We start from the raw sequence: 103013 nt of genomic DNA, 5'->3' as shown, positions 1-103013 counted from the left end.
TTATAGTTTAGGAGTCATGCAGCTGGAGGCTACAAGATTCTTACCCTCCCTAAACTGTTCCTAAGATCAGTGCTTGAGATATTTTGCATACCCTGCACTTGATGATTAGCTGGGACCATCTGGGTGGATAAACTGGCTCATGTGATCTTGTGGCCCCTACCCAGGAACTGACTCAGTGCAACAGGACAGTTTCAACTTCCTGTTGATTTTATCTCCTACCTAACCAATCAGCACTCCTGGCTCACTGGCCACCAAGTTGTCCTTAAAAACTCTGATCCTCCTTTGGGAGGCCGAGGTGGGTGGATCATGAGGTCAGGAGTTTGAGACTAGCCTGGTCAACATGGTGAAACCCCGTGTCTACTAAAAATACAAAAATTAGCCAGGTGTGGTGGTGGGTGCCTGTAATCCCAGCTACTCAGGAGGCTGAGGCAGGAGAATCACTTGAAAACAGGAAAGCAGAAATTGCAGTGAGCCAGGATCACACACCACTGCACTCCAGCCTGGGCTAAAGAGCAAAACTCTTGTCTCAAAAAAAAAAAAAAAAAAAAAATCTCTGATTCTCAAATCCTTCAGTAGATTGATTTGAGTAACAATAAAACTCCAGTGTTCTGCACAGCCAGCTCTGTGTGAATTACTCTTTCTCTTTTGCAATTCCTCTCTCTTGATAAATCAGCTCTGTCCAAGCGGTGGAGAAGGGGAACCCAATGGGCAGTTACAGTCTCAAACTCCTGGTCTCAAGCAATCTGTCTGCCTTAGCCTCCCAAAGTGCTAGGATTATAGGCATGAACCACTGTGCCCAGCCAGGAAAATTTAAAGTAATAAATGTTTATGTTAGAAAAGAGGAAAAGTCTCAGGTCAATAATCTAGGCTCTCATCTCAGGAACCTAGAAAAAATAAAGCAAAATAAACCCAAAGCAAGCAGAAGGAAAAAAACAAAGATATGAACAGAAATCAGTGATATTGAAAACAGAAAAACAGTAGATAAAATCAAGAGGAAAATCTCGTTCTTTGAAAAGATGAATGAAATTGACAACCCCCTACTTAGGCTAACCATAAAAAAGAGTACGTAAATTCCCAGTATCAGAAATGAAATGGAGAATATCACTACAGACCCTGAAGACATCAAAAAGATAATATAACAATACTACAAACCATTCTAAACACAAAAATTTGACAATTTAGATGATATGGACTAATTCCCAGAAAGTACAAACTATCATAACTCACCCAATATTAAATAGTCCTATAATTATTAAGCAAATTAAATTAATAATTTTTAAACTCTCAATTAAGAAACCTCACGGTTTCACTGGAGGATTCTACCAAATGTTTAAAGAAGAATTAACATCAATTCTAAATGATCTCCTCCAGATTATGGGAGTAAACACTCCCCAATTCATCTTATGAAGCCTATATAACTCTGATATTCTAAACTTTATGTGGATAAACAAAGGAACAAGGATAGTTAAAACAATTTTTAAAAAGAGAATAAAATGGGAAGAATAACCTACATGATTTGAAAGCTTATTATAGAGCTACAGTAATGAAAACTGTGTGGTACTGAGGAGGAATAGACAAATAGGTCAATGGAACAAACTAGATAACTGAGAAACAGAGCCACATACATATACACAGCTGATTTTTTACACAGATGCAGAAATAATTCAATGGAGAAAGAGTAACCTTTTCAACAAATAGGGCTGGAGCAATTGGACATCCATAGCAAAAAGTAAACCCCACCTAAACCTCACACTTTATGAAAAATTAACTCAAGAATCACAAATGTAAATGTAAAACTCAAAATTATAAAACTTTTAGGGAAAAAAAAACAGAGAAAAACTTCAGTATTTAATGAATAGGCAAAAAGTTTTTAGACATGATACCAAAAGCACAATTTAAAAAAGGAAAAATTGATAAACGGGACTTTATTGAAATAAGAAACTTTTGTTCTGTGAAAGATACTGTTAAGAGGAAAACAAAAAACGATATGCTACAGAATGAATGAAAAGATTTGCAAATCCTATATCCAACAAAAGGCTGGTATCTAGAATACAAAAAGAACTCTCAAAACTCAACAGTGAAAAAACAAACAGACCAACTAGAAAGTCGACAAAAGACAGGAAGATACATGTCACCAAAGAAAATAAACAAATAGCAAATAAGCACAAGAAAATATGGTCAACATTACTAGCCATTAAGAAATGCAAATTAAAACCACAACGAGATACTACTACAATGCCTATTAAAATGGCTAAAATTTTAAAATACTGGCAAGGATACAGAGAAACTGGGTCATTTATATGCTGCTGATAAAAATGTAAAATGATACAGCCACTCTGAAAAATAGTTTGGTAGTTTCTTTTAAAAAGTTAAATGTGCAACTACTATATAACCCAGGAATTGTTCCTCTGGGCATTTATTCCAGTGAAATAAAAACTTACATTCACACAAAAATCTGAATGGGAATGTTCACAGTGGCTGTATTTGTAATAGTCAAAAACTGTAAACAACATAATTATTCTTCAATGGGTGAATGGTTAAACAAACTATGGTACATCCATACCATCCAACATTATCCAGTAATCAAGAGATAAAAAGGAACAAACTTTTGAGACAGATCACAACTGGGATGAATTTCTTTTTCTTTTTCTTTCTTTCTCTTTTTTCTTTTTTTCTTTCTTTCTTTCTTTTTTTTTTTTTTTTTGCAGAGGAGCTCCTCATCATTCAACTTGAGCAAGTGAGATAAATTTCTAGGGAATTAGACTGAGTGAAAAAAATTCAGTCTCAAAAGTTCATATTTCAAAATCTCATATTTCATTTATATAATATTCTTGGATGTGGCTATAAAAAGACAACATGCGAGATCATTGTGGTGATTGAACTGTTCTGTATCTTGACTATATCAGTGTCAACATCCTGGTTGTCATATTGTACTACAGCTTTATAGAAGATTTCTATTGGTGGAAATTAGGTAAAGAATACATGGGATTTCTTTGAATTATTACTTGTAACTCCATGTGAATGTATGATTATCTCAAAATAAAATAAAAATAAGCAAATTCACCAACATCAATTTGGTTCCTATATACCAGAAACAACCAGTTATATCATTGTTTTATTTTCTATTTATTTGAATATTACATATTGGAAAACTGTGTATATAGCTATAATTCTGGTCTATTTCTTCTGACATATCTTTTGCCCACTTTTCCATTTAGTTGCCTTTTTCTTATTGATATGTAAGAACTCTTTATATATATGGATATTACTATATTGAATATGTTATTTGTATGGCTCTAAGATGATGGCTGATTTTCAAATTCTATTCATCAAAACTTTAAAAACTTAGCAATTGAGTTTTGGTTTAGTTATCCTAGACACAGCTGTGTGAGCTCACTGACATGCCATGACTCCTAATGTGACGCACTGACTACCTCACCTTTGTTTGATCATTCACTTGCATCATATAAAAGGCATGTAACTGAGCCCAGATCTGAACTTCAATCTGTCTGATACCAACTCCATGATTTTTTTTTTTTACTGTACTACATTATTTTCAATACCACTTATGCTAACTGTATGTATAAGTGATTTGTATAAGGTCAACATTGTTCTTAAAATAATACTGATCATAGCTAATTTATTGACCACTCCAGATAAATATGCTACACATATTATCACATATATTGTTCCATTTAGTCCTCATCAAAACTTAAAGAAAGAGAGGTTATTATTTCTAAATGAGAATATAGAAGCTTAGATCAGTTAAGTTACGTCAAGGAAGTTAATAAATGGCAGGATCAGCTCAAATCCAGCTGCCGAGGCACCAAAGTTTATAAAAATGTTTGGTTTTGAAATCACCTTTGCGAAATTTTGACAGTAAGAGAAATCTGACATATTTGACCCCACCTTGCTTTTAACCTCCAAGCTGTCCTTGGTCATTCCTGGGCATAGACCAAGTGAACTTTGGCAGAAATTTAGTTTATAGTTTAACCTTAAAGCAAAAATGATAATGGCCCTTCCTAAAAATAAATTGCCTTTGTAAAACTAATGGAAGTCAATAAGGTTAGGATTATGAAAGGAGTCTGAATTCTGCTAAGATGTAGGCATAGTTAAACAGTAACCAGCCATTGTTCCAGAGGTCAAAAGATTTGTAACTTCCCCAATTGCTCCTGTAGATAACATCACTATTGTATAACCTAAGACTGGTCTTTTGAAATAATGACTCATGACTCAACCAGTCCTGTGTCCTTCCACCTAGAGGTGGACTCAGTGCACAAGGACCATTTTCCACACGCCAATAATGGCATCCACAACCAAGCAGCATTCCCCATTCCCTAGTCCCCTATGTTGACAAAGAGTCAAACTCTGTAAAATATTTGAAGAGATTTATTCCGAGTCAAATATGAGTGGCCATGGCCTGTGACATAGCTCCAGGAGATCCTGAGAACATGTGCCCAAGGTGGTTGGGCTACAGCTTAGTTTTATATGTTATAGGGAGACATAAGACATCAATCAATACATGTAAGATGTACATTGGTTCAGTCCAGAAAGGAGGCAACTTGAAGTGGGGGCTTCCAGGTCAAAGGTGGAGTCAAAGATGTTCTGATTGGCAATTGGTTGAAAGAGTTTACCTAAAGACCTGGAATCACTAGAACGGAGTGTCTGGGTTAAGATGAGGGGTTGTGGAGACCAAAGTTTTTATTATGCACATGAAATCTTCAGGTACCAGGCTTTCTAGAAAATTGATTGTAAATGTTTCTTATTCTAAAAAAGTGTCAAACTTTTAGTTAATTCTCTCCTGGATCAGGAAGAAGACCCAGGAAAGGGAAGGGGATTCTCTACAGAATGTAGATTTTCCCCACAAGAGAGCTTTGCAGGGACATTTCAAAATATGTCAAAGCCTGCTGTTATGTTGGTATCTTCTTGTTACAAAGAATCTGCTTTACCAGTCTTTTTTTAATTCGATTTTTAATTTTTTGTTACAAAAAATAAGAAAAATGTGAAACATAACTGATTGGTTGCTATTGGTTTTTTGTTGTTGTTTGTTTTTTTAAATTCATACAGGTTCTCACTCGGTTTTTCAGGCTGGAGCATTGTGCCACAATCAGGGCTCTCACTGCAGCCTTGACCTCCTGGGCTCAAGCGATCCTTCTGCCTCAGCCTCCCAGGTAGCTGGGACCACGGGCGTGAGCCACTGCAGCTGGCTAATTTTTTATTTTTTGTAGACTAGGTCTCACTATGTTGCTCAGGCTGGTCTCGGACTCCTAGGCTAAAGTGATCCTCCTGCCTTGGCCTCCCAAAGTGCTGGGATTACAGGTGTAAGTCACTGTGCCTGGACCTTTGTCAGTCTTAAGGGCTCTGTTTTAATGTTAATGCTGGTCAGCTGTGCTTGAATTCCGAATGAAGGAAGGTATAATGAGGGATGTCTGACCACCCATTCCCATCATGGCCTGCACTAGTGTTTCAGGTTTACTTTTGAATGTCCTTGGTTGAGAGGAAGGGTCCATTCAGTTGCTTGGGGGGTTAGAATTCTATTTTTGGTTTACATCTACCCACCAAACTATCTTTGAAAAACCCTAACCTCTGAGCCATCAAGGAGATTGATTTGAGTAATAACTCCATCTCCTGTGTGGCCAGGCTCAAGTCAATTAAACTCTTTGTTTTTTAATTTTTCTTTCCTTTTTTTTTCTGAGATGGAGTCTTGCTCTGTTACCCAGGCTGGAGTGCAGTGGTGTGATCTCAGCTCACTGCAACCTCTGCCTCCCGGGTTCAAGGCATTCTCCTACCTCAGCCTCCTAAGTAGCTGGTACTACAGGCATGTGCCACCACGCCTGGCTAATTTTTTTTTTCACCATGTTGGCCAGGCCAGTCTTGAACTCCTGACCTCAAGTGATCCACCTGCCTCGGCCTCCCAAAATGCTGGGATTACAGGCGTGAGCCACTGTGCTCAGCCTAAACTCTTTCTTTACTGTAAGGCCATGGTCTCAGTGAACTGGTTTCATTTGTCCAGTGGGCAGGAAGAACCCACTGGGCAATTACAGTTTTAGGGGAGTTTAGGGGACTTGCTGTAGATGAGAACCCTCAACCTAGCCAACCCTTTTATAGCTGTTATATCCTAATACTTTTACCAAAACACTATGCCCCATCTCTGGTGTGTAATGGGCATTCTCTCCAGCCGCTGATAAATGCCAGAAAGAAAATTCAAAGAAGGGAGAGGAAAATTATAAAATCCTTTACATGATTACTTGTAATAATGGGACAGACCTAGAAATCTCTGAGGTCACATGTGCTGATACATCTCCAGGTATGAGTCAGAGAGTTCTTTGAGAACACCAAAATGGTTTTATTTCCAGATAAACATCAGAGCAGAAATAAAAATGACTGTCTGACCTATGAAATACATAAGGTTAGTTCATATGCCTTTTCTGGGGTGGGGGAAAAGGGGTAAGCAGGGGATTTTTAAACTACTAAATTTTAATTTTTTCCTAAGTAATATATGCAAAAAATTAAACAGTACTAAAACTTTATAACAAAACATAGCTGTTTCTTATCTCCAATTCCCACACTAGTTCCACACTCCAGAAAAGATCACCAATAGCACTTTTTGCTCTTTTTTTCCTTTTGGGATTTACCATCAAAATTTCTAAATACTATGCTTATCATGTACTTTTCAGTTCAGAACTTTTATTTTCTATTGATTTCCTATTGAGATGATTGAGGATTTAATTCTCTTACCCTTCCCCACTTCTTCAACCTCTCAAAATGATTATAACACAAAAAGTATTGTTTCCTTTCTTAAGATATTTTTTGTTCTCCCTTTATTATCTCTCTTTAAATTATTTGTTTAGTCTCCTTTGTGTCTACAATTATTTTTTCCAAATGTTCCTGCAGGTCTGCCCAATCAGTGACTAGTAATTTTTCTAAATGCCTAATGTTCTTTTGGTTTCTTCTCCCCTCCTCCCCTGCCCTGAATCAGCCCCTCCTTGCCCTCATTTTTTCCACCCTAATCTGCTCTTTAAGTAACAGTTATTATCCTTATTTTTCCTTTCTCTACCCTCCTGGGCTGGAGCTCCTTTTCCTTAAACCCCGTATCTTCTCCTTGTTTGGTTTCCTCTCTGTTTCTCTGAAGCACACCCTGCAGTAACTTCCTACAAAAGGACACCTGGGAGGTAGTGTCATTTAGTTCTTACATGTCTGAAAAATCTTTATTCTACCCTTGCACTTGACTGATAATTCTCTGGGCAACTTCTAGGTTCTCTAGAATTGTAAAGACACTGCTCCACTGCTTTCAAGCATTAACTGGCATTTTGCTGTTGAGAAGTCTGATGCATTAGGATTCCTCAACTTTTTCAAGTGACTCTCTCCCGGCTGGGCTTGGTGGCTCATGCCTGTAATCCCAGCACTTTGGGAGGCCAAGGTGGGTGGATCATGAGGTCAGGAGACTGAGACCATCCTGGCCAACACGCTGAAACCCTGTCTCTACTAAAAATAAAAAAACAAAAAAATTAGCCGAGCGTGGTGGCAGGCGCCTGTAGTCCCAGCTACTCAGGAGGCTGAGGCAGGAGAATGGTATGAACCCAGGAGGCGGAGCTTGCAGTGAGCCAAGATTGCACCACTGCACTCCAGCCTGGGCAACAGAGCGAGATTCCATCTCAAAAAAATTTTAAAATAAAAAAATAAAAAAAATAAAGTGACCCTTTCCCTATCTCTCTTTCCTTGCCTTACCCCCCTGATTGCAATACATCCTCCAGGATCATTCCTTTATCCCCAAATGTCATAATATTGTAACTTGGTGTGATTCTTCTTTTATTCATCGTCTTTTGTTCTTTTGGCATTTTCAAGCTGGTGGTTCATGACCTTCGGTTCTGACAAATCTTTCCTGTAATAGATTGACGTACCTGAAAGTGCTGATATTTAACCTTTTTTGAACCTGTAAAAATGGCAGCTTGATATTTTTCAGGCCAGTGTCCTTGATAATTTTCTTTCTTTTCTTTCTTTTTTTTTTTTTTTCTGAGACAGTTTCACTCTTTTTGCCTAGGCTAGAGTGCAGTGGCATGATCTTGGCTCACTGCAACCTCTGCCTCCTGGGTTCAAGCAATTCTCCTGCCTCAGCCTCCTGAGTAGCTGGAACTACAGGTGCCTGCCACCATGCCTGGCTAATTTTTTGTATTTTTAGTAGAGACTGGGTTTCACCATTTTGGCCAGGCTGGTCTTGAACTCCTGACCTCAGGTGATCCACCTGCCTCGGCCTCCCAGAGTGCTGGGATTACAGGCATGAGCCACTGCACCTGTACCCTGATAATTTTCTTCTTTTGTTTTCTATTTTTCCTTTCTGGAACTCCTGTTTGTGAGATATTGAACCTCCTGGGTTGATGATACTCAGTGCTGGCAAAGTCTTAGATCTTCCAGTGGGAGCAAAAACTATTGCAGCATTTCTGAAATCAATTTGTGTGTGTTTGTTTTTTTGTTTTTTGAGACAAAGTCTCACTTTGTCACCCAGGCTGGCACAATCTGGGCTCACTGCAACCTCTGCCTCCCAGGTTAAGGAGATTCTCCTGCCTCAGCCTCTTGAGTAGCTGGGATTATGGACACCCACCACCATGCCTGGCTAATTTTTGTATTTTGTTGTTGTTGTTGTTGTTGTTATACTTCAAGTTCTAGGGTACATGTGCACAACGTGCAGGTTTGTTACATATGTATACATGTGCCCTGTTGGTGTGCTGCACCCATTAACTCATCATTTACATTAGGTATATCTCCTAATGCTATCCCTCCCCTCTCCCCCCACCCCACGATAGGTCCCAGTGTGTGATGTTCCCCACCCTGTGTCCAAGTGTTCTCTTTGTTCAATTGCCACCTATGAGTGAGAACATGCAGCGTTTGGTTTTCTGTCCTTGTGATAGTTTGCTCAGAATGATGGTTTCCAGCTTGATCCATGTCCCTACAAAGGATATGAACTCATCCTTTTTTATGGCTGCATAGCATTCCATGGTGTATTTGTGCCACATTTTCTTAATCTAGTCTATCATTGATGGACATTTGGGTTGGTTCCAAGTCTTTACTATTGTGAATAGTGCTGCAATAAACATACATGTGCATGTGTCTTTATAGCAGCATGATTTATAATCCTTTGGGTATATACCCAGTAATGGGATGGCTGGGTCAAATGGTATTTCTAGTTCTAGATCCTTGAGGAATCGCCACACTGTCTTCCACAATGGTTGAACTAGTTTACAGTCCCACCAACAGTGTAAAAGTGTTCCTATTTCTCCACATCCTCTCCAGCACCTGTTGTTTCCTGACTTTTTAATGATTGCCATTCTAACTGGTGTGAGATGGTATCTCATTGTGGTTTTGATTTGCATTTTTCTGATTGCCAGTGGTGATGAGCATTTTTTCATGTGTCTTTTGGCTGCATAAATGTCTTCTTTTGAGAAGTGTCTATTCATATCCTTCGCCCACTTTTTGATGGGATTGTTTGATTTTTTTCTTGTAAATTTGTTTAAGTTCTTTGTAGATTCTGGATATTAGCCCTTTGTCAGATGGGTAAATTGTAAAAATTTTCTCTCATTCTGTAGGTTGCCTGTTCACTCTGACAGTAGTTTCTTTTGCTGTGCAGAAGCTCTTTAGTTTAATTAGATCCCATTTGTCAATTTTGGCTTTTGTTGCCATTGCTTTTGGTGTTTTAGTCATGAAGTCCTTGCCCATGGCTATGTCCTGAATGGTATTGCCTAGGTTTTCTTCTAGGGTTTTTATGGTTTTAGGTCTTCCATCTAAGTCTTTAATCCATCTTGAATTAATTTTTGTATAAGGTGTGAGGAAGGGATCCAGTTTCAGTTTTCTTCATATGGCTGGCCAGTTTTCCCAGCACCATTTATTAAATAGAGAATCCTTTCCCCATTTCTTGTTTTTGTCAAGTTTGTCAAAGATCAGATGGTTGTAGATGTGTGGTATTATTTCTGAGGGCTCTGTTGTGTTCCATTGGTCTATATCTCTGTTTTGGTACCAGTACCATGCTGTTTTGGTTACTGTAGCCTTGTAGTATAGTTTGAAGTCAGGTAGCATGATGCCTCCAGCTTTGTTCTTTTGGCTTAGGATTATCTTGGCAATGTGGGCTCCTTTTTGTTTCCATATGAACTTTAAAGTAGTTTTTTCCAATTCTGTGAAGAAAGTCATTGGTAGCTCGATGGGGATGGCATTGAATCTATAAATTACCTTGGGCAGTGTGGCCATTTTTGTGATATTGATTCTTCCTATCCATGAGCATGGAATGTTCTTCCATTTGTTTCTCTAGGAGCTGGTTTTTTGAAAAGATCAACAAAATTGATAGACTGCTAGCAAGACTAATAAAGAAGAAAAGAGAGAAGAATCAAATAGATGCAATAAAAAATGATAAATGGGATATCACCACCAATCCCACAGAAATACAAACTACCATCAGAGAGTACTATAAACACCTCTATGCAAATAAACTAGAAAATCTAGAAGAAATGGATAAATTCCTGGACACATACACCCTCCCAAGACTAAACCAGGAAGAAGTTGAATCCCTGAATAGACCAATAACAGGCTCTGAAATTGAGGCAATAATTAATAGCCTACCAACCAAAAAAAGTCCAGGACAAGATGGATTCACAGCCGAATTCTACCAGAGATACAAAGAGGAGCTGGTACCATTCCTTCTGAAACTATTCCAATCAATAGAAAAAGAGGGAATCCTCCCTAACTTATTTTATGAGACCAGCATCATCCTGATACCAACGCCTGGCAGAGACACAACAAAAAAAGAGAATTTTAGATGAATATCCCTGATGAACATTGATGCAAAAATCCTCCATAAAATACTGGCAAACTGAATCCAGAAGCACATCAAAAAGCTTATCCACCACGATCAAGTTGGCTTCACCCCTGGGATGCAAGGGTGGTTCAACATATGCAAATCAATAAACATAATCCATCATATAAACAGAACCAAAGACAAAAACCACATGATTATCTCAATAGATGCAGAAAAGGCCTTGACAAAATTCAACAGCCCTTAATGCTAAAAACTCTCAATAAACTAGGTATTGATGGGACATATCTCAAAATAATAAGAGCTATTTATGACAAACCCACAGCCAATATTGTACTGAATGGGCAAAAGCTGGAAGCATTCCCTTTGAAAACTGGCAAAAGACAGGAATGCCCTCTCTCACCACTCCTATTCAACATAGTGTTGGAAGTTCTGGCCAGGGCAATCAGGCAGGAGAAGGAAATAAAGGGTATTCAATTAGGAAAAGAGGAAGTCAAATTGTCCCTGTTTGCAGATGACATGATTGTATGTTTAGAAAACCCCATCGTCTCAGCCCCAAATCTCCTTAAGCTGATAAGCAACTTCAGCAAAGTCTCAGGATACAAAATCAATGTGCAAAAATCACAAGCATTCCTATACACCAATAACAGACAAACAGAGAGCCAAATCATGAGTGAACTCCCATTCACAATTGCATCAAAGAGAATAAAATACCTAGGAATCCAACTTACAAAGGATGTGAAGGACCTCTTCAAGGAAAACTACAAACCACTGCTCAACGAAATTTTTATATTTTTAATAGGGACGGGTTTCACTATGTTGGCCATGCTGGTCTCAAACTCCTGACCTCAGGTGATCCTCCCGCCTTGGCCTCCCAAAGTGCTGGGATTACAGGCGTGAACCACTGTGCCTGGCCTCTGAAAGCAATTTGATAGGGAGTATCAAATATCTTAGGAACACATACTTACTTTGATCCATTAAATTATTTTACAGCCAGGAATTTCAAGAAATTGTTGAAACATGTTCAAAAATATATATTCAACTGTATTTTTACAATATTATTTACAATGCAAAAAAATTAAAATCAACCCAAATTCCAAAATAAGGAAGAAGTTCAATAAATTTAGAGACTTCTGTATGATAAGCTATTATGCATTAAAATGGCATGTATGAGAGAATTTTCAATGATATAAAAAAATTCATAATGCAAAGTTAAGTTTTAAAATATCCTTAGCTATTTTTTAGAAGTCTAGATACAATATGTTGTGAACTTTGATTTAAAAATATGCACAGAAATTTCTTTAAGTTCTTTGTAGATTCTGGTTATTAACCCTTTGTCAGATGGATAGATTGCAAAAATTTTCTCCCATTCTGTAGGTTGGCTGTTCACTCTGATGATACTTTCTTTTGTTGTACAAAGCTCTTTAGTTTAATTAGATCCCATTTGTCAATTTTGGCTTTTGTTGCCATTGCTTTTGGTGAAGCATGAAGTCTTTGCCCATGCCTACGTCCTGAATGGTATTGCCTAGGTTTTCTTCTAGAGTTTTTATGGTTTTAGATCTTACGTTTAAGTCTTTAATCCATCTTGAGTTAATTTTTGTATAAGGTGTAAGGAATAGGTCATTTCAGTTTTCCACATATGGCTAGCCAGTTTTCCCAACACCATTTATTAAATAGAGAATCCTTTCCCCGTTGCTTGTTTTTGTCAAGTTTGTCAAAGATCAGATGGTTGTAGATGTGTGGTGTTATTTCTGAGGCCTCTGTTCTGTTCCATTGGTCTATGTATCTGTTTTGGTAACAGTACCATACTGTTTTGGTTACTGTACACTTGTAGTATAATTTGAAGTCAGGTAGCATGATGCCTCCAGCTTTGTTCTTTTTGCTTAGGATTGTCTTGGCTATATGGGCTCTTTTTTGGTTCCATATGAAATTTAAAGTAGTTTTTTCTAATTCTGTGATGAAAGTCAATGGTAGCTTGATGGGAATAGCATTGAATCTATAAATTACTTCGGGCAGTCTGGCCATTTTCATGATATTGAGTCTTCCTATCCATGATCATGGAATGTTTTCCATTTGTTTGTGTCCTCTCTTATTTCCTTGAGCAATGATTTGTAGTTCTCCTTGAAGAGGTCCTTCACATCCCTTGTAAGTTGTGTTCTTAGATATTTTATTCTCTTTGCAGCAATTGTGAATGGGAGGTCACTCATGATTTGGCTCTCTGTTTGTTTAATATCGGTGTATAGGAATGCTTGTGATTTTTGCACATTGATTTTGTATTCTGAGACTTTGCTGAAGTTGCTTATCAGCTTAAGGAGATTTGGGGCTGAGACGATGGGGTTTTCTAAATATACAGTCATGTCATCTGCAAACAGAGACAATTTGACTTCCTTTCTTCCTATTTGAATATGCTTTATGTCTTTCTCTTGCCTGATTGCCCTGGCCAGAACTTTCAATACTATTTGAATAGGAGTGATGAGAGAGAGCATCCTTGTCTTGTGCCGGTTTTCAAAGGGAATGCTTCCAGCTTTTGCCCATTCAGTATAATATTGTCTGTGCATTTGTCATAAATTGCTTTTATTATTTTGAGATACGTTCCATCAAAACCTAGTTTATTGAAGGTTTTTAGCATGAGCGAGTGTTGAATTTTATCAAAAGCCTTTTCTGCATCTATTGAGATAATCAGGTGGTTTTTTTCATTGGTTCTGTTTATGTGATGGATTACGTTTATTGATTTGTGTGTGTTGAAACAGCTTGCATCCCAGGGATGAAGCCAACTTGATTGTGGTGGATAAACTTTTTGATGTGCTGCTGGATTCAGTTTGCCAGTATTTTATTGAGGATTTTTGCATCAATGTTTATCAGGGATATTGGCCCGGAATTTTCTTTTTTTGTTTTGTCTGTGCCAGGTTTTGGTATCAGGATGATGCTGGCCTCATAAAACGAGTTAGGGAGGATTTCCTCTTTTTCTATTGTTTGGAATAGTTTCAGAAGGAATGGTACCAGTTCCTCTTTGTACCTCTGGTAGAATTTGGCTGTGAATCCATCTTGTCCTGGACTTTTTTTGCTTGGTAGGCTATTAATTACTGCCTCAATTTTAGAACTTGTTATTGATCTATTCAGGGATTCAACTTCTTCCAGAGTTAGTATTGAGAGGGTGTATATGTCTACGAATTTATCCATTTCTTCTAGATTTTCTAGTTTATTTGCGTAGAGGTGTTTATAGTATTCTCTGATTGTAGTACGTATTTCTGTGGGATCAGTGGAGATCTCCCCTTAATCATTTTTTATTGTGTCTATTTGATTCTTCTCTCTTTTCTTCTTTGTTAGGCTGGCTAGTGGTCTATCTATTTCATTAATTTTTTCAAAAAAAAACAGCTCCTGGATTCATTGATTTTTTTCGAAGGGTTTTGCATGTCTCTATCTCCTTCAGTTCTGCTCTGATCTTAGTTATTTCTTGTCTTCTGCTAGCTTTTGAATTTGTTTGCTTTGCTCCTCTAGTTCTTTTAATTGTGATGTTAGGGTGTCTATTTTAGATCTTTCCTGCTTTCTCCTGTGGGCACTTAGTGTTCTAAATTTCCCTCTAAACACTACTTTAGCTATGTCCCAGAGATTCTGGTAAATTGCATCTTTGTTCTCACTGGTTTCAAAGAACTTATTTATTTCTGCCTTAGTTTCATTATTTACCCAGTAATCACTCAGGAGCAGGTTGTTCAGTTTCCATGTAGTTGTGTGGTTTTGAGTGAATATCTTAATCCTGAGTTCTAGTTTGCTTGCACTGTGGTCTGAGAGACTGTCATGATTTCCTTTCTTTTGCATTTGCTGAGGAGTGTTTTACTTCCAATTATGTGGTCAATTTTAGAATAAGTGCAATGTGGTACTGAGAAGAATGTATATTCCGTTGATTTGGGTTGGAGAGTTCTGTAGATATTTATTACATCTACTTGGTCCAGAGCTGAGTTCAAGTCCTGAATATCCTTGTAAATTTTCTGTCTCATTGATCTAATATTGACAGTGGGGTGTTAAAGTCTCCCACTATTATTGTGTGGGAGTCGAAGTCTCTTTGTAGGTCTCTAACAACTTGCTTTATTGATCTGGGTGCTCCTGTATTGGGTGCATATATATTTAGAATAGTTAGCTCTTCTTGTTGCATTGATCCCTTCACCATCATGAAATGCCCTTCTTTGTCTTTTTTTGAGCTTTGTTCATTTAAAGTCTGTTTTATCAGAGACTAGAATTGCAACCCCTGCTTCTTTTTTTTTTTTTTTTTTTTTTTGCTTTCCATTTGCTTGGTAAATCTTCCTCCTTCCCTTTGTTTTGAGCCTATGTGTGTCTTTGCACATGAGATGGGTCTACTGAATACAGCACACCAATGGGTCTTTACTATCTATCCAATTTGCCAGTCTGTGTCTTTTAATTGGGGTATTAAATCATTTACATTTATGATTAATATTGTTATGTGTGAATTCGATCCTGTCATTATGAGGCTAGCTGGTTATTTTGCCCTTTAGTTGATGCAGTTTCTTCATAGTGTCGATGGTCTTTACAATTTGGTATGTTTTCGCAGTGGCTGGTACTGATTTTTCCTTTCCATATTTAGTACTTCTTTCAGGAGCTCTTGTAAGGCAGGCCTGGTGGTGACAAAATCTCTCGAAATTTGCTTGTCTGTAAAAGTTTTTATTTCTCCTTCACTTATGAAGTTTAGTTTGGCTGGATATAAAATTCTGGGTTGAAAATTCTTTTCTTTAAGAATGTTGAATATTGGCTCCCACTCTCTTCTGGCTTATAGGGTTTCTGCAGAGAGATTTGCTGTTAGTCTGATGGGCTTCCCTTTGTGGGTATCCCGACCTTTCTCTCTGGCTTCCCTTAACATTTTTTCCCTCATTTCAACCCTGGTGAATCTGATGATTGTGTGTCTTGGAGTTGCTTTTCTCGAGGAATATCTTTGGGTATTCTCTGTATTTCCTGAATTTGGATGTTGGCCTTTCTTGCTAGGTTGAGGAAGTTGTCCTGGATAATATCCCAAAGTGTGTTTTCCAACTTCGTTCCATTCTCCCTGTCACTTTCAGGTATACCAATCAAATGTATGCTTGGTCTTTTCACATAGTCCCATATTTCTTGGAGGCTTTGTTTGTTCCTTTTCATTCTTTTTTCTCTAATCTTGTCTTTACACTTTATTTCATTAAGTTGATCTTCAATCTCTGATATCCTTTCTTCCGCTTGATTGATTTGGCTATTGATACTTGTGTATGCTTCATGAAGTTCTTGTGCTGTATTTTTCAGCTCCATCAGGTCATTTATGTTCTTCCCTAAACTGATTATTCTAGTTAGCAATTCCTCTAACCTTTTATCAAGGTTCTTAGCTTCCTTTCATTGAGTTAGAACATGCTTCTTTAGCTCGGAGGAGTTTGTTATTACCCACTTTCTGAAGCCTGCTTCTGTCACTTCATCAAACTCATTCTCTGTTCAGTTTTTTCCCTTGCTGGTGAGGAGTTGTGATCCTTTGGAGGAGAAGAGGCACTCTGGTTTTTGGAACTTTCAGCCTTTTTTTGCTGGTTTTTCCTCATCTTTGTGGATTTATCTACCTTTGGTCTTTGATGTTGGTGACCTTTAGATGGGGTTTCTGTGTGGACATCCTTTTTGTTGACGTTGATGCTATTCTATTTTGTTTGTTAGTTTTCTTTCTAACAGTCAGATCCTCTGCTGCAGGTCTGCTGGAGTTTGCTGGAGGTTTGCTCCAGACTCTGTTTGCCTAGGTATCACCAGTGGAGATTGCAGAACAGTAAAGATTGCTGCCTGTTCCCTCCTCTGGAAAATTTGTCCCTGAGGGGCACCTGCCAGATGCCAGCCAGAGCTCTCCTGTATGAGGTGTCTGTTGACCCCAGCTGGGAGATGTCTCCCAGTCAGGAGGCATGGGGGTCAGGGACCCACATGAGGAGCCAGTTTGTCCCTTGGCGGAGCTCATGCACTGTGCTGGGAGATCTGCTGCTCTCTTCAGAGCTGGCAGGCAGGAATGTTTAAGTCTGCTGAAGCTGCACCCATAGCCACCCCTTCCCCTAGATGCTCTGTCCCACAGAAATGGGAGTTTTGTCTATAAGCCCCTGACTGGGACTGCTGCCTTTCTTTCAGAGTTGCCCTGTCCAGAGAGGAGGAATCTAGAGAGGCAGTCTGGCTTGCTTTGCAGAGCTGCAGTGCGTTCCACCCAGTCCAAACTTCCTGGAGGCTTCGTTTACACTGTGAGGGGAAAACCTCCTATGCAAGCCTCAGTAATGGCAGACACCCCCACCCCCCAAAGAAGCTGGAGCATCCCAGATTGACTTCAGACTGCTGTGCTGGCAGTGAGAATTTCAAGCCAGTGGATCTTAGCTTGCTGGGCTCCATGGGGGTGGGATCCACTGAGCTAGACCACTTGGCTCCCTGGCTTCAGCCCTCTTTCCAGGGGAGAGAACAGTTCTGTCTTGCTGGCATTCCAGGCACCCCTGGAGTATGAAAAATATCTCCTGCAGCTAGCTCAGTGTCTGCCCAAATGGCCGCCCAGTTTTGTGCTTGAAACCCAGGGCCCTGGTGGCATAGGCTTCTGAGGGAATCTCCTGGTCTGCAGGTTGAGAAGACTGTGGGAAAAGTGTAGTATCTGGGCCAGAGTGCACTGTTCCTGAGGGCACAGTCCCTCATAGCTTCCCTTGGCTAGGGGAGAGAGTTACCTGACCCCTTGCGCTTACTGGGTGAGCCAGTGCCCCACCCTGCTTCGGCTTGCCCTCCATGTGCTACACCCACTGTCTAACTAGTCCCAATGAGATGAGCCAGGTACCTCAGTTGGAAATGCAGAAATCATCCACCTTCTGCATTGATCTCGCTAGGAACTGCAGACCAGAGCTGTTCCTATTCGGCCATCTTGCCAGCCACCTCCTTCCTACTTTTTGATGTAAGGGTTTATTGCTGTAAACTTTCCTCCTAGCACTGCATTTGCTGTATCTCATAGGTTTTGGTGTGTTGTGTTTTGATTTTCATTTGTTTCTTGACTTTTTAAAATTTCCTCCTTAATTTCTTTCTTGACCTAATGGTAATTCAAGATCGTGTTCTTTAATTTCCATATATTTGTGCAGTTTCCAAAGTTCCTCCTGTTATTGATTTCCAGTTTTATTCTGTTGTGGTCTGAGAAGATACTTGATGTGATTACAAGTTTTTAAAACTTTTTGAGTTGTGTGTGTGTGTGTGTGTGTGTGTGTGTGTGTGTGTGTACTAACATATGGCCGATCCTGGAGAATGTTCCATGTGCTGTTAAGGAGATATATATTCTGTAGCTGTTGGGTGAAATGTTCTGTAAACATCTGTTAGGTCCCTTTAGTCTAAAGTTTAGTTTAAATACAACATTTATTTGTTAATTTTCTATGTAGATACTCTATCTAACACTGAGAGTGGGATGTTGAATTTCCCCAACTATTTTTGTATTGGGGTCTGTACCCTTTAGATACCCCTTCAGATCTAATAATATTTGCATTATATATCTGGGTTCTCCAGAGTTGGGTGCATATATGTTTAGAATTATTATATCCTCTTTCTGAATTAATCCCTTTATCATTATATAGTAATCTTTTGTTCCTTTCTCGTGTTTTTTACTTAAAGGGTTGGTTTTTTTTTTTTTTTTTTTTCAGACGGAGTCTTGATCTGTCACCTAGGCTGGAGTGCAGTGGCACCATCTCAGCTCACTGCAAGCTCCACCTCCCGGGTTAATACCATTCTCCTGCCTCAGCCTCCTCCGTAGCTGGGACTACAGGCGCCTGCCACCGCGCCCAGCTAATTTTTTGTATTTTTACTAGAGATGGGGTTTCACCATGTTAGCCAGGATGGTCTCAATCTCCTGACCTCGTGATCTGCCCGCCTCAGCCTCCCAAAGTGCTGGGATTACAGATGTGAGCCACTGCGCCTGGCCGACTTAAAGTCTGTTTTATCTGTTACAAGTATAGCTACTCTTGCTTGCTCTTGGTTTCTGTTCACAAGGAATATCTTTTTTCCTCCCTTTACTTTCAGCCCATACATGTCTTTACAGATGAGATTAGTTTGTTTCAGGCAGCACATAGTTTGATCATGTTTTTTATCCATTCAGCCAGTCTATATCTTTTTTATAAATGTATATATTTATTTGTAGAGGCAGGGTCTTGCTATGTTCTCAGGCTGGTCTTGAACTCTTGATCTGAAATGATGCTCCCACCTTAACATCCCAAATTGCTGAGATAACAGTTGTGATCCACCACACCTGGCCAAGTCTATATCTTTTAAGTGGAAAGCTTAATCCATTTACATCCAAGGTTTATTATTATTGATATGTGAAGGCTTATTTCTGTCATTTTATTAATCAATTTCTGGTTGTTTTGTACATCCTTTGTTCCTGTCTTTCTCTCTGTTTATCACTGTAGTTTGCTGGTTTTCTGTAGTGGTAACATCTGCATTTTCTCTTCCTTATTTGCTTGTTTTCTTTAGCAGTATTTTATATTTTCATGGGTTTTCATCATGGTAGTTATCATCTTTTCTTTCCTGGTATAGGATTCTGTTAAGCATTTCTCTTATTGGACCCATCTAGTGGTGATAAATTTCCTCAGCTTTTTCTTGTCTGGGAGTTTATTTCTCCTTCACTTATGAAAGATAGCTTTGCTGAGTATAATTCCTTTGGTTTCATTTTTTTTTCTTTTAGCTCTTTAAATATATCATCCCTTTCTCTCCCCGCCTGTAAGGTTTCTGCTGAGAAATCCACAGTTAGTCTGATGGGGGTTCCCTAATAAGTGACTAGACACTTGTCTCTTGAATCTGTTTTCAGAATTCTCTCTTTGTCTTTGACTTTTGACAGTTTGACTATAATGTGCACTGGAAAAGACCTTTTTGAATTGTTTCTATTTAGGAAACTGTATCTGGATGTTTGAATGTTTCTATATGGGAAATGCTATCTGGGTGTCTAAATCTCTTGCTAGGTTTGAGTAGTTTTCAGCTATTAATCGATTAAATAAGTTTTCTACCCCTTTTATTTTCTCTTTGCCTTCTGAGACACCAAATATTTAAATATTTGGTTGCTTTATGGTGTCCCGTATGTCATGTAGGTTTTGTTCATTCTTTTTTATTTTGATCTGACTGGTTTATTTCAAAAAAACCTGTCATTAAATTCTGAAAGTCTTTTTTTAATTTAATTTTTTTTTGACAGGGTCTTGCTCTTTCACCCAGGCTGGAGTGCAATGGCGCAATCTCAGCTCATTGCAACCTCTGCCTCTGGGCTCAAGCAAGCCTCCTGCCTCAGCCTCCAAAGTAGCTGGGACTACAGGCATGCACCACCATGCTTGGCTAGTTTTTGTATTTTTTTGTAGAGACAAGGTTTCTCCATGCTTCCCAGGCTGATCTTGAACTCCTGGGCTTAGTCAATCTGCCCACCTTGGCCTCCCAAAATGCTGGGATTACAGGCATAAGCCATTGTGCCCAGCCCAAAATTTTGTTTTTTAATTTTTGTGGGAACATAGTAGGCATATCTATTTATGGGGGTACATGAGATATTCTGATGGAGGTTTGCAGTGCATAATAATAACATCATGGAAAATAGGGTATCCATCTCCTCAAGCATTTATCCTTTGTGTCACAAACAATCCAATTATGCTCTTTTAGTTATTTTAAAATGTACAATTAATTTTGACTATAGTCACTCTATCAAATACCATATATTATTCATTCTTTCTATTTTTTTGTGTGTACTCATTAACCATCCCCACCTTCCTCCAGCCCCCAACACACTTCCCACCCACTGGTAACCATCCTCCTATTCTTTATCTCCATAAATTCAATTGTTTTGATTTTTAGATGACACAAATAAGTGAGAACAGGTGATGTTCGTCTTTCTGTGCCTGGCTTATTTCACTTAACATAATGACCTTCAGTTCCATCCATGTTTCTGCAAATGATAGGATCTCATTCTGTTTTATGGCTGAATAGTACTCCATTGTGTATATGTATCACATTTTCCTTATCCATTCATCTGTTGATGGACACTTAGGTTGCTTCCAAACCTTGGCTATTGTGAACAGTGCCACAAGATGGGAGTGCAGCTATCTCTTCTATATGCTGATTTCCTTTCTTTTGGGTATATACCCAGAAGTGGGATTATTGGATCATTTGGTAGCTCTATTTTCAGCTTTTTGAGGACTCTCCCAGCTGTTCTCCATAGTGGTTATATTAATTTACATTCCCACCAAGAGTGTACAAGAGTACCCTTTTCCCCACATCCTCTTCAGCAGTTACTGTTACCTGTCTTTTGGATAAAAGCCATTTCAACTGGGGTGAGATGATATCTCATTGTAGTTTTGATTTGCATTTCTCTGATAATCAATAATGTTGAGTGCTTTTTCATATATCTGTTTACCATTTATATGTCTTATTTTGAGAAATGTGTATTCAAATCTTTTGCCCATTTTTAATTGGATTATTAGATTTTTTCCCATAGAGTTGTTTGAGTTTCTTACACATTTTTTAATTAACCCCTTGTCAGATGGGTAGTTTGCAAATATTTTCTCCCATTTTGTAGGTTGTGTCTTCACTTTGTTGATTTTTTCCTTTGCTGTGCAGAAGCTTTTTAACTTGATGTGTTTTTTTGTTCATTTGCCCATTTTTGCTTTGGTTGCCTATGCTTGTGGGGTGGTATTACTCCAGAAATGTTTTGTCCAGGCCAATGTCCTGTAGAGTTTCTCCAATGTTTTCTTATAGTAGTTTCATAGTTTGAGGTATTAGACTTAGTCTTTAATCCATTTTGATTTGATTTTTGTATATGGTGACAGGGGTCTAGTTTTATTCCTCTGCATATGTTTATCCATTTTTCCTAGTACCATTTACTGAAGAGACTGTCTTTTCCCCAGTGTGTGTTCCTGGCACCTTTGTCAAAAACAAGTTCACTGTAGGTGTGTGGACTTCTTTCTGGGTTCTCTATTCTGTTCCATTGGTCTGTGTATCTGTTTTTATTCCAATATCATGCTGTTTTGGTTTTCATTGTTCTGTAGTATAATTTGAAGTCAGATAATACATTCTGACTTCAATTATGTTCTTTTTGCTCAGGATACCTTTGGATTTCTAGGTCTTTTGTGGTTCCATATAAATGTTAGGATTCTCTTTTCTATTTCTGTGAGGAATGTCATTGGTATTTTGATAGAGTCTGCATTGAATCTGTAGATTGTTTGGGGTAGCATGGACATTTTAACAATATTGATTTTTCTAGTTCATGAACATGGAATATCTTTCCATTTTTTGGTGCTCTCTTCAATTTCTTTCATCAGTGTTTTATAGTTTTTATCGCAGAGACTTTTCACTTCTGTGGCTGAGTTAATTCCCAGGTGTTTAATTTTATCTGTGACGTTGTAAAGGGATTTTAAAAATTTCTTTCTCAAGTTGTTCACTGTTGACATACAGAAATGCTCTGATTTTTTATGTGGATTTTGTATCCTGCAACTTTACTGAATTTGTTTATCAGTTCCAATAGTTTTTTGGTGGAGTCTTTAGGTTTCTCCAAATATAACATCATATCATCTGCAAATAAGGATAATTTGACTTCTTCTTTTCTAATCTAAATGCCCTTTATTTTTTTCTCCTGCCTAATTGCTCTAGCTAGGTGAAATTCTTTCTTCTGCTTGATCTAGTGTACTGTTGAAGCTTTTGAATGTATTTTTTATTTCATTCAATGAATTCTTTAGTTTCAGAATTTACATTTGGTTCTTTTTTATGATATCTATCTTTTTGTCAGATTTCTCATTCATATTCTGAGTTGTTTTCCTGATTTCTTTGTATTGTTTATCTGTGTTCTCTTGCATCTCACTGAGCTTCTTTGATATTATCATTTTGAATTGTTTTATGTGATTTCATAAATTTCTTTTTTCATTGGACTGTGTTGCCAAAGTATTGTGTTCCTTTGGAGGTGTCTTTTTTCCTTGCTTTTTCATGTTCCTTGTGTCCTTACATTGTTATCTGTGCATGTGATGTTTAAGTCACTTTTCCTAATTTTTTGAATTTCCTTTCATAGGGGAGGAATTTTTCCTGAAAATGTACCTATTGTGTTGGTTGGGTAAGGCACTTTAGCTTTGATTCTGAGTGTGTGCAGTAGTGTAGTCACCTATGATTTCTTCAGCTGTAAACATCATCCGTGATGTCTGTGATTTCCTCAGTGGCTTAGGGTGCAGTTATTAGTGGAGGCTGTGGTGAAGTTTTGTTGGGGTTGGGGACACCAGGTGGGCCAGTCCTGAGGCCCTGGTGGGGGCATTAGCAGGCTGAGTGTGCCTATCCTTGGGCTCCAGGGTGACATATACCAACACTGTTTTTAGTGGGTCCAGGTGGGCTGATTCTTGGACTCCAGGTGGCTTGCTTAGGAGCCAGTAGCTGCAGTGGCAGGCTGGGCAGGTTGGCAGGTCTTCAGGCTCCTTGGCAGCAGGCATACTATAGGCCATTGCAGTAGCAGTGGTAGGACAACCCTCAGGCTCCCAAACAATTTGCACTGGTGTTGGTGGTGGCTGAGATGGGTTGTTCAGGAAAGTGCCCAGGCCAACAGGTGGCACGTGGGGTGGTATCAGCTGTGGTGATGATAGCAAGTTGGGTTGGCCTGCCTTCTGCCTCCCAGGAGGCATGCTCAGGTGCCAATGATGGTGGATGGTGCTGGGTGATCCCCAGACCCCCAGAGAGCATGCTTGGGCACTGCAGGCATATGGAGCTGGGCCAGGCCGATGGGTTCTCAGGCCCCTGATGGTGTTTGCAGGCACTGGCTGTGGTAGGCAGGGATGGGGTGATTCTGGATCCCTGGTGAAATGCTCAGATTGGGGCAGCAGTGGCTGAGCTGTGGCCCTGCTACTAGGATGGACAGGGTTGCTTTCAGTGGCAGCAGCCATAGTCAGGTGGCTGGGGAGTGCACATTTCACCTCCAAGTGGCAGCTGCAGTCAGGGTAGCTTGTCCTCCAGGTACTTGTAAATGCATAGCAGCTCCACTGCTGGGGGCAGCAGGGTCACTGCCAGTGGCTTACACTTGAGTCCTGGCAGCAGCCCCCAGCAGTGTCCTTTTGTCCTTTTAAGCCTAAAGGTGGCAACAGATTGTTCTGCTACCACCAGTGGCACAGTAGGAGTGCAGTTACTACTGTGAGGTTTAGGTTACTGCACTAGTCCTTGTGGTTCCTCGACTTGCCCATATCTGTATAAGTAGCCCTTTATAAATAAACCATCCCTGAATTTTCCTAAGTGTGTTATCTATTTTCACTGACATCCGTACTAGACATAGCTATTGTGCCTCCCCAGGACTCCTCAACCCTGCTCGCCTTCTGAACCTTATCTGCTTGTTTCCAGACACAGCATTCCCAGGTGGCTCATGCAATCTCCAGGATTGTCAAGTCTAGGCCTCCACCTTCCTTGTCTCATTTCCCCAGGAATGATGGCTGGGCTTTGGCACTGCCTCCATCATGCCCACAGCACTGGGAGACACAACAGCTCTGGTTTCTAGGCCTGATCTGCCTGGACCCATGGAGGCTCTGATTTCCCCAGTGGCTAACTAGAGAGCCTAGGTAACACAACCTGAAAGTTCAGGGAAGTTAATGCTCCATAAAGAAAATGTTGACCTGGCCGGGAGCGGTGGCTCACACCTGTAATCCCAGCACTTTGGGAGGCTGAGGCGGGTGGATCACCTGAGGTCAGGAGTTCAAGACCAGTCTGGCCAACATGGTGAAACCTCATGTCTACTAAAAACACAAAAATTAGCGGGGCATGGTGGCAGGTGCCTGTAATCCCAGCTACTTGGGAGGCTGAGGCAAGAGAATCACTTGAACCTGGGAGGCGGAGGTTGCAGTGAGCCAAGATCGCACCATTGCACTCCAGCCTGGGGGACAAGGGTGAGACTGTCTCAAAAAAAAAAAAGAAAAAAAAAGAAAAAAAAAAACAAAGAAGAAAACGTTGACCAAAGAGACATAAGAGAAGAGAAAGGGGTGAGGAATGAATTGTTGTCCTTTGTTTCCACAGCCAACAGTTCCAAGAAGCAGTGGTTCCAGGGGCTTTTTAAGCTTCTTAGAGACAGGGTCTCACTCTGTCACCCAGGCTGGAGTACAGTGGCATGATCATGGCTAACTGCAGCCTCGAACTCTTGGGCTCAAGTGATCCTCCCACCTCAGCCTCCTGAGTAACTGGGGCTACAGCTGTGTGCCACCACACTCGGCTAATTTTTTAAATTTTTTGTAGAGATGGGGTCTCACTATGTTGTCCAGGCTGGGTCTCAAACTCTTGACGTCAATTGATCCTCCCACCTCAGCCTCCCAAAGCATTGGGATTACAAATGTGAATTACTGCAGTGGGCCATTCCATGGGCCTTTTGCAGAGAGCCTGCATAACCAGCTACATTTCCTGCTGTAGCTATGGCCAGCTCAGGAATGCACCACTCTGTGTTTGCTTTCCCTCTTTCCCTGCCTCACTTCACTTCTTCCTGCACTTTGTTCCTGTTGAATTTCACATTCTGATATGGCATCACCATGCAGGCTTTGCCTCAGCCTCTGTTGCCTAGGGAAGGAACTAAGCAAGCCCTGATGGAAATGGTGCTATTCCTTGAGGCCCAGTTGTAACGCACATTCCTCCAGAGGGGACTTGCCTTTACTTCACCCAGTATTCTGGGGTACTTCCAACGTGGGACCTCTGTGTTTGATTGGCTTTTTGGCCACACAGGAAGTGTGAAATTCAGCCCCAATACGCATGAACACAGGTTTGTGGCTGAGAGTTCTGGAGAGGACTTTTCTTTTTTTCTACTCACTGGAGCCAAAGCCAATGTAGGCATCGTTATATAATTTCCCCTCTGTGTGGAAATGAGACTGGGGTGGGACTCTTACTTCACTTACAAAGGGAGCTCCCCTTTGGGGATACTGGTTTTGTTTGGGCTTCAGATAGAATCTTACCCTTCCTAGCCCAGAACTTGTCTTTGTCTTCCATGTTGCAGGCACATGACCCATGAAGGCCAGGCTCCCGGCCTTAAGGGGCCACAGAGGGCCCAGGGCGAATGTGAGCTCCAGCCTTTCCTTCACCCACCAGATTTGCATTCTGCCTCTGAGGATTTTCTTTACCTTTTTTCCAGATCAACCATTTATTTAAAAAGGTATTTTTGAGTAATTATCCAGCATCCTAGGTGTTCTATATCAGGAGGGGGTCCTCTAGACATTCTTGCACCTCTATTATCTGGAAATTGCTTCTTTTCTCCTTTTTTTCCCCTCTCTCCCTCTTTCTTTTCCACAGGCCATAGTCTTCCATCCCTCCCAGGATATGACATTGGTATGTCTCAGAGGCTTCCAGACAGACTCACTGGAATTCAAAGTTCTGCATCCACCCTTAGCCTAGCTCAATACTTCATGCAGTACATCTACAAGAGAATGCCCTGTCTCCTAGAACTGGGTGATCTGGCAAACAGAGGGCATGCACACCAGCGGTGTAGAGCTGGAGAGGTTCTAGGGGAGAACATGGTCACTTCCTCTTATTGTACACAGCAGCAAACTGAGGCACAGCATGTTAGGGCTCAGCACTCCAGCCAGCCAGAACCTGCTTCTGACATACAGCTGTGAGAAGGGTTAAAAGAATGACTAAAAAGCAGTTTTGAAAATAGCTGTCAATTTCTACTCCCAGTCAATCTGTGCACAGCTCTTATTCACCGTGAAGCGAAAACATATACAACGTACTATTCACTCAAAGTGAAACTCCAAATGAAGTCATACATTGAACCCCAGTATCGCCCATTGTTAGGAATCAATGACCCTGAGTAATGGAGTTTCATGAAGCCTCTGTGTGCCAGCTGTCCATGGGAGGGGGTTTCTGAAGGCCTTTCTGGCTGGTCCCGCAGCCTAGGTGTCACCTGAGTGGGTATGCCTTTGTGGCCTGGTCATTCACAGTGTGGGATCTTCAAAGCCTACCAGTGGGACATGAGTTTCACGTGCAACGCTGAATTCAAGGAACCCTTGAGATGGTTCATGCAGTTTTTCCCTCTGGGCCTCCAGTGATAACTCCAGACAGCACAGGGTCAGGTGTTGCCCCCTGTGTCTGGCTGCCTTACCCCTTGCCCAGAACAAGAGTAGGGCCCACAGACATTTCCCAGGACACTGGGGAGCCTGTCATGTGGCCCTCCTGGCTTCATCCTTCCCCCAGCCAGGGCCTCTGACCTCTCCACTCCTGTGTCCCTTCCCCCAGGAGAATCTCTGCCTCACTCAGTATCCGGCAGATCCCTTGTTATTCTTGTGCTTTTAGAACTTTTGCTGTTTTTGGCCAACTTGAATCAACATTACTGTCTCCTCGAGCATTTCTCTGCCAGGCAGGGGACTAGGAAAGCAGGACTGCAGGGCCTGCTCATTGGGTTCTAAGATGTGGGTGAATTCGGAGTGGGACTGTGTAGGGCTCCCACTGAGAGGAGGGCAGGGGCCCCTTGTCAAGCGGTTAGCTCGTCTTGTCAATAGGTCCTCAGAACATCCCTTTCAGTCTCTTCTCAAAGAAGCCCTTTCAAGCCAGGCCCTTGCTCTTCTGCAATCGAAGTGCTTGACTTTTTCTGCTGTTGCTCACATCCGGCCTGTCAAGGTTGTTTTCTGCCAGCCTAGTTGTCCATGCACCCCATACTGTTCTCATGGACTCATACCCGTGAGGAATTGGAAGGTAAGGGCGAGCACCTCAGCACGCTGTGTGGGGCCCCTAGGGTTGCACCTGGGAGGAGCAAGGCCACACGTACCTGCTGTCAGCTCCTATGCTCCCATCTGGCTGGAACCAACCCCAAGCTTGGGGTTCATGCACTCCCCCATGCACTCAGCATCTACACCCATCACCTGGCCTCCTGGTCTTCTGACCCTGGGATCTCCCAAAGAACAGAGCAGAGCCAAGCCTGGCCAGGATGAGCGCAGTCTCTCTGAGATGGGACCTGAAAACAGGACCACCCTTGGCAAGGAAGGAGGCACACAGAGTGGGAATCAGCCAGGCCTGGCTTCGAGTCCTGCCTGGGCACTCCCCCACAAGGAGACTGTGGGCAAGTGACTTCCCTTCCCAAGCCGCTGGGCTGCTCCACAGCAGAAATGTGGCAGTGGCGCACCCCTGAAGGTTGCCGTGGGGAGTGAGGATAAGGCATACAGAGTGCCCGGCTCAGACTGGACGACGACGACGGCCAGTGGCAACTTCTCTCCTAATTGTGCAAGCAAGCAGTCATGGACAAATCCTTGTGAGATTGACTGTGTGTACACCAGGACACAGCTGCACAAACACCATCCCTACCCTCATAATGCTCCAGTTTAGTGGGTGAGACAAACATTAAACACATCCACACATAAGAGGATGGTGATGAAGTGTCATCAATTTCACAAAGAAGAAATAATGGACTGAGATAATTGACAGAGTGGGGGACCTAATATAGCTTAGGGGGTCACAGGAGGTCTCTATAGAACAGACTTGCTGCCTAAGGAGCTACCTAAGTAGTGAGGATGGAGGGGAAGGGGTCAAGGCTGGAGGAAGCTTAGGGCGTTTGAGAACTGAAATGAGTTCATAGTGGCTACACGTACCCGGCCCATGTAGGTAATTTAAAATTTTCTGGTGTGATTGAAAAAGCAAAGGGAAATAGGTAAAGTTAATTTTAATAAGATATTTTATTAAATGTAAGGCATCTAATGTAAGGCATATTATATAGTTTCATCATGTCATTAACATAAAAATTATTAATGAGATAGTTTACATTTCTTTTTAAATACTGAGTCTTTAAGAATGTGGCAAATATTTTACATTTATATCACATTTCAACTGAGACTAGCCATATCTCAAGGGCTCAATAGCCACATGTGGCCAGTGACCATCGTATTGGACAGCACAGCTGCGGACATCATAATATTGCAACCACTACTCCCAGGAAAGACTGGTTCACTGGCACAGGCTTCAGACACCCGCCAGAAGTGCTTTAGAACAATATTCCAGGAAGCAGCTAGCACATACAGCAGCTTTACGTGAATTACAGCCAGGTTAGGTCATAGGCTTGGCCTAGAGCTTGACCTAGACCTTAGTTCACTCTCATAGTACAGCAAGTGCATACCCCCTCTTGGGGGCCCTGAGTATGCCCTCATTAGTCTTTCCAACATTTTTACCCCAAAGAACTGACTGTAACTGGTCTTTTGTTTTGTTTTGTTTCTAGCTATATCATTATCTCCAGATATTGAAAGAGGACATCTGAACCTGTGTGATGTGGTAGAAAGAAGATTGTCTAGGGTGTCAAAGCAGACAGATGCCAGTTTGTGCCCATCCTTTACCAGACTGGTGCCTACAGTGAGTCACACTTGTTAAGTACAGTGTGGTAAGTAAGAATTCAGGTTCCAGAGTCAGACTGCAGCTCCAGTTCCTGAACTGTGTAATTTGGGAGAGACACTCAGCTTTTCTGAGCCTCCTTATCCTCATCCGTAAAATGAGGACAATTACTAGCATTGCTGGAGGATTAAACAAAATAATAAATAGAAGGCACTTACTTAGCACAGGTCCTGGCACATGGTAAACATTTAATAAACAGTGTCTATTACTATGTTTTACCTGTTATTATCTCTGTGCCTCTGTTTTCTTGGTTTTCAAGTGGAGACAATCATCCCTAAAAAACCCTGCTTTGCAGGATTCTGTGTGGCTTATGAGAGATGAGGAGTATGAAAACACCTTGTAAAACCAGGAGGCCTTTTAAAAAGTCAGAAGCAGCTCCTCGGTGCTACAGTCTAGTTGAGGGTCTGACTTTAGGAAGTCACAAGGAACTTAGAAATGGGAAGGGGCTTCCACCTGACAACAGCAGCTCTGCCACTGGACCGGGTCTTCCAGCCTAGCTCCACCACTCTTCTCATGGGTAAACTCTGCCTTCATCTCTGTTTTCTCATCTCTCACACAGGCTGAGAACACCCAGCTCTCAGGCTGCCGGGCTGAGGGTCAAATGAGTCCCTGACCATCACGTGCACAGGGCCTGACCCAAGGCGGGTGCTCAATCCCTGGCACTTGCTCTTGTTGCCTTAGAGGGGACCTTGCTGCCCACACCCGTCTCAGCCCAGACCTGGAGCAGCAGTTCGTGTGATTACCACAAGGCGGCGCCCCTAAGCTTTCCATTCACTGGAACCATTTCATTGAACCTGTCATTCAGCCCTTCCTTCCACATCCCTACTGCTATCCTAGAGCCAGGAGAAAGCCCTTTGGAAAGGAGCTCTGCAGACCCCGAAGGCATCTGCTGTAGGTTCAGTGACTCTTAGAGAAACAGCCCTGCTTTCCAAGGCCAAACACTGCATGTAGGTAAATTTGTGACCTGTGGTGGCCCTCCCACCAACCTATCAGCTGAGTGTCTTCAAGTTACTTCTCTAACTTTCTTGGGCCTCAGTTTCCTCACCTGAAAGGAAGAGTTGGAAATAATCACTCTTGGTGCCTGTGGGAGTGCTTTGTAAACCATGGAGTGAGCTGCACATGTGTTTCATAACTGTCCTTTTCATTGTTCCTATAAACCAAAAAGTATCTGAGACAGGTCTCAATAAATTTAGAGATTTAGTTTGCCAAGGTTAAGGATGTGCCTCCCAAAAAAGGAACACAAAATCCCAAGAACAACCTGTGATCTGTGCTTTTTTCCAAAGAGGATTTTGAGTGCTTCAATATTTGAAGAGGACAAGTAGGCGGGAGGGGAAAGAGGGAGCATATGGTCACATGTATGGTCACATGACTGAATCTACATGTTGCACGTGAAAAAAGGCAGAATACCAAAATAGTCAATTATGGGCTGGGCGCAGTGGCTTACACCTGTAATCCCAGCACTTTGGGAGACGGAGGCTTGTGGATCACTTGAGGTCAGGAGTTCCAGACCAGCCTGGCCAACACGGTGAAACCCCATCTCTACTAAAAATACAAAAACTAGCTGGACATAGTGGCAGGCCCTTGTAATCCCAGCTACTTGGGAGGCTGAGGCAGGAGAATTGCTTGAACCCGGGAGGTGGAGGTTCCAGTGAGCTGAGATTGCGCCATTGCACTCCAGCCTGGGCAACAAGAGTGAAATTCTGTCTCAAAAAAAAAAGAAAAGAAAAGTCAATTATTTATTCATCTGGTGCTCAGCAAATGTTTACGTAAGATAAAGTAAGCATAGCGCAGCTACCTGTGGAGACACCTGGCCTTCTATCTGACCGTTATTTTGTTGTTGTTGTTGTTTATTTATTTGTTTGAGTCAGAGTCTCGCAGTGTCCCCCCAGGCTGGAGTGCAATGGTGCGATCTCAGCTCACTGCAACCTCCGCCTCCCAGGTTCAAGCAATTCTCCTGCCTCAGCCTTCTGAGTAGCTGGGATTACAGGCGCCCACCACCATGCCTGGCAAATTTTTTGTATTTTTACTAGAGATCAGGTTTCACTATGTTGGCCAGGCTGGTCTCAAACTCCTGACCTCGTCATCTGCCCACCTCGGCCTCCCAAAGTGCTGGGATTACAGGTGTGAACCACTGCGCCTGGCCCTATCTGACCTTTTATCTGTAGCTATATGCTTAGGAACAAAAGGAAGGCAGTTTATTCTGTGACTCAGCTTCCAGCTTAATCTCTCCCTTTGGCAGAGTGAATGAAGGTCCCGAGATTTTATTTTCCTTTTACATTCACATTTAGCAGATTGTACCACGTGGGATTCCCTAATATGAAAAAAGAAAGTGAAAACTTGCCTGTCAGCTGCGACTGTGATGTTCCCACACACTGTGACCATGTTTGGAAAAGGCTCAAACAAGACCACTCCACAACCACAAAACTAAACATCCCCACCTCTGATCGGCATGAGGGATTGCTGCTTCTTTAGCAATGATGACTCTAGCCCACTTCAATCCCCCCAGATAAAATCCACTAAGACACTCAGTCACTGAACTGCCCCTGTTTTTTGACAGTGCCTGATCCAGAACTGCCCCTGCTTCCTGAATCCTCCCTTAGACGTGTCCAGCACAAGCCCCAGCTCCCCATTAAGGACATGCTCCCTGGTTCCTTTGACATGTGTCTTCCCTTGCTGCAGTAAGCTAAACAAACCTAACTTTTAAACTCTAGTTGTTCCTCATGGTCTTCAGCCCACAAACTATGAGAAATAATTTCACCCTGATTAATTGACATTAACTTTGGAGGTCAGTCTCCTTGGGCTTTCATAACAAAATACCACAGACTGGGTGGCTTAAACAATAGAAATTTATTTCTCACAGTTCTGGAAGCTGGAAGTCTAAGATCAAGGTGTCAGCAGGCTTGATTTCTCCTGAGGCCTCACTCCTTGGCTTGCAGATGCCGCCTACTTTCTCTGTGCACATACATCCCTGGTGTCTCTCTCTTCTGATAAGGACACCAGTCCTGTTGGATTAGGGTCCCACTCTTATAACCTCACTTAACCTTAATGACCTCCTTAGAGGCCTCATCCCCAAATATAGTCATATTGTGGGTTAGGGCTTCAAAATATGAATGGGAGTTGGGGGAAACATAATTCAGTCCATATACTTGGATTTTAATTTTTTTCTAAGAATAGTAAAAAGGCCATTCAGGAGAGGAGAGGGACAAGATTGCCCACCAGTTTCAAGTAGAAAAGGGAGTTGTCACTCAGAAATTCTTGCCAAGCAAGTGGAGTAAGAGGGAACCAGGACCAGAGACAGTGCAATGAGTTCTGAGGGGACAGCTGCGCTTCAGCAAAGCCCCAGAGAGCCCAGAAGGAGGCTACTCTGAGAGGCTCCACTAATGAGTGAGGCTCTTCTACCCTCTTGACCCTTTGTACAACTTGGTCCCTCTCCTGGCACATCCTGCCCAGGTGAATGCATCCACCAAGACTCTTAGGAAGAGATTGCTCCTTTGTATCCCCGGAACACAGATTTCTATTACCCTCATTACCCTACTCAGAGCACCATATGAAGTGCTTTACACATGTCACCATTAATCCTCATGCCGACTTTCCCATATAAGTTTACCCTGATTTTTTTTTTTTAGACGGAGTCTCACTCTTATTGCCCAGGCTGGAGTGCAGTGGTGCAATCTCAGCTCAGTGCAACCTCCACCTCCCGGGTTCAAGCGATTCTCCTGCCTCAGCCTCCTGAGTAGCTGGGATTACAGATGCACGCCACCGTGCCCGGCTAATTTTTGTACTTTTAGTAGAGACGTGTTGGTCAGGCTGGTCTCGAACTCCTGACCTCAGGTGATCCGCCCGCCTCGACCTCCCAAAGTGCTGGGATTACAGGCATGAGCCACTGTGCCCGGCCTGCCCTGATTTTAACAATAAGGAAATTCAGGCTTAGAGAAATATCTCACCCTAAGCCACACAGCTTGACAGTAGCAGGGTCAGGATTTGAACAAGGAGAGTGGGATTCCAGGTAATTGTGGGCCGGCTGGCTCATCACAAAACTGTAACCCAAAGGCTTGCCAGATTTGCCTGCACACACCACTTCCTCTGGGGAAATGCAGCTACCACAGATGTCCGTCAGCAAAGCCAAGTGTTTTGAGTAAAACCAATGAACCAGAGGGGAGCTCTGAAGCCAAAGGGCTACCCACCAGGTGGGGCCATCTCTGCTGATTGGCTGCTCCGCCTGCTGCTCCTGGACCTGGGGGTTGCTGGTGAGAGCCAGAGACACCAGGAGGGGGAGACAGAGCTCAGGGGATAGAGGCAAGGCAGCTCACTCCTGTATCTGATGACTGTAGATTACCTTAAGTTTCCTGAGCTACCTGGAAGAGTGGAAGCCAAAGAGAGACCATTAAGGGAAAGGGTAGAGACCCTGCCCTATTCATCTTTGTATCCTTAACAAACAGCCCTGAGCAGAAGGTAGGCAGGCAACATGTGCTTTCTAAATACCTGGCAAGTGAGTGAGCAAGGGTCAGGTTGGAGATGCATTGCTTGTGTACAAAAGTGTGACACATAATAGTGGCAATTACCAATAACTATTAAACAGTTAATGGGGCAAGTGATGGTTCATTTGGGAATAAAGAGGCACTTTTGTTTTAGTCTGCAATGAGCCTTTTTAGGACTTCTGCCTCAACATACTGAGGTTTAAAAATAATTCAACCCAAGCTAGGTTCCCAGAGAATGACAGACACATTTTCACATATGAATCACAGATGGATTTCACTTATTTAAAAAAAAAAAAAACACACACACACACATTAAATCATCTCTCTCACACACACACATACGTGAGCTTTTGAATATGACAACTGTTGCTTAATTCATATCCTAAGTTGCTTCCTTTGGTGAAATGTCACCACCCAGGAATTACAGCCATGTTGCCGAATGTGTGATTTCAACAAACATCAGCTTCTTCCTGGGACCCAGACATACACTTAAGCTATAGAATATGTACTGGCTTCAAGGAAATATACCTCTCAGCCTCTTTTGCATGTGGGTAAAATTAATTCGACATTGTAGATTTACAAAATCTTGATCATTGATCTAAAACACTTTTGAAAGGAGAATACGTGAACCTTCCATTTGACCCATTCAAATTATTGAAATATATACCTCCTTGTGCCCAATTCAGTTTCAAGGATATTCCAAATTTGTCGAAAATAAATGTGCTGAAGGCACTAAAACAGTCTGAAGTCCGTTTACCAAGCAGAGTGTCAGAAACTTTGGAGTGAGCATGGCATCTCCATTTGGCTCTTTCTAAATTGAAATGTTACTGCAGGTTCCATCACCAAGTGTATTGACCGAGTGAAATGACTCAGCACTGCTTGCTGGACACCAAACACTCCCTCCTGGCCAAACAGTCACTTGAGGACCTACCACCTGCTCTACCAACTACATCTGCATGACAGTAAACAGCAAAATAAATACCTTCTACAGCCACGTATAGATTAGGTCTTCATTACCTTAAACATAGATAAAACTGTGAGTGTGATTTATATAGACAAGAGTCTTTTGGCAGCTAGATCAAGCAGAAATAAATATTGATATTTTGTTTTAGAGTCAAGGAGATTAGAAGCTGGCTCTGAATAAAATACAGATTGTTTTACTTAGCACAGCCATTTTGTTGTTGTTATAAAAGAATAGAGATCGACAAAAGTACCTAAGAAAGGGCTTCTTGCTATAACCACAGGTTGACGGCTGTGCAACACTCTCCAGCCCGGCTTCCCTGTATTCACTTGTAGCCACAACTACAATTTCATACTGTTTAAGTTTTCATTGACAACGGCAGCCAAATATCTGCTTATTTCAGATATTCTGAATGCTAAGAAAGTAGGTGGTCAGATGTTTCTTTCACAGCCTTTGCTATGTTTGCATCTTGTACTTTTGAAACAAGTTTCAGTTCAGGTAAAGGATTACTTAATCCTCTAAAGGATGAAAAAGTGTAGCTGAGGTGTCTAAAATTCTTGATTCAAGTTTGTCCAACTGAGAGAGTTTATCAGGACCTAATTTGGCTCACACTGGACCCAGAATCCCACCCTACAACTTCATTTGTGGTCCAATTATAGTCTTATATTAAACAGTATCCACTGCAGCTCCCAAATATCCATAAGATCACCTGTTATTAGTCTCTTCATGTCAGTGAACCTGCTGCATTTGTGTCAGCAAGTGCAAGGCTGCCTCTGGACTTGTTCCTCACCTCTGCACTGTACTATAAGCCCCTTGGCTTTTGTTTTTGGAATGACCCTTTGAAATAAGTAAAATCCTGAAAGCAATAGTTTAGGAAATCTACCTGTCACTTCTGTAGTCACACAATGCCACACGTAAGGTTATCTTGTAGGTGCACTTATACCCTGGCCAGCTGGCTAATCTGGCAGCTTATTTTTCAATATCTGGCCAATGATACAGACTCATGAGTTCTGATACTTTATTGCCCTAGTTATTTAACGTTATATTATCTGTACAGCGAGGACAGAAAAGGCTGTTTTAAAGCTGTTTGTGAGAGACAACTATTATTCTCCTTATTTTTTAAAGCAGACTCTCCAGAATATCAGCAAACAATATAAAGACATTTTGGCAATTAATTTGAATTACCTGTGTATTTCAAAGGGCTAAAATGGGCATGTTTTAAAATTCAAGATTGTCGTTCATTTATTCATTTTCCATTATTCTTCCATTGGTAAGTTCCACTTTAATGGAAACACATGCCATATTTGGTGAGAGAGCAGATTTTTTAATTTTTAAATTAAAAAAATGACATATACTGTCTGCAGACAGATATTTTTAAGTATTGCAAAGCAAAAGTTGAATGATGCCTAAAAAATAGTTTATCCTAAGTACTCCTGGAGTTCCTTGCCAGGTCCTGTTTGCTATGGTTCCAAAGGGGAAGTGCTTTTAATCACTGTTGAGCAGAATTTATGAAACAAACCTGAAAATTGCCACAGATGATGTTAAATGTAAACATTGGGACAGAAGGAGGTAGTAAATAGCACTTACTTTGTCTACATTTACTCCTCTCCAACTTTCCATTTTTCTTTTCTTTTCTTTTAAGATTTGGAGTCATTCTTTCACCCAGGCTGGAGTACAGTGGCAGGATCACTGCTCACTACGCTCTTGAATCCTGGGCTCAAGTGATCCTCCCATCTCAGCCTCCCATAGCTGGGACTACAGGTCGGCACCACCACGCCCAGCTATTTTTTTTTTTTTTTTTTTTCTGTACCAGTGAGGTCTCCCTATGTTGCCCAGGCTGGTCTCGAACTCCTGGACTCAAATGATCTTCCCACTTTGGCCTCCCAAGGTGCTGGAATTACAGGCATGAGCCACCTCCAATTTTCTATTGGCCTCCAATTTTCTAAGTCTGATCTTTTCTCCTCTTAGAGGGAGAAGATCTTTTGTCCTCTTAGGGGAGAAGAGGAAAGAGAGACTTTTTTTCTGCTTCTGAAATCTCCCAGCATATTGCTTTCGACTTGTCAATGGCAACACAGCCTTTGGATGCTCACTTGACCCTCAACGTGTCTGGTCCTTTACAATTCTATGCATTTTCCTGTAGCGAGATCCCTTCTCCGTCTTCCACCACCCACTGCTTTGGCTCCCCTCTTGCTGTTCCCTGCCTGCATCTGGGCAGGAAGTTCCAATCTTGACTTGACCCTTTTTCAGCTGTGTGGCCTAGGACTCATTGCTCTTTTCTCCCCATTTCATCATCTGAAAATGGAAAAAATAATACCTGACTAGAAAGTGAAAGTCAAAAAGAGATATAATGGACAATGTGCCTCGCACAGGGCCTGGCACGGAGAAGTCCTTGATGTACGTCTTTTCCTTCCCTTTTATGCAGCCGTTTCCCTCACACCCACCCATTGATTGATTTTTCTGAAGAGACTACTTTTGTCATGTCACCCTCTAATCTCCAGACTTTAAACTGGGATGTAGCAGAGTGGTCTGATTAAGACCTTAGACAAGGGTTTCTTGTCTGGGTGCAGTGGCTCACGCCTGTAATCCCAGCACTTTGGGAGGCCAAGGTGGGCAGATCACTTGAGGTCAGGAGTTCGTGACCAGCCTGGCCAACGTGGTGAAACCCCATCTCCACTAAAAATACAAAAATTAGCCAGGTGTGGTAGCAGGCTCCTGTAATCCCAGCTACTCGGGAAGCTGAGGTGGAAGAATCGCTTGAACCCAGGAGGCGGACCTCAGCACTTCTGCCTGGGTGATGGGAGTAAATCTTGTCTAAAAACAAAAACAAAAACAAAAACAAACTTAGACAATGGTTTCTCAGCTTTTTTTTATCACTCCCCAACAAGTCCTTTTAGATATTATATTCTTTTGTGTGTGGCGGGGTACATAGCGTGTGTATATGTTTGTAGGTTACATGAAATGCTTTGATACAGGCATGTAACGTGTAATAATCACATCAGAGGAAATGGGGTATGCATCACCTCAAGCATTTATCCTTTGTGTTACACACAATCCAATCATACTCTTTTAGTTATTTGTAAAGGTAAATTAAATTTTTTTTACTATAGTGCCCCTGTTGTGCTTGTTAATACTAGGCCTTATTTATTCTAAGTATTTTTTGTGCCCATTAACCACATTATATATACATATATATATATATATATATAAATTTTTTTTTTTTTTTTTGAGATGGAGTCTCGCTCTTTCGCCCAGGCTGGAGTGCAGTGGCGCTATCTCGGCTCACTGCAACCTCCACCTTCCGGTTTCAAGCGATTCTCCTGCCTCAGCCTCCCAAGTAGTTGGGATTACAGGCACCCGCCACCACGCCTGGCTAATTTTTATATTTTTAGTAGAGACAGGGTTTCACCATTTTGGCCAGGCTGGTCTTGAACCCCTGATCTCGTGATCCACCCACGTTGGCCTCCCAAAGTGCTGGAATTACAGGCGTGAGCCACCATGCCTGGCCCACATTACATTCTTACTCACCTCCCCCTACCATGGAATTTTATTCCACAGATATGCTATTGGTTTAGCTACTATATGTATATCTGTGTTTTATACATAAAGCACAAGAACCTTCCAGAACCAATTTTCTCCACCTTGGAAGTAATACCACCTCTACTAAGAATGCACAGCATAGACCATAAAACCTCAATGCTAAGTTCAAATATTGGCCCTACCACACATGAGCTGTGTGGTCTTGTACAAGTTACATAACTTCTCCTCCTTGTCTCAAACTCCTCACATATAAGATGAGGATAATAATAGTACCTGCGGCCACACACAGTGGCTTAAACGTGTAATCCCAGCACTTTGGGAGGCTGCGGCAGAAGGATCACTCAAACTCAGGAGTTCAAGAGCAGCCTGGGTACATGGCGAAACTCTGTCTCTACAAAAAATACAAAAATTAGCTGGGTGTGGTGATGTGTGCCTGTAGTTCCAGCTACTTGGGAGGCTGAGGTGAGAGGATCGTTCGAGCCCAGGAGATCAAGGATGCAGTGAGCTATGATCATGTGGCTGCACTCCAGCCTGGATAACAGAGCCAGACCCTGTCTGAAAGAAACAAAAACAAAAACATTAGCACCTGCATCATAGGGTCACTGGGGGCACTACATGAGTTCATGTACATCGAGGACTTAGGACATTGCCTCAGGCAGACCTAGTGCTGCACAATTGCTTATGTAATTATTCCCAAATTTCTCCAGGGCCCACAGAAGAACATGGAAGTATCTTGGTTTGGCAATTAAGGTGAATCACATTCTCACTCTCCTTTTCTGCATCTCTACCCCACATTCCCACAAAGCTTTATTCACACCAAGTCTCCAGTCCTTGCCTGCATTGTGTGATGGGTGCCTGCAGTGATGGGTGGGGACACCCATCACTGTCCAGGGTGTCCCCACCATCCTCACAGCCTCTCTGTCTGGCCTCCTGCCTTTGAGCCAGCCCACCACACTCTCATTTCTCTGCCCAGCAGAAACCAAACTGTCCTCTGCATTTACTGTCTCAACTGGAAGAAAAATGGAGAATGACAAAGAACTTGTGAACAAGGGTCAGCTCCAACAGAGAGTGAAGCCAAAGGGGCTGGGCAGAAAGAGAGATGAAGACGGGGGTCTAAGGAATAAGGCTGCACCAGAGTGAGAGTACGGGGGAGGGGTTGAACAAGAGTTCAGGGAGGAGAGAATTCCCAGCGCAGAGCCAGAGACTCCTTTACAGAGGCCCAAGGAGGCGTGGAGGGAGGGGGAAGGCTGCCAAGGCTCTTTCTGTCTCCATGAGTGTGTCAAGAATGCAAAGCACTAATGCTCTTCACTTGGTCCATCTTGCAGGGTTGAGTTTGCAGTGAGCAACCTTGAAGGATGAGCTGACATCTCGCTCAGGGCCAAATAACCGACTTGCTTACTGCTTGCTATAAAATGGCACGTTACCCAAGGTCAGAGTTCCCTTCCTATAACCTCCCCATCCCTCACACATTCACAGGTATCTATCTAAGCCATGGCATCACTCTGTGGGGCTTGGGGGCAAGGCAACTGACACTGGACACTGGTTCTCATGCTTGCCAAGCATGAAGCCCTGTGCTGCTAGCAGCTGTGGAACATAGCTGTTAGCTTTAAAAGAGGGTAAAATCACGTCCTGGACAGGACAGCCAGGTGAGTTGGGAAGGGAAGAGAGCCTGCCACGGGCACAGGCATGTTGGGGGAAGTGGAAGTGGTGAGAGCACAGTAGGAAGTGAGAAGGGGCAGGCCGTGCTTACCAGGCCGTGGACTTAAACCAGGATGAGAGAACCCCTGGAGGCGTTTAAGTCGGCAGACTTGGATTTCAGGAAGAGCTCTCTGGCTTCTGGGTGGAGAATGGCCAGTGGGGTAAGTGGTGAGAGGAAAGACAGAGAACGGAGAAGGTTAGATGGGCTTGGGAAATTATCCAGGCCCTGGATGGAGGTAGAGATGTGTGCTCATGAACACGGAGGGGATTACTGATGTGGGGTGGATGAGACTGTCCTCAAGAGTGTGGGACAGGAAAAGAGGGAGAGTCTTGGCCAGATCCAAGAAAGGAGCCCTCAGAAGAGGAGGGGAGTCAGAGGCAAGGAAGGGGCTGAGGCAGCCAGCCCAGCTGAGTGGACCCCAGGAGAGGTATCACGGGGTGGGGTGGGGTGGGGAGGGGCCAGTGTCAGAAAGTGGATGGGGAGCGGCCTAACTCTGCTTTTGTCCTATGGCCTTCTGGTCAAAGGCAGGGAAAGGTGGCCAAACACTGAGACCAGGAACAAAGAAAGAAAACTGCTGGTGGACTTCTTCCACCATGAGCAGGCCACCAAGCCCGCAGCACTGCACTGCAGCCCCCAGCTCTGTCCTGGGGTTGGGGGAGGTGAGGAGGGGCAAGGTGGGGAGCACACAGAGCACCCGCTGTCCTCGGAACACCACAGCGACTAGAGGTAAGGGAGCACCGGGTGTGGCTGGGATGTGGGCAGCAAGGGGCCAGAGGGGCCTTGAAGGGGTCACGGACCATTTAATGAAGGTGTATTGAAGGCTACCATGGGCCAGGCCCTAGTTAGGGATGGATCAGAATTATATAGCATATGCCAGGGGTCAGGCAGGTAATGAAGTGATCGGAAGGTGGTGAGGCAGTGGCAGTTGAGATTCACGTTGCAGTCGCCCCAAGCTGGCCAGGCCAGGGAGCAGAAGCATGGCTGGATGCCAGAGCCCACCAGACTCCCCACTGCAGGGCAAGAGTGGCAGGGGGAGAGACTGTGAAAGGAGCATAGGCCAGGTCCTGGGTGAAAGCTGTGTCCTCAGCCTTGACTGATGGGTATAGGGAGCCACTAAATGCCTTGGGGCAGAGAGGTGAGGAAAAAAATATTTACCGAGCATCTACAAGGTGCAAGGTACTCACTAGATGCCTTCAGTACCAAAGCTTCTCAAACTTAGTATGCATATCACTCTTCTAAGAATTTCATTAAAATGCAGATTCTAATTCAGCAGATATAGGGCAGGGCTTGAGGTGCTGTTTTTAATAAGCTCCCAGCGCCTGGGACTGCACTTTGAGGAGAAGAGCTGTGTGTGCCCCAGTGTGGTCCAGTGAGTACTCTGGGCTCCCTCTCGTGGGCAGGGAAGCTGAGGGCCCCATGAGCTCTCCCAGCTTCCTGAAGGCTCCCCATTAATGAGAGCTGACTGTGCTGTGCTTTGCTGACTGCAGGGCCTGCTCCCTGCCCCCCACCTCCAGGTTGGGGTAAGTGGCACCTCTCTCCCTCCAGCTCCTCAGTCTTCCCCGAGGTTTAGATCTTCCAGGTTTATAAAGTCAGGCCCTCCTGTTGGCAGCTGGCCTCCACCCTGGAGTATCTGAGCTTGCCTGTGGCAGCATCTAAAGATAGTCTCCCTTACAGGAAACAAGATACTATTGGCTAACTCTGCAAATAAAATGCTCTTAGAGGGAAGGAAAGGGAAATACTCGTCTCTGGTAAAGTCTGAGCAGGACAGGGTGGCTGACTGGCAGATCCAGAGGTTCCCTTGGCAGTCCACGCCAGGTAGGTGCACAGGACTAGTTGGGTACCTGTGGGTGGGGTGGAGCAGTGGACAGCTAATAGGTTAATAATGCTTGTTTGCTTACGTGCAGACAATGGAAACCATTTTCCTGGGGATGTTGTAGCCTAAATATGTCCAAGGGGATGGAAGAGTGGAAGGCAAGGGGTGATCAGATCATTTATAATACACTCAACCTGGTGGAATAGTATTAGAAGCATTAGTAATTACGTTTTAGAGACATGGAGAAAAGCTCATGATTTTAAACTAACTGAAAAAAGCATGAAAAATTGCATCTGGATGCTGTTGAGGAATTATTGCTAATTTTTTGAGATGAGAAATTGTATTAAAGTCCTTTTCAAAAAAGAGTCCTTAACTTTTAGAGACGCACACAAGTGTTTATGGGTGAAATTAAATAATTCAGTAGAGACATTAAGCGGGAAATAGAGGAAATATTGACCATGGGTTGCTAATAGTTGAAGCCAGGTGTTGGGTATAAGGAGGTTCTCGCTGCTTTTATTTGAAAAGTTGCTTTTTATTTGAAAATTTAATAATGAAGAGTTTTTAAATTTGTATCTGTATTTTAATATAAATATAAATGCACTTAATATAAATATAAAATACGTATAACATTTAGATAGAGAAAAGCTAAAAGATTACTGCGGTTGATTCTAGGAAACTGCATTGCAGATAGTTTCATGGGTTTTTTTTTCCTTTTTCTTCCACTTTCTGTACCATCTACGGGTTTTTGTTTGTTTTTTGTTTTTTTGGGTTTTCTTTCTTGTTTGTGTTTTGTTTTTTGAGACGGAGTTTTGCTCTTGTTGCCTAAGCTGGAGTGCAATGGCACAGTCTCGGCTCACTGCAACCTCTGCCTCCTGGGTTCAAGTGATTCTCCTGCCTCAGCCTCCCAAGTAGCTGGGATTACAGGCATGTACCACCGCCTGGCTAATTTTGTATTTTTAGTAGAGGCGGGGTTTCTCCATTAATAAATTCCTGGCACAAATTTAGTGTTCAATTTTGATATATGCTGTTATAACTATTGTGAGGACACTCAGGCTCAGGTTTGTGTGGGTGGAAAACATGGTCTTCAGAAAGAAATTATGAGTACAAGACAGGAGGAAATCCATCAGAGGCCCCAGCTGAGGACTGGCCACGGCTTGTTATTTCTCTTGCCTTGCCTCTGGCAATCACAGCCTCACAGAGCCTGCAATCCTTGCTTTGTGAGTTTATAGCTCAGTCCAGAGAATGGCTAAGAAAGTTTAGGATTCTTTCAACACCCACTCCACAAAAAAAAGAAAAAAAAAAAAAGAAAAAAAAATTAATTTTTGAAATACTTGAGGTAGAAAACTTGAGGCAGAAAAAAATTGAGCCAAAAAAAAGGAAAATTGAACCATATGAAAGCAGGCAAGAAAGCTTGCATTGCTCGGGGCATCCCAGGCCCAGAGGGCGCTTTGGAGGGAGCTGGGTTTCCTGAGAGGAGGCAGGGTGGGTGACGGACATATGCTGCAGAGCCTTGAGGACCACTGTGGGTTGGGAATGGGGGCAGTGGATTGGGGTTCAAAACCCCTGGGAATGAGAAATGGGCTCAGGAAGGCTAGGGTGGATTCTTTCATCTTCCTCTTTGCTTGGCTTTATTTTCACAAAGGAAGGCAGGGCAGGAAATAGTCTCAGCCCAACTTCAGTGTGGTTCTTCTTAGTGCTCAGGCTTACCTGGCACTTGCCACACCTCTGGGATGGGAGCACCTACTATCCATCAGCCACGTGCCAGTCTCCACAAAGTCTGCTCCTGAACCCTGCTCCTCAGCTGGCCCCACTTCACAGATGGGGACATAGGCAGCTTGGCTTTGGAATGAGGGAATGAAGTTAGGAATGAAGTCCTGGCTCTGCACTTGGTGACTGTGCACAGGGCTTGCTAAGTCTGTTTCCTGCTTTTAAAATGGAGATTGTCCATCAGCCTTTGAAGCCATGTAATGGGTATGTGTCGACTTTCTGCAAGGATTAAAGGCATGGTATAGAAAGTCCCAAACACACTGCCTGACCCATCTTTGGTGCTCAAGAAACAATATATGTTGTTGTCATGAGGAAACTGAGCCTCAGAAAGTTTGGATACCTGAAAAACACTGACTACTATTGAATGAGGTTGTGAAGAATCCAGAGCTGTAGGGGCAGGAAAGCAAAGAACGTATTAGAGCTGACCCAGTCAGGACGATCGTCTATCCCCTTCCTCACCCCACCCCAGCCCAGGAGGAAGCCTGCCCGGCCCTAGGCAGCTATGGCACAGTGACAATGTCAGGTATGGTTCTCCCTAGCCAGAGACCCTAGCCTCAAAAAACCTCCTTCTTGGGATCCAGGCATCCAACTGCTCCTCCCCAGCCCCAGCCTCTGACCCAGTGTCCTGAGTCCAGAGACGTTTGGAACCAGCACCTGTAATGGAGGAGCTGAACAAGGAGGGGAACTTCTGCTGCTCCACAGCAGGTCACGGTTGTAGGAAGGAGTGGAACCAGAATGGCAGAATCCAGATCTTGGCTGCCTTTCCCAAGGACTTGTTCTGATTCCTAGCAGCACAGCCCAGGCATTCCGAGAAGTTGGGCTCTCTGGCATCACTCACTCTGCCCAGAAGAGCCAGGGGGAAAGTTGGGGCTTCTAGCTGAACCTTGATCCCACCTGCCCTCTTGAGGGGCTCAGAATCTGCTGGCTGCTTCACAGGTGGGATTCTCACGGCACGCTGGCCACAGCTGATGCTTCGACCCCCTCATCTTGTTCGGCCAAAGTGCAGCTTTTTAGCTTGTGAGTAAGGAAGAAAAGCTGTATCATATGTCTTTAAACATCTTCCTAGACCACCTTTGTTTTTCCCCTTAAAGTGTGCTTAAGGAGAAAATGGAAAGTCTCCTTTCAGTGTGTTGTATTTTGTTTATTGCAAAATACAACACACTGAAAGAACAATGTCTGGGTTAGCAAAGTATTAGATTTAATTTCCCACATTACTACCATCCAGGCTGAGAAAGAGAACCCCAGAAGCCTCTCTCAAGTCCCTTCCTGACCACAGCCTCTTCCTCTCCCACAAAGAGCCACAAGTCTGACTTCTATGGTGATCACTTCCTTGCTTTTCCCTATAGTTTGACTGAATCTACATATCATCCCTAAACAATATAGCTTAGCTTTGCCTATTTTTTATCTTCATATTTGGATTCATACTTTTTGGTTTGGCTCAAGACTAAACTTTTAAAATACATCCACGTTGTAGGAGATGTACATGCACAAAAATTTTCACGGCAACATTGTCCAAACTAGCAACAAACTGAAAGCCACCTATGTGTGCATTAGCAGTAGAAATGGCAATAAATCATGGACTAGTCACACAGTGGAATCCTACGCAGCAAGGAGAATTAGCAGTCTACAGCCAAACCAACAGCATGGGTGAGATGCTTCCAGAAATACTGAGATGAATTTAGAGATAAAGGCACAATTGGTCCATATCTACAGGGCACTTAATCCAGTGCATCTCCACCAGAAAAAATTTGTATTTCCATGAGCAAGAGTCATTTGCACTGCTATCTGCTATAACCTACGGTGCTGTAAAATTAGCTCAGGCAATAAAAGGGGGAGGTAGCCCCAAAGAGTATGCCAGAAAGGACTCCCAGTAATCTTCAGTGTGTGTCTATTTCAAAGTCTTTCATCATTTTTCCTTGTAGTTACTTAGTGTGGAATTTCAGACCCCTCTCTATGTCCCTCTTCTCCCTTTTCAGCCTTGGCTTTCTCTGCATCCTTCCCCGAAGCCCTGCACTCAGCCTAAACTGACTTTCCTGAACATTCTGGGAGCATGTGGGCTCCTCCCAACTCCACCATCTTCACTGCCTTCTGTTCCTATTTCCCTCTGCCTGGTCTTGGCCCCAGGAAACCTTCCTATGCTCAGACCCTCTGTGCCTTTGTCTTCAAAGCCCACCCACTATTCACTGCCACCTCCATCTTGGTCAACCTGGAAGACTTTCCCCATCCTTAAAACATCAGCTCAAACAGCAGATTTTTTTTTTTTTTTTTTTTTTTTGTGATATCCTCTTGATCACCCTCCCCCAGTTTTTAAGGAGACAGATTTAGAGGTTCAATCCTTGGGCTTCCCATAACTTTTCTTATATTCTGTTACTAAGCAATAATAAACACTTCTAGGAACTGTATCTTAAACACTTTTGCCTCTACAGAATTTAGCACAGTGCCTAGTATTGGTGAAATATAATTAACAAAGTCTTCTTTCAACACAGAGATTCTCTCCACAAGAGGAGTAGAGAAAGAACAGTTTTATTATGGAATAAGCAGTAAACCAAAATATGCAGAGCATTATAGGCCATCTACTAAGAGGTTGCAAGAACAGAAAGAAATCTCCCCCTTTTGTATAGCCAAGTAGATACAACCTGTTACATACATGTTATCAAGGCAAACAATAACTGTTCCTCAAGTAAGAGGTCTTGCCAGCACCGTTTGCCATACATGGTTCACTCTAAATTTACCTGGTAATTAGGGTAACCACTTGTGTTAGCTAACTGGCTCTACCCAGAGGAAAATCAAATTTATCTTTAAGACAAGGGGTAATTTTGCAGCACTGAGCAAGGCTCTTCAGTTAGGCTCATACCTTCCCACAGAAACTAGGAGATAGAAGCACTATCTCCCTTAGGTTTGTTTACATTTCAAAGAGATGACGCCCAGGTCCTTGGGAAAGACTAGCCTAGCTCATAAAGCTGACAAAAAGCCTATCTAGTTTCAAAAGGATTTACACATGTTCAAAGAGAGGAGAAAGTATGTAAAAGTTTTCTAGGTGGGCACGGTGGCTCACGCCTGTATTCCCAGCACTTTGAGAGGCTGAGGCGGGTGGATCACCTGAAGTCAGGAATTTGAGATCAGCCTGGCCTACATGGTGAAACCTTGTCTCTACTAAAAATACAAAAATTAGCTGGGCATGGTGGTGGGCGCCTGTAATCCCAGCTACTTGGGAGGCTGAGGCAGGAGAATCACTTGAACCCAGGAGGTGGCGGTGGCAGTGAGCCAAGATCACACCATTGCACTCCAGCCTGGGCGATGAGAGTGAAACTCCATGTCAAAAAAAAAAAAAAAAAAAAAAAGTTTTCTAAAGTAAATGCTCTGAGAAAAAAACAGAAGGTGAGGAGATCTCTGTCCTTATTTTTAACAAGAATAATTAAATGTTTTTATTTTTAATTTCTACGTAGACTAGAATATGGTACAGATGCTCAAAAATATTGACTTAATTAATAATTAAACAATTAACAAGTCTATCTCTTTCTTAATTATTAAAAAAATTATGAAGTATTTCCCTTCAAAATTTCATGGTTTACTTTGACATAAATAAATAAATACCATAAAGTATTTTGAAGAGGAAAGGGAAGGGTGGGGCTTCAAACACAAAATAATGGCAGGTTTTGTAAAGGGGCAATTCACTAAACTCAATAGGATTCTCCTGTTGCTATTTTTTTTTTTTTTTTTTTTGGTGGTGGTTGGAGGGAAGGGTTGGGTGTGCATTTGGCCTGTGTGAAAAACTGGTGGGTAGACAATGCCATGCTGTTCTAGATGGGCTCATTGCTATAGGAATAGATAGTCACTGAATTTACTTGCATAGGGGATGGGGTATAAAATGTTTCCTTATAGCTCCTTAACATGGAATTCAGCACCCCTCTCCCCATCAGCCTTAGCTCTCTCTGAATCCCAAGGGATATGTGTTATTAAAAATAGCTGCCATCATAAATGAGAAAACCATCAGGACCTGGTAAAACTTGGCTTCCCAAACAGTCAGGGGTCTGGGCATGGCAGCCGACTGAGAACCTTTCTATCTAGTACAAGGTAAACAAGATTTGCCAAGACTTGATCAACTGATCCAGCTCCCTATCTCCAAACAGAACCTCATCTGAATGCTCACAGGCTGTGCCCCAGAAGTGTAGAAGTGTCATGTTCCCTGGGCAGGCTGCTGGGCAGCCTCTCTGTTGACAATAGACCACACTTTTGCTGACCTAGGACTCATGTTGCTCTTTAAGACTGCTTCCTTGGCCAGGCATGATGGCTCACACCTGTAATCCCGGCACTTTGAGAGGCCCAGGCAGGAGGATCTCTTGAGGCCAGATGTTCAATACCAGCCTGGTCAACATAGTAAGACCCCATATCTACCAAAAATAGCTGGGCATGGTGGTGCACACCTATACTCCCAGCTACTTGGGAGACTGAGGTGGGAGGATTGCTACATCCCAGGAGTTCAAGGCTGTAGTGAGCTATGATCATGCCACTGCACTCCAGCCTGGGCAACAGAGCGAGATCCTGTCTCAAACAAACAGTTTCCTTCTGTTTGATTCTTGCTGAAAAATTGAGCATGCCAGAGCTAGCAAGGCTCTTAGAGGTGGTCTGGTCCAATGCTTTAATTTCATACATCAAGAAACTGAAGCAGAGCAGAGTGACCTGCCCAGGGTCTCTCAGCCATTCATGCTCAGAAATGTATGGGCTCCTGTGAAACATGTGGCTCTTAAAAGCACTATCATATATTTGAAGGCAGAAAATAGGCTAAACCTTCAGCCTTCAGACTTTTCCTCTCCAGAGAAAATGACCCCAGTTTCCTCACTATGGTTGCTGGGAGCTAGATTCCTGGGGATCTGGCAGTGTGGACCACCTAGTGGTGGCTGGAGGAGCAAATAATATCCCGCATTCCATTTTCCACTCACCAATCCCTGAGGGGCAGCCTGCTGGGTTATGAGCCCAGAGGGGGAGAACCCCAACGAATTCAGAGATGCATCATGGACCAGTTTCTCTTAAGGGGCCTGGGTCTACTATTTTCAGTTCTACTTCGAGAGAAGTGGCCTGCAATATCCTGCAGATTTCCCCTCCAGGGAGAAAAGCATTGTGCGATGCAAGGAGCACAGGCTTTGTGGAAAGAGGCATCTGGGGTTGAGATCCTGGCTCTTTTGCTTCCTTGAACAAGTTAACCAAATCTCTGGGGCTCTGCTGGTTAATTTATACCATGGGGATCATCATTTCTCCAGTGGGGTTGTGAAGAGAATGTGGTGGGATCTTGTGTGTGGAGCATGACACTTAGCAGGCATCCGGGAATGGCAGCCTCCTCCCCTTCTAAACTGGGGCTTTCTGAGGGTGACTTCAGATTCCACAATGTCAACAGCACAGTGGCATCCTCATAAGGAAAGTTTGGGTTGGGGCTCCTCAAGCAATTCTCTACTCTCATTTGGTACAAAGAAAAAAATTAAGCCTCACAATTTTCTTGGCACCAGACTGAACCTCAAACCCAGTCTTCACTTTTACTAAAAAGCCATAAACAGAGACCAGGAGGGTAAAAACTACCAGAAGATACACTGGATTTAGAAAACAGTAAGCTGGATGTGAAGCCAAGAGAGAGGGAGAAAGCAACATAAAAGAATGTCAGATTGAAGAAGAAATGGATTCTGGCCACCTAAAGAAGAAGGGAAGTATAGAGAAGGGAAGCTGATTGGAAACAATGGGTAATGATGAGTGTCCCTCCCCTAAAAAGTTAAAAAATAAATGAGCAGGCATGAGAAAAGGAAGTAGGCCAGAGGAAGTAGACCAGGATCAGCCACGGATGTGAGTGGGGAATTTTACAAATTTCTACTTGGGTGTGAAACATGTGTACACTCAAAGCTCTGTCTAGGTTCACCGAAACTCTCCCAGCTCAAGGCCATTTAGTAAAACCTTGGCTTAACTGAATAGTGGGTAAGGAGGCCTGAGGATGGCCCAGAGAAGGTTTAAATTCTTACTGGCTGCTGCACTAAGTTGTAAAGTGCAGCCTTAGTTGATGATGCCTTTATTAGTGCAACATCCCAGAATGCATGCGTCTTACAACTCTTGTGGATATGAAACCCAGCTGGGTAGACACTGCAAAGTCTTATCTCATTTGATTCTTCCACTTGGTTTCTAGTGTCCCTCAGGGACAAAGGAAAGCCATAGTCCAGTCTAAGATGAAAACCAATTAGACCTCTGGCAGGCCTTTGACCACCCTGAGGGCCACCCCCAAGGCACGGCCACACTCGCATCTGCTGCCAGGAGGCCCTATCTTAGGCTCAGCTCCCAAACCTTGAACATCTTGGAGGATCCACAAATAGGAGGTACACTCAGCTCAGGCTCAGTCTTCCTTAAAAAGCGCCTTGCTAAAGCTATCAAGTTCACTGGAATACTTCTGCGAAGGACACAGCTTCAGCGATGTCAGATTTTTTATGTAAATGGTGCCTTCGCATGCTCTGGGGCATTTGGCTACCAAGGGCGGTTTGAACTAGCTCCAGCACACAGAATACAAGTCTCTTCAGAACAAGGCAAAACCCTATGTTGCCCCATGACTCCTGCTGTTTCTTGAGATTTGCACAGAAGACAGAGCTGCAATTACCCACGCTGATATCTATTTCATGACCACATATGTTCAAAAGCCACATGTGACAGGTATGGTTGAAATGAGAGGTTGTGTTTGCCAAGTTGTCTTCTGACTGTGGAGAGCTGGTGAGCCTCTTCTCATCTCCTGGGGCTCCATATTATAGAGCTGACGAATCTCTTTTCTTGCTCCTTGAAGTCTTTCATTCACTTATTTATTAATTCATTTAACACATCAGGCACCTACTAACTTCTCAGAGTTCAAGGCTTCCTAGCCTATGATCAGAAAGGACACCTGTGTGCTCATGAGCACCCCTGGGATCAGGGTGACTGATAGGGTGCTGTCATCACTACTAGATGAAACTCTTTGGAACAAAGGTCTAGGATATAATATTTATCCTTCTGCAAATATTCATATGGCATTCGCTGTGTACCAGGCCTTCTGTTGAACATTGGCCTGCAGAGCTGAAGAGGACGTGGGTCTTCTCTTAGGAACTCCTAGTCTTGGGAAAAAGGAATGGGGAAGGGCTGTAATGTGAAGTTAAAAAAAAGTGCTGAGGCCGAACTCATCTGGGCCCTCACTGCAGCCCTATTGCACACACACTGCATCACCTCGAACAAGTTATTCACCCTCTCTGAGTTCATCTATTTGCCCATAAAAATAGAGATGATCCTTTTATATGTTGGCTACCACTTATTAAGTGTGTGCAGCATGCTTGTTATTGTACTAAGTTACTCATTTTTTAGTTTTTCATATAACTCATATTTTTGTTGATTTTTATTTTAAAATTCCAAACGAATTAATTAAACTATTTTCCAAAATACGTAGTATGTGTACATGGTAAAAAACATTTCCAAAAGTTTACCATAAAAACTGTCTCCTTTCCCATATCCTCAATCCTTCAGAATCCCTCTCCAGGGATAATTACCACCACCAGTGTATTCCTTGAGAGATATTTAAACTTTATACAAAATATGCACACATCATTCTTTTCCACAAATGACAGCATACTATGTACATGGTACCTCACCTAGCTTTTTTCACTTACCAGTATATCTTAGAGATTGTTGCATGACAGAATATACAGATCTGCCTGTTTTTGTTGTTTTTCCCAAGTTTCCAAGAGCTAGAAACTGTTTGGTTTTTAAGCAGCTGCTTGGTATTCCATTAATTGGACTTATCGTGCTTTGATCTGTCCCTAGTGATGGACATTGGGGTTGTTTCCCTTCATTTATATTTGAAGCTTGTTGCAGTGACAGTGTACACACTTGCTTGAGCATGTGTGTGTCTACGATAAATCCCAATAAGCAATTTAAAGTAATTTAATTCTTATGCTCTCAACAAACCTAAGAGGTTATTTTTTTAGAGGAGGAAGCTAAGGCTGTTGTTTTGATGCCTTTTTACCACTGGACTTGGGACTCAACAGTTTGATAGTCATTGAGTCCTTGACTCTTCTCCCCTGCCAGGATTTGGCCCCTAAGCCCAGGGCCCGAGTCTCCTCCATCTTCAAGGGAGAGTGGGAAGAGCACAGGCCTTGGCCTCAGTCCTGGTACCCCTGCTTCTAGCTGTGGGATGGGCCAGGTGCTTCACCCAGCTGTGCCTCCTGTGAGGCACAGTGTGTGCAAAATGGAAATGTGAACATGAAGATCAAAAATGTCCCTCAATGACCAGTGCTGTTCCTCAGAGTCACGTGGGAACTCACAGAAAGCGATATTGGTACTGCTCTTTCCTCTGTAGCATGGTCCAGATGGCTCATAGCAGGGACCATGATATGCTGGGTGAGCACCCACTGCATGCACCCACTGTGCCAGCACTGAGAGACTCCTGTGGGAGCCACAGCAATTCTAGGGTCTTCACTGGGGACTCTGAGACAGCAGAGAGCTAGGATGAGGGCTGCAGAGTGTTCTTCTGCTCTCACTGAGCAGACCCCCTGGATGGCAGGGAGCAGTCCCAAGCCAGATGGATGCCCATAACCAGCCATTTGGCTCTCAATACATAATATCACCACGTATCAGGCAAAACCATCCTGCCCAGAGCATTATCTGAATTTGCATCCCATCTGCAGAAGATACATTGACCCACTTCTTCCATTCTGTCTTAATCAAAGTCTTTATGTGAATTTTCCCCATTGAGAAGACAAGCCCCTTCCTGGCTTAGACTGTACCTGACTGATCTTTTCATGAGCTCCTTGTCAAGCCAGACCACCCCCAGCTTATATGGAGACTTGGTGCAAATTAGAGATGTCCCTGTGCACGTGGCAGCCCTGAGCCCAAGCACCCAGTAAGGCAAAGGGCCTGATTTGGGACCCCTCTGCCACTCCACCAGGCAATCAGTTGCTTATTTCTAACTTTCCCTTCCTTCTCCACATTTGTCCCATTCCTTCCTCTCATCATGAATATCCCCAGAGGCATTCAGCAGTGCAGTGAATTAAATATAGAACTTTTTTTTTCAGAATTGCAGAAAGGATTAGATCAATATTAATCCAAACAGAGCAATGAGCCTGACAGTTTAGTAAAAGCTCAATAAAGGGTGGCTTACCTCCCCCAAAATAATCTGAAAAGAAAGCATGTCTTATTTCAGGGGGGAAAAAAATAAAGTGACCTTTAAAGACCAAATTCCCAGGATACCCAGGGTGGAGGTGGAACATGGGAGTCCACAGGCAGCCTGGATGTTTCCAAAGATCCAAAGGGCTTTTGCTTCCTCACATAATGCAGGAAACAAATTGAACACGTATTAAGTGCTTGCTGTATGTGACACACTGTGCCAGGTGCTCCCCTTAAAACAGTTCTATGGGCAGGCATGAGAATGAATCCCGATCTTACAGACAAGGAATGTTAGGCTCAGAGGTTTCAAGCTGACCCATCACTCAGCCAGAGAGGACAGATGCAGGATTCAATCTCGGGAGTGCCCGAGTCCACAGAAGTTCCTGTGCTGAAGGACCGACCACAGGCACATAAAGAGATGCGAGACAATTTTTACTGGATTTGGCCACCTCTCGAGGTCGGCTTTGCCAGCTCTTCTCACTGGGGGAAGGGGAGGGAGAAAGTAGCTAGCTCCAGGGTCCCTAACATAGAACCACCAAGGACTTGACTATTTTTACTCATACAGCAGCTTGTCTGGGAAGATCATGCTCTGTGACAAGCTGCAGGCACTAAGTAGCAATTTCTGTTTCCCACATATTAGCTTGAGTCATATAAAACTGACATGGATGTGGCTCAAAAATAGCTGTATGTCAGCCATTTTATACCATTTGACTTAAATGTTATTAATTAACGTCACAGCCAGAGATTATTCTCTGAGAAAAGGGCATTGTAGCCTGAAGCAGAGAAAGCATACACGTTCCCTGGGGTTGAGAACTCATCACAGCCTGAGACAGCTTAGGTTGTAAAGCCCCGGCCCACTTATCCCAGGAGAGTCTCGGTGGAGATGCAGGCCCCAAAGCAGAGGCTGGGAAGCAAGAAGTGACACCCTGGCTGGGTGGGCCCTCATCTTGGTGAGACACCACCTGGGTAAAACCATCATGGAAAGGGTGTAGTGGGGCGTGGAAACTCCCTCGGTTAAAGCGTGAGCTTTGCTGTAAGTTGTGGTAAGGAGGGAGGCAGTGACAACCAGGAGGCCTGTTTTGAGGGTTTCTGAGGGACCCATCTGTGGTATCACGAGGAGACGCCCAGAGGAGCCGTGTGAAAGGGCTGCCTCCCAGCCGGCTCTGGAGTGAATGAGCAGCAAGTCCTGGCTGCGAAAAGAAGGGGAGTGCAGCCTGCGGAAGTGTCTTCTTTTTTCAATTCCTGCTCAGAAGGAAACAGGAGATAAGAATAGTGGGGAAGTCCAGACCAAAGTGAACTATAGGGCTGGTAATCGTAGGGGGAATTAGTCACCCGGAGACTAGCCCAGCCGACTAACGGAGCCCCATCCTCCATCTTGAATCAGTCAGCCCCTCTATGACTGCAGAGTCCTGAATGATGGCAACACCTTCTCTTCACTTAGGGTTGTAGGATGACCAACAGTCCTGATTTGCCTGGGCCTGAGGGGTTCCCAATAGATGGGACTTTCAGGGCTAAAACCAGGAAAGTCCCGGGCAGCCCAAAACAAGGTAGTCACTCTAGAGTGTATGACTCTGTCTGATACCTGCTAAGAAAGAGAAGGACTTGTTGATTATAAGGAGAAGAGGAGGTGAAATGGTTCTCAAAAAACAAAGATGAGGGCTTCCGGGTGCTGTTCTGCCCAAGGCTCTGGGTCTGAGGCTTCTCTCTCCAGGCCTAGCTTCATGGAAAAGTAAGGGGCCAGAGGGTGGAAAAGGTGGAAACAAAGGAAGAGGATGGAGAATTGCTTTGGGGAAGTTTGGACTGGAAGTGTGAATTACAGCTGCACCCCCAATTCACCCCATCTCACCCCCCTCCCCCTCCTGCTCATGGTTCTCCCTTTCTCATCCACATATTGGTCAAACTAGCTAGCTTTTGGAGAGATTTTGGGCAGTAAAAGTAAAACAGATCTGTCTCAAGCTTCAAAAAGCCTAGAGCTGGCTGGGCGCTGTGGCTCACGCCTGTAATCCTAGCATTTTGGGAGGCTGAGGCGGGTGGATAATCTGAGGTCAGGAGTTTGAGACCAGCCTGGCTAACATGATGAAACCCCATCTCTACTAAAAATACAAAAATTAGCCAGGCATGGTAGTGCACGCCTATAATCCCAGCTATTTGGGAGGCTGAGGCAGGAGAATCGCTTGAACCCCAGGGGACAGAGGTTGCAGTGAGCTGAGATCACACCACTGCACTCCAGCCTGGGTGACACAGCGAGACTCCATTTAAAAAAAAAAAAATGCCTAGAGCCAAATGCTCACAGAGCCATTTACTGCATGGCTTTGGGCAAGTCAAAGGAGTCTGCCTCTCCTGTCAGAAGAGTCTGTTGCAGTCTTCATCACAAGACTGTTGTGGGGATTAAACAAGATGGCAAGTGGGAAGTTGGGAAATGTAGTGTGCACCCAACCAATATTTGTTTCTTCCTGCCTGCCTACATATGAGGCCACACAGAATTCCAACTTTGTTTCTCTGATAACTAACACAGTTACTTGTTTTTCTTTCTGATCCAGGCCTTCACCATGTATCAGTTCCCTGAATCAGTGACAGAAAACTTTGAGTACGATGATTTGGCTGAGGCCTGTTCTTTTGGGGACATCGTGGTCTTTGGGACTGTGTTCCTGTCCATATTCTACTCCGTCGTCTTTGCCATTGGCCTGGTGGGAAATTTGTTGGTAGTGTTTGCCCTCACCAACAGCAAGAAGCCCAAGAGTGTCACCGACATTTACCTCCTGAACCTGGCCTTGTCTGATCTGCTGTTTGTAGCCACTTTGCCCTTCTGGACTCACTATTTGATAAATGAAAAGGGCCTCCACAATGCCATGTGCAAATTCACTACCGCCTTCTTCTTCATCGGCTTTTTTGGAAGCATATTCTTCATCACCGTCATCAGCATTGATAGGTACCTGGCCATCGTCCTGGCCGCCAACTCCATGAACAACCGGACCGTGCAGCATGGCGTCACCATCAGCCTAGGCGTCTGGGCAGCAGCCATTTTGGTGGCAGCACCCCAGTTCATGTTCACAAAGCAGAAAGAAAATGAATGCCTTGGTGACTACCCCGAGGTCCTCCAGGAAATCTGGCCCGTGCTCCGCAATGTGGAAACAAATTTTCTTGGCTTCCTACTCCCCCTGCTCATTATGAGTTATTGCTACTTCAGAATCATCCAGACGCTGTTTTCCTGCAAGAACCACAAGAAAGCCAAAGCCATTAAACTGATCCTTCTGGTGGTCATCGTGTTTTTCCTCTTCTGGACACCCTACAATGTTATGATTTTCCTGGAGACGCTTAAGCTCTATGACTTCTTTCCCAGTTGTGACATGAGGAAGGGTCTGAGGCTGGCCCTCAGTGTGACTGAGACGGTTGCATTTAGCCATTGTTGCCTGAATCCTCTCATCTATGCATTTGCTGGGGAGAAGTTCAGAAGATACCTTTACCACCTGTATGGGAAATGCCTGGCTGTCCTGTGTGGGCGCTCAGTCCACGTTGATTTCTCCTCATCTGAATCACAAAGGAGCAGGCATGGAAGTGTTCTGAGCAGCAATTTTACTTACCACACGAGTGATGGAGATGCATCGCTCCTTCTCTGAAGGGAATCCCAAAGCCTTGTGTCTACAGAGAACCTGGAGTTCCTGAACCTGATGCTGAATACTGAGGAAAGATTTTTGTTGTTGTTTCTTACAGGCACAAAATGATGGACCCAATGCACACAAAACAACCCTAGAGTGTTGTTGAGAATTGTGCTCAAAATTTGAAGAATGAACAAATTGAACTCTTTGAGTGACAAAGAGTAGACATTTCTCTTACTGCAAATGTCATCAGAACTTTTTGGTTTGCAGATGACAAAAATTCAACTCAGACTAGTTTAGTTAAATGAGGGTGGTGAATATTGTTCATATTGTGGCATAAGCAAAAGGGTGTCTGAGCCCTCAAAGTGAGGGGAAACCAGGGCCTGAGCCTAGCTAGAATTCCCTCTCTCTGACTCTCAAATCTTTTAGTCATTATAGATCCCCCAGACTTTACATGACACAGCTTTATCACCAGAGAGGGACTGACACCCATGTTTCTCTGGCCCCAAGGGCAAAATTCCCAGGGAAGTGCTCTGATAGGCCAAGTTTGTATCAGGTGCCCATCCCTGGAAGGTGCTGTTATCCATGGGGAAGGGATATATAAGATGGAAGCTTCCAGTCCAATCTCATGGAGAAGCAGAAATACATATTTCCAAGAAGTTGGATGGGTGGGTACTATTCTGATTACACAGAACAAATGCCACACATCACCCTTACCATGTGCCTGATCCAGCCTCTCCCCTGATTACACCAGCCTCGTCTTCATTAAGCCCTCTTCCATCACGTCCCCAAACCTGCAAGGGCTCCCCACTGCCTACTGCATCGAGTCAAAACTCAAATGCTTGGCTTCTCATACGTCCACCATGGGGTCCTACCAATAGATTCCCCATTGCCTCCTCCTTCCCAAAGGACTCCACCCATCCTATCAGCCTGTCTCTTCCATATGACCTCATGCATCTCCACCTGCTCCCAGGCCAGTAAGGGAAATAGAAAAACCCTGCCCCCAAATAAGAAGGGATGGATTCCAACCCCAACTCCAGTAGCTTGGGACAAATCAAGCTTCAGTTTCCTGGTCTGTAGAGGAGGGATAAGGTACCTTTCACATAGAGATCATCCTTTCCAGCATGAGGAACTAGCCACCAACTCTTGCAGGTCTCAACCCTTTTGTCTGCCTCTTAGACTTCTGCTTTCCACACCTGGCACTGCTGTGCTGTGCCCAAGTTGTGGTGCTGACAAAGCTTGGAAGAGCCTGCAGGTGCTGCTGCGTGGCATAGCCCAGACACAGAAGAGGCTGGTTCTTACGATGGCACCCAGTGAGCACTCCCAAGTCTACAGAGTGATAGCCTTCCATAACCCAACTCTCCTGGACTGCCTTGAATATCCCCTCCCAGTCACCTTGTGGCAAGCCCCTGCCCATCTGGAAAAATACCCCATCATTCATGCTACTGCCGACCTGGGGAGCCAGGGCCATGGGAGCAGCTTTTTTTTCCCCCCTAGAAACGTTTGGAACAATCTAAAACTTTAAAGCTCGAAAACAATTGTAATAATGCTAAAGAAAAAGTCATCCAATCTAACCACATCAATATTGTCATTCCTGTATTCACCCGTCCAGACCTTGTTCACACTCTCACATGTTTAGAGTTGCAATCGTAATGTACAGATGGTTTTATAATCTGATTTGTTTTCCTCTTAACGTTAGACCACAAATAGTGCTCGCTTTCTATGTAGTTTGGTAATTATCATTTTAGAAGACTCTACCAGACTGTGTATTCATTGAAGTCAGATGTGGTAACTGATAAATTGCTGTGTATCTGATAGCTCTTTGGCAGTCTATATGTTTGTATAATGAATGAGAGAATAAGTCATGTTCCTTCAAGATCATGTACCCCAATTTACTTGCCATTACTCAATTGATAAACATTTAACTTGTTTCCAATGTTTAGCAAATACATATTTTATAGAACTTCCATCTGTGTAATCTTCTTTCTCCTATTCAATTATTTCCTGTGGTTAAATTCATTGCCATGGGGAAAACTGAGTCAAAGGGCATGGGAACACGTTATCTTTGCATACACACATATGAAAGTCATATATTACACAACCTTTACTGAGTTGTATTATATACAAAACGTGAACGCAGATCCAGAGCTATTCCAAAGACGATGAGACCAAGCCTCTTCCCTCAATAATTTAAATGCAGAAGAGAAGTGAAGGAATAATCACACTTGGCATTAGGTGGTAGCAGAGGAGTACTACGTGACTTCTGACCTGTGTCTTTAAGGGAAAGGGGTTCTCCAGGTAAAGAAAGAGGTGGCATTCCAGGCTGAGGAAACAGCATGTATAAAGGAAGTGTGTGAGAGCCACAATGTGAGAAAACTCTGTGCAAATATTAAAAGGCGTTGAAAGCGGAGTGGGTGGTAGGAACTTTCTGAGCTGAGCTGTTAGCTGTGCGCTGAGCTAAAACAACCAATGGAGGGGGCGCTGGTTCTCCTCAGGGTGTTTACGGGGTTTCTTCATTATTACCTGATCCTCATTCCAACTGTTGAACCATAAGACTTTTAATTAAAGTTTAACCTATTCCTGGACTTCTAAGAAGGAGGAAATAATTATTTTGTCTTGAGAAATAAAAGAAGAGAAATAAACACTTTCATTTCTAGAAGAAAATTAAATTTGTAACATTAGGAACCTATATTTATTCATTCATTTTGCTGAATAGGACAGAATAGGGAGAAAATAAGGAAGCCCATTGAAAAATCCAAAATAGCAAGGATGTTGGTGTCTAAATAAAGGAAGGCATTTTTGGAAAGGACAGCTGGCCCTCAGAGCACACCTGAATCAGACCCACTCCTGCTTCTGAGGTCTGGGCTTCCCAAGAGCAGAGGGATCTGCCTGTGATGAATCCCGACACATTAACTCTCTGCTTCGGCAGGTTGCTTAACATCTCTGAGGCTCAATCTCCTCATCAGAAAAATAAAGATAAAAGTAGTTCCCACCCAGTAGGGTTGGAGCAGAGGATTCAGTAAGATTACCCCTGCAAAGATCACAGTGCAGAACTGGCAAAGCAAGCTCGAGTGAATGGTGGTGATTATTTTTATACTTATTATTTTTAATATTAGACTGAGCTTTCCCCAGCAACTAAACACATGCTATCTTATACTTGCCTTTTGCTTTTCTTAGTAGCAGAATCACAGACTCTTGGGTGGTTGGAGATAACTGGGTCCAAATCCACATTTCGTGGGTAAGAAAATGGAGGCTCAGAGAGGGCCAGCAGGTGCCCCAAGATGCCACAGTGAATTACTGGGAGAGGTAGATCCTTGATTCACAGTCTACCATCTCCTTCCTCATCTTGATAAAAGTACAGATCAATCTGACCTCTAAGAGCAGAGAACACAGAAGGAAGGTCTGCAGGCAGATAATGAGGCAGGGAAAAGCAGCCCACAAGATAGCTGAAGAGTTTAACAGAATCAATCTGCACATGGACAGGTGTGTGCTGTGTGGCACAGCCTTTGGCAATTGCCTTTTGGAGACATCTGTATCTGCAATGATAGATGGTGTCAACTGAGACTCATCAGCAAAGGCTGCAGAATTCCCAGAGGCAAATGCTATCAGTGGCTTCCAAGAGGACCTGGGTGGGTGGGTCAAGACTTAGACAGACAGGCCACTGTGGAGGGACAGCCACGCCCAGGGGCTGCCCAGTGCTTGGGTAAAATGCTGAATCCCTTCCACATAATTCCACTCACTTCATGCTTATTCTATGGTCATTTAATGACATTCTAAGAGAATGTCTCCTTCCCAGGGACCTTGCCATCAAGAAAGATGGAGAATATAGGCTTTCGGTTACTAAGAAGAGCTATCAACCCTTGTAATCCATTGCACCTAGAGTGTGTACAGGGTCTCACGGTTTTTCCATTCACCTCTCTCTGAGATGCTGTCCCTGAGCATCCAGGGAGAGAGTTCACCCAACAACTACACCTGGGAGCATAAGAGCCTGAGTGAGAGGTCCATCTTGGGTAGTACCTGGGCCCAAGATGATGCCCATTTGTGCCTTCAAAATTGGAGCAGTTTGTCCTAACTCAGCAGCTAATTTTTTCTCCACCTGCACCATACTCACTGGCCCATGGGGACCACTTCAGTTTCAACATGATTTGTAATATTGTTTGGTTAACTTGCTGAGTTGGCAACAAAATTTTGGGCTACTCAAAAGTAGTGTGATCTGAGAGCAAGTGAGAAAAGCGAGTCTTAGCAAATTTAGAAATATCCAGTTTCTCTTCAATATACTCTTCATCCATAGGAGGGCCAAGGGCCAAGTCGTTTTCTGAGGGATGTGTGGCATCATGCTTCTATTTCCGTTACATTACAGCAGTTGTTAGGCAACAGGGAGTGTTCCTCCAGACACACCCGGGGCAGCGCTGGCAACCGCAAAACATGCTCAGCAGGAAGATTACTCTTTTACTCCATATTTCCTTATTTACTGAGATAGAAACAAAAATAACATTTTAATTTGCATTTCTTTGAATACTAGGTAAGATTGTTCATTTTTCAAGGCGTTTGTTTTAAATTATTTGTACATTTTTCTGATTCTAAAAGAAAGATACTCATTATAGAAAACATGAAAAATATACAATTTAAAATTTAAAATGTTTTAATTACACAATATTCAACCTCCCAGAGATAACTGTGGTTTAACACTGAAGTTATTTTCTGCTATGACCATATTTTAAAAAAAATACATAAGAATAGACATTTTTCAAAAGAAGACACACAAATGGCCAACAGGTAAGTGGAAAAATGTTCAACATTTCTAATTATTAGGAAAATGCAAATTAAAATCACAATGAGATATATCTCAGATTTGTCAGAATGGCTTTTATCAAAAAGACAAAAGAAAATAAATGTCAGTAAGAATGTGGCAAAAAAGGAACTGTTGCGAACTGTTGGTAGAAATATGAATTAGTACAACCATTATGGACAACATTTTAGAGGTGTCTCCAAAACCAAAAATAGAATTACTATATGATCCAGCAACACCACTTCTGAGTATTTACCCAAAAGATGTGAAATCAGTTTGTTAAAGAGATGCCTGCACCCCCACGTTCATTGCAGCACTATTCACAATAGCCAAGTTATAGAATCAACCTAAGTGTCCATCAACAGAGGAGTGAATAAGGGAAATGTGGCATATATACACAATAGAATACAATTCAGCCTTTAAGAAGAAGGAAACTCTGTTATCTGCGACAACATGGATGGAATTGGAGAACATGATGCTAAATGAAGTAAGACAGGCACAGAAAGGCAAATACTGCATGTTCTCACTTATATGTGGAATCTAAAGCAATGAAACTCATAGAAGCAGAGCAGAATGGTGGTTACAGATGCTAGGGGGTGGGGAGAGAGGAGAGAGCTGATGGTCAGAGGGTACAAAATTTCAGCTAGATAGGAGGAATATGTTGCTTTTTTCTTTTTCGGAGTTTTATTACACAGTGTGGTGAATCTAGTTAAGAACAGAGTATTGCACATTTCAAAATTGCTAAGAGAGTAAATTTCAGATGGTCTCACCACAAAATATGTTAAGTATTTGAGATGATGAGTATGTTAATTAGCTTGATTTAATTATTTCACATTGTATTCATAAATCATAACAGTGCTTTTTACCCCATAGTTCTATATAATTATAAATTGTCCATTTACAATTTTAAAAACTGAACAAAACCTAAAAGCACTTGAATTTCATCAATAAGAAAATGGTCCAATAAATTTCAATTTAGCCATACAATAAAATATAGTATAATTTAAAAGAATGAGTCAATTCTATAAATATGACCCTAAAGGGATGTCCATAATATATCCTTAAGTCAAAAAGACAAATTTCAGAGTTAAGCACATTTTTATTTTTAAATATAAACTATATATAAATGTTTATATATATAAAATAAGCACATTTTTATTTTTTAAAAATTTGAGATGAGAACATATATACAGTTTTATATCTTCTTTTTTCAGTTAGCATTATAGTATGATCATTTTCCCATCTATTATATTCAAACATGATTTTGAATGATTGCAAAGGACTCAATAATAGACTTTATCCATCCAAGCCCTACTGACAGACATGGGTGTTACTCCCATGTTTTTCACTATGAGGAGTGACACTATGATGAACATAAATCTTTGCACATATCTTTGATTGTATGAAAGGAATTAGTAGACTAAGAGATTTCAGCATTTGTAAATCTCTTGCTAGCTACTGGAAATTTACTTTTCAGAGAGATGACACTGTGTTGCTGGCTCTCTAAGACTCCCAATCCCTGACCTTAGCACCACCTACCTTCCTAGTCTTTGAGGTCAGGATATTGTGGGCTTTTGTTATTGGGTGACAAACCAGCTACTGACTTTAAGAGGCAGAAAGAAAAGACTTCTGTTCTTAAAAGGAGATGGTAAGGCTGCCCTTTAGAAGAGAGAAAAGAAGAGAGATGAGGGGATTTTTCAAACAGGACCCATAACATCCCAAAACAGTTATTTTAAGGGAACAGAGACCACTTAGCACCTGGGCTAAGGGGACACAGGAGAAGCCATCAGAGCCATACAGCATCAGGCAAGAGCAGGAGGTGGAGAGACTTGTTCTGAGGATAACGGGGTTTCCTAGCAGGAGAAGAAGAAATAGAGGTGAGCAGAGCAACCATAAAGCCCTTGTGCAGTTTCAATGTTCAAAATATCCACTTCTATACAAAACTTAAACAACCTGCAAAAGGCAACAGAGAGAACTGATTCAAGATTTAGCACAGTTGATTGGACTTTCAATGTATCCACCGTCATTCTGGATATACTTGTACATAGCCATCTCAGCATAATGTAGAGCTCACACCTGTAAAATAAAAGAAAGAACAAAATCAAACATTAGCAACTTTATTTAAATATTTTGTAAATTATCTCTGGGTTGCATTTCACAAATTATCTATACGTCATATGGAAGTAAAATTTATTAAAAGTTCAAACCATAGTGACTTTATGCATACTTTATACCTTGGGCTTTGCTGGCAGCAGTGATGCTCCAATCAGCCAGGGAAATCCATGAGTTCCAGCTTTAAGAACCCCTTGGCATATCCAGGTACTCTTGCTTTGGGGAGGAGGATGCCCAGCTGCCAGACTGGGAAACCTAATATCAAAAGGCTCATTTACACTTCCAGCACTACTATATGAGTTTCCCTTTGAAAGCACATTATTTCACTGAGGAAATAGAACCAGAAAAGAACTTCCATGGCCTACCCCAGCCACATCTTCCCATCTTCCTGCAGCTGTGCCAGTGCACTCTGCTGTCCCTCCTCGTATCATGGAAGAATCGTCCCTGCGCTTATCTAAAGCCAAACCTGCCACCTGAACGATGCATCCCCGCCCCTTTAACCTTCCCCTCCTGCATTTATCCCCTCTCTCCTGCATTATCTGTCTCTCCCCTCTGCTGGATAATTGGTATGCAAGCAGGCCAGAATACTTCTCATTTTTAGGAGCCTCCTCTTGATACCACATCTCCCCCAGCTCCTGTCCATGCAGAGGCACTCAAAAGAGTTCTCTCCAGACAGCTCCCTATGAGCTTGCCCCATGTGTAACCCTTCTATAGCCCGCAACCCAATGTCCCTGGCCTGTCTTTCACCTTGAGGTGAGCTCATTCTTGAATTTTCTTCTCAACCCTCCCCCAGACACACTCTTGTCAAAGTCACCAGCATTCTCTATGTTGCTAAATCCCATGGTCCATAATCAGGCCTCCCCTTACTTGACCCATTAGCAGAATTAGGCAAAGTTTCTTGAAGCAGCTTTTCCATTCAGCTTTGGAGATGCCACTCTCTCGGTTCTCCAACAACCTCACTGGATGCTCCTCTGCAGTCTCCTTCTCTGGTTCCTTCTTGCCTCCCTAACCTCTGTGCATCAAGGGCTTCAGGCTCAGTCTCCAGACTTATCTGCTCCTCTTTCCTTCCAGCCTCCCTCTTCTTCTCCCCTCCCTTCTCTTCTGTCCTTTCTCAGCCAGTCGCAAAGCCATCTCTCTACACTGACAAGGTCTAAACCTTTTTGCCAGCCCAGACTTCTCTGAAGTCCAGATGTGTGTATTCAATTCCCTAACAACTTCCCTTGGATATAGAATCAGCATCTCCTGGCACTCATCGCAAAACCCACTCCCCTACAGTCTGTGCTGTCTCGGTAAATGACAACTTTATTCTTCCAGTTGCTCTGGTCAAAACCTCGGAGTCATCCTAGATGATCCACTTTCCCTGGCACTCCATGTAGGGCAAAACCTACAGTGGTTTCTTTTTTAAAATAGCTCTACAGGCCGGGCGCAGTGGCTCAAGCCTGTAATCTCAGCACTTTGGGAGGCCGAGCCAGGTGGATCATGAGGTCAGGAGTTTGAGACCAACCTGGCTAACACGGTGAAACCCCGTCTCTACTAAAAATACAAAAAATCAGCCGGGCATGGTGGCAGGCACCTGTAGTCCCAGCTACTCGGGAGGCTGAGGCAGCAGAATGGCGTGAACCCGTGAGGCGGAGGTTGCAGAGCCGAGATTGCGCCACTGTACTCCAACCTGGGTGACAGAGCGAGACTCCATCTCAAAAAAAAAAAAAAAAAAAAAAAGCTCTAGCCTGTAGAATGCAGTTTCCTCCCCTATTCTCACAAGGTGGTTTCAGTCTTAGTCTGCGGCATTATTGAGCATTTTCATCTTTTCCTATGTATTAATTAGCATTTTAATAAAATATTGGAAAGGGCTGCCCAGGGGCTGTTAGCCAGATGCCATTTAAACCTGAAAGTCAAGAAAATGACTTTTATTTACAACATATTTATCATGGTCGTTAATGTAAACTGATCAGAGGCAGCAGAGACAACACTGCATTAATTCATCAGTACTCCAAGTACAGGCAGATAGATATAGGCTGGAGAAAATAATACGCAATTGATGCCCATGCCAACTCCTTGGAGTACTGATCACACTCCATTTGGCTACTTCGTAAGGGCATCCAGGTATTTTACCCGTGGTGGCATGAACTGCTAAGACAGTACCAAAACCTTATACCAGGAAGCATTTTTTTTTAATGCTCAGTCTAGGGATGGTGTAATTGCAGCAATTAAGAGTTGAGAGTATCTTTGAAATCTCCTGTATATTTACTGGCAAAAAAGAATTGAAAAAACCATGTGTGAATCCTAAATACAGTGTCAGAGCAACCTTGAGAGAAGTAAGGAGCCCAGGTTATCAACCTTTAGCCTGGTCACTTTTGGCCACTCCCAGGCTGAGGGAACACCTGCCCCAGACTACTCTCTTCCTCCAAGTATTACAGGTGCCATCTGTGGAGTCCAGACTCCCCGACTGTACCATCTTCAGTGAGACCAACAGGGCCCTGAGGCCATTTTGCCACGTTCTTGCCTACAAGGATCTGTCCTGGCCCCTCCTCAGACCCTGTCTCTGAAGCTGATGAGCCTGAACTTGAAGGTTAGACATCCACGCTCTGAGAGTGTTGGTCTTTGGAAATTACTTAACTGCCTCAGGCCTTATTACTCAGAAAAATGGGGTGGCAATGTCTATATTCAGGGTTGAGGAGAAAATGAGAGATTGCAGTGAAAGCATCTAGCACAGTGTATTGCCCACAGCAGAGGATTTGAATAGGCTCACTTCCCTTTTCTTCTGTTTGTTGCCCCAAAGGACACAGCTAGCTTCCCCAAAGTTAAGGGGCCCTCCCCGAGGCCCTACTGCTCCCTCTACCAGAGTCGAGTGGACCAGCTCGTTTGCATTCTTTCCTGATACACCACAATGTCAGCTTTGCTGTTGGTGATTTTACAGGAAGCTTTCCTTGCCCCATGTGTAACCCTTCTATAGCCTGCAACCCAATGTCCCTGGCCTGTCTTTCACCTTGAGGTGAGCTCATGCTCCTCCAGCCTTTGTCTCCCATCTTTTGTGCATGAAACAGCATGGTGGCCTTAACTCTAGTGTCTAGAAACCTTCCCATGGACTCCTCACTTCTCTTCCCTCTTCAGGAGAAGAATGAGATGAAGATTTGTAGCCTGAGGCCTCATGCACACAGGTATCCCCAGTAGTGCCTAAGCAGCATACGCAGATTTAAACCTATCTTGGGGCTGAAGCAGGACCTAAAGTTATATGTATTTTTGCATCAACACAGTTTTGCACAGAAGCAGAATATGAAGGATGCAGAGTTGAGGAAGCAAGAGGTGTCATTCTGCTCTGTGATGAACCTGAGTGGGCCCTTCAAAATACATGGCTTCTGGCTTTAGTGGCATGTGCTGGGTAAATTCAGCTGCTGCTATTCAGATGGCACAAAATATTACTAAAGTACTAAAGGCTTGTTGGGGTGAAATTAATGCAGCAAGAAAAATAGTGATTAAGTTTTCACTGGTAAAATTTTGACATTTGGCTGAGTAGGAGATAATTTGAAGTTGTAGGAGTAGCTATAGTTAGCAGTGCACTGGTATTTGTGGACTATATTTAAACATGTCTAAAAAAGGATGCACTTCTTTGGTATTTATGACTCATCTTTATAGGATGAACCATTTGCATGAATTAAATTTATCTCTTAAATCTAAAACCACAATTTGCTATTTTTTTCCTAATAAAAGAATAGTTTCTTAGACCACTTGTGCTGCTATAACAGAATACCATAGAGTGGAATATTTAAAAAGAACAAAAATTTGGCAGGGCGCTGTGGCTCACGCCTATAATCCCAACACTTTGGGAGGCCGAGGCAGGCGGATCACAAGTTCAGGAGATCGAGACCATCCTGGCTAACACAGTGAAACCCCGTCTCTACTAAAAATACAAAAAATTATCCGGGCGTGGTGGTGGGCACCTGTAGTCCCAGCTACTTGGGAGGTTGAGGCAGGAGAATGGCATGAACCCAGGAGGCGAAGCTTGCAGTGAGCCGAGATTGCGCCACTGCACTCCAGCCTGGGCGACAGAGCGAGACTGTCTCAAAATAATAATAATAATAATAATAATAATAATAAAATAAATAAATAAATAAATAAAAAGAACAAAAATTTATTTCTCACAGTTCTGGAGGCTGAGAATTCCAAGACAAGGCATGAGCATTTGGTCTGATGAGGGCCTGCTTACCATGTCCTCACATGGCAGATGACAGAAAGACAAGCCACCAAGCTAGCCAAACGCTGCATGAAGCCTCATAAGAGACTTAATCCCATTTACAAAGGAGGAGCCCTCATGGCATAATTACCTCTTAAAGACCCCCGCCCGCCTCTTAATACCATCACATCGACAACACCTGGATTTTGGAGTAGACGCATTCAAACCGTAGCAAATGGTAAAGAAAACACGCCTCAAGTGCCTGGGTGCCAGGAGACAGTGTCATGTTGCTGCAACCACTTTGGGCTGCCCACGCAGGACTTCCTAGCACAAGAGTCACAAAGCCTCCCACTTGTTCATACCACCTTCTATTGGGTTTTCTGCTCCTTGCAGCTCCCTGCAATAAGCTGGTAACTACCCTTCCCTGAATCCCCTGCTTGCCACGCAGGTGTTCACCAGACATCCACCTTCCCACCTATGCCGCAGCCACTGAGCCACGTAGGTGGTCTGGCCCCTCTTCCTGTCTGGCTTGGCCCTCAGGTCCAACTACTGTGCCCATTTTCCCATGCTACGCTGCAGGCCGGAGTCACTCTGCTGCACCCATGCCACACCACATCGTGGGCCTCTCCAAAACGCTGGTTATGGCCATCTGCCTAGACCTCTTCTCTCTCTGGGGTCTCCTCCTTCCCAGGACTCTGCCCAGGGAGCAGAGCACAGGCCTGTTGCCACTGGATCCTACAGATGATCATGGGTGCTGCAGCAACTGCAGGGCTTTGCCCAAGAGGCAGAGAAGGGCCTCGCTCTCTGTGACACCTGAGTCTATACGTTCGTAGCTGCCCTGCCCACCCCCTTCCTCCTCCTGCCCAGGAAATCTGTTTATCGTCTAGAAGGAGAGGAAAGGGGAAAGCCTCCTCTTTAGCATTGCCTAAGAAATTTAGATCTTTAAAAGGTAGAACCAGAAAAAAATAAGTTAAAATTCTTCGTGACTTGTCCTGCTTCACAGGGCATGGTAAAGACTAGGTGTCAGATAGATGTGGATGAATTTGGAAAGAAGGGATAAAAGAGAGGGCCAATGTGCCACAGGGCATGGCAGAGCCTCTGGAGGTCAAAGAGGAAGGTTTCAGGCGGAAGAATTAGATAATGCAGGTGCTGTGGTTGGAGCCTTAGAGACCAGGCAAGACTGGAAGAATCCCACAGATGCGCTATGCTAACTGGGGGCGGGGGGAGAAAGAAGTAATCACAGAGGCACAGGAAGCAGCCGGCAAAAGTAGCCCCCAAGTCCTCTTCATCCTCCACTTCACACAGTCAACCCTCAGAGCCACCCCCTCCCTGTTGTCCTTCAACCAGACCCTCTGTCAATAGCCTCTCCCTGCCCTCACTCTGCACGCTACTATCGCCACTAGCTCCACTGCCAGCACCAAGGCCGGTCTCCCCAGCACTGCCTGGTGACCGCCTGCACACCTGAGTCTCCTGCCCCAGCTTCTCACCACGCATCCTCCCAGCCACTCCTCCCCAGGCCTTCCAGGTCCAAGGCCACAGCATGAGAGGAAATGGGATCACCTTTGCTGGAGCTCCTTTCTGTCTTGTCACCTCAGGAAGCCCCATGAGAACTCAGTAAGCTATTGGGAGAAGCCACAAGTCACTGGGTGGGTGAGACCAAGCTAAGAAGGTTGGTGACTGCTTGAAAGAGCAGTGATCCTGGGGACTTGGAAAGGTCCTGCTGACATGTGGGCAAAGCCTCCAACTCTCAGAGAGACCCTTCCCCAAACAACCCTCACACAGCCAGACAAGTCAAATGCCCTCCTGGCCCATGCACCCTCAGGACCATTCGTGAGGGGAGCCTGACATCCGCAGAGATGCCCCCTCTCTCCAGTCTCCTTATCTCTCCTCGTCAAAGAGCTTCACTGTCCCCACCTCCATTCATCACTTGGTGTCCTAACTCCTATGATTTCTCTCTCTTCCAGGTTTTTCCTCCTCTGCTTATAGCAGAGGAGCAGAAGACCAGGGCTGTTATACATGGAGGCAGACCCAGGCTTCAATCTCGGTCCAGCACTTCCCAGCTGTGCAGAGTGTTTCATCTGAGCCCTCCTAAATCCAGGCAGCTGTCCCCTGGTTAGCAGAATGTAGTCTTCTTGGGGGTAACTGGCATGTAGCTAAGGAAGCCACTTCTGTGGAAATGTATCTGGGACCATTGATGTGAAAAGTGTGGAGAAACAGAAGCAGGAGATATCTGGCCCCAAACCTGCCCCAGAACCTCTGAGAACTCCCTGGAACTGCGTGAAAGCCAGCAAGGCTATGGTGGTTTTGGAGTCTCAGGAAGTCTGCAGTCACTGGAGTGTACCATAGACAGTCCTGCTGGGAGCCAGGAGGAGATGTGATAGCAGGCAGGAGACGCCCGATGCCTGGCAGATGTGTAGGATGCCATTAGAGGGCATGGACTTGTCCCTGAACACCTGTGAGCTGCCCTCTCACTCCAGAAAGGTATAGAGGGATGCTGTCCTTACTCAGGGGAGACTGGAGACTCAAGATGACGGAGGCTTGATGTTCATTGGGCCCCGTTAGTATCCTGGGGCATTTGAGCCACAATAGCCAAGGGACAGTGCATTTATTTCTGAACTTGTCTCAGCTTCTCCGTGTGAAAAATGGTAATAAGAGTAGCATGAGGCTTAAGCAGGTGGTTTCAACTCCTAGCTCCACCATATATGTACTGACTACAAAACTTGAGGCAATTCATTTAATGTCTCTGTGCCCTGATTTTCCCATCGGTAAAATAAACATAACAATGGTGCCCAGTGTTGGGGTTTCTGCTGTTTTGGCTCCTCCAAGAAGCAGATGCTAAGATGGGAAGGAATTGGACGTATGAGAGATGTGTTAGGGAGAACACCTGTGAGGGAAAAAGGGAGGCTGTGAGAGGCTGAGAAGCCTCCAGACCATGACACAGGTCTGTTCCCTGTGTGGAAGAGATGGAAGGAAAGTTTTGGCAAGGCCACTGGGATGTCATGGAGCTCAGGTGATGTCTCCCAGGATTGGAACTGCCATGCTGAGTCCCTCAATGGGAAGCAACTTCAGGGCACAACGGTCAAGTTCTTCCGACAGTCAGAGCTCTGAGGAGCTCTGAGGGCACCTTCTCACATCTGCCATTGGGCTGTCACAGAATTTAAGGATTTGCCTAATTCTGATAGAAGTGTTGAGAATAGAGCTAGTCTTATTTATGTTGAGCCCCCATCATGTTCCTCCCAACATCCAGCCTGCTGGAACAAACTGTCTGCTCCCCACTCTCCCCTGCTCCTCCCTCCTTCAATAAGCCTCCTGTTTTTATTCTTTTCCCCCTCGTTTTCTTCCTATTTTCTTTCTTTTTAGGTCTCCTCTCAGATCTGCCCTCCAGCCACAGTCCCCTTCCAGGAAGGGGAAAGGCCACAGAGGGGTAGGCGGAGGGGAGAAATGGCATTGGGCAGGGGGGGTGGGTGATGAGTGGGGTGGGGCACCGTGTGCAGCCCTAAATGTGAGTGAGGGAAGGCCCGAGGCTGATGCCTCCATATGCCTCTGCTTCCCCACACTGAACCTTCAGGAAGTGTGGGCCAAGCAGGAGTCTCCCTCAGAACCACAGCCATCCCCCCTACTTAGAGGACCTGTGCCTGAGCTTCCACCCTGGCTTACTTCCCACAGGAGGCTAGGAAGCCCTTGCTAATCAGCATCCAGCCTTCACCTGTCAGCTCCTAAAGAGAGAAGAGAGCAGAGAAGAGAGCTGAGAAGAGAGCAGCTCTAGGAGCTTCCAACATTTGCTCCTCCTGCCCGGCACAACAAAGATCTATTTTAATTCCCTCTGCTGGCTAGTCACTAGCATAGTGGAATGACAGTAATCTCCCTTGTCAGGGGGAAGCTGAGGAAGCCAATACTTCTCCTTTGAGGTTTGAGTTGCAAAACTCTTCCTCAATCTCCAGCATTATAAATCCTGTTTTTACTTTCACAGCTATGTGCAAAATCCAAATAGCACCTTTCTAAAAATGAATACAAGAAGCCATGTCTTATCCTGAAATTAAGTTTCCGAGGCTCTAAGAGGAGAGGACTAAGAGGGGCTATTCCAGCAGGGACACTGCTACCCTTGATGGGACACGAGAGGAGCTGTGCACCCTGAAGGATGACCTGACCCCCTCCCTTCTATTTCTAATTCAAGGAACATGGCCCAGGATGAGACAGTCTAGGAAATTATGCACACCCAAAAGGGTGGCATCATCTGGGGAAATGTCAGCATCCCAGCACAAACTGACTCAAAGAAAGGAACTACCATCTGTGTGTGTCTGCTGAATACAGGCATTGTGCTAAAGTAATCTTAGCAATGTTGTCTGCAGCCCTTTATGGCTTTTGGTGATAGGTACCCAGCCACAGGGCAGTCCTGAAAGTCTGAGAAATTAGTCACAGCATCATTCGGGTCACACCATTGTGGTGACTGTTACCTGCAAGAGGCTAACAAAGAGGTTTTAGGGTATGATTTCAGGTTGACCAAGTCAAGTGCATGATCTTTCCTGAGTTCATTCCTGGAGAGTGTCTATGTGACGGGTTCCTGCCTCAGCCCTCCTGGCAGACAGCCTGTTTGGCTGAGCTGTCATGGTATCCACTCTGGGTGCTCTCTTCCTGCTCTCAGTGGAGGAGGGTGGCAGTTCATAACTGAGGTGTGAGTGAGCCTCAGATGTTTACGAGGAGGAGTTTCAGGCGCATATACTCAAAGAAAACGGCTGGTCTTTTGGAACTTGCTAGCAGACCTACCTGCCACCCAGAACTAAATTCAATGAAACTTTATTTCATCCTTTATAAAGCATCTCTCATTTTGTGGACTGGGATTGATTTCTTTAAAAGTTGCCCTTACAGATACCACATCTGCAATGGTCCAATCATAAGGGTAACCACTCTTGGTAAACTATGTACATGCTCTGCTTGGGGGCATTAAAGATCAATATGTCCATGGACTGGCCTCTTCTCAAAACCCAAACACCAGCCAGTTGCCTTTACCATAACTCTTATCCTTAAAAGCCACATCTGATGGCATGGCCATGATGGCTAAGTTGGGTGCCTGATGAATCCAGACAGAAATTTAATAGTAGGCCCAAGTTACAAGATTCCAGTTCTGGAAAGTCAGCCCACATCCATCTGAAAGAGCCTATGGTGTAGTGGTGACAGGTGGGAGCTCCCAAGGACACTGCCTGGTGCAAATCCCAGTCATTCCACCCACCAGCTGTGAGACATTGGGCAAGCTCTTCACAATTTTTGGTCTCAGTTTCTTCCTCTGTAGAATGAGAGTGATAATAACAGCTAACTTCACAGTGTAAGAATTAAATGAATTAGTATTTGAGAAGTTCTTAGACCTGGACCTGGCACATGGCACAAATTCCACGAACACTGTTTGTGGTAGTGGTGAGGGTGATCATTGTTACATATGTCCTAGCAGTAGAAAGTGGCCCAGGCTGGGATTTGAACATAGTACCACATTACTACCCAGCCACACTCTTTCCATGAAGCTGTTTTTTGTTTTTTGTTTTTGTCTTTCTTTTTTTTTTTTTTTTTTTTTTTTGAGACGGAGTCTCGCTCTGTGGCCCAGGCTGGAGTGCAGTGGCACGATCTCGGCTCACTGCAAGCTCCGCCTCCCGGGTTCACGCCATTCTCCTGCCTCAGCCTCCCGAGTAGCTGGGACTACAGGTGCCCACCACCACTCCCGGCTAATTTTTTTGTATTTTTAGTAGAGACGGGGTTTCACCGTGTTAGCCAGGATGGTCTGGGTCTCCTGACCTCGTGATCCGCCCGTCTTGGCCTCCGAAAGTGCTGGGATTACAGGCGTGAGCCACTGCGCCCAGCCCATGAAGCTGTTTTTAATTTGGAAATGTCCGTTCCTTGAGATTCAAAACTAAAAATTAGGAACTGAAAGGTAGAGAATTCATCTTCACTGGGTATTACTGGGTGTTTTTACATCATGGCAGCCTTCCCTTTCAGCCTGCTGGGTGTTGCCGACGCCTCACATAGGCTGAAAGCACCCAGCTCTCTCCCTCTCGAGCAAGAACTATTGTTCTATCTATGGGAATAGAAAGATCGACTTTCAGATTTGGAAAAAATTAAACAAACCACTTTAAAGAGGCTGAAAACTGACTGCTGGAATATTTAACTAGATTAAGAATTAAAATTAAGAAAGTTTCTTTTACCGTTTTCCCCAACTTTTTATTTTAAAAATGGTAAAGCTAAGAAGTTAAATGAGCGCTACAACAAACACCATATAACCTTTATCTGGATTCTGCAACTTTACCATTCTGCCACCTGTGTTTAATCTCTCTGTGTGAGAAGAGAAGGAGAAAGAAAGAGTAAGAAAAAGAGACAGAAAGAGATTTTTCTTTGACTAAACTATCAGAGAGTAAGTGACAGATATATTACTCCTAATTACATTAGCATATGTGTCCTAAGGACAATGACTCCTGCCACATAACCACAATATTATTATCACACCCAAGAAATGTAACATTGATTCAGTAATATCAGTTAATGTACAATCCAATGATACCCAAATTTTCCCCTATAGCTTTTTTAAAAAATATAGGATCCAATCAAGATTCAACATTGCATTGACAATTGATCGTCATGTCTCTTTAGTCATCTTTAAGGCAGAAGTGAGGCAAACTTTGTCTATGAAGAGTTAGGTAGGTCTGTGTCTCTTCTACTCAACTCTGCCATTGCAGTATGAAAGCAGCCATAGACAATAAGTAAATGAAAGGATCTAGCTGGGTTCCAATAAAATTTTATTTACAAAAGTAGGTGGAAGGCCAGATTTGGCTCAGGGACTATAGTTTGTCAACCCATGACTATTCATGGGTTGACAATAAACGTAAGTCATTCCCCCAAGTCTTTTTTCTGTTTAAGACATTTATATTTTTGATAAATCCAGGCCACACTATCTTGTAGAATATCCCATATATGTATTAGGTTTGTCTGATTGTTTTCTCAGTATTAGATCAGGTTAAAATATTAGGCAAAAATGCAACATGGAGCATATATCAGGAGGTATATGAAGTTAATTTGTCACATTATTGGTAAGGTTAAGTTTCATCTCTTGGTTAAGATGGTATCTGTCAGATCTCTCCATTGTAAAGGCACTTTTCCCCTTTGTAATTAAAAAGTAACTAAAGTAATTAAAGAGTGAGGAGATTGTACAGCATACTAACTATACTTGATAATAATGTATTATATACTTGAAAATTGCTAAAAGAGTAGATCTTAAATGTTCTCACAGCCAGATAATAAGTATGTGAAATGATGAATATGTTAATTCACTTGCCTTAACTATTTCACAATGTATATGTACATACCAAAACATCACATTGCAAACCATAAATATATACAATTATTTGTCAACTATACCTTATTAAAATAAATAATAAATAAATAAAATTGAGGACAAATTTTGAGACCATATGAATACTTTGTTCCCATGAAACCTTTCACCTAATGATCTTAGCATCATTGGTGGTCCTTGCTTGGATCCATTATTAGATTGGAATTGGAAAAATTGTGTTTTTCTAATTATATCATTCCTTCTATATTTATTATTTATTATCTGGCTTTGTAGTGGATGCTGTGATTACTCTCCCGATTCTCCTTCAGACCAGGGCACTCACTCCCCAGCTGCTCAGAGTGTCATCTGCTGAGGGCTCTCAGCCAAGGCTGTCCCCAGGAATTATCCTCCATAGGAAGGAACTGCCTTCTCCAATGATGCCCAGGCATCATTCTAGACAATATAGGGGAGTGGATGGGAAATAAAAAGACCTGGGTCCCTCACCCCAACTTGGAACAACTTTAATGGGCCATCCCAACTGATAATGGCTGGAGGCCATTATCCTTAGCAAACCAACGCAGAAACAGAAAAACCAAATACTGCATGTTCTTGCTTATAAGTGGGAGCTAAACATTGAGCACACATGGACACAAAAAGGGGAACAACAGACACTGGGGCTTACTTGAGGGCTGAGGGTGGGAGGAGGGTGAAGATCGAAAAACTACCTATTGGGTACTATGCTCACTACCTGGGTGATGAAATCATTTGTACACCAAACCCCAGTGACATACAATTTACCCATGTAACAAACCAGCACATGTATCCTCTGAACCTAAAATAAAGTTGGAAGCAAAAAAGAACACTAACATCTGGAATAAGCGTCCTACCTGTTACTGGATGTCATTATTTCTAATCTCTTTCTATGGATAGAGTTAGGATACGCACACGCTTATCTTTTTTTTTAATTATGAGTCCATATTGATATTGATTTTAATCCAACAATACAATGGAAATACCCCATTCTGTGTTTGTAGCTCTCTTCTCTCATGGTAAAAACAATTTAAAATGCTGAATAAAATACCGAACTCTTGGCTGGGCATGGTGGCTCACGCCTGTAATCCCAGGATTTTGGGAGGCTGAGATGGGTGGATCACTTGAGGTCAGGAGTTCGAGACCAGCCTGGCCAACATGGTGAAACCCCGTCTCTACCAAAAATATAAAAAATTAGCCAGGTGTGGGGGCGTGCAACTGTAATCCCAGCTACTCAGGAGGCTGAGGCAGGAGAATCGCTTGAACCCAGGAAGCGGAGGTTGCAGTGAGCTGAGATCACGCCACTGCACTCCATCCTGGGCGACAGAGTGAGACTCTGTCTCAAATAAGTAAATAAGTAAATAAATATATAAAAATATAAAACCCAACTTCTTGAAAGCACATTTAATATGGGAAAAGAGGAATGTTCCAGCAGGGACTAATTTAACGTGTGTAAGTAGAGCTCTGAAGCCAGCTTTAACCTTAACAGCATTTATAAAACTTTGTGAAATTGAGTATGACTTTTTCTACTTCAAGGAGCCAAAGAGACAGAAAAAGCTCATGGCTTACTCAAGGCAGAGAGTCAAAGAGGATAATGCTCCAAAGCTGGAACCCCAAAGGACTGCATCCATAGTGTAACAATGCACTAACAATGAACTGCCTCCATAGTGTAACAATGAACTAAACAACGAACTCACCCTTCTCCCACCCGCCACCCTCAAGTAGGCCCCAGTGTCTGTTGTTCCCTTCTTTGTGTCCATGTGTGCTCAGTGTTTAGCTCCTAGTTATAAGTGAGAACATGTGGTATTTGGTTTTCTGTTCCTGAGTTAGTTTGCTACGGATAACAATGAACTGCCTACATCCCAACCCAGGGAAGTGAAGGTCTTGATCCTTTGTGCTGAACAGAAGCAGGAAATATCTCCCCTGGCAATTGTAACCATGAGCCATTCCCTCACATGAATTTGAAGCCTCAATTCACTCTTTCCCAGTGGTCAGAAAAGCTCACCTAATAACTTAAGGTGGTCCTGGAACAGACAGTAACCCTAGTACCAGAAAAAGGTAAATCCAAATCTCTGGAGGAAACTCCCCTATCCCAATTCTGAAAGAATATCCACAAATGTCCAAGGTATTGAAAGTTAAAAATAAATAAATAAAACATACAAGGAAAAAAGGCACCATAAGTAAAGGCTAGCAGGGAAAAAAACTGACAGAATTAGTCCTAAATAAATTCAGATATTGGAAATAAAAGAAATAGAAGATAATACAATATTTAATATGTTCCAGTAAGTAACAGAGAAGCTTGAAAATATTAGTTAAAGGGAAACAGCTTCAGGAAAAAACAAATATAACTCCTAGAAATAAAAATTATGATAGAACTAAAAACTCAAAAGACAGACTTAGCAGTAGAATAAATGCAGCTAAATAGAGAATTAGAAAATGGGGAAGATAGAATTTAAGACAGGCCAAAAGGCACAAACACCCAGGGTTAGAGCCAGGATCAATGGGGGAGGTTACTGGGAATCAAATCTCCAGTTGACATTAGGGAGAACTTGCCTTCTTCTGCACTGTGTTTGTTATACAAATAATAAAGGCTTGTGGAAGAAAATTTGGAACTTTATGGAAAGCTATTTGAAAATTAGCTTTATCTCACTTCCCAGAGATACATATTCTACATAGGTTTCTCAATGATTATACTTCCTCTGTTATTTCACTTATTTATTCAACACATATTTACTGGACACACTGTGTGTGTGATGGAGTAGGGGAAGACACCAGAGAAACAACATTGAACAAAATAAACTCATTTCTGTCATAACAGAGCTGACAAGGTAGGGGGCAGAGAGAGGACACATGAGAATACAGAGACCCTTCACCTAGCCTTAGAGTAGAGAGAGGTCAGGATAGTCTTTCCAGGGGAAGACACACTTAACCCAGGAATTAAGAATTAAGGAGAAACTAGCATAGGTGAAGATGTAGCAGAAGAGGGTTCCCAGCAAAAGAAACAGTATGTATAAAGTTCTGGAAGAAAGAGAAAAGAAAGAAGAAAAGAACATTAGTGTGCCTGGATGATAGGAGGTGGGAAAGGTCAGGACAAAAGGGATGAGCCTAGACAGACTCGAAAGAAAAGTCTTGGATCTTAACAGCCAGTTCTTGGAGGACTTTGTAAGTCATAGTGAAGTATTTGGACTTCATCGTGCATGTAGAGTGGGACCATTAAAAGAGATTAAGCATGTTTTCACTTATAAATGAGAACTAAATGATGAGAACACATGGACACATAGAGGGTAACAATACATGCTGGGGCCTGTCAGAGGATGGAGGGTGGGAGGAGGGAGAGGATCAGGAAAAATAACTAATGGGTACTAGGCTTAATACTTGGGTGATGAAATAACCTGTACAGCAAACCCGCATGACACAAGTTTACCTATGTAACAAACCTGCACATGTACCCCTGAACTTAAAAGTTAAATTTAAAAAGATATTAAGTAAGAATTATGCAAGATTTAGAAAAATTTCTGGCTGCAATGCAGAAAGATGGGGAACATGCAAGGAGAGGCATTTTTGGAAACAACAGTGATATCATGGACTCTGTGACTATTTCCCCAGCAATGATTCTTCCCCCATCTCATCTTACAGTAGCCATGAAGTTTGGCAGGTTTGACCCCTCCCAGCTCCTAGGGTAGATTCTGACGGACTTAGAATAATTTCTCTTTACAAAGAGAGTAGTTAAAGAACGAGGTCTAAGCCAATCAGCCTATGGCATTTTTCTGTCTATGTGTGGCTTCAAGGATAACCCAATGAGTGTTTTGATTGGAATTTTGGGACACACATTCTGGACAGTGTGGTGTTGAGTCCATGAAATCTGAAGTTGCTGCAGCCTTTTCATCTCCATGAGAGCAGTCAGCCTCAGGAGGAGGTTGAATGTGGGGAGAAAGGAAGAAAGAGGAAATTTCAGAGAAATTGAACTAGAATTCTGATCAAACTATATCTGAGGCCAATATACCTCTGGTTTTTATGATTAGAGCTGGTATGAGTCAGATTTTCTGTTACTTACTTCTGAGAGAATTCTACCTGATATAAATAAAGGGGTCTACTTTGCAAGCTGATTTTGAAGTACCTGTGGGATATATAAGTGGTGCTGCCAATTGTTCATTTTTCTCTTTTTTTAAACTTTTATTTTAAGTTATGGGGTACATTGCAGGCTTGTCACATAGGTAAATGTGTGCCATGGGGATTTGTTGTACAAATTTTTTTATCACCTAGGTATTAAGCCTAGTATCCATTAGTTATTTTTCCTGTTCCTTTTCCTCCTCCCACCCTCCATCCTCCAATAGGCCTCAGTGTGTATTGTTCCCCTCTATGTATCCATGTGTTCTCATCATTTAGCTCCCACTTATAAGTGAGAACACATGGTATTTGGTTTTTTGTTCCTGTGTTAGTTTGCTGAGGATAATGGCCTCCAGCTCCATCCATGTCCCTGCATAGGGCACGATCTCATTCATTTTTATGGTTGCATAGTATTCCATGTTGTCTAGATACCACATTTTCTTTATCCAGTCTATCATTGGTGGGCATTTAGGCTGACTTCATGACTTTGCTATTGTGAATAGTGCTGCAATGAACATATGCATGCATGAACATTTTTCTAAGTCATAGAGTCAATATTTTTTAAACCAAGGTGTGTGCCATTTTTATATAAAGACTATTATAAAACTACTGGTGACAAATATTTTTGTCCAGTTTTCTGTTTTCTCTTTCGTGTTATTTATGATGGATGTTGATATTCAAATGCTCTTAATTTTCAGTTAGACAAATCTACTAATTGCTTCCTTTATGAATTCTTTTATGTTAAAATCAGGGACTTTGATATGCTCTAAGCTGTCCAGAGCTTGAGTGGACCCCAGTGGGAAGCTTATCATATTTCACACTTCTGACCACAGAGATTGGTCATGGGTAAGCACATGTACTGAGATGGCCCAAAGAGAGTCAATTTCAATTTCAGGACATTTGTGAGAGCTGTTGGGAAGCAGTCTCTCTCTCTCTCTCTCTCGCCCTCTCTCCTGGAGTTCCTCAACTGGTGAGATAAAAATATAATCTCATAAATATCTTGCTACCATTAGAGACAAAAGCAGAACCAAAAGATGGTGAAAGATGGTGAAAGCAATCCCAGTGACCTAGCTCAAGGACCTAGATCCCAACACACCCAGGCTTTGGCCTGTTCATTATGTAAGCCAGTAAAGTCCCTTTTTTACTTACTTCAATTTGATGAAGGATGCTTTTTTGTTTGTTGCAAGTTTTTATCACTTGCAACCTAAAGTATTGGGCAATGAAGAACATGGAACAGAATCTCACCCTGAGATAGTTATTTTAGAGACTAGGACTTCCCTAAACATCTCTTACTGGAAGTAACTTTGTCTAAATTGCACACACCTCCACCCACTAGAGAGGCTTTGCCTGCCTGACACATTCTCATACCTAATTCAGCTTGGCTCCCTGAAGGTCTCTGGTGACTGTCACTTGAAGAGGGATCAAGAAAAATAGCCAGACAGAGAACAGAAGGACCCGAAAGAGTTGAAGAAGCCCATTTTTCCTATTCACACCTTGGTCTTATTTCATCTTCTGACTCAATGTGCTGACTCTCCATCCAGATACACCTGGCTTTAGGTATCTGTTTTTCCCACTTTAGAAAAATCTCTTAATATCTCTCTCTGTCCCTTTAGCATTCTCAAAAGCAAATGCACAGCAGAGCCAAAAACACCTACTTCTGAAGGAATGTTGTGAGCATTAAATGAGGTAAATTATGTTATGCAAAAACATGCTTTAGCTTAGAACCTGCATTAGTCAGAGTTCTCCAAAGAACCAATAGGACATATACCTACTGGTGGTGGTGGTGGTGGTGGTGGTCGTGGTGGTGTTGTGTCTGTGTGTAAGAGAGAGACAGAGAGACTTTAAGGAGATGGCTCATGAGATTATGGGAAATGGCAAGTTCAAAATCTGCAGAGAGACTGGCAGGCTGAAGATCCAAGGAAGAGTTGATGTTGTAGTCTTGAATTATAAGACGGCAGCAGCAACACATCTCTGGGACACTGCCTTTGGGAGTCTCAGCACCTGTGTCTCTGAATCTCTTAACATCTGAAAATAGGAATGTTAAAAGTGAAATCTCCTGATATTAATTGGCAACCAGTTCAAAGAGTTATTTAAAATACTCTGAGGGCTAGTCTAATATCCAGCATCTATAAGTAAAAAACAAATTTACAAGAAGAAAACAAACAACCCCGTTAAAAAGTGGGCAAAGGACATGAACAGACACTTTTCTTTTTCTTTTTTTTTTCTGAGACGGAGTCTCGGTCTGTCACCCAGGCTGGAGTGCAGTGGCATGATCTCAGCTCACTGCAAGCTCTGCCTCCTGGGTTCACGCCATTCTCCTGCCTCAGCCTCCCAAGTAGCTGGGACTACAGGCGCCCGCCACTGTGCCCGGCTAATTTTTTTATATTTTTAGTAGAGACGGGGTTTCACCGTGTTAGCCATGATGGTCTCGATCTCCTGACCTTCTAATCCGCCCACCTCAGCCTCCCAAAGTGCTGGGATTACAGGCGTGAGCCACCGCGCCCTGCCCTATGAACAGTCACTTTTCAAAAGAAGATATACATGTGGCCCACAAACATATGAAAAAAACCTCAATATCACTGATCATTAGAGAAATGCAAATCAAAACCACAATGAGATACCATCTCACACCAGTCAGAATGGTGATTATTTAAAAATCAAAAAATAATGGATGCTGGCGAGGTTGTACAGAAAAAGGAAGGCTTATACATTGTTGGTGAGAATGTAAGTTAGTTCAACCATTGTGGAAAACAATGTGGCAATTCCTCAGAGCTAAAAATAGAAATACCATTTGACCCAGCAATCCCATTACTGGGTATATACCCAAAGGAATATAAATCATTCTACCATGAAGACACATGCATGCGTATGTTCATTGTAGCACTATTCACAACAGCAAAGGAATCAACCTAAATGTCCATTGAAGGTAGACTGGATAAAGAAAATGTGGTGCATATATGCCATCGAATACTATGAACTATAAAGAGAGCATGTCCTTTGCAGGAACATGGGTGGAGCTGGAGACCATTAGCCCCAGCAAACCAATGCAGGAACAGAAAACCAAATACCACATGTACTCACTTATAAGTGGGAGCGAAATGATGAGAATACATGGATACATAGAGGGGAACAACACACACTGGGGCCACCTGAGGGTGAAGGGTGGGAGGAGGGAGAGGATCAGGAAAAATAACTAATGGATACTAGGCTTAATGCCCGGGTGATGAAATAATCCGTACAACAAACCCCCATGACACATGTACCCGTGACTTATACGACAAACCTGCACATGTACCTCTGAACTTAAAATAAAAGTTAAATAAAAATAAATAAGTAAAGAAATAAAATACTATGAGGGCTAAAGAAAACCCACACATTTTCACATAATCCTGCCCAATGTTTGAGAGAAAATAAAACCCGCTCTCCCATGACTAACTTGACACATAGATGATCAATCCAGCCAAAAATCAGGGAAGCAAGAATTGCTACATTTGCCTATTCCTTGAGTACAAGATATGAGGATGATCTTCTCTGGAAAACTCAGAGGCAGAAAACATAGGGACCTGCTCACTGTCCCCATCAGAGATACATTAAGATCTCCTGCTCCTCTACCCCCAACCACTCTGGGAACCCCTCGCACCCCACCTGCCCTCATCCCTTGACTCATAAAATCTCCTAGCAGCTGGGCAGTTAAGAGAGAGCTGAGAACTAGAGGATGTACCTGAAACTCCCTTAAAGTACCCACAGGACTCCAGCTATCTCTGCTTTCCATTTAAGACTTCAGCAGCTTATGTGAGCACTTGCTTTGTTGAGAAATCTATTCCTAGAAAAGCAAGGAAAATAAATAAACTTTCAAAGTAATATCAGAATCCCACACACTGGGGCCTATAGGAGGGAGAAAGGTGGGAAGAGGGAGAGAATCAAGAAAAATAACTAATGGGTACTAGGCTTAATACCTGGGTGATGAAATAATCTGTATAACAACCCCCATGACACACACCCTTTTCCAGAATAAGGCCCAGAGAGGTTAAGGGACTCGCCCAAAGTCACACACAAGGTCTTCCTATACCCTTCCCCAAACCCTAAAGATAGTGATGGAATGTTCCAGAAATAGTCCCTCACCTCTCCCCTTTCTAATGGGATCTATGAGCTGACACCTAATGATATGATTTAACAAGCAAAATATAGGTTAATATTTTGAATTATTAACATACGCTTCTTTCTTCCTGTATTTTCTCCTTCTTCTCTCCCCATATGAGCAGGTAGCATGGACAGGACAGAAAAGAAATATCCTAGAAGGCTGGCTGCTATAATAATATTCACAAATACTATTATTATAATTAGACTATAGTTTAAATCCTTAGGAGAAAGGACTTGCAACATCTTGACAAAGGCAGGCAAAGGAAATGCTTTCGTTGCCTCTAAGGAGACTTCCCACGGTTGGACCTGATCTGACACTTCTGTATGTGTTTCTGTCTCCCCATCTGACTCTGAGCTCCATGAGACCCGGACTTGGTCTTTTTTATCCACTGCTCTGTCCCCAGCATCCAGAATAGTGCCTGATGCAAAGCTGATACTCAATAAATATTTGTTGAATGAATTAATATATGAGGAGGAGGCAAGAGAGAGGAAGAAGGAGATTGAGAAAGGAGAGACTTCAGAGCCTTGGAGAAGGAGCCAAGAAGCTGTCCTCCAGAATGAGCTGGTGGGTGAGTCTGACAAATGGCCACAGGAATGTTATTGGTGCTCAGTCACCTTCTGTGATTTTCAGGGTTCCACTGGGGAGGATCCTACTATCACCCACACCAGGGACTTCCAGCTGTTCCCTCCACCAGCCTTCACAAGGACTTCATTAGTGTCTGCCCCTTACAGATCACCCAACAACATTGACGCCCTCAGGGATCCACTCAATCCTGGTCTAAATTCACCACATGGACATTCCACACCACAGCACCTCAGGACAACCCTAAACCCAAGAACAGAGGAGTGGGGCCCTGGAAAATGTCTTGTCAGGCTCCTTAGAAGCAGAAGCTGAGACAGGGTTCAGGTGCAGGTGATTTGGGATCAGGGATGCTCTCAGGAGAAACTCCGGAGGGAGGGAGGGAAGCAGGATGGGGCAGGGGAAGAAGTTAAGCAAGGATCTGGGGCCGGCTGATGTCAAGGCTCAGCTGGATGCCTCAGAGAGCTCTGGGCTATAGACAGCACCCAGTCTGTCTTTCTCTAGGCCAGAGGGCTAGAATGTCATTGGTTATGGGCAGAGGAGGCATACCTCCAAGGCACCAGTGGGGCAGTGCTCTATCCTCCAGAAAGCAAGCCTCCAGAGAAGGTCCCTGGTATGAGCCTTTGGCAGCAGCTCTAGCTGCTAAAATGGAGGTCAGGAATCTGGGCAGGGTAGCCCCTGCTGCAGGAAGGAACCCTCCTTCAGGTACTCAGAGATGAGCACTGGAGCGGCTTTTGAGACCACCTGTATTGGTTTCCTACAGCTGTCATGACACAGTACCACAAACTGTAGGCTTAACACAACAGAACTTTATTCTCTCACAGTCCTGGAGGCGGGAAGTCTGAAATCAAGATATCTGCAGGATTGGTTCCTTCTTGGAGCTCTGAGGGAGAGACGATCTGTTCCGCACCTCTCTCCTAGCGTCTGGTGGATGTTGGCAACCCTTGCCTTTTCTTTGCTGGCAGACACGTCACTCCAGTCTCTGCCTCCGTTGTCACATGGTGTCCTCCCTGTGTGCCTGTGTTTCTGTGTCTTCACATGCGTCTTCATAAGGACACCAGTCATCAGATGTAGGGCCATGCTAATCCAGTGTGACCTCATTTAACTTAATTGTATCTGGAAAGACTCTGTGTCTAAAGTCACATTCACAGGTACCAGGGGCTAGGACTTGAATATATTTTTGGGGGGAGTACAATTTAACCCTCAACACTCCTGAGCTGGGAGAGCCCTGAACAGAGCCAGTGGGTAATGATGCGAAGTATGGCGGAGGCGGCTTATGGCCTCACACTTCTGGGTGTCGCTCGGCAGGATCTCTCTGGGCTTCCCAACATTTCCACCAGATTCTCCAAGGCAGAAACCACCAAATTGGTGCCTGCAGAAGGAAGGTGTTCTGTTTACTGCAGGACTTAATCTCAGGCTGTGCCCAGCAACCTCAGAGAGTCATGGTGGAGCCATAAAAAGTTCTTTTTCTGAATGAAGGAGGCAAAAATTTAAAAAGTGACACACTAACTGAGCGCCAACTATCTCCTCAAATGTTCACACATAGAATCTATGGCCAGACAACCAAGAAACTGGTTTCAGAGGGTGCCCCTGGCAAGAGCACAGGGTAGCTGGGGACAGGGATGGGAGGAGGATTAATTTTCAGCCTGGATTATTTTTGTAGTCTTGGAATTTTTTATTATGAATATGTATTTTCTTTTCAATAAAGAAACAAATTGAGAAAATCATCTATTTATTTTAAATGGGGTTTTAAAAATTTCCTATAACAGTAAGACTCTAAGTGTTAAAGTTTCTTCTAGATTGAATATTATTACAATTATTTATGGGTGAATGTTGAATCAAAATAACATATTTTGATAAATAGTAAACATAAAAAATAAAATTCCAATGAATATGCATCTCATTGAGATGAAACTTGTGGTTTTTCCTAATTAGTTCGTGTTTCCATAGGTGAATATAACTTATTAACAGAATAAGACAGAATTTGGCATCAATTCTAATTCTTTTTAACTATAATAATAAATAGATGGTAACGGAAGGACTTTCTTTTTTCTTTCTTTCTTTTTTTTTTTTTTTAGTGACAGGGTCTCACTCTGTTACCCAGACTGGAGTGCAAATGGCACCATCACAACTCACTGCAGCCTCAACTTCCCAGGCTCAAGCAATTCTCCCGCTTCAGCTTCCCGAGTAGCTGGGACTATAGGTGTGTGCCACTACACTCAGTTGATTTTTTAAAATTTCATTTTTTTTAAAGAGACACAGTCTCCCTATGTTGCCCAGGCTGGTCTCAAACTCCTAGGCGCAGGAAATTCTCCTGCCTTGGCCTGCCAAAGTGCTGGGATTATAGGTGTGAGCAACTGTGCCCAGCTGGGTTATCTTTTAATAGCAATGACACTCAATTTTTTTAATGCTTTCCAAGTGAAACGCTAAAAATCATATGGAAAATTTGCCATCATCAAAGTGTATTTTAATTAATTATGTGTCAACTGTAACTCTTTTAACTCCTTCATGTTTGCTGAAAACACACACATACAAAAACACACATTTGTTGAAAACGCACAAAAGTTGATTCCCCTCTAAAGACGGGGAACAATTATATAAAATCTCTTTATACTCTTTCCTTTTTAAAAATGTGTTTTCTTTTTTAAAAAAATTATTAATAGAGATGAGGTCTCACTATGTTGCCCAGGCTGGTCTCGAACTCCTGGGCTCAAGCAATCTGCCCCCTCAGCCTCCCAAAGTGCTGGGATTACAGGCATTAGCCACCGCTCCTGGCCTCATACTCCTTCTTAACCCTTGAAGATGATTATGGATTTTATGTAAACAGTTCCTTATCTTTCCTCCCAGGATCTGTGACCATTTCAGCCACTTCCTCACCATTCCAAGGCCTGCCCCACTTTCCCTATTGACAGCCACATTGCTAATAACAAGCGCTTTAATTTCATCACCATTTGATGTCCACTATGACCCCAGCTCTCTCTTCTTGCCCGTTCTTAATTTCTTCCCTGGGGCAAGTGATGTTTTTAGTGCTCCAAATTTTAATGCCCTGAAGTCATCTATGACACTAATCCTTAAATGTCAACTTTCTCTAATTTATCAGTTATAATTGAAGTCTTTTTTCCTAGGTAATTTTTCCTAGACTTCCAGCTAGGAGTCTTTGCACCCAGAAGCAAGGACGCCTCATCCAGGTCGCCACCCTAATGCAGAAGGGGAGGGGCAAACAGCAGCTCCCTGGGTGTGATCTTCTCACCTCTAAGCTGAAGGAGACACCCACTTGCTGCTGGGGTCTCAGCAGATCTGCTGCTGTTAGCAGGAAATAGAACCACTCCCTTTCTCGGCTCCTTTTCAAAGAAATGCAAACCTAGACATTTCAAGACAGAGGGCATTGCCCTGTAGTATCACTGAGTTATCTCTCAGTACCCCCTAAAGGTTGACAGTTTTTCCATTTGTTTTTGCTCACTTTCTCCAGCATGAGTTCTGTGGTCCTTGCCCACCCATCACTCCCCTGCCATAAATTACAACTCTTGCCTATAGAGAGAATACTCTGAGAACACAGGCGTCCCACCTTCCTCCCTTCACGACCCCCTCCTCGCAGACAACGCTCCGCCCCTTCCCCAAATCATGGACCAGAGTTTTCTGCCTCAACTTGATATCCCTTCCATCTGGCCAGTGCGATGGGGTAAAATAAGCATTTATTTTACATATCGTTTATTTGGATCCCACACAGTTAGACTGAAGCCTGGAGTAAGAGCTATTAGGTTGGTGCAAAAGTAATTGCCATTACTTTTAATGGCAAAAGCTGCAATTACTTTTGCACCAACCTAATAGTAAAAGACTGCCTTTAGGGAGTTCACCATTACTGGCAAAACCAACATGAAAAATGACCCTTAGATCTAGTGTGGCAAGTGTTCCATCAGAGTAAGCACAGCCCAGGGGAGGAGACCTCTGGCCTCAATGGGAGGAGGACCTTATGCAGGAGAAGAAGGGATATCTGTTTTGAGGAGCTGACCCAAGAGGTAAATTGCAAAGGCTGAGCAGAAGTTGGATAGGAAAGTAAAAGGGGCATCTGAGTCACAGGGAATAGCCTTAGCCTCTCTAAGCTGGGGGGTTAGGGGGAACCTCAGAATTGGGACATAGTTCCCGCACATGGCAACACCGAGGGAAATTAACAGAGGAGATGTGTAAGATAAATCAAGGTGGGCAAAGGAGACAGAAAGCCTTTTAGCATGAAGTCTAAAAATTACACTAGTGCTAGCTGGGAGGATTATGAACAATATATGAATCCTGTTGAGTAGTAGCAGCAGCAGACCAATCCAAACAGTGAAAGAGTACAAATTTTAAAGATAAAAGGGTAGAATTCCGAAAAAGAAAACCTTCCTGCCCTCCTTTACCCTCACTAAAGCCTCTTCCTTACCCAAATGGTCTAGAAAGAGCAAGAGGGTAAGGAGCTATGATGAGACTAGCCAAAGGCTGTGCCAGTTTCCAAAGATGGAAGAGGAGGCTGAAGGCTTGAAATTTTTAGAAAAATAGTCCTGATCCAGAAAAAGAGGGAATCTGGGTACTTTAGGGTGAGAATTTAAAAGAACAAAACCTTGGAAGATGAGGAGAAGGTAGCCAAGTGAAGAAAGGAGAGGTGGTCTGTACCATCTGCACCAGTCAAGAGACCATCCACATGGTAAAGTCACCCATGCCCTGGGTTCTTGCAATCTCCCAGGATATAAATCAAAAGAGACTAGCAGGTATAGCAGCAAAGAGAAAATTATATTAGCTCGTGCACAAGGGAGCTGGCACTAAGAAAGGAAAAGGAATAGGCTGCTCCCCAAGGGCAATATGTGGGTTAGTATTATAGGGTCTTTCTATAGGGAAGAGTTACGTCAGGGCACATATAGGAGAGGTTTTTCTAGTGCTTGCACAGTGGCTCAACACACTTCTTTATACATCATATGTAGCATTAGCATTTTAAATCGCCACCCCTGGGCATGATTTTTAGCATTAAAATGAGGAAGGGGTAACTATAGGTTGGAGTTTAAGACTAACTGCACACGTGGGGCTCTGAGGAAGCCTCCAGCTCCCTGAAATAGAAACACCTAACAGCTTCTTGAGTCTTTTGTTACTGATTGGCTGAACGTTAGATAAGCTAGAGCTTAAGCAAAGGGCTTTTATTCCCCTCCAAAACCATCTTAAAATAGGGAACCAACCAGCCTGCCAACCAGCATGCCTGTCAGACATGAAGGTCTGACAAGTGGGATCAGGAGAAATTAAACCAAGAGCACAATTCCTACTTTGTGTGGTTTTCATTCTATCTCTGGAAATCCAAAATAAAAAATGAACAATACTGTGCGTGTTCTTTTGGCAGAAGCAGGAAAGCAGCCCATCCAAACACACCTCACCATTCCTTGGCTCAAACCTGCAGTCCAACACGAAGTCCATGCCTTTGTCTGCCCTCCAAGTCCATGCTCTTTCCACTGTACCTGCTCTAGCATCTTCTAGAGGTGAGCAACTTTTTTCTGTGGTAATCCATTGAAAGACAGTTTTAAAACACCTCCTGTGTGTCAGGCATGGTGCAAAGTGCTAGTTACCAAGATAAAACAGGTGTAGTTCCTCTCCTCAGAAGGCTTAATGGGAGAGATATTAGAAAGCTGGAAGAAATTGATTGCAATACAGACAGAATCACCAGTGTAAATAATAGAGGTAAGCCAAATGGTCCACATAGGAAGGCTGGTTAGGTTGGAGGAGGGGCAGAGTGGTCTAGCAGAGCTGCACCGAAGAGGAGGTCCTCTTTCTGTTTCTGGAACATGATAAACCCATTTCCAACTGACAGTGCCCCCCACATATTTACCTAGTTTACTTTTTGCTTCATACAGGTTTGTGATCAAAGGTTATCTGCTCAGAAAAACCATCTGTGTAAAATAACTCTTCTATCACATTCTTTATTCTCTTTTCTTCTTTCTTTTTTCTTCGCTAAACTCAATTAATTGCAATCTCTGCCTTCACACACATTACTAGATGAATTGTCCTTTCTTCTACTTATAGCTAACCCTGTATGCTTGATGTCACCCCTCTTGCCTCTTCCTCAAGGACATCTTACCAGCATTGCTCTCCTCCTTCCCTACATTATTATTTTTCCTACTGTTCCCATAAGCATGCAAACTTTATCTTTGCATTATCTTTATATAAATCCTGGACATATAAAACAAACGTAAGAAACTCTGGAAGTTGGAGAGAATAAGGCAGACTAGCTAGAAATCTCAGGACCCGAGGGAGGACATGGCAGTGAGTCCTCTGGTTTTTTCATTTTGCTTCATATATCCTGGCTCAGAGCTGAAAAAGCTGAAAATCCAAAAACGCTAATGGGCACAGACAAAACAAAATTTTTTTAAGCTCAATAAAAGACTTTTGTCTCCAGCCAAAGGAACAGGAAAGGGACAGCCTAGCAAGACAGAAAACTTTTAGACAACTGCTCTACTCCAGCCAAACACCACAGAAAACACAGAGATCTCACCCCAACTCATGCCAACAAATGCAGAGTGGGGACTCCACACTTTGACCTTCCTGCAGCTGTAACAAGCCCTCCCCTCCAATTCCCACCCTGTGTGGTGTTAGTAGAGACTCCGTGAGGCCCTGAACTTTCACTCATGCCAGGCAATAATGAGGCACCCCTCCAACTCTCCACTGCAGTAACATCAGAGGAGGCCTGCTGAAGAGTCAGGACTTTTACCACTGATTAGTGATAATGAAGGCCACGTGGAGAGTAGTAACAAAGCACTCCTACCCCTTTCAGCCAAGGAGGTATCAGTGGAGGCCTAGTGGGAGCCAGAAACCCCATACCCACCCAACAGTAGTAAGGAGCTTCCCTCCTCAGACGTCAAAAAAGGCCAAGTGGAGAACCTGGACTTCTACCTTCACCTGCAGTAATAAGGCAGCACCACCCCTTCCCCTAAGGGACTGGTGTCAAAAAAAAGCCAGCTAAAATAGCAAGTTGAAATAAGACCAGAGTCTCATAATATAGTAGCCAAAATATACAGATTTCGATAGAAAATCATTAATCATACCAAGAACCAGGAAAATCTCGAATTGAATTTAAAAAGACTATCAACAGATGACAGCACTGAGATGTCAAAAATGTTAGAATTATCTGACAAAGATTTCAAAACAACCATCATAAAGATGCTTCAACAGCAATTACAAACATGCTCAAAACAAATGAAAAAATGGAAGGTCTTAGTAAGAAAACACAAAGTCTCATTAAGTAGATAATAGATATTAAAAAGAACTAAAAAATGTGATAACCAAAATTTTAAAACTCAGTGGATGGGCTCAACACCAGAATGGAGGGGACAAAGGAAAGAATCAGTGAACTTGAAGGTAGAACAACAGAGAGAAAATAGACTGGAAAAAAATAATAAACAGAATCCCAAGGATATCAGGATTATAATTAGAGAACCTGCATTAATGTCAGTGGCACCCTGGAAGGATAGAAGAATAAAGGCAAGCCTGAAAAAGTACTCAAAGAAATAATGGTTGAAAACTTCTCAAATTTGGCAAAAGACATAAATCTACAGATTTAAGAAGCTGAATAAAGCCAAAATGGAAAATTTAAGCAAAATTCACACCTGAATATATAATAGTAAAACTTCTGAAAACTAAAGACGAAGAGAAGATCTCAAAAGCAGCAAAAGAGAAATCACAACTTACATGCAAGGGAAAAATAATCCAAATAACAGTGGATTTCTCATCGTAAACCAGAAAGGCCTGAAGGAAGTTCTTTCAGCATTTTTCAAGTGCTTTTTTCAGTTCTTTCAAGTGCAGAGAAGAAAAGGAACTGTCATATCTAGAATCCTATATCCATTGAAAGTATCCTTCAGAAATGGAGGGGAAATCAAGACATTCTCAAATAAGGGTAACCTAAGAGAATATGTTGACTTCAGACTTGCCTTGAAGAATGACTAAAGGAAGTTCTCTAAACAGAAAAGAAACAATAAAAGAAGGAACTTTGGAATGTCAGGATGGAAGAAAGAGCATAGTAGGAAAAATATGCGTGAAAATAATACCTTTTCCTTAAACTATGTTTGATAATTGAAACAAAATTATAACACCGTCTCATGTGATTCCACATGTATATAAAATAAATATTTAAGAAAATTAGGCTGGGCGCGGTAGCTCATGCCTGTAATCCCAGCATTTTGGGAGGCCAAGGCGGGTGGATCATGAGGTCAGGAGATTGAGACCATCCTGGCTAACGTGGTGAAACCCCGTCTCTACTAAAAACACAAAAAATTAGCCGGGCTTGGTGGCGGGCACCTGTATTCCAAGCTATTCGGGAGGCTGAGGCAGAAGAATGGCATGAACCCGGGAGGCAGAGCTTGCAGTGAGCCGAGATCATGCCACTGCACTCCAGCCTGGGCAATAGAGTGAGATTCCGTCTCAAAAAAAAAAAAAAAAAAAGAAAAGATAAGAAAATTAAATTATAAGTGAGGGAAGGCAAAGAGATGTAAAGGGAGCAAGGTCTCTATATTTCATTCAAACTCATAAAATGTCAACATCAGTAGATTGTGATAGTAGATATACATAAGGTAACACCTAAAGCAATCACTAAAAAATACTATACAAAAATAAGCTCAAAAACATTATAGATAAATCAAAACTGCTTTCTAAAAAATGTTCAAGTAACCCATAGGAGACAGCAAAAGAAAACAGATAAAGAAGAAAAGAAAAACAAAAGATAAAATAGCAGCCTTAAGCCCTGATATATGTATAATTGCATTAAATGTGATGGTCTAAATACATGAATTAAAATACAGAGCTTGGCAGAAGACATTTAAAACATAACCAAATTATAAACTCTCTACAAAAACCTCACTTTAAATATAACCTAAATCTCACACCTTACACAAAGATCAACTTAAAATGATCACAAACCTAAATGTAAAATGTAAAACTATAAAACTTCTAGGAAAATAAAACCCATAAAAATAAATAAATAAGAGGAAAAAAGCCTAGTAAAATATCTTCAGGACTAGAGCTAGACAAAGAGTTCTCAGACTTGACATAAAAATTACAACCCATAAAATTAAAAAATTGATAAATTTGACATTACCAAAGTTAAAAAATGCTTTCCATGCAAAAGACTCTTTTAGGAGGATAAAAAGACAAGCTACAGAGCGAGAAAATATTTGCAAACCATATATCCAACAAAAGACTAATATCAAGAATATATTTCTTCAAACTGTCAAAATTAAACAGTAAATAAAGCAAACAATCCAATTAGAAAACGGGTAAAAGACATGAAGAAACATTTCACCGAAGAGATGTACAGAAGGCAAATAAGCACATGAAAAGATGTTCTACATTGTTAGCCATTAGGAACACGCAGATTAAAACCATACTGAGGTATCACAGGAACTAAAAAGCTAGCTATAACTAAAACTATCTAAACTATAGACTAAAAAACTATCAATAACTAAAAAAAAAAAATAGTGACATCACCAATGCTGGCGAGGATGTAGAGAAACTAGGTCATTGATACATTACTGGTGCTACAGACACTCTGGAAAACAGTTGCAGATTCTTTAAAACTAAACATGCAACTACCATATGTTCCAGTAATTGTACTTCAGGGAATTTATCCCAGAGAAATGAAAGCTTATGTTCTCACAAGAAAGCCTGTACACAAATGTTTATAGCAGTTTTATTTATAATAACCCAAAACTAAAAATGACTCAGATATTCTTCAACAGATGAATGGTCAAACTGTGGTATGTCAGTACCATGGAATACTGCTCATAAATAAAAACAAATGAACTATTAATACATGGAGCAACCTGGATGAATCTCCAGAGAATTATTCTGAGTTTTTTTAAAGCTATCCCAAATGGTACATACTCTATGATTCTATTTATATAATATTCCTGAAATGACAAAATTATAGAAATGAGTAAGAGGTTAGTGGTTGTTGGGGGCTAGGGAGGGGGGTGTGTCTCTTGAAGGGCAACGTGAGAGGTCCTTGCAGTGGTGAAAATGTTTTGTATTTTGACACTATGAATGTCAATATCCTGGTTGTGGTATTGTACCATAGTTTACAAGCTGTTACCATTTGGGGAAACTGGGTAAAAGGAACATGGGATGTCTTTGTGTTATTTCTCACAGTTGTATGTGAATCCACTATTACCTCCAAGTAAAAACTTTAATCCAAATAAAAACTTTAATTAAAAAATAATAAAAAAAGAAAACTTACAGAAAAAATTATAAAGAATTAACTTTTAAAATGCCTGTCGATACCACTTCCCCTTTTATACCACAGCTCAATTTCTCTGTTCTCCTTCACAGAGCAAGTCTTCAAAAAAGAAGTTTTCTTCTCTGCTTACCGACTCCAATTCCTCTCCTTCCAGTCTTTCTTAAATGTGCTCCAATCAAACTTTTGTCCACATTGTTTCACCATAATAGCTCTGGCCAAAGTCAGCTCTGGCCAAGGTCATTTACCACATTGCTAACTCCTATAGTCAATCCTATTTCTCATCTTACTCAACTTATAAACAGCATTTTACACATTTGGCACAACTGATCAATTCCCTCTTCCTCCTCTCTTGGTTTTCCTCTTACTTTGCTGGATCTCTTTCTCAGTCTTCCTTTCTGGCTCATCTCCCCACCTGTTAATGTTTTAGCATCTCAAGACTCACTTCTTCATCCTTCCGTTGTTCTATCTATATTTGCTCCCTAGGTGCTCAGCCAGGCTCATGGATTTAAATATAATCCATTTCTGATGACCATGAAATTTATATTTTCCACCTGGGCATCTTCCCGAACTATAGATTGTATGTCAAGTGGTTTCCCTAACATCTTCCTCTAGTTGTGTGTTAATAAATGTCTCAGAGTTACATGAGTAAGTCTGACCTCCTGACTTCCACCCAAAACATCTCCTTCTCAGTGTTCCCTCTTGGCTTATGGCATTTTGATACATTTAATTGCCCAGATGTGTAATCTTGGATCATCCTGGACTCCTCTCCACCTCCTTACATTTAATCCATCAGCAAATCTTGCCCACTCTACCATCAAAATATGTCAAGAATCCAATACTATATCATGACCCTCAGCCAAGAGTAATTGAAAGCCACAAAGGATTTGGTGTGAACTCAATGGGCCTCCTTCCTCCTTGTGGGTAACTGGACTTCCATCCTCCCGGACAGGGGTCTGTCTGAATCACAGGCAGATTCTCTTCTGGATTGCCTGTCATCCAACCTGGGCCAACTGCGCAGCAAAGGGTCCTGTCTTCCCAAAGAAATGTACTCAGCTGCTAGAACTAAATCTGCCTGTGGTTGTATTTGCTACAACCTGGGGAGATCTAGTCTGTGAATGAAGGTGATTTAGAAGAAAGCAGAGCAAAGGAATGAAGAGATAAATTTCTGATGACAGTGTTGGAATTTCTGGATCCACCTGCATCTGAAGCCAGATAAAACCCTGAACTTTTCAGTTATGTGAGCCATTAACTCCTTCCTGTCCTTACAGTATGAATTTAGTTTCTGTACCTTGCAGCCAAGAATTCTGACTAATCCACTCCCTCCCCACCTCTAGGTCCAGGAACTTAGTCCCCTTCTTCTTTGTATGGCATTTTCAGTAACTGAAAAAACCAGGGTGCTTGTCCTGGGCCATCAACACACAGACCTTCTCAACATGTGTTGCAGCTGGAAAATCTTAACCACAAAGGTCCAGGTTGTACAGATTTCGTGCCTATTTCCAAAATCCACATGCTGTTATTTCTTAAACTCAACGAATGTTTTTTAAAGCCTCCTGTGTGCTTCTCTTGGGGCTGGGAATATAACTGTAAACAAAATAGGCAAAGCTCCTGCATTTGTGGCGCTTGCGTCCTAATAGGGGAAGCTGATAATAAGCATAACAAGAAACTTATGTAATGTAATACAAGTAGATCAGATATTTATCAGGTACTAGTCTGCCAATCCAGTGGAAATATTTCTGTACCTCTGCCCTAAGTCCTTGGTGCCCCCTAGCTTCCTTGCCCCTTTCCAGGAACACCACCACCCTGATCTCTTCATGATCTAGTAACTACAGGGTTCATGCTAGCCCAGCAGGGGTCTCTAGAATTCCTACCTTTTTTCATACCCTATAGTTCTCTACCCTATAGGATGGACTGTTAAATATTTTGACTATCACACCTGCTGAGATGATAAGTGCTGTGGAAAAGAAAAATGGAACAAGGCAGTAAGGTCAGAACTACAATTTTAAATAGAATGGTCAGAGTCAATTAGTTGAGAAAGTGGCATTTGAATAAAGAGCTGGAAGAAGGAAGGGTATGAGCCATACAGTTATAAGGGAGGAAAGCAGTCCCGTTAGAGGGATAGCAAAGAGAAAGGGTACAGGACTAGGAGATGAGACCAGGAGGTAGTGATGAGGGTTCTGGATTCTGTGGGGCCTTGTGGGGCATTAGGAGGACTTGGAAATTTACTCTTCTAAAGGAAAGGAAAGCTCTTGGAGGATGCTCAGCAGAGGCAAGATATGAGCCGATTTGTATAGATACAGACACCTTTAATGAGATAGAATTTATATTCCATACAATACACTCATTTACAAAGTATAATATCACACTTAATGGGTACATTCTCAGAATTGTGCCACCATCACAACAGTGATTTTTTTTAAATTTTACTTTAAGTTCTGGGATATATGTGCAGAACATGTAGGTTTCTTACATAGGTATACATGTGCCATGGTGGTTTGCTGCACTTATCAACCTGTCATCTAGGTTTTAAGCCCTGCTTGCATTAGGTATTTGTCCTAATACTCTCCCTCCCCTTGCTCCTCATCCCCTCAACAGGTCCCGGTGTGTGATGTTTCCCTCCCTGTGTCCATGTGTTCTCATTGTTCAGCTCCCACTTACAAGTGGGAATATGCAGTGTTTGGTTTTCTGTTCCTGTGTTGGTTTGCTGGTAATGATGGTTTCCAGCTTCATCCATGTCCCTGCAAAGGACATGAACTCACTCTTTTTTTATGGCTGCATAGTATTCCATGGTGTATATGTCACATTTTCTTTATCCAGTCTATCATTGATGGGCATTTGGGTTGGTTCCAAGTCTTTGCTATTGTAAATACTGCTGTAATAAACATACATGTGCATGTGTCTTTATAGTAGAATGATTTATAATCCTTTGGGTATATACCCAGTAATAGGATTGCTGGGTCAAATGGTATTTCTGGTTCTAGATCCTTGAGGAATCGCCACACTGTCTTCCACAATGGTTGAACTAATTTACACTCCCACCAACAGTGTAAAAGCATTCCTATTTCTCCACAGCCTCAGCAGCATCATCACAGTGAATTTTTAAATATTTTCATCACCTCAAAAAGAAACACCCTACCCCTTAGCCAGCACTTCACAGTGTTCTCATCAACCCCTTCCCCCTGCTAGTTCTAAGCAACTAGGAGTCTACTTTCTGTTTGTTTCTATATATTTGCCTATTCTTGCATTTCCTATAAATGGAGTCATACAATATGTGGTCGTTTGTGACTGTCTGCTTTCACTTGGAATAATATTTTCAAGGTTTATCAATGTTGTAGCATGTATTAGTACTTCATTCTTTTTTATGGCCAAATAACATTTCATTATATGAATATACTACATTTATCTATGTATCAGTTCATGGACTTTTGGGCTTTTATGAATGCTGTTATGAGCATTCATGTAAAAATCTTTGAGTGGAAGCATGTTTTCATTTCTCTTGTGTATACACCTAGGAGTGAATTGGTGGATCAAACAGTAAGTATGTGTAAATTTTGCTGAACTGTCACTGTTTTCCAAAGTGGCTAAACCATTTTACACTTCTACCAGCAGTACTGGAAGGTTCTTTCTCCACATCCTTGCTAACACTTATCTGATTTTTTTACTGTAGTCCTCATGGTGAGTGTGAAGTATTATCTCACTGTGGTTTTGGTTTACATTTTCCTGATGACTACCGATGTTGAGCATCTTTCTATGTGCTTAGGGGTCCCTTGCATGTCTTAGGAGAAATGGCTATTCAGATCCTTTGCCCATTTTTTAATTGGGTTGTGTGTTCTTTCAATATTGAGTTGTACATGGTCTTTATATCTTCTAGATTTACAAATATTTTCTCCCATTCTATCAGCTGTCTTTTTGCTTTCTTGGTAGTGTCCTTTGAAAGACAAAAGTTTTTAATTTTTATGAACTCCAATTTTTTTCTTTTGTTGTTTCTGCTTTTGGTGTCATATCTAAGAATCCATTGCCAAATTCAAGGTCATGAAAACTTATACCAATATTTTAAGAGTTTATAATTCTGGCTCTTACATTTTGGTTTTTGATGCACTTTGGTTTAATCTTTATACACAATGTAAGTGTCCAATTTCATCCTTTTGTATGAGGCTGTACAGTTATCCCAACACCATTTGTTGAAAAGACTCATTTTTCCCCATTGAATAGTCTTGACATCCTTGTCAAAGTTCACCTAACCATAGATAAATGGAGTTATTTCTGAACTCTGAATTCTGTTTTATTAATCTATGTGTCTATCCTTAAGTAAGTACTATGTTGTCTTGATTATTGTTTTGCAATTAGGAAGAATTAGTCCTAATTTTTTCTTCTTTTTTATGATTGTTTTTGGCTCTTCTGGGTTCCTTGAGTTTCCATATAATTTTCAGGATCAGCTTGTCAATTTCTATTAAAAAGTCATCTGGGATACTGATAGGAACTGTATTGAATCTATAGATCGGTTTGGGGAATATTGCTATTTTAATGCTTAATATTTATTAAGTGTTTGAGACAATATTTATTTTCTTCTGATTATGAACATGGGATGTCTTCCCATTTATTTAGTTTTCTTTAATTTCTTTCAATACTGTTTTGTAGTTTTTAGAGTATAAGTTTTGCACTTCTTTTGTTAACCTTATTCCTAAGTGTTTTATTCTAGTTGATGCTACTATAAATATTGTTTCCTTAATTTCATTTCTGGATTGTTCATTGCAAAGGTATAGAAATTGATTGTTACATACTGTCTGCATATCCTACAACCTTGCTAAACTCATTAATTAATTCTGACAGTTTCTCAGTGGATTTAGTGGATACACATCATCATATAATCTGTGAATAGAGGTAGTTTTACTTCTTCCTTTCCAATCTGAATGCCTTTTATTTCATTTTCATTTTCTTGCCTAATCTGTATGTTAGCTAACAGCTGCCTTGTTGAGCACACACCAAATCAGGGTGAGAGTGCAGTAGGAATCCAGGTGAGAACAAATTGTGCCTTTGACCAGGGCAGTAGCAGAAAAAGGGTCACAAAATGGTTCAGCTGTTTCTCTTTTGTTCTTCTCTCCTTTATTTCTTTTGACTATCTTGATGGTTTTGTTGTTGTTGTTGTTGTGTTGTTTTGTTTTGTTTTGTTTTGTTTTTAACCTCAACCAACAACAAAGCCAACTTTACTTTCTTAAAATCCTCCTGTGGTAAAATTCTTAGTAAGCAGTTCCACATGAAGGAAGCAGACACCAGACTGGAGGCTAGAAAAGCACAAACCCTACACGTCCTGTCTATGTAAGAACAGATCTAACAAGGCAGGTCTGGTTGGAGGGAAGGTCTATTTTTATGAGACGGGGGAAAACAGAAGTGTCCATCACCAGGGCTGAGAAATGCTGCAACTCTCAGCAACCAGCTAAAGATAACCCAGGCCAGGAACTCTCCACCCAGACTGAAGGGGCCTCAGTGCTCTGTGCATGCAGGATAATTCAAGCTTCTCCAGTGAGCAGCCATCCCAAGCTACTGGATCCTTCACTTTGCGAACACTAGCTTAACCAGCCTTCCTCAGGAACTTCCTTCTCCCTGAAGGTGGCAACACAGGAAAACTCCCCATCAGTCCCTCTTACCCATACACCGCAAGCCAGATGTGATCTCTCCCTCCTGGCAAGCAGGATCCTGGAGTTCTAATCTGGGCTGGGCCTAGGGTGAGTCAAGGGAAGCCCCTAGGGCACTAGCATGAGCCTGAGGGTGAGGGCTTCCTTACAGTTTGCTTCTTAGATGTTTCTCTTGCCTCACTGGATGGCCAGCCCTGGTTCTAATCCCAGATCTGCTGTTGACAGGCCATGTACATGAGGACAAGTCTGTTGTTCTCTCTGGCCTTCAGTTTACTCATCCAAGAAACTGAAGTGCTGGAGTTAGATCAGTGTTTCCCAATAACTGATCCATGAACCCAAAATGATCCTTAATATTCAGATACACAGAACCTTTACCAAATGTCCTCACTTCTGAAAATCTAAAAACTTTTCTATAAGAACCTAATGTATGACTGTAGAATGTGGCAGATGTAGTCAGTGTCCTCCACAGGACTCATTCCTCCCTAGAGAAACTGCACCATCTTCTCTACAGCTCTGTCAGGGCTGTCCCAGCCACTATTGTAACATTGCTAACTGCCCTGACCAAAAGTGATTAGACTAGAGGTAGAACCCAAGCCCAAGATGAACCAATCTATAGACTGGACAGAGACATGCAGATTATTGCTCTCACAGTCTGGGCACTGCAGACTCCGTAGCCAATAATGGTGGGCAGGTCAGCAGTCAGGTCAGACTCAAGGCTGATGGGCACAGAGACCCACGTGCAGGCAAAGAAGCTGATTAAAAGAAGGAGGATGCAGAGAGATGCAGTGATGAGTAAGTCTTGTGGCCTATGAAAGTTGAGAAACTACTTTGCTCTTGAGAGAGGGAGGGTGTCCTCAGCTCCTGACTTTCCCATCCTACGCCAATATGAGGCAGGAAGGCCCAGAAGCAATAAGCAACCAAGTACCTAGATTATAGTCTCCAAATATCATTCTCAACTCTAGCACTTCTTGTAGAAATAAGTAATTCTGAGGCCAAGGCAGGGAAATTACAAGATGAACCTGAAACATTTTCTTGTGCCAGAAAGTAAAGAATTACTCAAAGAATGATGGGGGCATGTCTATAGCTCATAGGTACAAATTTCAATGGTTATCCTCTAGCCAAATCTGGAATAATTTGATATTAAAATAAATACTGATGGTAATGGATTAAATCTGCTGAATAAAATAGGAATCCATGAGTCTACGTCAATAAAAATAAGTAGAGGATTGAGTATGAGTAATTTTTTTAAAAAGTAAAAAATAAGTGGAGGAAAAGGGAAATGTCTTCCTTATAGTAGCATAGCAGCTAATATATATCGTAGGAATGATGATAATAGATAAACCACCATTTACAACCGCCATAATGGTGGTTAATTCAGGCAAAAGTAATCAATAACTACTAAGTCAAGTTAGTGGAGATTTAATGGGATACAAGATATTGGCATAGTTTGAGAATATCTTCCCACAAAATGTTCATCAATTACAAATAGAAAATTGATGAGTTAATGTGGAGAAACCTGACACAAAATGACCAGGTGCTAAAGATGAACATCACCAGTGTGGGGACAAGCCCACATTGTATGCCCCCTCGTGTGATGCAGTGAGAAGAGGACAGCCTCCCTTCCGTATAGCACTCCCAGAACACATGTGTGAACCCAGTCCTGAGGAAACACTGCTGGAACCAGGCTGAGCTTTGGCACTCCCAGAACACATGTGTGAACCCAGTCCTGAGGAAACACTGCTGGAACCAGGCTGAGCTTTGGCACTCCCAGAACACATGTGTGAACCCAGTCCTGAGGAAACACTGCTGGAACCAGGCTGAGCTTTGGCACTCCCAGAACACATGTGTGAACCCAGTCCTGACCAAATATGGGTAGAACCAGGCTGAGCTTCGGCACTCCCAGAACACAAGTGTGAATCCAGTCCTGAGGAAACATTGGTGGAACCAGGCTGAGCTTCGTCCTACAGACTGAAAGGTCTGCACTCTTTCAAACTAATGAGACCATGAAAAACAGGGAGAGACCAAGGAATTATTCCAGATTGAAAGAGACTAAAGAGACTTGTGTATGAAGTGCAAAGTGTGATCCTGGCCTAGACAGGAAAGAGACACTGTTAGGACAGCTGGCAAAATATGAATATATTCTTTGGATTAGATGTTAGTGTTAGAGCTGATTTCTTATTTCCTGACTGGAAGAGTTGTATGCTGGTTATGTAGAAGAGTGTCCTTGGTTTGGAAAGATGCATGCTGAAGATTTTGGGAATTTGGTGCATCATGTTGCAAATGTATTTTTAATATATTTATTTATATGTCTTTATTTTATATATTTTATCTTACATAATATATAACTATATCATATGCATATTACTTATGAATATATCATTAGTATCACCAGACAGAGCATCTATAATTTTGTCTTTCAGGTTTACCATTGATTTTTTTCATTTTAACAAATATTTCTAATTTCCTAGAATTCTTTCTTGCAAGTTTTTCCATAGCAATCTATTTTTGTTTTCCAAACAGAAGACATTCTTGATACTCCATTCAATTTTGGACATTGCCAGTTGAACATTCCACAGTACTGCAATATCAGCCTGCTCAAAGCTGAACTCTCCATCTTTTCCTACAAGCCTGTGGATCCTATAGTCTTGTGGGCCACTGAAAGCAATAGCTTTCTTTCTAAGTTGGGTAGGAAGCCATTGAAGGGTTTTGAACAGAGAAGTGACATAATAAAATTTGCATTTTAAAAGAATCACCCTAGCTGTATTGAAAATAGACTGTAAGGAGGCAACGGAAGAAGAGAAGATTCCAGTTGGAAGTAGGATAATCAATAATCCTGGTTTGCCCAGGGCTGAGGGATTTCCTGAGACTGGACTTTCAGTGCAAAAACTGGGAAAGTACCAGGCAAACTGTGACAAGCTGGCTACTCTGGTTAGGAGACTATTTCAGAAGGTTCTGGTGTGAAATGATGATAGCTTGGACCAGCTAAATGGAGATGATTATGAGATGTCAGATTCTGGATATATAATGGGTAAGTTTTATATAATACATAATGCATGGGATGTGTCAAGTGAGGAAAAGAGAAGATTCCTGTGTTCTCAGATTGAGTACTAGGAGACCTGAATTAGCATTTACTGAGGGATGAGGGGGACTGTGGAAGAAGCTATTTTGGAGGCAAGGGGTAGGTCTAGAGCTCAATTTGGGACTTTCTAAGTATGAGATGCCTATGATCCAAAAGGGGATGTTACAAGGCAGTGAAATACATGAGCCTTGAGATCAGAGGAAAGAAGTTAGGATTATAGATATTATATATAGATGGACTTTAAAAAGAAATTCATGAAGTGTAGATAAAGAAGAGAATAGATCAAGAACTGAGTCCTGGAGATCCCAATATTAGGAGGGTGGACAGTGGAGGGAGAACCACCAATAGAGAGTGAGAAGGAGCTGCCAGTGAGATCAGAGGCAAACCAGGAGAGTGCAGGGGTCCTGGAAGCCAAGTAAAGATGGTGCTTCAAGGTAGGTGGCATGATACCCTGCATCCAGTGGAATCTGGGGCCTGCAAATTGACCTTTGGGTCTAGTTATAAGGAGGTCATTGTTGAACTTGACAAGATTTGTTTGGGTAGAGTGGTGGGGGCAAAATCTTGATTAAAGGAGAATGGGGGTGGGCACTGTGGCTCAAGACTGTAATCTCAGCACTTTGGGAGGCCAAGGTGGGCAGATCACTTGAGGTCAGGAGTTCAAGACTAGCCTGGCCAACATGGTGAAGCTCCGTCTCTA

At 42.7% G+C, this 103013-nt stretch overlaps 1 protein-coding gene and 1 long non-coding RNA gene across 4 annotated transcripts; one reads left to right on the top strand and one right to left on the bottom strand.

Moving 5' to 3' along the window:
- The first annotated feature begins 39842 nt into the window (after nucleotides 1-39842).
- On the top strand, nucleotides 39843-58102 carry CX3CR1 (C-X3-C motif chemokine receptor 1). 2 transcript variants are annotated; one of them, XM_063602742.1, is made up of 2 exons: nucleotides 39843-39969; nucleotides 55080-58102. In XM_063602742.1, exons 1-2 carry the CDS (start codon nucleotides 39883-39885, stop codon nucleotides 56154-56156), a joined length of 1164 nt encoding a protein of 387 aa, XP_063458812.1. In that variant the 5' UTR covers nucleotides 39843-39882; the 3' UTR covers nucleotides 56157-58102. The 2 variants fall into 2 exon arrangements, with proteins under 2 accessions (XP_063458812.1, XP_003826121.1); XM_003826073.4 differs by lacking the exon at nucleotides 39843-39969 and adding an exon at nucleotides 41534-41624.
- Nucleotides 58103-58219: 117 nt separating this feature from the next.
- LOC117979627 (uncharacterized) lies at nucleotides 58220-94301 on the bottom strand. 2 transcript variants are annotated; one of them, XR_008624724.1, is made up of 4 exons: nucleotides 91069-94301; nucleotides 63159-63291; nucleotides 62878-63000; nucleotides 58220-60606 (listed from the first exon to the last, which is right to left on the bottom strand). It is a non-coding gene; the product is annotated as an uncharacterized LOC117979627 (long non-coding RNA). The 2 variants fall into 2 exon arrangements; XR_004670509.2 differs by lacking the exon at nucleotides 63159-63291.
- Between the last annotated feature and the right edge of the window lie 8712 nt (nucleotides 94302-103013).

This window comes from Pan paniscus, chromosome 2, assembly GCF_029289425.2.
Source record: "Pan paniscus chromosome 2, NHGRI_mPanPan1-v2.0_pri, whole genome shotgun sequence".
NCBI classification, from domain to species: Eukaryota; Metazoa; Chordata; class Mammalia; order Primates; family Hominidae; genus Pan; species Pan paniscus.
Note: the sequence above shows the minus strand (reverse complement) of the source record. Positions and strands in the feature narration are given on the sequence as shown.

Coding starts and splice junctions, on each gene's coding strand:
- CX3CR1 (XM_063602742.1), top strand. CDS start 39,883: ATGAGAGAACCCCTGGAGGCGTTTAAGTCGGCAGACTTGGATTTCAGG. Junction 39,970..55,079: donor GGTGGAGAATGGCCAGTGGG/GTAAGTGGTGAG, acceptor TTTCTGATCCAG/GCCTTCACCATGTATCAGTT.